Genomic DNA, 101,772 nt, shown 5'->3' on the forward strand with positions numbered 1-101,772 from the left:
AGAGTACCAGAAACTGCATGAACAGGAGAGGGCCCATGATGCATAACAGGGCAATTATTGTCCCTTCTCCTAAAGGGCAGAGGTACATGGACATGCACTTTAGTCCGTTGACATTCTGTTTATTTATAAGTACTTCTACGTACTCAAGAGCCTGTGTCAAATCTCAGAGGGGTAGCCAGGTTAGTCTGTACCCTCAGAAACAGTGATAAGTCCTGTGGCACCCTGTAGACTAACAGATTTTTTTGGAGCATAAGCTTTTGTGGGCATGCATCTGACAAAGTTGGTCTTTGCCCACGAAAGCTTATGCTCCAAAAAATCTGTTAGTTTATAAGGTGCCACAGGACTTCTCATTGTCAGATCTGCTTCTCTCCCATAGCCCTCCACGTTCCTGAAATCCCTGGGAGCTGAGGGTTTGCACAGTCAGTCTCCAAGGCTGTCTGTGAGCTGGTGACTTGAGCTCCTAATTGCATCAGCACAGTTGCTGTTCTCCTTAATATTTTGGAAAGTGCTTTGTGGTGTTTGAAGAGATTACCGCCCCAGTGCAGCACGCCTCAAGTGGGCCCGTTCCATTTATTCCAGCAGCTGTTGGAAGTGCTTAAGGTAAAACATATACGGAAGGGACAAGCCAAAGGACTCGCAGGAGGTACCAAGCATGTAAAAGCCACCCAATCAATTTCTCTGCCAAGCTGATGAATTACTCTATTTTTGTGGTTCAGGAGAACCAAAATCAAGAGAGAGCATCAAACACCCCTTTACGGCATAGAATATAAAACTTAGTATCTGTTGAATGCACATCATATATCACTGCCTTTCAGGGGGTGAAATCATAACTGCTTATCTGTGTCACAGCCTGTAAATGGAGAAGAGAGGTTCTCTTTAGGCTCCGGTAGCTAGAAGCCTATGTTTGTTTCTGCCTCGCCCCGAACGAGCCAAGTTTCTATCCCCACTGCCTCCTGGAAGTTCGGAGCAGCTATAATATGCAGGGACAGGCATCCATAAAACCCAAGATGGCGATATTATTTTCTATGGTATTTTCTTCCCTGCCATGGTCAAGTTTCAGTGACTGAACTACTAGAGTGAGAGAAGGATGAAAAATTGCCAAAGTTAAGGCAACCTGGCTATTCAATGTAGATAAACTTTAACAGGAAACAGTGATGTAAGTAGCTGCCTCTGCTCCATCACTCTTTTATGCATGAGATAATGCTATTAGCAAATCTGACTTCCTTCCTGCATGCAGCGTGGCAGATTTTAGAATGTGCAAAGATAACTGTTTCCTAATTATCAAGGCCATTGGCAGGCAACTAACATTTGTGCTGCAAAGAGCCTCCCGCCAAGAATCCACATAAGAGACAGCAGCAGCTCACCTAGTTCTGCCTCTGCATGTGTAAATAGTCCCAGGGGGTGGCTGTGTTAGTCTGTAGCTTCCTAAATAACAAGCAGTCCTGTGGTAACTTAGAGCAGGGATGGGGAATCTGACTCACAAAGCCACTCTTGCTCCTTTCTATTGAAGATTTATTTGCCTTCTGCTGTATGGCAAACTAGACGATTTATCCAGTGTTACTTTGGTCCCTAACTCAATTACTTTTTGTTTTGCTCTCTCCAATATATAGTAGATATGTTGCAAGCTTTTGCCAGCAGATGGCTTCCCACTTCACAAAATAAGATCCCTGTTTTTCAGTCCTTAACTCAATTTTTATTAAAACAAACAGCAGTTGTGTACCACTTTAAAGACTAACAAAATAATTTATTAGGTGATGAGCTTTCATGGGACAGACCCACTTCTTTAGATCCTATGAAAGCTCATCACCTAATAAATTATTCTGGTAGTCTTTCAAGTGCTACGTGACTGGTGTTTTGTTTTGGTAGAATACAGACTTAACACGGCTACCTGTCTGTCACTATTCAATTAATTTTTTGTTTTTCTTCATTGGAATCACTGTTCTGAAGTGCGGCTGGGGATGAGGGATTCAGTTCACTAGCTGCATGCAGGGAGAGAGGACTACCCCAGCCCTCTCTCACAGCAGCAGCTTGGGGCCAGGTGAGAAGCACCTCTCCATGGCTGCTGCAGTTCCAGTGGACGCAGCCAACGGAGGGGTGCATGTCCCCCTGGCCGGGGCAGGTTCAGATTCGTCTGCCCCCTGCACTCCCAAGTCAGAATGAAGAATACAGCTAATGCTGCAATTTCCCCTTGCTCCCTGACGAGCGGAACAGCCAGTAATGTTCCTGTGTTAATGTGTGTGAGGTGAGGAGGCTAATTGGTACCTGGGGTAGGTGGGAGGCTGAGGCTCTCCTCCAATTTCCCCCACGGCACATCAGGGAACTAGTGCAAGCATTCCAGCCACGTAGGCAGGCTGCGGGGGCTGAAGCACCAGCATGGGCTCCCTGTTGCGGGGGGAGGCTGAGCTGCAAGCCTCACAGGCTGAATCCAGGCAAATAGACCATGGACCATAAGTTCCCCTGGCTTTAAATTACAGTAAGAGGGAGCTGCAAACCGAATTTGGTGGTTTCACCTCTTACTTTTTAGGAGGAATTCTTGAACAGACAGACACACATGCAGACAGGCAACCCCTCTCAGATATACAGCAGGCACACTTTTCATTAGGGACAGCTATAGTACGTCTTCTGGGCTTGCAATATATTTTCCCAGACAAAAATTGTGCTTATATGGAGTTCAGATTGAAAATGCATATTGGTAGCTTTTAATGGTACTCATTGCAGGAATCTTTTAATTATCCCTCGAACAAATCATACAAACTCAGAAAATTCAGGCTGTATAGTCACTGTAGGGAACTAAAAGTATTAGTGTGCTTTAATAATTTGGACATGATATTAAAATGATTTTTAAAGACATCAGTGGGCTTTGCTTTTTCTCTTTTCTTTGATGGTGTCTTTCTCTACTCACATGGTGGCTGTACCTGTGCGTGCACACGACTAACTTGTGTACTTGCCTCTTTTGAACATCTACTAAACCCTTCCAGCTGCTCAATAAAACGTATCCAAAGAAAGAAATCTCTCATTTCTATGATGAATGTTGATGCTATCAGCGCTGTTCTAATCCTCACAATATGGAAATCAGCTCACTTCAGTAAACACACCTCATTTGACTGATAGATCATACAATCTACCTTTCGTAGGACTGATTTAAAACAGGCATATTTCCAAGAGTTCTCCTCATGTCAAAAAGACAAGACTGACCTGATGTGGGGGATTTTTTTTTTTTAAAGCAAACCTCACCTTTATTAATTCAATGAGAAGAGGGGCTGGCGGGAGACCTCTGTAAGTTCTGGGATGCTTGCTATAGCCATCAGTGGCAAAGGCAGCCATCACAGCAGTGCTTTGCCTTGTATTTGTACTCACTAGTGCAAACAGAAGAACAAGCCCGTGAGTATTTTTCAACCCAAGGAACACTCAGATCCCTGTTGAAAATGCCACTTGTCAAAATGTGCAAGAGCAAGACTGTGTAGGTTGAGAATTCTGAGGGAGGTGAGAAACAGGAATCTAGGGATGTGTGTGTATGCTGAATTGTGCGGATTTAATTTGAGATGTCGTTATATCATTGCACATGGCTGCTGCTGTGGAGCCATGTTTAATTCCACTTAAAACAGACCTGTTGCAGCTCTCTTTAATTAGCAGATCAAAGCTCAACCCAAAGAAGTCTGTTTTGAAAGTAACAAGTATCTGAAGAGGGGTTTTCACCAGTTTAACTAAATCAGTGCAAGACTCTGTGCAGACCAACTCTTTTAATTATTGTAATGATATTGTCATAGTGATCCCAAAAGCATATTATGGCTACGTAGGGATCACCTCATTTGCTGCTTCTGTGGTAGAAAAGGGTAGCTCTTAAAAGCCTTAAGGCAGGTCTACACTAGACCTAAAATTCAGCCCAAGATATGCAATTCCAGCAATGACAATTGTGTAGCTGGAATCAACTTATCTAGGATTAACTTACCTCCCATACTCCTTGGGATAATGAGGAGTGCAGGGGTTGAATGTGTTGATGGTTCAATTTTGCACATCCCCACTGGGCACAATCTCCCAGTAAGTGTAGATGTACCCTTACTGTCTGCAATCACCTTCAGAAAATGGGGTTGATTTCTATATTTCCCCCCCCCAAAAAAAAAATAGATTCTTTCTGAAATAGTGAAGTGTTGGCAGAAATAAAAGTCAGCACTGCTTTGAGATAGGGCCTGGCTGATGGCAGGAAGGATAGGATTAGTAACTGACAAATTTTAAATGTCAGAATATTGCTCGCTAAGGTAGAAATTTAATCTTTCATTTTAATCTTTCATTTTGTAAATCTCCAACAGGTCAATGGGAAGGACATCTCTAGGGCCACAATGCAGGAGGCACTAGAAATACTCTACAACACAGATGAACACATCACATTGGAGGTCCAGAGGGAGAAACCCTCCCACAAATCTCCCCATACATCTGATGCTGCAACCCAAACTGACTCCAGCTGGTGGAATAAGCAGTGCCCAAATAGGGAGGAGGTCACCCCAGCAGGTTTTAATCTCTTCCTTGGCAGGTACGTGCAGTTTTGCTTGGGCTGTTTTTCATGAAACAAAGATGGGATTGTTACACATCTCTCACCTCTGGACCTACCCTGAACAGCTTTGGAATAGACACAAATCTTGCTGCTCAACTTCCTGTGCCTCAGCAGGTTTGTGAATGTTTTGGAAAAAGCTGCTCACACTGTCCTTGGCCTTCCCACAGGACTAGCTTTGACACAACATTAAGTGGATCCACAACAGCCTTTCCTCTAATCTTTTCCATCCTTGTGCCAATTTTTTCCATCAACGTGCAGAAAAATTTTATGTGCACCAAGGCATGTGCAAATGTGCACCAGTAGAAACAAAAATGTATCTATGCTAATCAGCTGAGCAGCATCTGAATCTCCCCAAGCAGCTGCACAAGTACACAGCTTACAAGGAACGCTGGTGTACAATTTCATTGTCCTGTGTTTACGGATACAGCAGTGAATACTATGGAGAGGGATGGCCCCACGTGTTATTTCCCAGTTTACCCAGAGCTGAAAGATCAGTATTTCCCCATCTGAATCCTTTGCTGCTTAGTACATGCTGTGTTGATTTACTTAGTGAAGTAGCGTTGCTGGAGAGATTTATGGGTTGCTTGGGTATGAACAGTGCAAGCTTTCCATGCAGACTGTTCACTCATTTTTGGTTCCTATGAACCTGAGCAGATTTCTCACGGGTCACACCCTGTAACTTTAGCATAGCCTGATCCAGCTCCTGCCCTGCCTTTTCAGTTTTGGCCAATCATGGCATCAGAACAAGCCACCTATGCCACGCCAGTGTTCAACATTCAAAAGAAAAGAGATTTGTGATTCATGGACCACACCCATGCTGCTAGGGGATCACTGTCTATCTTTGGTTTATTGCTCCCTGCAGGTCCTACTACAGTTACTTGCTGCCCCAAGATCCAAATGGGGACAATAAACCTAGATACCTGCCAAGTGCACCTCATGATGCGGAAAATGAAGATGAGTTGGACTACGAGGTAGCATTTCTCCCTCTTCATATTCACCTTTCTTCTTAAAAGAGGTCTGAGGGCATGAAAGGGTTCTGGAGCGAAACTAGGACTCCCAGGCACTATGCTAATATAAAATACTAAATGACAATGAAATAAAGTCAGACTCCTTACATGGGCGGGGAGAGACAGGAGCTGTAGCAGTCAGGCTCTGAAAAATTTTATCCAGCCACCTCAGCCTTATCCCGAGTCCGGACATAACATTCGATACACAACACATTTTTCCCTCTTTCAGGAACTGGCCCCCACTCATCAAAAGGAGCTGAGCTTCAGCAGCTGTTACACCAGCCCTAATGAAAACTACAGCATCTGCTTGAGCTTGGTAAGCTCATACCACCAAACAACGTTACACAGCAAGCGGGACTAAAGAGGGTGAGGGTCATGGGTAACTCATGACCTTTCGGGGGAGTGCGCTAAGCCCTGGCAGGAATGAATTTGACTGCATAACTGTCCTGTGGCTCATGGTTTGGTCAGCCTTTGCTCAACAGAGATCAGTGCCTGAAATAGAAGGGTGTTGTAGGGTTAGAACTCAAAGACACTGGCCGAGCTACATAGAGGACAAGGATTGGACTGGTTTTGCATTGTAATGTAGGTCCTCTGGGGGAAAAATACATGCAAAGCAAGTCTCAATAAAAATACCTCTGAGCATAGAGTGTAATAATATTCTGCTCATTGAGAAGCAAGGAAGATAACATGGAAGTGAGTGGAGGCAGCAAATTAAAACATAAATTGGCTACAAAACTCCTTCAATCCTATCTTTCCCTATTCCCCCCGTTATTATAGCCTGCCTTTGATATAATGTATTAGATGGAAAATGTTCCGTTTTCCATGAAGTCTGATGCACTGCAATTCATCTGCAGTAGCTTAGTGCTGGGTGTCCATTACTTGATAGCTGGCTTAGGGACTCATGCTAAGGTGTACAGGCAAACTGCAACAGGAAAAAAATGTGTTTGTTTTCAGACAGAAAACGAAGGTGAGGAGGAGGAAAAGGGAGGAAAGCAGACCTGTCTGCTCCCCAGTGACTGGGACAGTGGGGTTGGCTGTACTGATGGAAGCACCTGCCAGGATGAGAATTCAGGACCCGATATGGAAGCTGAGCACCTCTATGTGCCAAAGAGGGAGAGGACAGATCACTGTGCTGGAGGGACACTTGCAAGGAGTGACCTAGCTAGAGAGGATTTCTTAACCTACGACGAGTTGAGTGATTCCAGTTTCTATGATGTAAGCCCAGAAAAGTACAGGAGATTTCAAGAAATCTTGGAAAGAAAATGCCAGCAACATCAGCTTTTCAAGGCTCTAAATAGAGACCAAGGAAACCTGCGTGCTTCGGGGGATAAGGAGGAGGAGCCTGAGCAATCAACACTGCAAGACCAATGGCTTGCTAAGTATCCTCCCCTGGTGGAAGTCAGTGCCATGAGCCAAGGGACAAACCATAAAGCTAGACTTGATCCGCAGAATGAAGTGAGAAAACAAGCATATGTGGACAAATCAACAGGAGGACAGAAGGACCCAGAACCAGTTTCCCTTACACCAACAAACATTGCGAGTGGGCCAAAAGCTCTGATGATTCCATATCATGCACGCCATTATGTGAGCTATATGAACCTAGTGCAGGAAGATGCCTCTGTAGAGTGCTTAAGTGACGGGCCTAGTTCATCAATGCTCTCACATCAATGTAGTGAAGGCATCCAAGGCAAGCTAGATGAAGGGAACAGGTGGAGCCTGACATGCAAAAGATGCAGACAACCACTGAGTAAACAGCACAAGAGTCAGCTGCTGAAGGACAGGGCCCTAAGGATCACGGAGGAACGCAGTGGAATGACGACTGATGATGATGCCTTGAGCGACCTGAAGACTGGGAAGTACTGGAACAGGTCTGAGCGGAGGCAACACCTGCTCCTGTCCAAGCAGCAGAAGCAAAGAAAGGAGTTCATGTTGCAAAGCCGGATGGAGTTGCTGAAGGAACACAACAGAACAGAGACCGAGGGTGGAAGAGATCTCAGTATTATTGAGCTGAGTCAGAAGAAATTAATGAAGAAAAGAAGTAGGAGAGTCCTGGACAACTGGATCACCATCCAGGAGCTTCTATGCCATGGGACTAAATCTCTAGATGGCAGAATAACATACAGCCCTTTGCTGTCAGTTACCACAGTGTAGAGTTCCAATGTCTCCTCCTGGACAGAGCTCAGCAAAGACTGAAGCAGTTGTGACCAGCTCCACATGCCCTGACGCCCTGCATGACGCCATCAAGGCGTGCTATATTCTCAGTAACACTAACACACATGCATACCCCTGGACCTTCCTGGCCGAGCACTCTTGGGACCTGATCAGTCCTGAACAAGGAAGTTTGACAGAGTAGGTGTGGTCAGTCCTCAAGTCTTGAAGGGCACCAGCCTATCTACTGGGCTACACTGACCTCAGTCCCGCAGGCTCTGCTGCACTGCTGCGACCAGCTTCACTGCCACCAGTCTCACTGGCTGTCAGACTGGCTCCCCTCCCAGCTGCTGGCAACTTGTATTGCCGGGGCTCTCTGGTGCAGCCAACATCCATGGTATGTTGCCAGACCACACAGTTCCACAACAGGGAGGCTCAGCGTTTATTACAAAACAGATTAGGTGTCTGTTCGCTCACTCCCTTCTACCAGCGCAGGATCTTTCCCCCTGCAGTATCTAGTGTTTTCCAGTAAAGTGACAGAGATTTGGCAATGTCCCCTAGGAAACCATCTCATAATATCAACAGCGGAGAGAAGTTCCTTGGTACTCAATCTCATCTCATACCTACCCAATGGTGACCTTGAATTCCTCTTCCTCTGTATTTACATTCATTTATGTGGCCCAGTGGTAGGAACTCTCAGATCTTACTTTCATCATAGCCCCCACAAGACTACGGATAAATCCTTGACCTTCAGTAGTCTCTCAGGTCAGTTTTCAGGGCCAGCACAAGAGATACTGCAAGTCCATTAAAGAAACCCCACCCTGCTAATTCCAGAGCTTGAGTTCCAGCCCTGCTTTTCAGAGACATCCTTTAAATGGAGGAAGCACTGTTGCAAATCCTTCTGTGGAGTAAGTAGGAGTTTGCTCTGGAAACTGAACAAAGTAGTAATGGTCAGTCACTTAATACAATCAAAGAATCGACTTTTCAAAGAGGTTACAGCGTGCCCTCTCAAATGACTAATAATTAAGGTACACAAGTCAAGGGGAACTGTGCCAATTTCCTCCATCTGAAAATCTCCCTCTGTGTATTTAGACATAACGTATTTTGAAGTAGATTTTACAGAGAACTTGATTACTTTTGTATTCATCCAGTTCTGCCATAAAATATTACTCTTTTGTATAGAAATAACAGTGGGGCTTTACAGAATACATTTCAAATGCAAATACAAAAGCTTGTCATCTTTTTCCCTGATTTAGATGTATTGTAGGATTTCCTAATCTGTTTCATGGAGAGAGAAAAAGACCTGGTAAAACCTAGTTACAGTAAACCAGAGACAGAGACTAGAGAGTTAGAAAATACCTCTGTGGCTCCCACTTCCAGTAGAGCACAGCTGTCTACTGATGATTGCTACATGATTTATACTCTCAACCAGAACCATACCAGGAGGGATGTGTGTGTGCGCGTGCGCATATGCGTGGGAACTGGGGCAAACCCGCACTGCCCAGGCCCTCGCTTGTTCCCACCCCTGCTCCACCCCCACTCCATCCCCTCTGTACCCCTTCACTGAAGCCCTCTCCCTCAAGAGATGCAACCCAGAGAATTTCCCGGAGAGGATGAGATGCCAGCCGCTGAAGTCAGGCTCACCCTGCACTCAGCATGGCAGCAGGAGCCATGGGAAGTGGAGTGACCTAGCTGCCTGCACCCCTCCTGTGCCCTCTACTAGACAGGTCACTCCGCTTCACTACACAGCAGGAAGTAAAGCAGCCTGGCTCAGGCCCCAGCCGACTGTGCTCCCCCGAGCCCTGAACAAACTGGACACACTGCAGAAATGGTCTGAAACACAATAAGGGCAAATGGAAAGTACTCCACTCCAGAGAGAACAGTCAGTTACACGTATACGAAAGAGAAAGTGCCTGCCTGGAAAGGAGTACTGCAGACAGGGATCTGGAGTGGTAGTGGATCACAGGCTAACTATGAGTCAACAGTATGACACCATTGCAAAGAAGCAAACACTGCTCTGCGATGTATGAACAGGAGTTTTGTAAGTGAGATATGAGATGGAATTCTTCCATTCCACGTGCTGATTCAACCTCAGCTAGAGTGTTCTATCCAGTCTTGGGTGCTGCTTTTCAGAAAGATGTGGGCAAATTGTAGGAAGTCCAGAGAAGAGCAATAACAATGACTGAAGATCTAGAAAACATGACCTATGAAGGAAGATTGAAAGAAAAAAAAAAAAAAAAAAAGGTTTTTTAGTCTGCGAGAAAAGACACCAGGGGGTGGGGCAGGGGAAAACACAAGTTTTCAACTACATAAAGGGTTGTTACAAGGATCAGAGAGAAAAAAATTGTTTTATTTGACCTCTGAGGGTAGGACAAGAAGCAATGGGCTTAAACTGCAGCCAGGGTGGTTTAGGTTCGACGCTAATCAAAGCTTCCTGTCAGGGTGGTTAAGCACTAGAATAAATTGCCTATGGAGGTTGTGTAGTCTCCACTACTGAGATTGTTTAAGATCAGGTTAGAAAACCACTTGTCACGAATGGTTAAGATAACATGTAATCCTGCCTTGAGCCTACGGGACTGGACTACATAACCCCGTAAGGTCCCTTCCACTTCTACAATTCTATAATTATCCCACTACATGCTTGCACAGCACCTAACACAATGGAGGTGCAATTGCAGGCAGGATGTATATGTATTTCTGCCATACAATTAAGGTAGGGAGGAGGAGCCAAGCAAACTAAATGAAGAAACAGTTATGAACTAGTCAGAAATCAGCAGGATAGCAACTGGTGAGCAATAGTCTACTACAACAGGAATTGCCTGTATCTTCCTGAAGTTCAAGCCTTAGGTGGTTTGGTTGGACACCCCAATTTTAATTAACCCTTTTGAAAATGGAGGTTCTAAGTAACTTGCCCACATCTGCATTAGGGCTATCATTAAGACTCAAGAGCTCCTGGCTCCTAAGTTCTGTGGAGACTTACCACACATATATGAAACTAATACCAAGCACATTATGAGAGATCAATTGTTGGCTTTAATAGTTAAGACTCAGTTTATCAGAAACACACATCTTCGTCAGTTTGAAATACTGATACTAAGATAGCTTAGCACTGCAGTAAGCCAGCCCTATAGGAAGAGACCACATTAAAATGAAGTTCACTCCTCTGTGGCACTGTTCTTCCTGCAAGCCTTTACCAAAAAGTAAAGAACTGCACCCACTAAAACACCTCCTGCTACTCCACTTCCAATTCCAATCAGGAATACCAATAAGGCCCTTCTTTGCCAAGACTGTTGGTGCCATTGTACTATGACACCTGTGCCATTCTGGTTTCCTTCTTTCTCATTTGCTGCTAGTTTCTGTTCCAGAGTCAAGGATTTTTCAAAGTTCAGATTCACCAAGTTATTAGGGATCACTCTAAGGCCAAAGTAGATCCTCTTGACAAGTCTGAATGTCTTCATCAACTGCACATCACACCTGTAAGTACCTGCATCCAATTCTTTGGCAGGGGAAAGTTTGATGACATAGCTTCGGGTCTTGAAAGGTTTGAAAAGCATATCATCTGTGGTGATTATGCTCCTTGCGAGCCTCCACGTATAGATAAAGGCCTGGCTGCCAACACCAATCATCTCAGAGGTCAGGCAGCTGAGCTCAAATTGCTTGCCCATGGGGACAGTGAAATGAAGTAACCCACAGATCCAGTTGGTCAGGCAGTCTGACCTGCGGAAGGTACAATGACTCCTTTTCCCATTCGGAGCAACCTGACACAGCTCCTCCACCTTGAAGCCCAGGCCACAGGTAACACTGCAGGAGGTGGTGCTGACCAAGACCTTAGCCACTGCTGACTTGAGCTGCTCTGGTATGGTAATTGTTTCAAGGGAAGCTGCCCACAAAGGCAGATAGAAACCAAAGGCTAATGTCCCACAAATAAAATTTTTTTCCAAGGTCTTCATCTCCACCTACTCCATGTTACAAGCCACTGGAAGTTAGTAGTGCAACATGTGCAGTCCATTCTTCGGTAAGTGTTCATCCTACGTCTTACTGAAATCCCAGCAGCAACATCTTCGTGACCCAATTCCCCACAAGCATGAGATCCTCCAAGAACAAGGACTCCAACTGAAATGCTGCTGAAGACAATACAATCTATTAATAGGGTAGTCCTTGTTCATCACAAGGGTTCCTATTTCTATAAACAGAAGTTTAAGAGCTCATTTTAAACTACTCAACTCCAACAACAGAAATCCCCCTTTGATACAATATTTAAGCTCTCAGGGAGCATAAAAGGAGAACTGAAAAAATGGCTTTCAACAACTTCTGCAGCAAGGAGAAGTTATTCCAGTTGAATTTCTCCAACTCCAAAGTATAAGACACTCTCCATAATACATTCTTGAAACCCCAGTACAATGCCATCAAAACACTAGGAAATTAGTACTTATTGTGTACGTAAGCTGTACTGTCTTACATAAGTGTTCCCAGAAATTTGAAGCATTCCCCAAATCTCCAGGATCATGAAGATAAGCTTTTGAATTCACTGCCATCAGAACATCAAGTGTTTATAAAGGTAAACTGGTAAATCTATTAATCCTGTATAACCACTTACATGCTGGGCTATTTTCCTCTCTAAAAGGAGAGGAGACATTTTGTATATGCAGGGGAGGTGACGTAACTCTGGACTTCCTTCCACAGCTCAATTAAGTCTCTACAGTTTCCCTAACACAAGCTACTGTGAACCAATTATGATGTCATAAGCCAGCCTTCCACCAGCACAGGATGACGACAAAAAGAATGTTGGATGGAAACAGGTAACCATGTTAAGTGGATTATTTAATGAAGAAAGCCCCAAAACAGCCAAAGCCCATTACAACTGTAGTGTTAGTAAAGCCAGTTTGTCCCATTTGAGCCGACAATATCAACATTAGTGCATAAGCCTGGAAATCAGAAATCCAAGGTTAAATTTATCACTAGCAGAGGTGCATGTTCACTGACTTCAGATGCCTCTCATATTAGATGAGAATTTTGAGACACAAGTTCTATTCTGGACTCAGTTACTGACTCACTGAGTGACCACTGGAGAGGCACAGTGTTTCAATTCTTACCTTAGCAAAACGGGCACCGTCCCTTTGGTAGGTGACAGGAACAAAGAGAATCTGTGAGCCACTGCTCTGGAACCAGAATTGTAAAAGTCTCCAAAGAGAGATGCAATCATGTGCCAAGTATTGTGTGTCATGAGAAGTAAGCATGGCATTTATTTCTGATGGAGCAGCAATACAGTATTGTGACAACAGTCCAGCATGCAAAAGTAGTCTCTGATCAGTGAACTTAACACTGGCTATTGCAAAAAATCAAGACTGCCTACAATCAGATTGCAGGAACATGGGACATTTTCCTTTAAAACAAACAGCGCCAACAACAAAAAAGCCCTGCCTCTCTTACTGACACCACTTTGAATTATGAAAGTGGAAAGAATTTTTAAAATCCAGTTTATCATTCTCTATTTATGCCTTCTCCATTGCTACATTCTCTCAAAATTTATACAAAGCTCAGCATAAGATCAGAGCAACTTCAATTACATCAATTTCACTCTCTCTTGTGGTCAGTTTCACTTCCTGGACAGAAAACCTGAAACTTTTGTGTTGCACACAAACGCAAAGGGGTCTATAGGTAAGAACATCTGTTTGCACTTGTTGGTTTATTTAACAGAACATGAAAACATTTTTATTACATTAGGAATTTGTTTTTGTTAAATAAGGTTTGTCATCAAACTCTTACAGCAAAATAAATAAATAATCCTTCAATTGAAAACTTTCCGAGGCAGAGGTTTTCTATGTTTCAATAGCACCTAGCATAATTAGATCATCATAAGGATTTTAGGCATAAGCAGAATTAAAGGAACATAGAGACTTATCCAGAAGTTTAAGAAATAGAACATACCTCTTTATTTACAAACACAGAAGCTAACATCACTGCTCTGTATCAGTGATGACTACCAACTGGCCATTATCTGATTAGTTTTGTACAGAACTAGAGATACCAAAATAATGAATTAAGAAGACAAAAGAAAAAACCCAAGGACATACACTGTACAATTTGAGAAGCATTCGATACAATGGAAGGCTGGAGTCCAGAACAATTCAAATGTTTTAAGACAATCTTCAGAGCCATTACCTGGGCAGCAGTAGAGCTTGTGACAGATTCAGATACATCATTAGAGCTGCATGAAAGGTGAAATGAGCTGTCCAGAGAACTCAAAAAACAAGGAAATCTTATCAGAGTATATGTGAGGGGGGAAATAAAAAATAGCTTCATTAAATGAAGTAAGCCACTGGACAAGAAGTTAGGAACAAAACCACAAGCTTTTGTATGAACTTCCAATTTACAGTGTTTCTTCATCTTACACTGTTTATTATCTAAGCTGCTGGCTTCTTTGCTTAATTTAGTCTCTACATCAGTACCTGCCTGACTCACCCTCCTGGGCTTCTGGCACAAATGGATACTTTTATATGAAAGATGTTTTGAACTTAAAAAAAAAAAAAAAAAAAAAAGCTGAATATACTAAGGCAAGGACATAAATGAAAGCAGACAAAGAGCAAGTGTAACACAGCCTGAGCAATGAGGAGGGCTGAGACTGAAAGCATTTTTTAATTTATTGCATAAAAAGCCCACTAACACGCTAGCATCACCCAGAAAGCAGGCAGGGATAGAGAAAGAGAATCTCTGTGATGTCCTATCTGGCAAATCTCAAGCAGAATAGACTTCCTTTTGCAGAGGAGTTGAATAAGCATCACCTTAAATTCCAATGCATTGTCAGGATTACGCGGCTACATCTATTGTCAGGGTTATGTTACTGGGGGAAATGGTATTGCTGAACTTCAGTTTTTCCATGACTTTTTGGTGCATCTCTCATCTGCAGTTTGAAACCTAGGCCTGAAATGCAAAGAGTGAGCAGCCGTACAACTTATTCTAGGTTGATTCTAGGTGATATTGTCATGAAAGAGGACATTACACAATATCATCCTACATTTTAAAAGTATTAAACAAGTAAACACTTGCGGAAAATATGACAAACACTGTACAAAGTAAATTAACAACTGATCTTCCAGACCCTGTACATTTTTGCATGACTGCATGGGGAAGCTAGCCCAACGGTCTATTTTGGCTGTTCAAACAGAGACACTGATTTTATTTATGTGGGGTCCGTTCTTACAGAGTCAGGAGCACCTCATGAAAGATACTAGGAGCCTTCACCTCAACTGAGTTCACTTGCTCAGCACACTGAAGAACCAGCAGTATAATTTGCAACATATCCTCTACCTCATTTCCTGTCTCTACTAGTTTGCAAGAAATTCTTTTCTGACCTCAACGATGCCTAAGGTACATACTCCATAACTTAGTAATTTTGTGCAAAGGGGCTGGACAGACTGTGCTGGCCCGGGGCGGGGGGCAAGGGAAGGGGAGAGGAAGAGCTCTGGATGCCACGAAGGGGTAGGGCCTCACATGGAGAGGGCGGGGCTAGAGGCTAGCCTCCCCCAGCTAGCCCTTCAAGGGCCTGGGCATCAGACACTGCCATTTCTGCTGTAGTAATGGCTTAGAGTCCTGGGCCCTTTCAAATTGCGAGACCCCTGGGGCAGCTGCTCTCTTTGGCCTCACCCTGATCCTATGCACACATTAATCAATCAATGTCACTTCATCATCAGCATGGACAGTTAAGGAACAAATTTGACCGATCTGAGGGAAGCTCCCATTCAGTTCTCTTTGCACAGAAGCACAGTGGCAGGATGATACAAGCTGCTGGGGGACAAAGGAATTTAAAATATACATGGCAAGAAATAAAAGGCTGAGAAAAGCATACACACCTCCATCTTTCTCCTTCCCTTATTCCACCAGGGGAAAAAAATCTGACCACTTTTAAAGCAATATATAAGGATCCTTTGCTCTTAACCTTGTGTTACAGTTTCATGATTGGCTTTTCTTGGGTCTTGTTCAAGGTTTTAGATATTTAACTTGAAAACAAAAAAACTTGAGCATTTAAAATACAGTCTGAGATGAAGAAAAAACCCCCAATATTTAACTGCAAGAACAGTTAGCAAATAGGGGTATGATAAAGTCACTTGATATGATAATATAAAATGAACTAACGCTCTAAATGAAGAGACCAAGTAGCAAAATGCAACCTTTTATACCATAGCCTAACGGCAACAAAGTCACACTCTTGGCTCTTTTATCTAGACATGCTTCTGTCTTCTCCTTCCCCAGCTCTGCCACCAAACAGTGTCACGAAGTTGTCATCTTTTACCTCCACTAACCACTATACAAAGTGCTCATTCTTTGCAGTCTTCAGAGACTACCTCAGCTCCTACACCAGAATCCTTGCCTGCTAGCATAGCATCAGAACACAACAAGCAGTGGGAGTACAAAAGGGCTGTGTGTATGAAGATATTAACAGGTGTTTGTTTTTTTAAGCTCACTATAAAGTACTGGTGAGATGGCACAGAAGATAAAACAAAACACAACAATTCACTGAAATTAGTTAATGAAATTGAAGTTTTCAGGAATACATGGTCAGAAGATACATGGGCCTGGGAATAAAAATCTTGGCATGCTTCAGAACTAAATAAACCTTTGAAAGAAACAAACAAAATGATTTCCTAGCTTACGGAAAGCTGATGCTTCACTTTAGCAAACACTTTAAGGAGATTGTCCATTAAGCTTGTTTGAAAAATCTCCTGTTCTGAGAGTCAATATCTTACACTGCTCGAGGGAGAGAAGTTGAGGAAAAAGAATGAAGGCCATTTTTTCTTCCATTATGCACTTCTTATAAAAGTCACTCCCTGCATCCATGAGCAATCAGGTTGCTGTATTAAGTCAAAGTCAGTCCATTATCTGACCAAGCACCTTGTCCATATTCCACAGTATGGTGCCAACACAGAAAAGAACAGAGGAAGAGAAGCAGAATGTCTTCATAACAGTTCTGAGATTGCACCACCTGCTGAAGAGATCAAAGACAGGTGAAAGATATTTAATAATCAGGTAATCCAAACAAGTGTTTGCAGAAACTGGAGGCCACCACATATGCTAACATTGCCAAAAGAACAGGCTAAGACAGATACGGTCAATACAGCATGACAGACACTGGTTTGGTGATTATTCCACTACGTAAGGGATCTGTGCATAGAAGTCTAATACATACCGAAATATCACACGAACTCCGTTCTAATTGTGCAGAAGCCTGAGCAAACTTACCTAGCTTGATTTTCAGACTTTAACCCCCAAACTTAGACCACAACACAACCAACCACAACATAAGTTGCATTTGGTTTTAGATTTAAACAGTTCTTCAGACGGGTTCAGTCTTAAATTATAATATTGTCCAGGCAACTGAGTTTGTTCATACTGTAACTCATTTCACAGGATCGCTTGAAGAGACATGCATTTATTGTCAGACTCAGTGGCACAACAGCAGAGATTCATCTGCACTGGGCTCAGCATCCCAGGTACCTGGCTTACAGAGACTGAATGCATCATGACAGTGCAGTAAACAGCTTTCAGACGAAGTATGCTCATTGCATTGCTGTTTTAGGAACCGGGTGACTAATTAACAGAGCAGCACTGCAAGGAACTAGTGACTTTAAGCAGGAAGCATGGTAAAAATCAGTGTTAGCAAAGCATCTGCTTCTGCCTGGTGGGTCAGACCATAAGCAGGCAAGACTCCTAAAGCCAGGAGAAAACCATCTGTGTCTGAAAGTGAATATCCACAAGTGGCACATCTGATGCGTTCAAGAAAAAACTGACTGCCTGACAGAGCAAGCATGAATACAGGGTGGATAAGGGAAAGTGGAGAAGGTAGACCTGAATATTTCTGTCTATGAGCTAACTGGGCTTCAGGAGCTGAAAGAGTGTGCATTCCTCTGGGTCGGTCATATCTGCCTACTCCATCAACTTGAGTCACCAGTATATTCTCTGAATATTGACCTCAGTCATGCACTGAGATTCACTGACATGGATATATATTTGGAGACACACATCTCCTAGAACTGGAAGGGACCTTGGGAGGTCATCTAGCCCTCTTGGCAGGACCAAGCATCATCCCTGACATCTATTCGCCCCAGTCCCTATATGGCCTCCTCAAGGATTGAACTCACAACACTGGGTTTAGCAGGCCAGTGCTTAAACCAGGGATCTATGAAGTGTCCCATTCAGCCGAATATGACTCTGCAGGAGCTTGCACTAATGCAGTGTTTCTCAACCTTTTGGCTAACAGGAAGCTGTTTAGGAAGCTGCCTTCCTAAACCGTCAGGGAGATCTCAGAGACAGGCACCAGTCCATGGACTGATTGCTGAGAAACCTGGTACTAATGGATCTCAATAGAAGATAAAATTTGTAAAAAAGTAATACTAATTATTTGTTTAATGCCCATGCAAGCTCAAGAACATCAGAATTAGCACTAATGAAAAAAAACACTTACTGATAGGACAATGAAATAAATAAATAAAAGGCTCCATTGCTCATTAGCAGCCATTAAGATTGTTAAAACTAGTGGGTGATGGACTAATGATTTTTGTTGTTAAACCCACCTTTCCTTAGGAAAGAGGAGCCCCATTTTCCAGGCTCTCTGAAAAAGCAGGTGGCCTCCATTGGCCTCACAGCAACCATTTCACATAAGCCATACAGCTGAGCACATCCCAGCATCAGCAACGATGGGTGAAATTCTATAGCCAGGCTTCTACAGGTTGTCAGACTATACCATAATGGTTCCATCTAGCTCTGACATTTATCAGTTTATAATGATGTGCAGAGCCTAGGGAAAAGGAGCCTATTTTAATTTCTGCTGCATTCAAGTCACATACAGGGATATTTCTTTTTGAAAGGAATTATAGATGAGATGGAAATAGCAGTGAAGGCAAGCTGCAAAGGAAATGTAGGCTTATTGGCCTACAAAAAAAGGTCTCAGACAAGTCAAACATACATATTCATAAAGCCACACCTGTAGGACTGCACAAGTAGTATCTGAAACACACAAGACCTGATGATGGTAATGTCATTTGCTTAGAACAGATAGCCTGCATTGCCACGTAAATTCAATGGTTAATCCCCTTGTATATTTATTAAAAGCACTGAACAACTTCAATGTTTTCCTTTCTTTTTTGCAGTGGTGAATGGCAAAGCGTATGATGCTTTTCCATTTATTGCTATGTGAATATATGTATGTTTATTAACACTGAGACAAAAGAAAAAGGCATAGCATTCTGCATACACTCATTCTTATTTGTTTTAAAACTGGTTCCATCCCTCTAGCACAAGATGCTGCAGTGTGGATGGAGGATGTGCAGTGAAAGTCTGCCAAGGTAGTTCAGAATCCTCAGAAACCAGATATTCTTTAGCACTATCTTTTTGTTCTAAAAGAAAGCGTAACGTGCTTAACTATTTGAGCACTGTAGGATAACTGCAGACACCTCAAAGTGCCAAAACAAGGATGACATTTGAAGCCATTCAACATCATCAAGCATAATTTTCACATTGTGTCACATTTGTTTTAGGCCAACAGCTTCAGCTCAATTTCAAGCATTTTGGAAGGTGCAGTACAATAAGAGATTAAGTGCCAACAAGAAAAAACAATCAGGCTGAGCATCCAACAAATTCTGCCTTGGAAGGTAGACAAATTTCTGTTATCATATCCCATCATATGCAAAGAACAAGCACTTGTTGATACCAGTACAAGCAACATAACAGGAGCAGAGCAGGAAGGACAATGAGCAAGGTGGGTAACATAGGATCAGCAGTGTGGGAAGGAAGGAGAAAAAAATCAAATCTGGCCAGCCTAAAATCCATAGCAGCAACTGCTGTACTCAAGGACTTGCAAAATTTTGTGTAGGAATCACATCATGTTTTTGGCTCTCCATGCATCACTCTTAACTTAAACATACCTAGAAAATGGAGCTTAAACACAGTGAACTCCAGTTTTCTGTGCCTGGCTGAGCATTTCCAAATATACAGGCAGAAGAGCAGCATCCTAATCTGCTACTCAGTATATGTGAAATGCTGACAGTGGCTTTCAGTCCATTTCAGCTAAAAAAAGGTATTGTTAAATTGCTAAATTCCCATATTTAGGTAAGCCAAACACAATCTAATGTTCATGCACAAGAACCAGAAAGCGACTAGAAACATAGGAGTCAGCAAATCCTACTCTCACTTACAGTAATGAATTTCCCACTGAATTCAATGAAATTCCAACACTGATGCAAGAGGAAAATTAAATTTCCTCTTGACAGTGTTCTTTTTAAAAGCTCCTTTAAGTAATAAAGGATTAGAAAGAGCTCATTTTCCCCAGGCAGATCAGAGTGTTGTGCATCTCCTAAAAGGAAGATCAAAAAAAATTTTTTTAAACAGGAAATAAAGCGTTTGTTTAATGCAGTGTTTCCCAAAGTGTGGTCTGTGGCCCAGTACCGGTCCTTGGAAAAAAAAATACCAGACCCTAGAAAATACACAAATTATTGCACATGATCGTATTAATTTGGTATGTTTTGTATTTTCCCCGCGTAATCATCATAACAGTAAGTTAGGCACTTAAGTATTTTATATCAAGATTATTATTATTATGTACCATTATTATTATGAATAAATAATAAAACACTGAAAATTCATTCATTTTTCATTTTTTTAAATATGCATTTATATTCTTGGACCGTAAAAAAAGGTACTAAAAAAACCGGGTCCCAACAACATAAAGCGTGGGAAACCGTGGCTTAATAGAAAGTTGCTGGTATATAGTTTGTCGGAAACCATTTAAACACAAAGGAAAAATATAAGCTTCAGTAGCTGCGCATTTAGAAAAAGCTATGAGGAGGAGAAAAGAAAAAGATTTCATAAGCAAAATTGCTGAAAGTTATTTTTATTCTTGGCCAAAAACAATAGCTACTACTTTTGTGGAAGTCCACAAAATATTTAGTCCCTTGCAGAGAAGCGGGGGGAGAAAGAGAGAGAGATGTATGTCTTGAATAGCAAGGCTTGTACAGCGAACAGTGTTATATGAAAGCTACCAACTTAATCAAGAAATAATGCCTAAAAATGTACAACAGACCAAAATAAGGAACAGAAAAACAAGCTTCTAAAATCCAGCAACAGTCTTTGCACTATTAAGCATCTGCAACCAGGGCAAAGCAGCCACTGCTAGCAGCAGTGCTCTTACCGAGTAGTGTTTCCCCTTCTCTGTTTTGTTTACGCAAAATTTAAGGTTCTTTGACATATCAACCACTACTGATGATGGTATGGAACAATACCTTACAACCCAAAATCCTCCAGATCATTTACGTTCTTCCCTAATACTGATGTCAAGAAACTGCTTCCTTGACTGGCCAAATCAAACCTATTATGAATTTGAGAGCCATCCCATGCTACAATAAAGAATCAAGACACCACTAGTATTTTTGCTGTTGACATAAAAGATTGAATTAATATTATTAGAAAATGTCATGTGTTTTTTAGTTGCAATATACGTTAAAGAGACTGTGTTTTCATTTTGTAGATTGTTTTGGTTTTGTGATCATTTTTAGAAAGGAAAATTTTGCCTGTCCTTGACAGCAGCTAAACAATTAGTGAGCAAATGCCATTTGGGTAGATAAAGTGGTAAGACTCTATCAAGTCAGGGTCTGTACAAAGCAAGGCCACCAAGCAAGCCAACGACGCTCACGCTGGGTCCTTACCTGTCAAAGGCTGTCCCAGCTCCGCCTGCACTTTACCCTTCGCTGCTCCTTCCAGAGGTAAAGCACCTCTGTCCCCTTTGTAGAGTTTCGGTTTAAATGGAGAATCTTTCTCTTTACCTTTTGATCCTTTAGGCCTGCCTGCTTGCTTCTTCTTGGATTTACCATCTCCCTTCACACCCAGCAGCGGATGGACTTCTGCCAATAGACACGTGAACTTGAAATAGTCACACATGCATTATAGCTGTTGAACTGGCAGACCGAAGTCACTGCATGCACCATCCCCTTACATTTCTGATATCACCAGATGGGTTTTATTAGAGCAAAAAACCCTGTCATCTATCTCTAGAAATCACTAAGCTGATCCAATACCCAAATCACTTTGGCTGCATGAAATTAGTGGGTGAGGGTAAGTACTACAGTTATGGCAACGATTAGTGCAGCCACCATTGGCCTAAGTGTCACAGTCTCCAACCGCTAAATCAGTGGAGCTGGAGAGAACGCCTTCCCTGAGGATGCAGGTCAGCTTTTTATCAAGGAGACAAATACAATTTTAGCAGGAGCTGGCTGCCTTCCGAGGCAAAATACAGCAACATAAAGAAATGTATTTTGTTATTCCTGATCACACTTATAAACTCAGTATACATGGGCTTTTACTTTACGCCACCTTTAACTACTGCCATATAACACTGCATTTCTGCTGTAGGCAAAACATCTAATGCAGGGATGGGGAACCCCTGGCCCACAGCCCAGATATGAACCACAGCTTCCCTGAATCTTGCCCCAAGGGAAAGGGAAGGGAGGGGGCAGCACTGCTTGGAGGCTTTAATCCCACCACTTTGATTGGCCAGAATTTCAGCCAATCAGAGAAGCAAAGGGCAGTGCCTGGAGGAGGGGTGGGGGCAGAGAAATGGGCATTGCAAGGGTGCTGCAGAGATAAGCTGCAGCGCCCAGATTGTGTGCTCCTCCACTGCTCCTGTGCCCCACTCCTACAGCCTTCCTCTCACCCCAGCTAATGCTATATTTCTGCTAGTCCCCCCATTCAGAAAAGTGATTTATTCAATGGCGAAGCTCTTCCAATTTATCCTACTGTGGCTAAATGAGTAGATTAGTGAATGAACAACGAGCAGTCCTGTGGCACCTTGGACACCAACTGATTTTTTTGGAGCGTAAGCTTTCGTGGCAAAGACCTGCTTCATCAGATGCAGATTAATAAATGAAGTACAAAGAGCAGGAAAAATCACTGTTTTTAGAATGACTTCGCTTATTTCTAAAGGAATGCAAGTTACAACAGAACTTGTCTCAGAGGAGTAACTGTGTTAGTCTGTATCTGTAACAACAAGGAGTCCTATGGCACATTAAAACACTAACAAATTTATTTGGGGATAAGCTTTAGTGGGCAAAAACCTACTTCAGTTGCATCTGACAAAGTGCGTGTTTTGCCCACAAAAGCTGATGCCCAAATATATCTGTTGCTCTTTAAAAGCTACACAGGATGCCGTGATTTAACAGAACCTGGTATAGGGGATGGCCAAAGACGACTACTATCAAAGGTTTTTGACTAACAGGATTAGAGAGTGACTTTGCCATGCCTGACCTTGAAACTGCTGGGAATGCTGCAAAGCTGAAACACTCCTACTGAGAGCAGAATGGACACTGCAATGATGGCAGCTTTCACTCACCATCATTAGGCACTCCTTGCAGTTCAATGTTGGTCATTTTGGGTTTCTTCTTTGGTGGCTGAGGTCCATCGGATGAGGACTGCCTCTTCTTCTCAGAACCTATTCCTTCATCAGTTAGGGAGGTCTGGACAGCATCAGGTGGGGGTCCATAAGGGTTTTCTTCTGGGTCTTCCACTTCAGGAGCAATAGGTAAATACAATAATGCCTTGGAATCCTCCAATTCTTCATCACTGTAAAGGAGAATGTATTTTAATTTTAAACCATGTACATTTTATATACTTTTCTGAAGTCCCTAATGTAAGATTGTGTCTGCAGGGAGCAGCCACACTATGACACTACACAGTTACCAGCCTATTCCAGAGAATAAGAACATATATTACCAATGACAAAGAGAGAAGGAAAGACAAGGCATTGCACAGACAAGGCAACTAACCTGTAGGAGACGAGTGTGCCTCATGATACACAAAGTTGTGCTAACAGATTTCCATAGGTCTCCCAGGAATGCAAATTTGTTGATCATGATGTGAAATTTGAAGATTAACCAAATTAAGAAGGCAGAAACCAACGTATCTTTACAAGTTTGCCATGGATATGGGGGTAAGCAACAGGGGAGAGCAATGGGACACGACTATAACCTCACTGTTTCTCAAAGCCAACTGAAGATTGAGCATTAGTGTGAAATGTTAGGGTTTTACACTTGGTTAGTAAGGCACATAAGACTGCAGAATACGATTGTCTTGTACACTTGGAGACAGAATCCAGTCTCAGTAAGTTATTCTCTAGACATGCAACTCCTCTCAGCACTTTTGGGAGCACATGCAAAATTCCAATACATGGAAATCAGAACACTGCCATGTGTCACATATAGAATGAGTGCAATTTCTATACTACACAGAATCTTGGACACGTATTTAAGATTTTCAGTTTTTTAAGTTACCTGCTACAGAAGGCAGCAATAGGATCAACACTGGTGACGTCCACCTCTTCATCTTCTGCAGCATCAGCACCTAAAAAACAAAGAAATGTGGCAATGTAGTCTGGTAGGGAAAACAAACACCTGTCTTTCAGGAGCTTTAGCTGATGCCTGAATGTCTAGCATATGAGATCTGGAATCATTAAAAGTTAGGAAAAAATGCCTAGGATATTTCTCTTGAATACAGCAGAATCAGATTTTTCAACTCTTCCTTAAGTGTCCAGGTGATACAGCACCAGTAATGTTTTAAAAGACAAGCTATACTTTGTTAATCCAACTGAGGTCATGTAACAAGACATATTCAGGTGCTTCTTTAACCTCAGAGGAGAGGACAGAACAATTGGGCTTAATTTTCAGCAAGGGAAGTTTAGGAAAATATTTCCTATCGTGATAGCTAAGCATCGGCATAAATTGACTAGTAAGGTTGTGGCATCTCAGTCACTGGAGATTTTTAAGAGTGGATTAGACAAAACACCTGTCGGGGATGGTGTAGAGCAGCATTTCCCAAACTGTGTTCCACAGAACACTGGTGTTGTGCAGGATGTGAATAGGTGTTCTGTGAAAAAAAACTGATGCTAGCAATATTTTTCCTTCTAAAATATTAAATATAAAATTATGTGTATCAAAAATACAAAGGTATTTCAATAGTATCTAGATTGTAGATGTATTAATACTTATAACCCATTTATAATAGTATCGTTGTTATGTGACTCCTGCCAAAACAGAACTGATTCGGATTGTACAAAAGAAAGACACTAACCATCCTTCTTTCAGCTGTTACAATGACATGTCGTTTTGGGTTTGTACTTATTTTTAAACTTAATTACAAGGTTGCTAAGCATACTCTTGGCAGGAGGACTTTAGTTGTTCATGCAGATGATTTTTTTTTTTTGTTCTTCGTAAAAGACGACATCTATAAAAACCTAATTCTTTTAAATCAACTTTTGAGCAGCATGTGCAGCAAATTTTCCAGTATGAAACCTTCCACTCACCCTTCCCTTTTCCCCGGACCAGCACGTATGTGTTCCACCAATATATTCCAAGCCCAAAAACGCCCCATGACCAAATTAGTTTGGGAAACACTGATCTAGCTAATACTCGTTCAATCCCTTGAACTCAAGGCTGGACTTAGAAGAGCTCTCGAGGTCCCTTCCCGTCCTACAATACTATGAATCTATGAGTTATGGTTGAAAGGCGCAGGTATCAAGTAACCTTAGATACTGCATGTGCTATAAAACATGTATGAAAAGTGTTCAGCCATGGCAGATTTATGTATGTAATTTGGAACCTCCTACCTTCTGTTGATTTACAAATAGTCTTTCAGTTGGGTGTTTTGGGTTTTTTGGCACCACCCAGTGGTGAAGTTACATTGCTACCATTTGAATTTCAGTAAGAGTAAATATTAAGCCTATGTCTATAGTGCTGCGGAAGATCGACCTGCTCAGGGTTGATCTTCCAGGGTTTTGTTTCGTGCATGCATGAAACAGCATTTTCTAGGGTCAAAGTAGGCCCCGGAACTCCTTGTGAGTGGTGAGGATTAAGTAACGTTGACAGGAGAAATGCTACCTTCGATCTTTTTCTGTGTAAACAGTCATACCAGTTGACTGCTGCTAAGTTGATTTTAGCTAAGCAATTGGTGCAGCTGAAATTGCGTATCAGCAGTTGACTGCTATGTTTAGTGTAGACATAGCCTAATAACAACAATTGCATCCAAGAGGCATACTGCAGGTTTACTTATTGTTATATCTTATTTGGGCATAGGTATTTGACTTTATAAAGGCCTATACACCCTAGATGCTGAACTCATTTCTTACATGAAGTGTTGAATGTCAAATATCAAACCTGGAAACAAAACCACTAATGAAGAATGTTGCTTTGTCTATAGCCAATAATCCCAGCTTGTTTTATGATTCAGCATCTAGCTACTACCTACCACTGCTTTAAATAAAATAAAAATTTAAGTTATATGATTATGTATCAAAAATTGGAATTATTTAATAAACAATGGCATACAGAGCCAGACCTCCATTATATGCACACTTGCATTACATGTTACCTGTCTGCTCTGGCTCACTCTTATCTTCATCCTCAATGTCAAACTCTGATTCCCTCTCTTCATACTCTACATTTTCATCCAACTCTTTAAAATCAGGCGCAAAGGCACTCCAGTTTTCCTAAACCGCAAATTCAAAGAGAACTTTACCTCGTGCAAACAAGCAGTAGCTTCAGTGAGACATGTGCAATTATGTTCTAGCTCTGCACCAAAATCCTCCAAACCATGTACACTGTCACAAGACCAGCCCTACTCTGAGCTTCACAGTCACATGGCAGACTAACCACTGGAAAAAGGAATTTCTGTGGTCATCTGGTCATTTTTATTTCCTTCAGCCCTTGAAATCTGATAGCATCTTTGCACATTTAATAAAGACTCCCACAACCAGGCAGATGCACATTTTGGTTCACCATTATTGTTTGGAATTATGTTCTCAGATCAGTTATCTGCAAATAATAAATTGAGAAAGACACTGCTCCCATTATGTGAGAACGCAGGCTCTGAAATAAGGCTCAGATTCATCAAGGCATTTATGCTGAGGCTTACCTTTAAGTAAATGAGTAGTCGGTTAATTTTAAGTACAGCAACGTACGTTACATACACACCAAAGGATTTTGCTCAATCATGAGCAAATTCAGTAAGTTTTTGGAAAGACTATTTTGTGAAGCATTGCCTGCCAGAACACTCCAAAAACAACCTGCTCAGAGAAAATTAACTCCCTGTGAAAATGGATCCATAAAACACCTACCACTTGATTCTGAGCCCATATTGACACAACACCACTGGAAATGGAGGCGATAATTGGTCGGACAGGATGCCACTACAATCATTCAGATGGTAAAAGGGGATAAAAGAAAAAGTTTATTTTTAAATGGATTAAGAACGCTTATTTGTTAGAACAACAACAGAGACAGAAAAATTAGGTGAGACACACTCACTGCTACATCTAGCAACAGCTCCCCTCGGGTTCCATGGAGGATTTTCACTAAATTTCCAATGCTCTTTTCCCAAATGTACAGGGCATGTTGCCGCGCTGATCCTGCCACTATGTACTCACCATCCCCAGAGAAACAACACTTCTTCCATGGTGTCCTGCATGCAAGGGAATTAAAAACATAAGAACGGCCGTACTCGGTCAGAACAAAGATCTGTTTAGCCCAGCATCCCATTTTCCGACAGCAGCCAATGCCAGGTGCTTCAGGGGGAGTGAACAGAACAGCTCATGGTCAAACAACCCATTCGTAAAACAAAGCAATGTGTACTGTACTATGTGGAGAAGGATTTTTGCAAAGTTTTCATGGGAAAGAATTATTAGCTTACACCAAAGATCTATTCTTTGTCTGAACATACTGAGCAGAGAATGCTATACAAAAGGATGCAGCTTTCTCTCTCAAGCCACCATTTGCTCTGTTGCGTCTTACCTGTTTACTAAATCCTGCAGTTTCTGCATTGGCTCAGGCTCTCCATCTCGCCCACAGGTTAGTATTTCCCGACCATCATATACCCTGATTATTCGGTCAGCTGTGTTTATTAAAAAGCAGCTATGGGAGGGAGAACACAGTTAGAAGACAGATACTTACATTGAAATGAGAATTTTTTAAAAGTATTTAAAAAGTCCTGCACTCACAGGTAAAATACCATACTTTTTATTATACATTTAACGCCAATGGTCTGTATCTGAAAGACACTGAGCACTCACAACTCCCTCCTGAAGTCAATAAGAGTTGAAGACACATGAGACTTTGCACATTTGAGCCCCATAAAAACAAAACATTAACTGTAACATGTACCTATGATAAGCAGGAAAAAATATGCTAGGGATGTATCCAGCTCATCTCGTCTCTCTCCCCCATTTTTAATTCAAAAGTAAACTTATCCTTTATAAACTAGCCAAAACTGTGAAACCCAAACACTATTCTGTGAGATATCCAGCTCTTGATATTTTCTGTTTGTGCAACAGACAGTGTATAGTTGTTAAGACTGACCCTGAATTTTACAGTTGAAACATCCTCCACAACAACTAATTTTGGAGCAATAGTGACAAGTATTGATGTTCTTTTACTCAAAATATTTTATCCAAAAGAGCACAAATCTTAAAACAGAATGGAACACATCTAATGTTATTCACTGCTGTACTTCAAGGGTTGATTGTTGTAGAAGAGGTAAACAAAACTCTAGTGGTGAAGAGTAAGGAAAGGCTTTCAAAATATTTATGGTTAATATCTGTGTCTACATGGATTAACATATGTTCTTTTAGTGTATTTATAGTCCATTCACCGCTCTAAAAACTTTTATCTCCAATTCACCTCCACTCACCTTCCTTTTCGGGCAAATTCTATTGATTTAATAGCAGTGGTGTTGCTGGTTCCAGTTGTTACTCTGAAGGAAGCAACCAGATCCTGAGTATCTGTTTTTAATACCAAGATCTGAAGATTAAAAAAAAAACAAACAATAATCAGTATCTTCATTAACGCTCACAATGTGAGGCTGTGTAACCTCAGTATGGTGTCAGAGACTAAGTCAAGAATCTTAGTTTTTATTCTGTGATATTTCTTGTGCTTTTGAGCAAGAAGGAACTTTTCCACCCTGTAACACCTCTTAGAAAAATAGTCAGAATAGCTACCTCACAGACAGATGTGTAAATCAACATGTGTACCTTACTGAGTACCTCTGGTAAGAATTATACATCTATTACACTTTTTATCATGTAGTTGAAGTGCACTGAATGAAGACAGATCCCAAAATAACTTCTCAAAAACAATAACAGTCCAAGTACCAGAGGGGTAGCAGTGTTAAGTCTGTATCTGCAAAAACAAGGGAGAGTCCTGTGGCACACATATGACAATCTGTTAGTCTCTAAGGTGCCACAGGACTCCTCAATGTAGTAGCAATACACAAACACTTAGTGCTTAAATAGCATTTTTCCTCTACTAATTTCAAAGACTGAGTCAAAGCGCTTTACCAAAGAGGATGAGTGATGAGTCACAGAACTCTGAAGGAACAAGTCTCACAGACCAAAACAAAGGACTTCATCCCCAGAAGGGTCAGGCACCTGGACCAGGAATTGCAATATTGTAACTATTTCACTCACTGAGCAAAAGCACAGTGAGATCTTACCTTCCCCTTGGCATTGCCTGTATAGATATATTCCCCTCGCCTGTCAAAGGAGGCCACCACGTTCAGATCAGAGTCGTCATCCACAGGTAGAACAACATGTTTTGAATCTGACAGCGTTAGCATCACTGGTGCAGATTTCATGGGACACACTAAAACCCTATTTCTGCAGAGGAGAAAAGATAAGAGTTAGGAGTTTTGTCTCTTCTTCCTAAAGTCTCCAATTTCCACATTTACCAGTATGAAAAAGTTGAAGGAATTTGAGAAAATCAGGGCAGCATTGCAGCTGAATAGAATACAAGTTCTTTTGTTTCTTTCACTTCTTTCCTGTATTCATGAGCACCAGATATTAACTTACTTATTCTAGCACACAACAGTGAAACAATATGATCTGATGTTTATTTTTTTCCTTTTTTGTGTACATCTCTTTATGGACATTTCTTCCAAGTTTACAAACTATTGTTTGCACAACTGATACATAAATAAATGTTTAGAAACATTTCCTTGCATTTATCCTCTTCCATTTTCCAAAGCTATCTTTAAACAGACTAGAGTCATAACAAAAGCATTTTTGTCTTGTTCACATTACTAAGCTATTGAAGGGAGAGCATCTGGTGGACTAGACAAAACATTCAGGTTTTTAAAAAATCCTTTTACAAGACATAAAGGTTTTCATGATTATACAAACTACAGGAAAGAGAGCATTCCCACAGCTCATCACAGCTTCCTAAGAAGGTGCCTTCTATATAGAACTTACTGGTCTCTGGGGTGGTACTGAACTTTCAAGATGGGTGAAGGGAACCGAAATCTCTGGTCACAGTCTCCAGACAGAACATCCCACTGTGATACGATGTTATCAGTTGAAGCACTCACCAATTTGTGACCATCTCGACTCCAGCTGCAAGGAAAAAAAATATATTAACTTTTAAGGAAAAAATACACAAAAAACTTATGCTCACAAAAAATAGTCTTTTAGCTGCTATTATAAAACTGTCTACTGGGCAGCTGCATGTAGCTTTTATCTTTGTGTTTCCACTGACTGACTAGCTATATAATTTCATTAAAACTGACTTAGAGGATTGGCTCCTATGAAGTGCTGCCTTAGATCATAATTTATTCATTTTTGTTGGTGGACTTCAATGGGTCTTGAAAATGGCTAGCACTTTGCACTATATGGCCAACAGCAAGCACAGACTCGACCAAATTACATTCACAACAAAGTAGAACAACAGGCTGAGATATTATGCTAATACAGAGATTACAGTCATGCACAGAGTGAAACCTTGGACTGAATCCTGTCCACCTTATGCTGCCTCCAGGAAAACAGCAAGAATAGTTATCAATTTATTAAAAAAAGTTACTAGTAAAAGTATCCTTTAAAATTCCTTGGTTTTAAGTGCCAGTTACACCTCTTGACAGAAAGACAGCTCTTTTAGATTACAGAGAAGTATTCTTGATGCTGTAGTCTTAACACATCAAATTTGAAAGACCTGCCATTCACAGTTGTAGGAAAAAAAAAGGGTCACAGAGAGGTAGTTATTGAAAAAAGAGAGCTAAAATAAGGCAAAGGAACCCAGCGTGCAAAGCGTGGTGTCCAACATCAAATGGTTAAAGAAGCTCTGAACATGAAAAAGGATCTTAGGAAATTTAGAAGAGAGGTATGGAAGGAGGCATTAATTATTATAATCCCTTAGGAGCCTCCCATAAACACTGGTTTAGCCCAAAATTTCATAACATTTAAATTCACATACAATTTCTAGGACACAATTTCTTACCATAAAGAACAGACAGGGTGGATATGGGCACTTATGATTTTGGCTATGCCTCTTGTCAAGAAGTCCCATATGACAATGCGGCCATCGTTACAGCCCACTGCAAGCAGTGTGCCCCACCTATTGAAGGTGCATGTTAAAGCCATACTGATACAGTCCAGTGTCCCATCAGCTTCCTGGAAATAAACAATGAGAGAAGAGACAGTTAAGAGTCAACTTCTGTTTTCAAGCTTTGTGCGCACTTTACCTGCCTACAAACCTCATGGGCAAAATATACGAGCTACCACCTGAGATTTCAGTGGAAAACCAAGAACCAGATGTTTCGATCATCATAGTCAGATCTTCAAGGCACGCTCAGCCAGGTTGAGGACCAATCATCCAGAGTGAAATTACTTTTTTGAGCATTTTCTAAAGTTCAGGAAGTACAGAAGTATGTTCACAATTTATTTTGAAGGAGGAAAGGACGCACATTTAAAAGTCCCTTTCTCCAAGCCAAACAGTAAACAAACAAACAGCCAGCATAAATGTAAGACAGTCCTAGATGACTTTTTATTTTTGAGTTTTACACTAACAGCATACTTTTCACATGTTCTGGGAGCGCCATATTTTAACCTGACAGATGCCAGATTTGAAGATGTTATTTTTGTCTAGAACTAACATACACATAAATGAACAGGTTTTTTTTTTGTTCTTAAAGAATACTGAACTACTCAGTGTAGAGATCTATGCCCAAACAAGCCATCTCTCTCCTATTCCACTTGAATGTTTACAAACAAGACCTGCTCCAATAGCAGAACTAACTTTGAGATGGATACATTTGCAAGGCATGAAGATTTTCTTTTCTTAAAATCTCAGTTAAGCAGTCCTATAGCAGTTTCCTTGTTTGTTTGGCCTTTGTTTTTTTTTTTCCAAAGCAACAATTACATGATGCAGGAAAGACTGAAAGTAAATACAAATAAAATCAAGTCAGTAAACCAACAAAGAGTAAGAAAGATAAGAGTGATCTCTGAGAAAGGAGATATTTACCTCAGGGTAGTTCTGTCCAAAGGACTCTGCAAAAGAGCAAACATCATGCTTGAATTAAATTTTATAAAAATCACAGTTAATACTAAGCAGTCCCATATCGTTTCCATTTAGATGGAAGCCAGTTATCACTATTCTAGTTGCTTAGATTTACAATTACACTGATGATTTGAACTGACATGACCTGATCCTACAAGTACACTAACCTCCAAGTACAGTCAAGGAGAATTAACAGCACTCTTCATATAAGAAGATCATGCCTTAAACTAACCGATAAATCATGCATATATCATTGTGGACCTTTGAGTATAATTAATTGAGTATTATATTCAATTAATACCTCATTCCTTAGCTCCCTTCTAAAACTTCTTAAGATTCTCTTTCAAGTTCAGATCCTCTCCAACCTTAAGATGTTAAATATTGATTATTCAATTGCTAACTGCACTCACTGGTAGAAAAAGCCTGGCCCTACAATATTCTGAGTAGTTCTGAACTGCAAAATTAGGGTTCTGCTTTATTAATATTAGCCCAGCGTCCTGACCAAGTCTTCCAGCTTTTGGTAACTATTTCACAGACACTGCTGCCCCTGCTAAGTCACAGAATCAAAGACAAAATGGGTCACGAGAAGAACCAAAAGCACTCTTGCCCCAAACAGCTGTCAAAACTCTCAGACCTGAAGCTTCCTGCCCCATGACTTTGCTTCCAAAATTTGGCTTTCCTACTTCTAGACTTCAAATACGGAAATGCTTCTCAGTATAATAAAGTTGAACTATGTGGAGGCAGGGAAATGAACTCGAGAAACTATGTCTGTCTGAAGAATGAAAGCCCCAGGCCTTGGGGAGCAGGACAGCCCCAAAGTTCCACCTGCTCAGCATTCATAGTGGCCGGGCAGGTGGGGAAATGGGAAGGGGCTGCAGCTTGGGCACACAAGAGCAATGCGGACCGGGTGAGGCTCTTGCAGGTTCCCAGGGAAAGGGAAAATGATGAGAAAGCCGCTGACAGTTGCATCGCAGCACGGGCCGTGCCAACCAACCGCTCAGCGAACGTCACCCAAGGGGACCAGAGCTGGGCCCTCCCCACCCGTCCGGGCCCAGCTCTGCACTGCGCGGGGACTGAACTCTCCGGCACAAGCGGATTCCACTCCGCCCTCGGGGGGAGCCCCGCCGGCCCAGCCCTTCCCGCTCCCCACTCGCCACCCCGGTCACCCTCCCCTATCGGACCCCACGACGAAGTGGTCCCGCCTCCCTCAGCCCCCCCCCGTGGGAGAGGGGCGCAGATGAGCCCCACAGCGGAGGAAGTGGTACAAAGCGCTCGCGCCCACTCACCGAGCAGCTCCAGGTTCATCTTAGCTGTTGTCTCGCTCCGTCCCCCCAGCTGCCTGTCAAAGACCCCGTGGGCTTCTTTCCGGAAGAGGGCTGCCCCAACTCTGCCTGATCAACTGCCCCCACGCACCTCCTCGCGGCTCCCCCCCGCCCCCAGCGCTCTGCTTCTCACACAACAGCATTGGAGAGCACCAGGGGGAAGGGGAAGGAAGCGCAGCGCCGGGCGAGCCGCCTCGCCGCGAACGCGGAAATCAGGCAGCGGCGCGGGCAGCCTTAAGTGGTACAGACGGAAAAGGGTCCGGCCCGCGGCGAACAGTCGAGTGAGAAAGGTTCCGTGTGCCGCAGGGAGAGGGCGATGGGGAACGGAAAACAGAATGATCGCTTAGAGGAGCGCGGCTATCCCCCGGGGGGCGGGGGGGCGCTGCTACATCTACATTCGAGAAAAATGCCGCAGAGCCTCTACACACAATGCGTTCTGTCGATACTAAATCGGAAAAACACTCCACTTTTCCCACCCCCTTCTTCCTCCCTTCCCCGAAGGAAAAGCACTTTTTCCCCAGACTCAGGAAAAACAGATGTAGAGCACCCATGCCCTCCCCCCCCCAAAAGAGCAGTCCTCATGGCACTGGATTTTTCCATCCCAGGCCTGCTCTTGGGGAAGATCAGCTCTTTCCCTAGACCACTGATTGCTATTTTTGATCGTTTGTAGCTGTGCTTACATAAGCCCCTGCCTTTCAGAAGGGGCATGTTAATGAGTGAGTTTGAAAGATGTTAATGAGACACTATGAATATGCAGTGCCTCATTAGCATAATAGTAGCCACACCAATTCAAAAGCGCAGCTTTTCAATCACACGCCACCTATGGTGTTAGGAAGAAGGGGCTTTCGAAAACCGGGGCGGGGGGGTCTTTCAAAAGGTCCCTGTTTCCACAGGCAGCAAACTATTTGCAAGGCACACTTTAGCATAATGGCAGCCACAGCAATTAGAATGAGATACTTCATATTCATGGCAGTGCCTCATTAGCATCTTTCAAACTCACTCATTAACAAGCCCCTTACCAAAGGAAGGGGCTCTTGTAGACACAGCATTCTTGCGGGTGGGAACACTCATGAGAAGTTTTTTCAGAAGCGATCTTCTGGAAGAACTTATGGAAGATCACTGTAGCATAGATGCAAGGCCATGTCTATGCAGCATCTGGCAGGGGCATGGTAGTGAGCAAAGGGGAATATTCAAATGAGGTGTGGATTTAAATATCTGATCCACATTTGCATAGTCCTATGAGATTTGTGAAAGAGCCCGACCTGGTAGCTACAGAGCCATATAAGATGGGGCCCTTCCAGAAGGAACCAGTAGTAGTAGTAGTAGTAATAGTAGTAAGCATCCTTCAGTCTGCATAGACTATGGATCACGCCCTTTAAAGTTTCAATTGAGGAATTCATTTACAGCGTCTGTTGTGACTATAAAGACCCACACGAGAGTGACAGTCCTTGCTGCATCTCTTGCAGATGTAGTGGGTGTCTGGCAAGTCCACCACTTCTGAAAGCCCCCTTATTCCTCAAAACTGCTCTGTAGCTTCTGGTAGGGGCTCTTTCAGAAGCAAAGTTTCAGTGACTATGCAAATAAGGCACAAGACAGTAAAATCTATGCCTCATTTGACCCTTTGCTCATCACCATGCCCCTTCCAGAAGGGAGGGGGCTGTGCAGACACACAGTCTAGATGTCCCAGAGAATAGAAGCACAAGCTGTCAGCCAGTATCATGCTACTATACAGCAGTCATTGCATGTCTCTCCCCTGCTCAGACTTTTACACACACCTCTTAGAGCTGGAAGTGACCCTGGGAGGTCATCTAGTCCAGTGCCCTGCCCCCTTAGCAAGGCCAAGCACCATCCCTGACATCTATTTGCCCCAGTCCCTAAATGGCCTCCTCAAGGATTGAACTCACGACCCTGGGTTTAGGAGGAGGCCAATGTTCTAACTACTGAGCTATCCCTTTGGCTACTGGCCCCAAAAGCTGGCAACTCTTTTTCAGCCAGTCCAAGGGCAAAAAAAAAACCAAGCAACCAGCTACATAGGGAGGAAGGAAGGGTGGGATGCATCAGAGAAGGGGAAAAAAAAACAAAACACCAAACTATCAGTATTCTCCAGCACTGAACAAGTGTTTATCCCATGAAAGCTCATCTAATAAATAAATACTGTTAGTCTTTAAAGGTGCTACAGGACTGCTTTTTTTGTTTTGTGAAAAAAAGCACTTACGGACATACCTATCCCATAGAACTGGAAGGGACCTTAAGAGGTCATAGAATCCAGTCGGCTGCCCTTACAGAAGAACCTATCACCTTCCCTGACTGATTTTTTTTTTTTTTTTTTTTTTTTTTTTTAAAAAAAAAAAGCCAACTATTTGCTCCAGATCCCTAAAGGACTGCTCAAGCACTGAACTCTCAGCCATGGGTTTAGCAAGCTAATGCTCAAAGCACTGAGCTCTCCCTCCCTTCCATACATATTAACACTGCTACCTCTGATTCCATTCATATGGTAAAATGGCTCACAGATCACTCTTCCCATCAGTTGCTTTGGGAGGTTGCAGTGGAGAATTGGGCTCTCAGGGGCCACGTCTACACTACAAAAATAGCTTCAAAGTAACAGACTTGGAAGTTGAGCACCTACACCCACCCTACCTCAAAGTTGAACTTCAAAGTAAGGGAAAACGCACGTAAACACTGTGCAGGCTACTTCAAAGTTAGTTCCTCCTGTAAATGCATCCCAGAAGTCCGATCCTCTGCTCAAAGCAGCACAGGAGAGACCAGTTGTTAAAAATATTTGGAGTGCCTTTTCTGAAGGACAAGTTAAAAATTTTGACAATACAGTGAAACCAAGGGGCAAGATGCAATCAAAGGATGAGTGCTATGCCACCCACAAAACACATCTATTTTAAAAAAGGAATTAAAAGGAGACCACGGTGCTAGTGTCATTCACAGGCTGGAAGAGTGTTTTACTAACTTACCTGTAGGACAAAAGCCTCATTTATTGCCTGTTACTAAGCCATTCCGTTTTGCTTAGACACCGAATTCATGCAAGGCAGATATTAGATGAGGAAACAGTGCTTCTCTGCAATTCCATGTTATGAGCTGTATATCACAGGTTTAGCACAGGAATTTTTAGCTAAATAACCAGAAGTCAACCCTCAGAGCTACTGAATGGGGACAAGCTTCTTCTGTTTACTTTGTTCAGTAAGAGCTATAGCACAATAGTAATATTTAATTTAGAAAGCTTACAGAGGAGGAAAGATAGACCATATTTTGCAAAAGGGGAGTCTTGCCAAAACAGGGCTGTGCAGAAAGCATCAGTTCAGAGGCTAAACTCCACTTATCCATTCCAAAGTCATCTCCATGGAGTAAGAGTCATTTCATACGAGGTTTATACAAGGTCCAACTCAACTGACATCACTGTAATTACTCACATGCAGTGGTATATGAGGCAGACCAGTGTCAGTCCCAAGTCTAGCTTTATATCACTTTACAAATGTTCAGCAAATGCCCCTGGATACATATGGATTATGGACTTAATCTGAAGACAGTCAGAGGAGAAGAGAAAAAAGCTAGACATAATGCAAAAACATAAAACATTAATGTAACCTTTATTATTCAGCACAGTGTGTTCTGTGCATTCTAACAGTTAGATGTGTATCTATAAAACAGACAGTTGATAATGGCACCAAATGAAGCCTTCTTAACCAACAGTCGCGTCTCTTAAAAATACATATAATGAACCTGGTAGAGAAAGGAAATTAGTATTACAGAAAATAATACACGGGGAAATTTTCATTTGTTCTTGACCTCAATTTCCAGGTTATTGCACTTTTTCTCCTACACACTTGGTTAAGTTTGTTAATTTTTCCTTTAACAATGTAACATACATCAGTCCTTTAAAATAAAAAAGCAATACAAAAATCTAAAGGCATTACAATGGAGCTGTACAGTTCTCAATTCTTCCTCCTAACCCCAAAATTTAACAGTTTTCATCACTCAACTTCCATCAGCTGAAGTTCAATAGGCTCCCAAAATGAAGGTTACGAAGTAAAAATAAAAATCTTTTAACATTAGTGCTACTTCAGCCCCTGAGGGAGTTTTTAAATGTAGATGTGCTCCTGTTATCTCCTGGAGAGGAAAACCTTTTAATACTAAAGTATTTTAAAAAAGTCAAGTCACTTTTAAATCTTCAAGTAGGACCCACAGGTCCAGAGAACGCAATATGAACATAAAGGAAATAAGAGCAGCAGGAAATAGCTATTCCTTCAGCAAGGGATGCAAAGACCGTGCCACCATGTGTAAACCAATATCATTGTAAATATCCTCTACCCCACCAAAAAGAAAGTGTGCAGGGAAAGAGGCTACCATCACTGTTCAAAAGAAGTGTGAAAAGCTAAACTGGAGCAGCTTGCTTTTCAGTTAGAAAGGAAAAAGCTGTAGAGTTTGCTTAATGTAGTTTGTAACCTTCTCCAGTAGGTTTAGATAAAAGTTTGGATTCCCCCACCCAACAATAAGCAATTGCCCAGCCAAAGACATGTCCTACAGGCCCAGATACATTTGACAGCTACATAGCGAGCAACAGTGGCACAACATCAGAACACGGGGACTGGAGTCCTCAAGGATCACTTATGATCCGCTGCCTTAAGGAAGCACTTCTTCCATCTTATTCCACAACAACATGTAGTGTATGAAACAACTGAACCATTTTTATCCTGGACAGGGCAATAGCTGAGACGTTCCTGTGTTGGTCAGTCAGTCATGGAAGGGGGACTCTTATCTTTGCACAGTAAGGCCTAGCAGCTTCCAAGTTTAAGTCTCCACCTTGCAACCATATTTTTCCAGTAAACTAGTTTTATCCTATTTTTACATGTTTCCAACACACCAACTAAATAACACTGAAGCACCTGATATAGCCACCATGTTAGCGGCAGCATGTAAATCTCACAATGCAGCTTAGTAAAATCCTTTCAGTCTAACCCACACCTATGTAACTTTAGAGATGCTTGCAATGAAAGCCTGGTAGGTAAAGTGGATCTGGAGGGCAGAGACTCCCATTGGTTTGTATCACTTTGCACTGCATATTATGTCAGCCTGAGGCTTCTGAACATTTCACTTGTCTTTTAAAAAAGCCTTCTTTAAACATAAGCAAACTATGCCACTGCTGTACTAGCACTTACCACTGCTTTGTGCCACGTACAAACTGAAGCCACTGGAATTCCCATTAAATAACATGGAGCTATTTCTATATGCCTAAGAGCACGGATATATTTACACAGTCTAGTGATCTAGTATTTTACAGTACATCAATTCACCCACACAAGCCACAAAGGCTGCTTCACACAATAGAAATAAAGAGCCCACACAAAATTAGCTGTCAATTGCACAACATTAAGGAATATTTCATGTTTCTTATTGCCTTTCAGTCTGCTTAAAAAAAAACAAAAAAAAAAAAAAAACTAAACACTACAAACTGCCTTTGGTTACATCATTAGCTATTTGAGCCTTTTAATGGGATCATAATTTATGCATCTGTTTTTACTTTGAATTAATGAAGAGTTACTTTTGAAGCAAAAAGAAAACAAGTGAAGTCTGCTATGCAAAACATCAAGTGCTCAGAAGTAGAGGGAAAAAAATTTATAGGAAAGTGGTGGTGTATTAAGTGTGGGAAAACTTGTGCAGGTCAATGTGTTGTGAATACATAAAACAATCCCAAGGGAATGTTAAAAAAAAAAAAAAAAAAAACACACCGAACACCAGTGTTTAAAAAGGCACAGGATAAAAAGGAAAGTGCCACAAGGAAAAAGCTATACAAGACATTTCTGGAATTGCATATAGATAGATTTCAATTTTATTTATTTAGTTGTGCTACACAAACTATGTTTATAGCTGCAAAATACTGACCTAGGATTCTTCGAGTTTTCAATGCAGTTACTAGCCATCACAGGGCAAGGTAAACAGATATAAAACTGATTAATACTGTTAAAGTCATTGGTGCCATAGAAAAACACCAAGGCAGTGAAGTTCCTAGCAATAATCCTGCATTGAAAAGGAATTGGTTTTTCGGTGCATGTGTTTTATAGCTGCTGTCCATTTCCATTCAAGTTAGCAAAGAGGCTGCAATTTGTCTATGACACTTTGACTACAGTTTTAATGTCATTATCTGTAGTTAAGCAAAAAGCAGTCTCTCTAAAAAAAAAAAAAAAAAAGAAAAAGAAAAAGAAAATCAGTCTTATTGCATGAAGATGGATTAAACCAGACTGTTGCGTAACACTGCAGGGTTATTTATCCCTCTTAGTTTGAGCTGTTTAAGAGACAAAAGTGAGCAATTATAATTGTATTTCGTACCATCCATTAAATTCCAGCAGCAAAGTGTAAAAATTTTCACATGCCTTTACGGTTTTGCACAGCATGCTAGATTTCTTGTTAAAAGAAAGCTGCTGCCTACCCCATCTTCTGGGGTGGGAGGACACTGGTGTATCTAGGGACAACAAACAAGTTATCTGTTTCCTCACATATGCAAAAGGTGATCTCCATTTCAGTTCCCCATTCTCCCTTCCATGAGGGCTTCAGATTATCAACCTTACTCAAGTAAATGCAGAAGAAATCACTGTGGTAAGGGTGTGTTTTCAGAAGGAGCCCCTCATGGAAGGAGTATCAAGGTGGTCCTGCTCTACATCCCCTGCCCCACCTCACAACTGACTCCTAATTTTTAATGCAAACAAGCCCCAGAGACCAAGGAAGCCAAGAGATCAAATGCAGACACAGCAACCATTCCAACCTCCCCAGCCCTCACTGAAGAAAGGCAAGCCTGTTTGCCCTTGGGTACTCTTTCAGCTAGCAAATGACTTTAAAAAGCTGATGAAATCTTACTTAAAATGTCTACAGCAGAATTTAAAACCATCATTGCCTTTACAATTAGTTCAAAACAAGGACAGTATTTTAGTTAAAAACACAAACTGCTAATTTTTCAGTGGGTTTGGACATCAGTCGATAGTTGCGAATGCTGTTCTGTGTTTATATAATACTATGTGCAATTTCTGAACCATTTATTTGAAGAACCCATCTTACCAAAAAAGACTGTAAAAGAAAAGCCATGTTAGTCTAGACACCCAACAATCACTATTAAGCAGAGTTACCTGAAGAAATAGCTTGTTTACAAAGAGTGGTCTTTCAGGTTAAGAGTAAAAGTCGGGGGGGGGTGGGGGAAAAGTCAGATAGCTTATGATTTCAGGGTATTTCCATTGCAATGGAATGCAGAAATTCCCCTTTACCTAATGTGTGGATGCTTTGATCCTGTCAATGTAAACATACTGAGTGTTGTAAGAAGTTAATGCACAGCAACAGTCAATTCTCCCCACCCCTTGCAGCCGAAGAGCACCTCCCCCAGGTAGCTACTGTCATTTGTCCTCCCTAGACCATCCAAGCTCAGTTAAGGCCGGTGGATACACTAAAGGTCAACCAGAGACAGCAGCAAATGGAACATAGAGATTTTGTTTCAACTGTTTGCACTGAGTGAGAAATGCAGCGATAAATCCCTACCAACTCAAATGCTACAGGACGTGCAAGATGCCTTTCCTTCGCTCAGCTTGGATGGGGTTAGCAGAGATCCCCTTCAGTCCAAGAGGCCTGGATTCTCCATCTTATTTATTCACTCATCTTTGTTATGAGAATGGGGTCTGGGGAACTTGTGCACTGGAGAGGAATTCTTCTTCTTGCTGCACAAGATAGAATGTCCATAATGCTCTCAAAAGGTGAGACATCTTTTGTTTGCTCCAGTGCAATACTTTTCTGTTACCCAGAAAGAGCTACTTCTTCAGAGAAGACATCTGCAAGTACAGGGTCAGAGCTCCCCCATAATAAAAGAAGATTTTTCATGCTTCCTTCAGGTAGAATCATCTAACCCTTTGTTGGACTCTTCAGAGCTTGACTTGCAGAGTCTGTCCATGATTCCCTGCAACATGGGCTGGACAATGCCCAGAAGGGGACGCTGAGAAGGGTCTCCATCCCAGCAAGCTTCCATCAGCTGCCAGCACTCTTCATCAAATACAGGGAGGCGCTCTGGGCGTACCCCTGGAAAATGGAATGAAAGAATGGTGGTTGGTAACAGAGAAAATCTTGATTGAAGAGGCAAAAGAGAGGCTTTAATGGTAGTCACTGGGGCTCCAATTATAGTAGCCAACGAAGAATAAGTGTTAGCAATGCTCAAGACACTCCTAGTAAGGTAGGTATAGTTGTGACAATTGCACCTAGAAACTAATCCTAATTATGATCATACCTGTGAAGAGTGAGCCTAAAGATGTCACAATAACCTTTCCCATCAGCCTTTGTTGGTATAGCATAGTCCAAACAAAAAGCCCTACTGATATAAATCCTAGGACAGTGTGCCTGGTTAACAAAAAAAACACACACATAGAACAAAATCACAATCAAAAACTGGCATTTTAGAAACTAGGTCTAATTGGCCGACTACATAACAGGACGTAGCTAACCGCACACAAACAGCTTCCTTTTGGGCTCCTTAAAGGGAGACTTTGGGGAGAGAAACTAGCTATGGACACAAGGTTCACCATCATGGCTCCTGCCCCCTCCCCGATCTCTTGGGTTCTTGGTCATTATCATCATCCTCATCCTGAAAGATGCCAGTCTAAGAGAGGGACCTAGAAGGACTAATCACCTCTGCTGGCTCCAGCAACATCCCAAATAGCACCTGTGATGAAAAAGGACTGAAATACCACACCACCCCTCAACTCATCTCAACTAAGTTCTCCTCTCTGCCAAAGAGCAGTGACCTACCATCTAAGAAGTTGTCAAACAGGGACTGGCCTTCTAAAACTCCCTCCAGTGAAAGAGAAACTGACAGCCCTATTTAATACTTGGCATTGCAAAATGCTTCAGCTGTTTGTCCTTCTCTGTATCATTTATTTAAGGTTAGAAGGATTTTAAGGGTGTGTTTGCTATATATCACTGAGCAACCCGAGATCCCTGTAAACCAAACCTCACAACTTACTGAACAGGCAATGCCAGGGTCACAGTAATACTTCTGTATTAATTTAGATGGACTAAATGGGCCAAGAGTGCCCAAAGCAGTTTCCTAAGCCCTTCAGACAGGGTTTTAGGAACTACACAAATCCACACTGTTAAATCTCAAAGCTGCTAATGGCAGGAGGCTCCAAGCCAAGTGGGCAGGGACGAAAAACAAAAAAACCAAAAATCTAGCAGCTCGCCCACAGCTGCCGAAATCAGTTCTGGAGCACGAGAATCGATGTGCACCACACTTCCTTCTGAAGTAAAGCATGGCTCATTCATTTGGTGTAGTCTCCCTCATAAAGGGAAAAGAAAAAACCCAATGCACTGACTGTTTCCTATACTAAAAAGTATGTGCTGATGAAGTATCTCAATTGCACGATGAAACTGCTTTGTAATTTGGGAAGCAGAAGTTCGTTGCTCAGAAGGAAAAACCTTAACAGATAGCCTTCCATTATAAAAGATTTCTAAACTTCCACTGACTAACCATCCCCTGCAGTTGGTAGTTTTAGCATCTAGTCAAAACATTTGAGAGTGAAGAAGATTCTTCAGGCTTCTGGAAATAGCAAGGAATTAAATATTCCTTCAAGCATAACGCCATGGCTGACTGTTTCTGGGACATTACTTTACCTTCTAAACTTAACACAATCCTTTTGAGGCAAGAAATGCCATTGAAAATGTTGTGCTAGCAGCACTTCAGTGATCAGCAGGGACAGGTTGTATCTTATTGGAAGCTATTTTTCAATCTGGTCAGTAGCTAGAGATTTCCTTTAGACCTTAAGCGACACACCTTCCACATGACCCACGGAAGTTTGCTCAGATTTCAGCAAGTCTTTGGAGAAGAAAAAGTGTCAGATGCCATTCACCTATCCATAACACTCTTGGAGCAGGAAAGTCTGCAGGGCACTTTTCACTCAAAGCCACTAAATCTATAGGTAGACTGGGACTGGAAATATACTTCCTACTTAAGGAAATACGAAGCCACAAAAAAGGGAATTAGTTTTGCAAGAGAGATTTCACACAATATTAGATACCTAACAATAATGCAGCATAAATAATACATACCTCTTCTAACATTGTTCCAAAGGTGGTCTTTGCTTGCACATCTCTCAAAAGCCTCTGGTAACTTCACATGTCCTGAACAGATGTACCAGAAGAGGATACCAAATGCATAAACATCCACTGAGTTATCATATTTCCCTGTGGCCAACAACCAAACAGATTCAATCAACAGGACAAATGAACATCTCCAGGGTTTAACCACCAGTATAAAATAAAAGGTACAAAACCAATCTGAGTGCTCATCTCACAGCTTGATGAGTGTTACTGTATCACTAACAGCATGAGAAACAATTTAAGGCCTCCAGTCCTGACACACTGATCAGTCCTATTAAAACCCATAATACTATTTACAGTTCACAGAGGTACACAGATGCATAAAAAGTGTTACAAGATCAGGCCCAGTATGTTCACTATGAACACATTAAAACCAGGAGTATCTGCAGGTAACCCTTTGAAATATACACAAACACAGATTTGCTGTGATCAGTCCAATTCTAAAAGATGCTCCCGGTGACCTGTTTCTGGAGCACTTAACACAAATGGCCATCTGATCCTGACTGAAGCCCTAGGATCTATTTTAGAGGGGGGGAAAATCCATTATTACACAGCTCATAGAACTGGAAGGGACCTTGGCAGGTCATTGAGTCCAGTCCCCTACCCTCTTGGCAGGACCAAGCACCATCCCTTTTTTTTTTTAATTTAATTATTAAATCTGTTTACCCCAGATCCCTAAATGGCCCCCTCAAGGATTGAACTCACAACCCTGGGTTTAGCAGGCCAGTGCTCAAGCCACTGAGCTTACAACTATAATGCTGAGAGTCAAATTTTGAGTCAAGACCCTCACTTCATCTTTAGGATGGGAAATAAACTTAGAGGTCATCCCAATCTCTGAATTTCCCCAACCTTGTTATAAAACCCTTTTACAATCTGAAATATTGCTAATCTTATTAAATGGTTTGCCCCAGAGAGATTAAATACCTCCAATAGCCCTTCCAGTGTATTACTGCGTTACTGACTTCCCTTGGTCAATGAATCCCACAATAACCTCTCTTCTCATAAGAGAGGGGGAGGGCAAGTGGAGAGGCTGCATCACTTTGACTGAATACAGGAAGGCGAAATTTAACACACACCACAGCAAATTGAAGTCCAGCACAGTCTTGACTATTTCCCCCCACCCCTCACTCCCAGAGTTAAAAGGCACAGTACAATGATTTGGATCTTTGGTACTCAAGCAGCAGATGGTCAACAGGAGATTCCATTCATCACCTTACCTGTAAAGAGCTCAGGAGCCATATGGATGGGTGTCCCAACAATACTGCCAGACATCATGGCCTCAGGCTTGCAGAATCCCAGGTCTGTGATTTTGGCTCGATTCTTTTTGTCAAGCTGTAGAGACATCCATACATCAGGTGATGGTTAATCATGCTTTCACTCCTCTTGTTGGCTTTTTATTATTATTATTAAAAGCAACTTTACAAAATAAGTGCCTGTTTGAATTATTGGGAATGTCATCTATGAATCTTACTCTGAATTACTGACTGCTATCAGGCACTTGAATGGTAAAAATACTTCTTTGTGAACCATTAATTCCTAAATCTTGTCCCTGCTGTGACAATCTACCTTCCCACAAGTCACTTCATGATTATCCCATTTGCAAAATACTGCATCATGCTTTTAGAGCTCACAGGAACATTGTAACTCTAATATTAGTATTAAGTGTTTTAAGAGTTCATGCAAAGTTCTAACAGAATATTTTGTTCATTAGCCTTTTTACAGAAATGTCTGAGCAAACAAGACCATTACTTCATTTACAATTTATGATTCCCCTCTTTGGCAGCAGAGAGAAAAAGGTTAATAGAGAGATTAACCAAAAGAAAGCAAAATATAAAAAAGATTTCCCTTACCAATACATTTTTAAGTTTGATGTCCCGATGAACAAGCCCCTGACTGTGAAGAAACCGGATCCCTTCAACTACATCCAAGGCAATCTGCAATCGTGTCTCCAATATGAGCCCAGCCTGAGGAAGCAGCACACACAGAATGATCTACTAACCCTATAAAACATGAAGTTACTGAGTATTTATGGGGAAGGGCAAAGAAATCTTACAAACTAGCTTCTAAGCGAACCTTCTAACAATGCCAGGCTCTCCTGCCAGCACCCTGGGTAAATATCAGGCAATGAAATGGACTTGGCAGGGGCCCTTTTTGTTAACAACCCCCTGGTACTTTAGTGTCATTAGGTTCTGAACACTGTATCTGCTTACCCTAGTCTGTTAAATTCTTTTGATCAGTAACAAAACATGCTCTCATGATCCCACTATTTACTCCTGAAGTGGTTGCTAAGTTAGCATGACTGCTTAATAGGGGCAGCCAGGACTGCAGGCAGCAAGATGAAAGGGATGGATTGGTCAACAGCAAAAAAAAGAGGCCACATGACTTATGAAAAGAGGGCTAACAGAGACTTTCCCAATGTCAGCTGCTGAAGATCAAGCAATGCAGCATCTCTTATGCCACGTTTACTAACCCAGGCCAGATCAAACATCCTACAGCAGTCTCAGCCACATTAAAAGCATTATGTAATTATAATAATGCTATTGTATTCCATCCTGAAAATTTCTCCTTCAGGAAAATCTTGGTTTTAGACCACTACCCCAAGAAGTCATGTTTCTTTTCACTTCTACAGTACACAGTCTAGTTGTTTTTTTTTTTTATTTCTGTACTCTATGCTTTCATGTACCTAAACCAAACTAACTTGGGTCCATTTCACTGCTATAATGGCACAGGGCACAGCAACCTGCTTTGTTCTGTTCACAAGCATTGGTAGAAGCAATTGTTCAGTTGAGTTTCTCAAGCAAAGAAGTCTTCTTCATTTTCTGGTTTACAATGTCTAGTATCATTCTTCTGCTAGACAGCAAATGTAGTTCAGGCTGGCAGCAAAAGATTTTTCAAAAGCTCTCAACTCAGAGGGATTTTTAAGTCTGAGATGTTGCAGAACATAGCTGCAAATGGCAAGCTGGAAAGTCACCCAAACAAGTACTGATTCCATTTAGCATTTGAGCCTTCAGCTACTGACTTCTATTTTAGGTGACTTCCACCATCAGACACACTGGCGCACAGGTTGCCTGCTTAAGACAGTACAACAGCTGTGCTGACCTAACAGTGGCACTGGTCAGGTCTGAATTCTCAGCTACACTAAAGTCCCTTTGCACCACTCCAGCAGCATAAGAGGACCTTCATGCAAACCAGAATGGAAGCTACAATGTTTTAGGAGTTTCCATAATTAAAACTGGGCCTACATACACCTGAGTTCCATAGTATGTATTTTCATGGCTGTTATTTTGCTGAGGGTTGCAACTCAAGGATAGACTGTCTACTTTACCATTTAGCTTCAGGACTGAAATACAGGCCAGTTCTAAACCTTAATTTTACCACCAATCACAAAATTTGCAATAGTCACAGTTCAGTAAGTTGCCATTCTAAGCACTCGGAGTGCTGCTGAGATTGCAGACCGATGCATGACATGCCATCCACTGTTTGCTAACACACACATTCTCTGACTCAATTCAATTCTAAATACATTCAGGGGGAAAAAAGGACACCAGAAAGAGCTAAACAGACAGGCAGCTTTCTTCTATGTCAATTTGAGTTAAGACTAGAAGCACCACTTGTTCTCCTTCTCACCCTTAGTCCTGTATAGAGATCTCTGTGCAACCGTTCCATTATCAATAGGACAGCAATGCTGGAACCTCCACCATAGCCATAATCTATGACCGACCCATGGAGATCTACCAGTCGCTCATGCTTTGGTAAAGACCTGGAGAAACAAAAATCAACACAACAACAGGTAGTGATTGTGACTATATTCCCCATAGGCTACAGTTACGCCTAGCTCCCTTCCTTCCATCTTAAATCAAGCCTGGCCTTTAAGTCAACATCATCCAACACGCAGGCTCTTAAGGACAGTAGGGTAAAAAAAGGGATAACTGACAGTGCTGCACATCGCTACCACCACCAAGGTATAGCCAAGGACAGATCAGAAAGTCAGTGCATTGTAACGGGAGGTGTGCACTGCAGTTGTATACGTTCAAAGCTGGTTATGTTTCTTACATGGTCATCTGACTCATTTTATTCAGTAACTGTAGAAAAGTACGTTTGGGAAGAAAGAGTGCTCAATGCTAGCTGAAAGGATATAAAGCTAGGGCAGTGAGAACTGGGCAACTCTATGCAATATTAACTTGGACTTTTGTGGCATTAAGCAGCAAGGGGTGGAAGTATTGCAGATACAAGAGACTGAGCCCTGAGGAGAGAGGAGGAATAGCAGCAGGTGATCTTTGCACAGTCTAATCTAGTCTACAAGCAGAATTAATTACATCATGCTTGCCGAAATCTGTGCAGCAGTTAGCGGCATCCCTCAGCCCTGGCTAAGTCATTTAGGGCGGTAAGGAACTAAAGTCTCTCTGCCTGAAGCCAACATTCACAGCTACTGAAATTAAACCAGGCTCAGCTAGCAGTTGCAGATTAGAGGAAAGTTTACCAATACGCACCTCATATAGTGAAACTCAAGTGCAAGGTCATTCCAGTGCTTCTCATCTGGAGGGACAACCGATTTGAGTGCACATGGGAAATGGCCCCCCCAGCTGTCACACAAGTACACCACTCCATACTGCCCTCGGCCCAGTTCACGGCCTAGCTTTGGTTTTCCTACAAATGTATAATGTGTCAGTCAGATCAGAGGTAAAGCTTCCACGTTCTCCCCCTCTAGAATAAATCTCACTAAATCAATGCCATGAACTGAACTAGTATTTCATAGTCGCATTCGGGGGAGGTAGGTGGGTTCTTCTTGAAATTAGGAAGTTTAAATTATTAGTTCAGGTCTAGAGCTGCACTGGTAGAGACCACAACATTTATATGCAGAACAGGTCACAACTGGCTGCAGAAGCTGTCTCTGAACTCTTCTGCAAGGGTGATTCACCTCCCCATACCGAAGTACCAAAAGATGGAAAGGGGAGTTCTAGCTTCATTTTCAGACCATCCTTTGTCTCATCTGAGACCATGAACACAGGAGACAAAACAAACACCAGCAGTGATGGTTTGGGATAGACGCATCTATCCATAAGCCAACATCATCTCAGTACCCCAGCAATCAGAACATAAGTCACGTAACTGTCAGACAAACTTTTTGATCAAACAGATGGAAGGTTCCATATCCCCTTACCAATCTCATGAATCATCTCAGGTAGTGTCTCATAGGGTTTAAGAATAAATCTTCAAAACAAATCTGTGCATCTTAAAAATCAGACCTAAAAAGTTCTTGATAGGCCCACAAATTATTTAGATTTAGAACAATTAGTCTTGCAAAACTCCAATAAAATTTACAGCTCTCACCCTCCACAGAGCTCTCCGTTCTGAGCTTACAAAGCTTTTTATTTTTGTGCTATCCAACCATCCTAGTGCTCCTTATCAGCTTTCCCGCATTGCACTACACTAGAAGGACTAAGTTTTTCCCTTTCATGGTCCTGCAAGACGCCGAGCTGCCACACCCAATACGACAACTAGCTCATCACACGTCAAGTAAAAGCAAAGTCAGAATAGAATTATTGATCCACCCAACACAGTTTTGCTATAAATAATCTACTGCTAGATGAGGTGCCCCCCTTGTTCCTCCAACTCCTGCAAGAGCAGGATAGAACTAAATCCAAGATGCCCTCCCAAGAGGCTCCAGAAATAACAATCAGGCGTAGGTGCTCACCATGTAACAACACATCCTGCAGCGACCTACTCTCCAGGGAGAGACGTGCTAGCCGAGGGGCATGGTCTTTCCGTACCTTCAGCCAAAGGTCTTCAGTTTTCTCCAGCCTGCCTGAATGGCCGGCCTCTAGCTGCCAAGACAGAAGGCAAAAATGGTACCTGTAGCGTCCTCCTATGCACCTCACAGAGAGGCAAAAAGTAAAAAGGTAAGACACTAGAGTATTCAAGATGGGTCATGTCATTAAAGGCACACACTTCTTAGCAGGGAGGGCTCCAAGGTGGCCTGCCATGCTCATAAAACTTAAGCATGAAAAGCTGGAGTGTCTCCCATTAAGGAGGCAATACCACATTGAAGGTGACAGCAAAGGGCTGACCATTCTGTTGAACTCCAAACTGCCCGGCCTTTGGTCACCTTTGACAATTCCAGGAGCAGCACTGTACAGAAACCCCCAGATTTCTCCTCACAATGTTCTGCATTTGCACTGGCCAGCTCACAGCTCCAAACTTACCTGTCGCAGAGAGGAGGCAAAAGCCTCGTGAGAGCTGTTTAGCCTGGTACGGAACTGGCTGCAGATGCTCTTGGCCAGCTTGGAAGCACTGAGGCTCTCGATAGCATCCTGAGCTACTTTCCGCTTCCACTCCATGGTGATAGCAGGAGGGCTGACCCATGTAATCCGCTGAATTATCTAAAACAACAGAATTAAATGGATTCAACAGAAGGGACAAATCTTGCCCTGTGGCTTCAAACGCTACTTAGTTTGAAATCTTAAAGAGCTCATCCAAGGGCAAAACTGGGTTCAAAATGAAGAGCCAGTATGGTTCTTTAAAATGTGTGAGCCATGAAACTTTTATCCTTGGCATACAGGCACCTATGAGCACAAGTCCAATTCCTTTTCAGAAGCAGTGTTTCACTGGGGCCATATCCACACCCAAGCACTGCCTTGCTTCCTGACGCTCAGCAGACAGAGCTCAGCTGCATCTCTACCCGACTCCATTCAGTAAGTCAAGTCATCATTTACCAAGGAGCACAGCCAATTACACTGTAGAGGAAGGCTGCAGGACATCCAGATGACACTCTGCATGCTCCTGGATGACCAGCATCTGTCACTTTTAGCAAGATTTTGATTTAGCTCATCCACAGAAGTAATGAAAATAGTTAAGCCTCCTTCCATCACAGATGGAGATGGAACCTCTGGAGAGTGGAAGTCTCCACGGTACTCCTTCTCCCCCTCCATAAAAAAAAATGACAGTGAGACAGCAAAGACGACGAAGACTGCTTGTTTAGTGAGCGAGATCTAGCTCTGGAGACAGTTGTTCACTTATAGGGAGACCAGCACTGCCCTGGCTGGTATGGACAGAGTATGACAAATGAGTGGATAACAGCTGGACTGCCCTGCATCTCCAGTGACATTTTGGTTTGCCTCACAAAGATCCTCTCCTGAACTCAGCCAGATCCCCAACGCACCACACGCCTTCAGAGTGCCAATCATGTACAGAAACAGCAGATGCTGGATTGGCAGATCTTGAACCCCAGAGAACTGGAGTCTGCCTTGTACAGTCCAGCTATACAAGACAGATTCCTTGGGTAGAAGAAGTCTTCTCACTACTCGAAGATTAAGTAACTAAAGCCAATTGGCAAAGAAAACCTAGAAGCAGACTAAACTAAATACTCTTCCCCCTCCTGTAGGGAAAAATGTGCTTGCTGCACAGAGAGCTAGGAACGCCTGTACATACACTGCAACAGGGAACAAGAATGCTGCCCCTCCTCCTCTCCCAGCCCAATGGCTGCAACTATGAGGAACAAGACGACAGTCTGGGTACAAGCACACTCCTAAAAGAATCCAATCTCATGCACGAAGTCACACCTGCATGGACACTCATTCAACAGTTGTGTGCATGAACGATTGTAACTATCAACTGTTGAGTTAGTTCTTTACAGAGAGTTTATAATCTAGACATTCTATCATTGTATTAGTACAAAAGAATCAGGGCGTGATAGCAACCAGTCTGTTTTAGTGTCTAAGCAGAAAGGAACGTAGAACATTCATCATACCTGTTTGATCTGTTCCCACAGCATTCTGGTTACTGATGAGCCCGAGTGAAAAGTGACTTCAACGTGATAGGCTGCATTTAGTATCTGCAGCAAAGAAAGGAAAAAGTAGCAGTTATGACTTGATTGATTCTGAATCAATATGAAAATGCCACCTGGAACGAAAAGAGAACTGATCCTGCAAATCCAGTCTCTTGCCTCTGGCAGTGGCCAGCTGAGCATGACTTGATGGCTTGAACAATAAATATATTTTCAGAATAATGTGGCTAGTTCACTATAGCAGTGGCTACTGCTTCAGAACAGGCAAGACGCCACAGATCTACACCCAAGGTTGCATACAGACCCCAGCCTACCTGACTAGGCTACTCTTCATGCATTTAATCTTTACCATACCCTTACACAGACTGGGCAAACCAAGAGGGAGGTTAAGTGACTTGGCAAAGATGTTACACAGTAAAGCCAAGACACGCTGAGAATAGAACCTGTGGTTCCCCACAACCACGCCATCAGTTCTTCAAACCTTTCTGCTTCCTTCCACTGATTTTAATGGGACTTGTATGTTATAGCCTTGGGGGGAAAAAAAACCTCTTCCTTGTTTTTTCAGTGTCTCTCTCTTATTCTATCAGGATAAAAATCAAGTCTTGCTATGACAGCCCAACAAAATTCTTTATAGTAGTAGTAGTACGAGTACTAAGAAAATCTGCAGTGGTTGTTCGAGCTACCATACCTGTTTGAGATAATTGCTCGTGATATGTACTGAAACTTCCTGAGATTTCTCCAGACTCCTCAGGCATCTCTCCAGTGTCCCCACAAAGCTTTCACGCAAGTAGTCTACAGAGCTTATCAATTTGTTGGCAACCGCTTGGTTTAAGCGAGAAATAATCAGTTCCTGGATTTGCTTAATGCAACATTTAATGTCTTTGGAACTTACAGGCTCTCCATTCTCAGGAATTATAATATCTGCAGAAAGGAAGGAAAGATTTGTACAGACAGGACAGAGGTATCACAAGTGTACTATTAGCTGTCAAACATGACAAACTTCTGCAGTGTGCATGTCTTGCAAAGCAGGTACAGCACAGGCCTATTATAGCACTTTCCTTCATAGCTTCTAACCCTCCCCCCCCCCCGCCCCCCAAACACACCATCTACCACTTCTCACACTAATTATCTTGAGTTTTGCCCTTTATGTCCCATTCACGCTGTTGGTGAAATTGCTGCTAACAATGTTTCAGTTGCTTTCACAGACCAAAGTGGACCGCAGCCCGGCCACTACTTCCACGGGAGCATTTTAATAAGATGCAAAAAAAAGTGACAGACTGAGGATAGCTTTAGTTTTATTTTGGTGAGGAAGGGAGAAAAGTAGTAGTGTTGTTTTTTGTTTTTTTTTAAATAGTGCTAATTATACTAACAAAGAAACAAAAATATGCCACCCCTCACTGGTCAGGAAAGGGCTTTGAAGCAACCATAACTTGGTTGGGATAATCATGATTTCTGTAGTCTTAATATTAGATGAAGACTACTTCAAACCAGATTGTTTAATGGTCTACAAGGAGCAGAAGTTACACCCTATGTGCAAGTCAAAATGTTCAACAACAAAACTGCATTACAAGCAAGCAGAAGCTGTGCAAGTTTGTTCTAGAAGCATGCATTCCTTTGTACCACTAGGGCCATATTTAGATCCAGGTCCCAAGACAGAGGTGAAAGGCTAACACATTCACCATTTGGCCCCCAGCAGTTTTCCTTTTAAACAAAGTCAGTTGCATCTTTGTCTCTGGTTTGCCTGTCAGTAAAAGGAAACCACTGGGAAGGTTTTATACATTCCTGCTCTTGACTGGACTAAATGTTTTGCTTACCATTCTGCTAGCAAATAGTTTACAAGCTACAAAGAGAGATACGAGCAAAGCATTTCTACTGATAGAACTTTGCTTGCAGACAGAAGGTAATTGCTGAAACATATTCAAATGATGGTGGTGGGGATGATTGAAAAAGGGGGAATTTCAAGCAGTTAGCTTCCTTTTAACTAACTCAGTGATTTCCAGACTTTCCAAAGCCACCATTTCACTCCACCCAGATCTGTCAACAGAATTTCTTAGTTCTCAAAACACTAAATTAACTGAAAAAAGTTACACGTTCCTCTAAATGCAAAAAGTCAGACTCAACTCCAAGTGTACGTTCTGATTGTTTGCCTATTCTGCTGCAATTTCAAACCAACTTAAACCTATGAGAACAGCGCACACGACTGCAGTGCTCATGCCCTTTGTTTCGGATTAAAGGATAGCTTAGTATTAGTACTGTGTTACAGTACAGGGTTCCATTGTAACAGATACGGTAAAGACAAAACAAAAAGGTTCCCTCCTACCCCAAGAAGGTTATAATTAGTCCCCAATTAGACACTAAATCTTGCTTTCAGACCATTCTTTCGGCAAGTGCATCTCAAGAAACCTTCCATCTATCTCTTGAGATAGAAGGTGACATGACTGTTCTACTCTGATTTCAAACACACTTTACAGCCAGTGATCCCTGTAAGCTGTGCCCTTGTGTGGCCACTCAGAAGACATTCAAATACTGCCCAGCTGATTGGCAGAGTGCCCACAAGTAGGTTTTTTTTAATTCTTCTAGAGGCACACGTTCACATTTGCCTCAGTGTGCATAAAGAAAAACTTATTCCATACATGGATGGAAAAGATTACAGGAAACATAGGTCGCAGCTATGTCCCAGTAAGAACTGGGATCCAGTCTCAGCTCTGCTATTAACAGCAAGGTTTCATACAAACCTCTTGTTGTTGTACATCAGTTCCTTCACATTTCTCACATCACAGAAAGGTAATCTGTGCTTTATTCGATGCCTGGCATACAAATGCCAAGTATTTTTCAATAGCTATCAAGCTGGCTAACTTGCTACTGTGCATACACCAGAGCCAGTTTCCCCAGTTTTACAGCAATGCTCAGAAGTCAGGCTGGAGACCTGTATTTGACACAAAAATCCAGACAAAGATTCTAGATTCTTTAAAACTAATCAAGTGGCTTCCAAATGGCATCCCAGGCCACAACAGGAGAAAGGCAAAATGATTTCTCAAGTGTCGTTGGTCATGTTATAATATAGCCTGGTTTTACAGCCTCCTGAATGCCCAGTTCTACAAAACAGAAGGCACACTGCAATTGAAGGAGTGATTAGCACTCAAGTTGGCATACTCACACTAGCTTTAGCTGCCCTCACAACCATTAAAAAAAAAAAAGACACAGCAACACAGGCTTTGGCGTGGGCTTACCTGGAACTTTGGATATTACTGGTGTTGCTAACCTATGCACTCATGTCTTTGCTGCTATTGCTAGTCGCACTGCCTAGATTAAAGCTAGTTTAAGGTATACCTCCCCAGGCTCCAGTCATACCTTATTGCAGTTTGGTCACAGTACAAACCTAGCCCAAGGACTTGTGAAGCTCTATGTGCAACATGCTGCTCATTACCCAATCACATGCTCACCAAGTCTCTAGCTCCAGTTAAGTGTCGCTTCAAACTGTAGCTCACTGGGCCATCAGAAATGTGGATTGAACCTTGAGTGCTTCTGATGCTCAATAGTAACAGAGAGGTAGCTGTGTTAGTCTGAAATCTTAACAAAACAAAAAAGCCACAATGGAACACTTTAAACACTTTTGTTAGTCTTTAAAGTGCTCCAGGACTACTTTTTTGTTTTGTTCTGAGCTCAAGGAGAATAATGTCCAGGAGAGTCAGTTACTCCAGGACAGTAATACAAACACTGTGTAACTCAAGTGTTAAATTCACAGCGTAACTACTCTCAGTCAAGCCAGCTGAGCTGAACCAAACACCACAGTATAGACCAAACCATTGTGATAATAGCCACACTTGTGTAACTGAAACAAACTAAAACATATTTTAAGAAACAGAATAATCCTTCTTGCTCCCAATGGTGACTTTACACCAGAAACACAACTGGGATACGTGGTATTCCACATGCTCATTGTCCACCTTATAGCAGGTGCTTCTATTCTATACCTTCCATCGCTCCTAGAGGACTGCATGCATTTGTTTTCCAGTTTTAAAATTGAAGAAGTACAAGTCCCGAGATTTACAAGGTAAAGAAAAGCAAACCATTTCCTCCAATCTTATAGCCTATAGCTATTTTTCAGTTCCCTTTCAAGCAAAAAATCCCTTCATGTCACTTCAAAGCCCTTCACATCTCAAGATGCCTTCCCAAAGAATGGAATGTTATCATAAGTCATGGCCTGATAACCAAGAGAAAGTTTTACAGAACCTGCCACATCAACGCACCCGTCTGCTGCTAATCATGGGACTCATCTAGTGGCCCAGAGTAAGTTATAGTCTAACCCTTCACAACAGTTAATATATACTCTTTCCTGGAGCTCAAAAGCTACCCACAGAAGGTACACCTCCCTCAAAAAATGGACTGGAAAGCCACGCAGCTTCAAAACTAAAGGCCACCTATGTCATTCAGTTTGCAAGAACACCAGCAGTTTTGCTGGCTCTTCCCAAAGAAGAGCCCTAAGATCAGACAGGATCGAACTTGGTAGTTGGCGTGAAGGAAGAGGGCAAATAGGACAGGATGGATCAAATCCTGGTAGATTTCCTTTCCACATAACTTCTGGAGTGGGTACAGGTTTTGCAGGATATTGCATGATGTTTGAAGCCCTGAGCTCAGGACAACTTTCGGTTCACTAGTTCTCAACAACCAGCCCTTTCTTATGAGGCTTCTGTGGGCTATGCTAATCACCTATTTGGGGCGGGAGGAAGGAATTCCCCCATTCTGCCAGATTGGTTGAGATTCATTGGCACTTTTGCCTTCTTCACAGAGAAGGATTGAATTTTGGGCAATGGAAGGGCTGAGATTCTCTTGCTCCTGGATGGTCACAGTTGGAACCTATGTGAGAATTATTTAGTTCTTGCATATTTTGGAAGATGAGTAGCACAGGAACTCATTGGTGTAGGCTTGAGATCAGAAGCCATGTAGACATGATGCTTAATGTTAAATTTCCCTATCACGAGTCACATGCAAATCAAGGCCTGACACATTATTACAGGGCAACTGCTCTTTATGGCAGTGCTGTCTGGCTGCCAAGGTCACCTCAACTTCCACAAATGGGAATGATGATAATGGGTCACTGGAGCCACCTTGAGAAGTTTTACTGCGATGACTGGTTCCCCCTGCAGTGGAAGGGCTCCAAAAGCTGACAAAGGATCAAAGTGGTACAAATAACCGCACTGGACTCTCCCTTGATGGGAAAGCTCAATGTAATCCGATCAATAAAATTGCAGCCTGGTTAAAACCCATACCACATGCCATTGCATTCTTCTATGTGTTCAGCATAGCAAACATTGTTAGGCAATAACTCCGGCTTTCTGACACACCACCAGGGGTCTGCCTGGAGGTGAGCAGGAAACAAAAGATGGTAGGATAGCCAGGGATCTGTATGGCAATGTTTTATTTTTGGAAGTTCAATACTATAAAGCTGTTTAAGAGAACAAACTTCCCCTGTGAAAAAGAAAGAAAGGGAGGAGGGCAGGGTATAGTCTTCTTTCAAGAGATTTACTATCAGTCCTCAACTTAAATCCCCTCTAAGCTGTCCAGCTCCCTAGCTGTCCTTCAAGTGCCACATTCTCCCACCACTGTCACGCTGCTCCTACGCTCTTTATCTTAGACACCCTGACCAGGCTGCTCCTTCAAGCATCCTGCTTGCTGTGCAGAACAGGGGGATGGAGGGGAAAGACATACAACAGTTCTCAGAAGTGAGATGCTTACTGGCAGCTGCAGCTCTGTCTTAATAAGCAGACTTCAGACTGGCAAGTGCTGATCTACATAAAATGGGCAGGACTTCTCTCTCTCTCTCTCACATACACAGTTTGCATCTTTCACACTCACCTCCCAACACATAACTGTACAGGTTGAACCTCTCTAATCTGGAACACTTTCATCCAGAAACATCTGTAATCCTGCATGACTTTAGTTAGCCAAATGACCACTTTTTATGGGTGTGGTCAAGTTTCCTGTGGCCCCATAAAGTTTGTTTCCAGCCACCAGTCCTGGCTCTCAATGTTCTGTGCTGTTCTTTAGCTGTAATTTACCCCTAAATGTCTCCTAACAGCCCACTAAGCAGTGAAAGTGTTGGTAGTGCTGCTAGAGAATACTGATCTTCTGTGGTCCAGCAAATTCTCTCATACAGCACTGATCAGGTCCTAAGGGTGGTGGATTAGAGAGGTTCAATCTGCAGTTTTATCATTACTACTTCAATATCAATGTGCACGTTGCAGGAAGTAATTTTATTCTTTCAGAGAGCTGTTATGCAAAGACCAGCTGTTTGCCTGGTCTTTGCATTTCTCTCTCTCTCTCTCTCTCTCACACAGAGGCTAACTAGCAATGTTTCAGGAAAAAAAAACATCTGGAAAAGGGCAAATGCTCATAAATGTGCACGTCTTTAAGGTACTAAAGGACTGCTTGCAAATTGAAAAGTTTGTTTGGATTTTTTTATTCTGGTCCAGCTGAAAAAAAAAAAAGAGAAGATTTTTTTCTTTCCCCAAGGTTTTTGGCACGTTGAAAAATAAAAAAAATAGATATAAATTATATCGGAAAGACAGAACAGGTCGTGCGGGTGGCGGAGTGGTACTATATGTGAAGGATAATATAGAATCAAATGAAGTAAAAATCCTAAAGGAATCAAAATGTTCCATAGAATCATTATGGATAACAATTCATTCCTCTAATATAAATATGGCATTAGGAATATATTACCGACCACCTAACCAGGACAGTGATAGTGATGCTGAAATGATGAGGGAGATTAGAGAGGCTATCAAAATAAAACACACAGTAATAATAGGAGATTTCAATTATCCCCATATTGATTGGGTGCATGTCACCTCAGGACGGGATTCAGAGATTAAATTTCTTGATGCCTTAAATGACTGCTTCTTGGAGCAGCTAGTACAGGAACCCACAAGGGGAGAGTCGATTCTCGATCTAGTCTTGACTGGAACGCAGGATCTGGTCCAAGAGGTAACTGTTACTGGACCGCTTGGAAATAGTGACCACAATATAATAACTTTTAATATTCCTGTGTTGGGAAGAACACCGCAGCGGTCAAACACTCTGGCATTTAATTTCAAAAAGGGGAATTACACTAAAATGAGGAAGCTAGTTAAACAGAAACTAAAAGGTAGAGTAATTAAACTAAAATCCCTGGAAGCTGCATGGAAACTGTTTAAAGACACCATACTAGAGGCCCAACATAAATGTATACCCCAAATAAAAAAAACACAGTAAGAGACCTAACAAAGAACCACCATGGCTAAACAGCCATGTTAAAAAGGCAGTGAGAGAGAAAAGGGCAGCTTTTAAAAAGTGGAAGTCAAATCCTAGTGAGGAAAATAGAAAGGAACATAAACACTCCCAAATTAACTGTCATAATGTAGTAAGAAAAGCCAAAAAAGAGTTTGAGGAACAGCTAGCCAAAAATTCAAAAAACAATAGTAAAATGTTTTTTAAATACATTAGAAGCAGGAAGCCTGCTAAAAAAGCAGTGGGGCCCTTGGATGATAAAGATATAAAAGGAGCGATCAAGGAAGACAGTGCCATTGCAGAGCGATTAAATGATTTCTTTGCTTCAGTCTTCACGGCTGAAGATGTTACAGAGGTTCCTAAATCTGAGCCAGCCTTTTTAGGCGACAAATCTGAGGAACTCACTCAGATTGAAGTGACATTAGAGGAGGTTTTGGAATTAATTGATAAGCTGAATAGTAACAAGTCTCCAGGACCAGACGGCATTCACCCAAGGGTTCTGAAAGAACTCAAATGTGAAATTGCGGAGTTATTAACAGTGGTTTGTAACCTATCCTTTAAATCCACTTTGGTACCAAATGACTGGAAGACGGCCAATATAACACCAATATTTAAAAAAGGCTCTAGAGGAGATCCTGGCAATTATAGACCGATAAGTTTAACATCAGTACCAGGCAAATTAGTAGAAACACTAGTAAAGAGTAAAATTGCAAGGCACATAGAAGAGCACGAATTGTTGGGCAAAAGTCAGCATGGTTTCTGCAGAGGGAAGTCGTGTCTGTCTAATCTATTAGAATTCTTTGAGGGGGTTAATAAACATGCGGACAAGGGGCACCCAGTGGACATAATATACCTAGATTTCCAGAAAGCCTTTGACACGGTCCCACACCAAAGGCTTTTATGTAAATTAGGTGGTCATGGGATAGGAGGAAAGGTCCTTTCATGGATCGGGAATTGGTTAAAAGACAGAAAACAAAGGGTTGGAATAAATGGTAAATTTTCACAATGAAGGAGGGTAACTAGTGGTGTTCCCCAGGGCTCAGTCCTGGGACCGATCCTGTTCAACTTGTTCATCAATGATCTAGAAAATGAGGTAAGCAGTGAGGTGGCAAAGTTTGCAGATGACACCAAGTTGTTCAGGACAGTCAAAACCAAAAGGGATTGTGAAGAACTACAAAAAGATCTCAGCAAACTGAGTGATTGGGCAGCAAAATGGCAAATGAAATTTAATGTGGGTAAGTGTAAGGTAATGCATGTTGGAAAAAATAACCCAAATTACACGTACTACATGATGGGGTCAAATTTAGCTACGACAGATCAGGAAAGGGATCTTGGAGTTATAGTGGATAGTTCTCTGAAGACATCCACGCAGTGTGCAGCGGCAGTTAGTAAGGCAAATAGGATGTTAGGAATTATTAAAAAAGGGATCGATAATAAGACAAAAGATATCATACTTCCCCTATATAAGACTATGGTACGCCCACATCGAGTACTGCGTGCAGATGTGGTCTCCTCACCTCAAAAAAGATATATTGGCATTAGAAAAGGTTCAGAAAAGGGCGACTAAGATGATTAGGGGCTTGGAAAGGGTCCCATATGGGGAGAGGCTAGAGAGACTGGGACTTTTCAGTTTGGAAAAAAGGCGATTGAGGGGCGATATGATACAGGTATATAAAATCATGAATGGTGTGGAGAAGGTGAATATAGAAAAATTATTTACCTTTTCCCATAATACAAGAACTAGGGGACACCAAATGAAATTGATGGGTAGTAGGTTCAAAACTAATAAAAGGAAATTTTTCTTCACACAGCGCACAGTCAACCTGTGGAACTCCTTGCCCGAGGAGGCTGTGAAGGCCAGGACTCTATTAGGGTTTAAAAAAGAGCTTGATAAATTTTTGCAGGTCAGGTCCATAAATGGCTATTAGTCAGGGATAAAGTATGGTGCCCTAGCCTTCATAACAAGGGCAGGAGATGGATGGCAGGAGATAAATCACTTGTCTTCTGTTCTCCTTCTCTGGGGCACCTGGCATTGGCCACCGTCGGCAGATGGGATGCTGGGCTTGATGGACCTTTGGTCTGACCCAGTATGGCCGTTCTTATGTTATGTTCTTATGTTCTTATATTTTGGGGTCAAACAAATTGTTCATGTAGAGTACTTTTTATAGTGTTAAAAAGCACTTTCTAGAGACCGAGTCAAACAGCCCAGAGTAAAAAGTTTAATTTGTTTAGCTTTTTTGACTAACAAATTGACAAAAAACCAACATGAATTTGCAAAATGCTTTGGTGTCAACAAATCTCCACTTTAAAATGAAAAAAGTTTATTTTTACTATCCAGTTCTACTCACCACCACTTCCCCCCTGTAATGGTAACTATTGCCTCCCCATTGTAATATAGAGCATTAAAGGCAAAGAAGTCAAGGGTTTGTCTTCACCTGAAACACAACAGCAGGACAGCTCCAGGGCTGCTTTAGTGTAGCCCCTGCCTACACAGGTGGGAGGAGCTCTCCTGTCAGTACAGCCAAGCCACCTCCCAGAGAAGCAGTAGGTGGAAGAATTGTTCCATCAAGCTAGCATTGTCTACACCAGGGGTTAGAGCTGCTTAAATACATTGCTCAGAGGCATAGATTTTTCACACCTCTGAAGAAAGGTAGCCAGGTCAACCTTTTTAGTAGTAGTTTGTCCTGGTCTATGCAGTGTGTCATCATCAGACTGAAAAAGAAGCCAAGCGTTCTTGGTCTAGTCTCTTGCCCAGGCCTACTTCAGTGATCTGCCTGGGGGGTGGGGGAAGTATTCTAGGGTAGCAGACTCTCTGCAAGTTGATTGCTTTACAGACTAGATGATGCAGAAGCAACCAAGCAGGAAGGCAGACCTCTTCTGATCCTCATTTACATTGGCCCAGGAAGCCAAGTTTGTAGAGAAGCGTATAAATTCAGTCAGTCATTCTCACATATCTGCCCACCTTCCTCCCCTCCCCTCCCCAGAGGTTACCTTTGAATTCCATGTTAGCAGCATCTTCCAGCAGCTCCTCTTTCATGTTGTTTAGAGTCTCTATAATCATGTCCTTCATCTCCTCTTGCTTGCGATTGGCGATACCCATCAGAGACTCATAGAGCTCATTCTCTTTCCTGCGCGTGTACTCCAGCCGCTTCGGAGTGATCTGCAAGTCTCGCTGCATGTCAAAAGCCTGATTGATGAAGATGTCCAGACATCGGCAGTGCACCAGGTTCAGGATGGTGGCTGCATCCACCAGGTGCTTCTGTAGCACCTGCCTGGAGAAAGTGCTCAGGAGGCGGAATTTCTCGAACTGCTCCACCAGCATACTCTGGGCTTTGGCATCAGAACTAGGGGCCCCACAGCTGCAATGGTTAGTACTCAGGTAGTCTAGGTCCATCAGCTGGCAATAGAGTGATGACTTCTCACTCTCGGCCTTCTTGGGAGTGATCAGCTCAGACTCTGACTCTGGCACTTTGCAAAAGAAAACTGGCAAAGAGAATTTCTCCTTGATTTCCCGCAGTTCGTTTTCATCAGATGCTGAGAGTTTTGCCTCACTGATGGCAAAGGTGACGACAGGCAAAACATGGTTCACGTACTCTCCCAAGGTGACCTCTGCAGACTGGAACCCTCGACATGGGGCTACAACAATGTCCACCTCCTGAAAGAAGGATATTTTAAAAAATACTTCACATTACAGTTCTAGCAATTAAACCCAGCTATTGATCCTCCTCATCCTCCCTTTACCCCCTTAGAAACTCATCTTCTTGGTGGGACCCATTTCACATTTTAGAAGCATGTAATTCCCACAATTCCATGGGGTTAGATGGAGCCTCTCACAGAGTCTTCTCTTACCTTACAAGAGTCATTAGTCAAGGCTCATTTTTCATCCTTTTGGGTATCTACAGCAATACTAGAGACTGCAGCCCTGGAATCAGCAGACTCGCTTCAAATCCAGCCCAAGTGTCCCTTGGTGGTATAGCACACACTGTCTTCTTTGAGACCTCAAGCCTCCCTCCTTTTGCAAGAGCTAACTTCTATTTCACATTTGCAGCCATTCAGGTAAATTCTAGATTTTAAGCGGACATGTGATTAAGCTTTTATATTTTCTGGCTAAAAAGTTCAAGAATTTTAATTAGCTACCCAAGGCATGTGCATTCTTCCAGCTAGCTTGGTTTCTCAGGGTATGTTTATATTATTGTAATATCAACTGGTTAAGGCTCAATCTTCCAGAATTCAAGTTAGCGAGCCTAATGGGGGACATGCTAAGTGGAACCACTGGGGCCCTACAGTCGACTCTGGTACTTCTCATTGTGACGGAGTAAGGAAAGTCAATGGGTAAGTGTCTCCCGTTGATCCCCCACTGTGTGGGCTGGCCGGGGGAGGGGGGGGGTGTCTACAATATGTTGATTCCAGATATGCAGTTGTCATAGCTGGAATTGCGCGCCTTAAAAAGGACTTTTTGGCCTCGTGTAGGCCCGGCCCCTGTACTTTAAGATGACTGCTCTTAGATGCATGCATCCTAGAAGGTCTACATCCTGATGCTCCCACTGGCTGACTCAAACTTGGAAGTGACAGTACTTAACTTACAATTAAAGGCCAGCTCTGAGATAAACTCTTCCTTTCATTTGATGAAGAGTTAAAATGTTTCCCTTTGGGTGTGGCTGAAAGAATTACAATTCTGGATGCTATTGTAAGAGTTCGAAAACTCCCAAATAATACAGAAATGAAGGCACCAGTGAGATCTTTACTTTGCACCAGAAGGAGCCACTCTGAGCTTGAGAGAGAAAATGCAAAGAATTTTTAGGCAAATGAAAAAAAGAGACTCTAGTAATCACCCATTTTCCCCACCTAAAAAGTCTTGCCAACATTTTGCCTACCTTGACGGTCATGGGACTCCCAAAAACATAGCTAAACAAGTAGTACTAGTTAAAAGCAAAAAATTGGATGGGCAACTCTGCAAAATTCACAGTGACAGATGACTCACATGGACTATAAACAAAGGAGGAAGCCAGTGCTGTCTCTAGGAGACCAGAGGGAAAAAAAGCAGCACAAGCAACTGGTCCTTGCTTTCACAGAGACCTTATAAAGGTTTTCCGGCAACATTAGCAGCATTATTTGTTCTTCAATTTTCATGAAGCAATCTACCTGAAATTGTGGAGCTTCTCCAAATATTTCTTTGCGTTACTCAGTGGCGTGTTCTTAAAATTTGGATTATCAACTCCTCAAGGCAGCAATCTAATCTTCTTGTAGGTGTCCTGCAGCAAGTACACCTATGGAGGACTGTTGCTAGGTGGAATCACTATTGTCACATGGTGATTCATGGACATATCTTGGAACTCTAGATCAGTTCTCACTTCAGTAGAGCTCACAGGAAGTATGCTTTGCGATATTCGAGGAAAGCTTCCAACAAATACATTTCTGTCAAGTAATTACATTCATGCTTTTCCCAAATTAAAGCCCTGACCTAATCAAGGTTTGTTGAAGCACCAACTACAGAAGTATCTGGGTACAATTCTAACTCCTGGGAGAATATTGCCCAACTCACATTGACAGCACCTATTCAGCAAGAACTAATAAAAATAAGTCAATTAGAAAAATAGTGTTCCACTCTCCTCTCTTTGGCATCCAGATCCAGACACCTTGTTGTACAGAACAAAATTATTCTGCACAGGGAAGGAAAAGTTAGAGGGAATCTGACCAAAAGATAAAAATCCATTGACAGTTGCAATGTTCTCATACATCAGCCTCCTTGTCAGGGGCTTGTCTTACAACACTACCCCAAAGTTACTAGACCTGGGACACTTTCCTGAAAAAATGGAATGTGAAAAACTTCTGTAGTTAGAGGTGCTCAGAGGCGATCCTTTTTAACCAAGCATTTGCTGCTGACTCTCACTACGCATCATCTGCTTGAACTCTCAACTCAGTATGTTTGTCAGGACACTAAACCATTTCCAGTCATCTAATTTCAAGAACTGTGATCACATAGTACATTCAATCCAATAACTAGATCAAACACACCGGATGCTGCTAAGGGCAAATTATACAACCACCCTGTAAAATTTGTGAATTTGCCTCGCCCCAACCACCTCACCATCTTGGATACATTTACCCACACAACACCCCTGTGAGACAGGGAAGTGCTACTATTCCCATTGAACACAGAGAAACTTTAGGCATCAAAAAATTAAGTGATTTGCTCAAGGCAACACATGGAACGAATGGCAGATTAAGGAACTGAATCCAGAATTTTCAGTTGCAGGCCTGCATTCTAAAATAAATCCAACAAGCATGCTCTAGGTCACCACTCACTACTCTTTGCATGTAAAAGCTGTTTGTGCTCCTTTATTTCTTTGGATAAAGACCAGCTGGGTCATAAATAGGAATAGTGTTCCATTATGGAAATTTATGTTCTTCCATCAGTAAAAGGGCCAACTGCATAAGTCTACAGATAACACAAGGAGAGTGGGAAGTTTGAACCGTGTTAACACAGGAGGCTCTTCTCACCTTGGCAGCAAATAACCACAAAAGCTGCCTCATGGGGGGGTGGGTGGGAGGAGTAGGAGAGACAGTGCACTAAGCCTGCAAAACTGAAAGGAGCAACGTTCAGAGCATAACAGAAACACCAGACCCTAGGTCTAACTGGATATGGGTGGAAGGAAATGACATTCACAGTGACTGTTCTTCCGGGAACACCCTTTTTCTAACAGGGATCCCACATGAGAAGGCATAGTGCAAGACCTAAACAGAACAGCTCATTTAATTCTGGTGCCCAGCAACAGCACCTCAGTCAAGCCTAATTGCACCAATGCTATAGGGGGGTTAGGAGAAAACACTCAGCTAGAACCCCATAGACTATATTTACACTGCAAAAGGCAATGCAGCAGCAACCCTCAAGCCCAAATCAGATGACTTGGGCTCTGAGTACCGAGTTGGAGAACAGCAGTGTAGCTATTCAGGCTTCAGCTGGACCTTGGGCTTAAAGGACCCATCTGCCTTGGTTTAAGTGCCCAGTCTCCAAGCCAATCCAAAATATCTACACTGCTATTTTAGCCCTATAGAACAAGTGCAAGTCAGTTGACCCAGGTTCAGAGACTTGCTGCCAAGGGCTTTCCTCCGCAATGTAGACGAACCCTTGGGGCTGTACACAGTAAGTCAAAGCCAAACAAGAAACTAAGAAGCACTTCAGAGCCCTTGCAGAGAACACTGTTGACAGCTAACACCAAATGGATATGCAACCACATTCTGTGTCACCTGTAACGGGCAACTGGTGAGAATGCAGATGTAATAGTATTGCACTGGCAGCAACAGCAAAGCCAGTTCAATGGGTTACTGATTCACCTAGTTTTGTTACCCAAGGAACAAACTGTTTCCCCTCTCCAGCCTTTAAAACCAGTTGTCCAAAGTGCTGAACACATACTATAGATACGCTTGCAATTAAATTGACAAAACTTTTGTCCTTCAGAAATGCATACATCCTTCCCTGAAGGGGAAAGATTTGCAGTGACAAGTGAAAACCTGAACATTGACTTGTTGGCAGAAGCTCTCTGCTGCCAGCAAAGCAAAACCCACTCATGAAAGGGGTAGAAGTAGTTTGTTGACAAAAGTGCCGACAAACGTTCACACACATTGAATTTTCATGACAGGGCCATGCAGACAGTACTGTTGCTAAAACCTGTGTAGTTTAGCTATACGCTTAGTTTATCAGTAATTTCCTGTTAGGACCTACTGTCCCAGACAACACCTGCACACAAAGCTGAGGAACTCACCCTAGTAAAAGGAAAGCACGCACAAAGCAAGACTGATCTGTGATCCAGGGTATAAAGGAAGCTCTCAGTCTGCATTTATGCTGCTTTGCTCTGGAGTTTTCACTACAATGTACAATATATCACACATCTCAATTAGGGTCTCTAAGCACTATTGATTTAGCCAAATTAACAAGTGTTTACTTTCAAAATAAATCCGTCTGGTTAAATCAGTGTTTCTCAAGCAGAGGTATGTTTAGGGGTACACAGGTTTTCCGGGGTATATCAACTCATCTAGGCTGTGTCTACTCTAGCACCCCCTTTTCTACTTGGTTCTAGGAATAAGGGGATTTTGAAAAGGACCCTGAGTAGACAAACCACAGGCAATCAAAAGCAGCACTTTCGAAATGCCGTGGCTGCCATTATGCTAATAAGGTGCTGCATATTCATTGCAGCACCTCATTAGCATATACTTGACATGTCTCATTAGCCTCCCCCTTTCAAAAAGGGGGTGCTAATGTAGACCCAGCCCTAGAGATTTGCCTAGTTTTACAACAAGCTCCATAAAAACACACTAGAAAAGTCAGTACAATCTAAACATTCATTCAGACAAGGACTTGTTTTGACCACTTCATATTCCTCATGTTGAAATGCAAATACAATATTTCTATGTCAATTCATTTATTTGATAATAAGATGGTAAAAAGTCAGCAAGTTTTCAGCAGTCATCTTCTGTGATTTTTTGCATGTTTTTGTAGGTAAGTAGTTTTAAGTGAGGTATAACATGGTGATATGCAAAATAACTCCTGAATAGGGTACAGTAATCTGGAAAGGTTGAATGGCACTTGTTTCAAGACTTCATATTACCTTAAAGCCCTGTTTAACCAATAGTATGTGTACCCTCAGGGGTACACGAGAGAAGTCTGGGGGTACCTATTTCTATTTTTAAGAGAGGTTACTTTATTTAAAAAGTTGAGGAACACTGAGTTAGCGTGATCATTCCTCTACAATCGGCATGCATTCTTTTGTACAAGTGATCCCCCATGCCATGAGTAGAATAGATTTGCCAAAGTCAGCAATTTCTGGGGCCACTTATAAAATAAATATGCTTAAGAACAAATATACCTGTCAGCACAGGATTGTGCTCTCAAACCACCATACCCATGTAGGAAGATTTCTGGCTCTTCTTTCTGTGAAAGATGTTTATTTCAGCTAGGGCATACTACAGCAACCCAGAAAATCCTAACAGGTCCTGTCCTGAACACCAAAAGGTGGCCAAGCTATAGGTTAATATTTTAAGACTGCTTAACGCTCCAGATTTACTGTGTTCCTACAGAGCCTTCTATGGAGGCACTGTTGCTTAAAGTCTAGGAGCCCAATCCAAACCGCCCTCAGTTTTTAAACGTCTTGCCCAGATATTTTTGAACCCGCACAACATCCGTTAAAAGCAATGGATGAGTCACCGTTTCCAGGATCAAGACTGAATTCTATTAGTAGATGCTTCAAGAGATTGCATTAAAAGTTCTGACCATTATGAGCAACATCTAAGTCAGATGAAGAGCAAGTTCCATCGAATTCCAACGCAGACCTACTAAGCACGCTTTCAGAGTCCATAAGAGAAAGCTACTGTCAAGCTCCTTCAAATAGTGCACACCCTGTAGCAGGGCTCTTGAATAGAAATTTTCCAGTGACTCTAGCAAGGTGAAGATATGGTCATTAACAAAATATCTAGATATACATGCTGCTATTGTGGAAAGAAAACGAAGGATGAGCATATCAGAAACAGCATAGTAACACACATGTAGCATAGGCAGCAGCTACAGCAAGTACACATTTTCAGCTTGGATTTTTCAAGTGTTGGTCTCCTTCAGATCAGTGGGTATCAAAAAGATGGTGATACTCAGTGCCTTTGGCAGAGGGGAAAAAAAACCCCACCAACACAAACCAGCATGGATACTTCTGCTTTGAAATGATGATCTCCCCTCAGTGTGCAATTTTTACTAGCACCTCATTATCTTTGCTTCTCTAGTCAAAGCAAGCAGGAATTTCTTGTCAAAAGCCAGGTTAGAATTGCAGATTAAGATGTATATCTATACTAAGCATTTGCTTAAATCCTCTTACTGCTCTAATAATGTGCCAGCTCTACTCTGTCACCAGCAGGCATTTTACCACTGTGTCACATTTTACCTCTGCTCAGTGCAGGTCTAGTGGCATGTTAAACAGCTCTTGGGCTCAACATGCCCACCAAAGCTGGAGCAATGATAGAAGAATTTCAGAGAGCTCCCAGACAGGATTAGGGGCAAGGGTTACTATTCACATTGCGATTGAGGGGCACCACACGGCAGACAGCTGCAAGCTGCCAGTGGGCTGGCAAGCACCCAGAGCAGTGAGTGACAGTGGAAAGCACGGACACAGGTAGAATCTGGAATGGGGCAGCCTCCCCATCCCCATCCCCAAACTCAGAGCCAACATGAGAACACTCAAATTTTGTCCTGTAGAGGAACATTTTGGAGAGGTATGAGCAGCGATACAGAGTATATGGTATTATTGCTGTCCCCCACTCTAGAGAGTTGGGAAAAGGACCTGGACACATGGAGCACATGGTGTTGATGCTCCCACCTCCCCCCTGACGTAAGTACAGAAAGGGTTAGGGGAAAAGAGCATGCAGTAGGTGAGAGCAGCAATTCAATAGTGTTATTGTGTAATTTGCCAATTTCAGACATACCTCTCAGATGGTAGTCACTGATAAAACTCCGACTACAGCCATCTCAGATTTTCTGTATTAGCACAAAATGACTATCTGTCTAGGTTCTTCCCTTCCCTAATTTTATTCTTGGGAGCCCGCAGAAACCTATTAGTGGGAGCCAAAGATTTGGTCCAGGCACCTATAACCTGCCAGCCCTTACACATATAACTCCATTGAGCTCATAAAAGTTGCAACACCCATTCTCTGCTCCTGCTGCAGCTAAGCAATTCTGAGTTTTGGAGCAGTGCTACATTTGCATGAATTTGTCTGCAAACATGTTTATGTTTTCCTGCTGACATGAGGAAAAGACAGTTTATATTCTATTATACAGTCTTTGCATACTGAAGTAAAATCATATATGGCAGGTGCCTGTTGGACAGACACTTGCACACAATCACCCAAAAGGTGGAAAAAGAAAGCATGTTTTCTTGCTGTTTCTGGAGACTACATATCTGCAGTGTTTCATGTTGGTAAAGCTAGAATGCATGGGTTTACACACTAGGAACTTCACTATAAACTAATTCCCAATACAGGTAATTTCTTCAGAATAAGCACTGGAATCAAGTTTTGCAAAACTGATTAGCCCAATCCAATTAGTCTTAAAGTCTGCTTACTACCAGAAAATATAAATCCAAAATGGATATCCCAATGTCTTGGTTTTGCACTTGATATATTTTAGCAAACTTTAAGGTGAGCCAAGTTACACAATTGCAAAAACAAAACCCTGGTGAAGCAAGCATTATGTATTCTATTTGGTTATTGTGAATGTCTCTTTTTAAGCCTTATTCTCTTGAGACTAAAAATCCACAGCTATGAACAGTGGAAACTCCTGTAGTAGGTGAAGCTGTGTCTACCCTATTTTGCACAGCCCAGTAAAAGAGTACTTCTCTTTTAGATCACTCATGCCCTACTATGAAAATAACCCTACACATCAAAAAATAAAACAAGCCTATTGTATCTGTTTTAAATTATTAAGCCTGCAATAACTGATCAGCAAGAAGGAAAGGTGATCTATAAATCATCCTTCCTTGTGGCATTGTGTTAAACCAGCCAGATAAAGCAGACGTGAGACAAGATCTACAAAATGGCATCTTTTACAGCGTATAAGATCTGTATGTTTTGAACGCCCTGCACCCCCACCATGAAGTGACAATATGACAAATTTCTTATCACTTAGCCCTTCTCAAGCATGCAGCCATAGCTAATGGCAGGGGAGGGGGGCAAGGCACACCCCCCCCAAACACCATGGTCATGAGACACAAGGGGCTGGCAAACAGTTCCTGCAGCGGAGGTCTGGTGCTCCCAGTTGGGGTCTGTTTCCCTCCTCCCGGCAGTGGAGCAGAGCGAGATGCAGCAGCAGTGCTCCACATCACTTGGGAGAAGATGCCCCCATACTCATTGGCAGGAAGTGGAGTGACATGGCCAGGGGAGAAAAGTGAGGTGGAGACACTTTGCTCTGCAGGTCTCTCACTGCTGACACCAGTCCCCCAGGCCTGCTAGTCCCCTGCATCATATTGCTGGGAGGAGAAGGAGGGGCAGGGAGAGGCAAAGCCTGTGGCAGAGTGGAGCTGTCCCAGTCCTTCCTCAGGCATGCTACCTTCAGAGCTCAGTGGCTGTAAGACACCCAGTCAGTCAGTGCTTAATTTCTGCTGGGGCTCACTGCAAATCAAACATGGGTTGGAGGCAGTGGGGCCTAAGTCCCCATTTTCCCTAAACCTGGCCCTGCCCAGGCCCAACTGATCTGACACTAACAGAGAGCTATCCCTAACCAACTGATCCTTATCTATGTTAGGAAAGTCTCCCACTGTTGCAGTGTATTAAACACTTACTCTTACGATGTTTGAGCTTTCCTGCTTCTAGCTGTGTGAAATTTCATCTTCAAAAAAAAGTGTCTCCAGCCCCAACTGAGACTAGTAATAACCACCCCCATCCTTCTGCTAAAGGAGGTCTCCTTATTTCACCATCCCTTTTCAAGTTCATGTGAGTAGCTGTTTTCCTCTAACTTCTCCTATATATAACCAGAGCCAAACAAAGAGATCTTTGTCACTTGCATGAGAAATTTGTAAGAGAGCTGCAGAGTTTTCAGATGACCTATATAAAAAGAGCAACCAAAGTTAAACAGTTGAAATTAAGACTAGACACTTTTAAGCTTATCTCCACTGGCTATCCCATGATCGCACACCCAAAAAAAAATCCTGAATAAAGATGTTTTCCCAACACAAACAAACACTCTCTGCTGATGGAGAAAGTCACACTAGTAAAGCACTCTCTGAACCCATGGGCTCATTTGTTTTTTAGTGGTCAGCTGTTTTGTGCTTGGGTTCTTAACTCAACTTTCATTTTTTTGGCAAATAATAGGAAAATATGCATGCTCCATTTAAAAATCATTCCTCTGAGCTGGGGCTGGAGATGAGAGAGTCAGTACACAGGCTGCCCCATGGAGAGAGGAGTGCCCGCTGACAGACAACACCACTTAGTCTTTCTTCTTTGAAAGCATGTTAAAATATTTGTGGAGCCTCTACATAAGTGGTAGGCAACCTCTGGACCACATTCAGGCCATCAAGGTTGTGTGTGTGACCCACAAGATGCTTTGTTTACTATTGCTCAAGCTCCAGGTTACCAGATTCCACTGTTTTCTGTATACAGCTTCCCCTAAGTATTACTAAAGTGACATGCATGTAAACCAAGAGCATGTGAAACAAGGGGCGTGCCGACTGCACACAAACCTCACAGAGCTGTGTGAGGTCTCTCTGCATCCAATCAAAGTGCTGCTAAGGTTCAATTGGCACACCCCATACATTCTGGATGAGGGACTGAGTTGCACCCTCAGCAAGTTTGCGGATGACACAAGACTAGGGGGAGAGGTAAATATGTTGGAGGGTAGAGAGAGAATCCAGAGGGACCTGGATAACTTGGAGGACTGGGCCAAAAGAAATCTGATGCGGTTCAATAAGGAGAAGTGTAGAGTCCTGCACCTGGGGCGGAAGAATCCCAACACTGTTACAGGCTGGGGACCGACTGGCTCAGCAGCAGTACTATGGAAACGGACCTAGGGGTTATGGTGGATGAAAGGCTGGATATGGAGTAAAGAGTGTGCCGTTGTAGCCAAGGAAGCTAACGGCATACTGGGGTGCATTAGGAGGAGCATTTCGAGCAGATATAGAAGTAGTTATTCCTCTTTATTCGGCACTGGTGAGGCCACATCTGGAATAGTGTGTCCAGTTTTGGCCCCCAAGTATAAAAAGGATGTGGATTTGCTGGAGCAGGTTCAGCGAACGGCAACAAAAATCATTAAGGGTCTGGAGCACAAGATCTATGAGGATAGGCTGAGGGACTTGGGCTTGTTTAGTTTACAGAAGAGAAGACTTAGAGGTGATTTAATAGCAGCCTTCAACTTCCTGAAGGGGAGCTCTAAAAAGGAGGGTGAGAAACTGTTCTCAGTGGTGTCAGATGGCAGAACAAGGAGTAATGGTCAGAAGTTGAAGAGGGAAAGGTGTCGGTTAGATATTAGGAAAACTTCTTCACCAGGCGGGTGGTGAAGCATTGGAATGCATTGCCTAGAGAGGTGGTGGATTCTCCATCCCTTGAGGTTTTCAAGTCCCGGCTGGACAAGGTCCTGGCTGGGATGACTTAGTAAGGGTTGATCCTGCTTGAAGCAGGGGGCTGGACTAGATGACCTCCTGAGGTCCCTTCCAGCCCTATGATTCTGTGATTCTGCAATTCTAGATACCCAAGCACAATTAGCAAATCTACGACAAATCTTGTGACCCTGCTCCAACTGAACAAGAAACACATCTGTGGTTATCTCAAAAAGCCTTAAACTTGTCCGACACGGTTATAAAGCCTAAACCTGTGAAGCACCAAAGGCTCTCAACTCACATTATGGTCTGGGAATGAAAGGTGCTCAAGCCCTTGCAGAATACTAGGGTATTTTTCCCCACTTGCAAGTAGATTGGTACGGCTGTAAACTGATACAGTGAGTGCTGATTTAGCAAGGTCTGTTGAAGACATACTGAACTGACAGAAGAGCAGTCTCCCATTTATTTGCACCGTCGTAAGTGGATCTAACAATGTTTACTTCAGTTACTTTATTCTCGTAATTGCAGTTGTGTAAATGAGATTTAACACAGCAGTGGAGACCAGCTGTAGCATCCCTCTGTCCCATCACAGAACAAGAGTGGTGCCTCCAAGTATGCCCTGCTGCACGAGAGACCTGCTCCCAGTCAGTCATTCTGGACAGGAGACCTATGCTGAAGGTATTCAGCACAGCAGTCCTTAAGGTGAATCTGTTTAAAATTTGTCTTTTGAGATGAGTAGTAATAAAGAATCATCTACTTGTAGCTAGGACAAGAATCATCCGTACACTATGTACACATCCACTACATTATCACCATACTTCCAGGCTTCTCTGAGGAGGAAAGAGTGCCTTTTCTAGCTTCCTTCACATTGTTTTACAAGTTAACATGTCCATGTGCAATAAGGTTTGTCTTCAGATAAGCCTAAAAACAGCAGGTATAAATGCCAGCACACATGTGCCTCTAATCCATACCTTTAGTAGCAAGTAAGGCAGCGTCACCTCCAGCTCTGCTATCTGGTGTGCTGGATCCTCACTGTCCCCATGGACTTCCAAGTCCTCTTCTGGTATTGTGTCCCATTGCCCTTGATGGGCTGCCAACATATGCACAAGTTCATACTGCCCAGGAAGTGCCAAACTAATCCGTGTTTGTGTCCCATGTGTGAAGCGGATCCGCCGCCTCTTACAGTTGTCTTCACTGCTTATTTTGGTGGTTGGTAGCAGCTTTTCACCCAAAAGCATGTTTAGTAATTGGCACTTGGCATTGCAGTTCTGACCGAGGATTAGAAGGCATGGGTGCCAGTTCACTGTCAGCTGGAGGTACTCCTCCTCGTGGCGGGGGAAGGAAATGGAAATCAATTGCCCTAGAATTCGAACAGATTGCATTAGAAATACTAGTTAGCATATACAACAGGCTGGGATGAGCAAGATTTTTACATCTGGTCCCACTTTTCATCCCTGCAATTAGCAGCACCTCTTACTCACTCCCACATCCCACCTGTCTAATGTAATCCAAACATTCCTGAACAGCTGGAGCTGTGGAAAGTGGCATGGGCTGAGACACCACTTCCTGTAGGTCCCGCTGATCAGGAATGGTGATCCTCAGACAAAGGATTTCTAAATAGTGGTAGACACAAGCTCAACCCTCTGTGCCTGCCATACTGCACAGATTTACAAGACTGTACGGTTTTCACTTAATTACCATACTCAAGTTCTACCACATGCACCTGATGCATCAGGCAAAAACACGTATTGGCTGTTGTCCCATATCCCAAGGATATTATTATGAAGCACTAGCTTTCCTCTTTATTTTATTACCCTCCAAAGTGGTGCTAATTTTGACAGCTGCTAAAACTGTTTTAAAAAACTGCTGGAAAACAAAGTTTAAAAACCAAACACAAAAAAATCATCACAAAGGAAAAAATCCTACATTGCTTAGCCCGCATTAACAGGCTTTGCTCTCCCGCTTTTCAAAATGGGACAGATTAGGGCAACGTCAAGGAAGGGCTTTATTTTGTTTTCCTCCAACAAGACAGCGCCAAAATACAAAAGCTTCCAATAGCTGCACTGATCTTATTTCCTCTTAATTTGTCTTTTGCTACTTATGAAAATCAACACTTGGGTTAATGTTTTCTAACAGTTTATTCTGACCCAAGAGGTTTTTATTCCCTTCCAATAACTTACAGGCTAACGCCTGCTTCAATGCAGAAGCTGGCATTCCCAGCTAGCCACAGAGAGTGGTTGTGCTGCACTCCCCTTATGAAATTTCATTCCCCCCCACTTTGCGCACCCGTGTAACAGGCAACCCTCTGAATTTGTGCCCTACAGCTCCAAATCGATACGTCAGTGCAGTGTTCTCTTAGAAAGGTGAACAAATTCAGAAAAGAGCAAAGCAGCATTTATTAAACTTTAAGTGTAAGAGAGGTAGCTGAGTTAGTCTGTATCTTCAAAAACAAGAAGTCCTGTGGCACCTGACAGACTAACAGATATTTTGATGCATAAGCTTTCGTGGGCAAAGACCCGCTTCGTCAGACATGCATATGACAAAGCGGGTCTTTGCCCATGACAATTTATACTCCAAAATCTCTGTTAGTCTATAAGGGGCCCCTTAAACCTTAAGTGTCTGCTTAGGTTTCTAAGTATTTACCTATTTGCACCTTCAAACTAATTTCAGCCATACAGGATTCGTATTGAATTAATACCAACAAACAGAAGTTTTGGGAAGCGTAGGGTCTAGTTAGGGAAGATCTCATCTCTGTTTACCAAATCAAACTGAATAGACAGCCAACTCCAACTCAAGAGTTAACATTTTTGGCAAGCTTGGGCAGTGAATGGGGAGGTGGCTGAATGAACAGCCACAACTATTTGAAACCTCAAATGATCTTTGTAACTGTAATTCTGTACTTCTACAGTGTCTCAGGAGAGACATCAAACAAACCTTAACATTTTCAGGCTAGGCACTCCAATTTTGCAAGCTGGGTAATGGTCCTAAGACCAAAGTCACTTGGTGTGAATCACACCCCAGAAGCTATGGCACCTGGTCCTCTATTTTAACTGCTAGACCACCACCTCTGGACTTCTAAAAATTCTCTTTCTAGTGACAATTTACATACAACATATACCCTCACCTTGGCCCAGCACATGACATTCAGAGATCAGACTGTCCTACAGAATCCCTCAAGATTGGTTTCAAACCTCCAAAGAGTTCAGAGCAAAGCAACTGACAGATAGTTGCAGCAAGTACTTGAACACCACACCCCAGGACATCCTTCACACGAAAATAACTTACGTGGTCTTTCCTCAGCAAGTTAAAAGCCGCTCCTTGCTCTTCCTGTTATGATCAGAGAGGAGGAAACCAGGAAGTTTGAAATGATAAAGGAGCACATACTTACTTCTAGTAGTGAACCCTACTGTAGTATACTAAAATGGTGCTTTATCTTGGGGCTTCAAAACAAGACCATTAAGCATTTGCAAATGCTTCCAAAGATGCGATGCCCCATTTCAACAGAATGCACCTAGTGATGCAACAGGAAAACAAAGTCCAACAAGCCACGAATTGGTTGAAGTCCCTCCAGCCCCACATGCACCAGAATAACCTGACAGTGTTTAACACATCCAAGAAGGTTACAAAGACAGGCTTGCTCACCTTCAGGGCTAAGCTCATTGACAGTTTCTAAAGATTCAGGCTGTAACTTCAGAGTTACAGCAATACTATTGTAAAACCTACGCCATGGCTAGATTTGACACTTTACAAAAACTTTAATATCCTTGAACGCTTTTACATCATCTGGAGAAGCAAGGATGCAGCAGAAGTAAGACCATGTTTATTAGCTGCCAAAGTTAAATACTGCATTACCATTGAAGAGTGTGAGTTGCAGGAAAGATTGTGCGAAACAAATAAGCTCCACCTTTACTTCACAGACTGACTTTTCCTGCCCCTATATGAAGCGGGGGGGGGGGGGGGGGGCGTAATATGGAAAGATCAGGCTGAACAAAAACCACAACACCTCACAAAATAGTTGAGCTGGGGTGTGGGAGAAAGGACCATATTGTAGTGTTGAGTACAGTAGCCAGATACTGATCCTTGTTTCTTCACTCAACCTCCAGTGGGGAGCGGAGGAGGCCCATGTAAGAAGAGTGAAGTGAGAACAGTGCCACATCACACAAAATTAATCACTTACCAAATAATGTTAATTTTAACACTATATAGGCTTTACCTTGAACCTGAATCTAGACTGCTCTACCATCTAAATTACTACCAGTTAGCAATTAACTATCTGCATCTCCTTCACAGCAATTGTGTTTTTTGCTGCCATATCCTCCCTCACCTTCCAATTTCAGAAGTCTAATATTTGATCCATTAACCTTTATTTTGTCTGCTCCCTCCCTAATACAGTAGGGCCAAAACCAGACTCAGCATAGCTGGAGTTATCCCTCAGCATCGGACTTTTTTGCCCTTTTTAATTCTTGGTTAGTAATAGATTGTATATGACGGAAGTGTGTGCTCTATGAACTGCAGTTTAAGGACCACTGGGTTGCATTAAATCCATCTGCAGAGAAATTCTGGATGGCATAAGAAACTGAGAAGACTTAAGGGGCCAGACCGTCAGCTGTGGGGAAGGCAGAATAGTTCCATTGTGTTCGAAAGTGTTACAGTGATTTACCCTAGCCTAGAATCTGGCCTCATATTTCAGATGAGATTAGAAGAGATTGAGACACAAATCTGATTGTAGGTAGCAGGGTCTGCAATGTGAAAATTCTTGCAACAGTACACACAAAACTGGGAAAAAGTGAGTGCTAGACAGGTGATCAGAAGCAAGAGCCAAGATCCAGGAGACCAGGCAGGGGGGAGGGGGGGAATCCACGCAACAAGTTATCAAAACAGGCAAATTTAACTTGATTCTGCAGTTAAAAGGGATAGAAAAATGCTTCACAGGGATATTCTATTTCATAGTGTAAAAAAAAGTCAGGGCAAAAGTGAAAAGGCATTGGATGTTTCTCAATGAGATTAACATGGCCCCTTTACTAAGGTCACTTGTGCATCGCATACAGCCTAGACACCATGGTCAGCAACCAAAACAGCAAGGAGAGACATGTTTTCATTCAGTAAAAACCCCTCAATAATTCAAGAGCTGCAATGCATGTGAATAAGAGATAGTCCTTAATAAATAACGTCAAATCATACTTTTTTGTAGCCCTATTTTTAGGGCAGGGCACACACAATGATTTGCACTGTGCTACACATGTAGTGCAGGATGTTCAACATTTAGCAAAAATAATCAGGAGGGTTTTTCCTTTGCAATTCTAGCATCAGGAGGAGCCATAAAGTCGTCTTTAAAGACCTGCAACTTGCAGACCCCTGGCCTAGACTGTAATTATAGGGTTTAAGTCTCAGATCCTGGCACAAAGCCAAGACAATTATGACTGCAGAATAGTTTCTTCTACTCCACCCCCGTCCCATAAATACATCAAAACAGGACAAAAAACTACTGACATTTGTAAATTGGATCTCAATCCTTCATAATATAAAATGGAAATTAATGGCAAGCACAAGACTTGCTGACAGAGAAGGAGGAACTATATCCTAATTAGTAGTGTTGAATCAAATTCAGGCATCAAACACGATAAATAGATTTAGGAGACAAAAGTGAATTTGGGGAAGGAGTGGCAAATAAGAAACCCTACAAAGCTCAAGCAGTGCCTTATGACTAAAGAACCACAAAGGTTTTCTGATTGTTAATGTATCCATACATTCATTTTGTGCCCTTAAAAGGAAACTAGAAAGCTCATTCTTTTTTTTAAAGTGAGCAACAGATGGATATCATCCAATTGCAAAGTAACTTGACCCCCCGTTTCTAGAAACCTGAGCATATTTATTATGAACGCTCAGGTTGTTTGAGCGCCAGCCATCCTGATTTGAGCGCTTCCACAATTAAATTCCCAAATGGCCTTGCAATTTTTATCTTTCCACTGAAAATGCACATTTCTTGGCTCACAATAGCAGCTTACTAATGAAGCGCAATGGTAGCATAAAAAGTCAAATGTATATTACAAAAACAGTTTCAAGCATTAAGGTCTAATCAAGAACCTTAACCTGGCTACCATCATCCTTTGTCTACATATAGAATGGCTGGCCCCGTGATTGTATTACTGAACCACGTAGAACCAGGGTTCCTTGTAAGCGGAGTGCTTGGGCAGCCATGCAGGAGAGACTCAGATGCCACCCAGATGCCAGACTCTGATGCCACCCAGACTTCCCACAGAATGTTTTTCTACTAGGGGTACACAGCTGCACATGCCTTGATGCATATAATTCTGTCCACGGGTGTCAAAAAGTTGGAAGGAATCGTGTGTAGGAACGCTCCAAAAAGATAATGGACAGCACATTAAATGATCTGTTCAGAAATTCATCCCACCAACTGGCTTTCACTGATACGATACCAGCATCTAACGGATCCATAAGAGCTTCACTTTCCGGGCTCCAAATTTAAAACAGCTGAAGGGGGGCAGTGTCTTTCCAGGTGACTAGACTTCTGGGACAATCTAAGCCACCGGACAGGCTGCAGCCACGTCCAAGACATAAAAATCTACATACTGCTCAATAACAAAAAAGCCATTACACTTTGGTTTGTAAGTGACCTCAAATATCTCGGACAACTGCATGTGTTAATGTAAAAGTTATTGATCATAGGAATATTAAATCCTGTTTAATTGGTTAGCCAGTTAAACAGGTGTGGATGGGGGGGCTGGTGAAACCATCTGCCACAGATAGGGGCTGCTCTGGCCGGGCTGGAGTGCCACCGCTCGCAGAGTGCCACGGACAAGGGCTGCTCAAGCCAGGTTGAGCAGCCCTGCCCGTGGCACTGCTGCAGGTTGGACACTCCAGAGTGGCCAGAGCAGACCCTGTCCACAGTGTTCTGGCCCAAATGGAGCCATCTCAGTACAGACTAGCCCCGGTGCACTGCAGATGAGGGCTCTCCAGCTGGGTCAGAGCAGTTTTTGTCCACAGACATCCCCCCAGCAGCCCCTCCCCTATTCCCAGCCACTCCTCTCCCACAGGGCTCCCATGGACTGACCTACTCTGGCCCAGCTAGAGCACCCCTGCCCACAGAGGCCCTGGGGAGGCTGGAGCAACTCCCTTCTCACAGCAGGCAGGACTGCTTCAGCCTCTACCAGTTCACTGTAACTGGTAAAACTCATCCATCAAGGATGAGGTTAACCAATTACACTTTAACATCCCTAATAGACCAACTTTCTCATATGCTACTACATAAACAAAAGGGCTGAAAACTCTTACTTCAAGCTTCTCTCACATCCATGAGGACTAACAGCATGCTTTGTTTCTACATGGAAGCAGAGATTCTATTGCAACCACAAAACTTCAGCAGCCACCAGCCGAGTCATAGGCCTAGGTGCATATTCCTCAGTTTTTTTATTTTTTAAGTGTAAAGCCAGTGTGAGCACAGAACAGAGCCCACACCAAAAAGACTCCCAGAGGAGGACAACAGTCCTGAAACACATTCCTACAAAACCACCAGGTATTTCTCCCTTTCTATACCTTCATTTATTTCCTGTGCAATTTTACAGCAGGCTGTGCTCTGTTGTCTGAAACACACCCTGTAGGAAGACACTATATTGAATAAAATCTCTACCAACTGGGAAATTGGAGAAAAGTCCCTACATAGTTTGGTCAAGTTTCTCCCAGGCTTCTGTTGCCAAAGCTGGTTTAAAACAAAAACAAACCAGTCTGCACTAGTCACACAGGCTGAGGACTATAAACCATCCACATTTTGCAAGCATTAGGGAACACTGGCATTTGCATTTCCCACTAGAAAGAGGTGTGTAACTTCGCCACTACATGTCTAGATTAAGAGACAGGGAAAGAGAGAACTCCAGCTACCACTGTATATCTCTACACTTAACCAAATTTAACCCTCCAACATCAAGAAAGCCTTCTAAATGAGACAGAAGTAGCAGAATGCATAAAACAACTTTTTCAAGTAACTCTTCACATAGTGTTTTTGATTTGCACCTCGGACTTAACTCCTATACTTCATTTTTGAAAGGGTCTACAACAAAAAAAAAAAAGCAAGCACAGAATACCATACAACCCATTAACCCACAGAACCCGTCTCCTGTCAAGTATCACTGTCATACAAGCGGCTAGTCTAGAATATTTTGGGCTAATCCTCAACAGCAGAAATAAAACTCGAGAGGGCAGATTCCTAGCCTGCTGCTCAAGGGTACCACTTGCAAACTTGTACTCTTAATCCCATGAAGTATTTGTAATTACAAATAGTTATTGCAAGACTGAATGCAGGTGAGGTTATTTGCTGTGCTAGAACTAGCTCAATAGCCCAGTGACACTCTAATGCAAAGATAGCACACTCATTTCCCTCTGATCATTTAGTACAGGAGAGATAAGCACAGACCACCTTACTATCCACAAATAAAATGGACATAATTCATGTTCAGGACAAAAACCTTATATCTACATTAAGAGCTTGAAGGACGTGCTAAAAAAAAAAAAAAAAAAAAAAAGGCATTGTTTAAGTCATACCTTGCTAGTAATTTACTGCTATACCATAGACCACCACATGTAAACGCAAATGCCATATATTTTTTCCTTTTTGGTCAGCTCACATAGTTTACATTCTTCCAGATAACAGAGCAGCTAAAATTCAAGGTTAAATGTTCAATTCAAGTCTCGAGTTTGGACACCTGTGCTTTGGTATGATTTTATTTCTGTAACCTAGTCCCAACATCACAACAGAAAAAAAGCTTCCATAAGTCATTTTTTAGTTAACCAATTCCCCAAATACAGATTCATGTCATAAGCAGATAGCATGAGTTCAAATATGAAATTCTGACAATCAAAATAAACTCATTTATGTGATGACAGCCAAATGTGGGATGTTGACAAGCTACAAGAGAAGTGTGTCTGTCCCATGAAAGCTCATCACCTAATAAATTGTTAGTCTTTAAAGTGCTATTGGACTGCTTTTTTGTTTACAAAAAGATGTTACTGAACAAGTGAAATGCCAATGCCATACATGAACTCATCTGGTTATCTTCACAGGCATGTGTTATTCTAGATAAGCGTCTAACTTAAAAAAAAAAAAAAAAAAAAAAAAATCTATCTTCTGTTGATTGTACGTGTTTACATCAGTATTGCAAAAGCCTTGTTAGAGTCTAAGTAGTTTTCCACATGAGCAGGCAGATGTTCTCCTACTCCTTATTGAATTGTAATTTATCCAGCTCAGAAAAATACACAGCCCTGAAATTAAAATTTTGCTCTGGCACCCAGCAAAGAATCTTATTTGCATACATCTAGTATACATTTAGAGAGTGACCTATAATGGTAGAGGGAAGCAGCCATAGAAGAAGTGACCCAATATTATGGGAAGAGGCAGGGGGCAGGGAGGGGAGGAAAGTGAGGAAGCTTGTTAAATTCCCATAGTGATGCAAAGACACCTCAGAAGCAGGAAATTTAAAAGTGCCTGGTATCCATGGTTAAAATCTTTGCAACAATCATCAGCCTGCCAAGGACGTTAAGAGAAACGCCGAGCTAGGATATCCAGTTCGTCCACACAAAAGATCACAGAGCAAGAGCTGTTTGTCTTAATTACATATTCATGTGCAAAAATAAAAAGCCTTCTCAAGGCTTCTCTTGCCTCAATACCCTACTTTACAACAGGAACACTGTATAATTGCTGCTCACAGAAACATTGTGGAGAACAAGCTAGAGCAGATTCCAAAATACAATTCTTTGAAGACAATAAGATGCCATATTTATGGATAACGAGTGATACTTAATCGCCTGTTTTATAGTTTAGGTCGTTCTGGATGTAATACTAACTGTCAAATTAGCTGTGTTTTTCCCTATAGCCCACAGTAGCAGATCATAAATCACACCTGTATCTTATCTTGCAAGTTCTTATAATCAGCTTGTCAGTACCTGACTGGTAAAAAAAAAGGAAAGGACAGAAGGTTGCAGAAATGTAGTCTATGGCATCACAGAACACCCTGTCAAAAAGGAACTGGTACTCTATGCCAAGCAGTTACTGTGCAGCTCCACACAGCTCCATGGACTTAATCTGGAGATTTTTCACTACTGAGGAATCTACAGAACCACACTTTGGGCAAGAGTGGGAGCATTTCCCAGGTATCCTGGCCTAGCTCTAGCTTCCATAGTAGTTTGCTTACCTACTACTTCCAATCCCCTTTTGAATCTCTATTGGATACCAAAATCTTCTGCTTCTGCTTCCTACCCTAAGACACTACAGAGCAATAGGGTTTAAACAGCTGTTGTATCCCCCCGGGGTCTGTGCTTCAGTGGCACATGAGACGATTCCTGTATGTTTTATCTATAAAAGTTGTGCAGTATTACGGACACCAAGTAATGGAGTGTAAAATTCAAGGATTAAGTTTCATTCCAGAGAGACACTTCGCACAAGACTCAGATTTCATAATCTTTTCCCTTACAAAAGATTAAGTACACTGGCATGTAGGTGCCAGTAAGCACACTCCAAAACTTCAAGAGCACACCAAGAAGTGATGTAGTGCTGGTGTTCAAGAGCTTTTATTGTTCATGCTTCAACCGAATCAGATAAGAAACACCAGAGCTGTTCAGCAGTGCACAGAGTGACCGTATGTTCTGCTTTGGCCAAGAGAGCCCCTTCTGTAAGGCCCAGTGCTGGCCATCATGACATTTTTGTCACAAGTGGGCAACTGTCCTGTTTGGCAAGAGCAAACAGAACAAAAGCCCACTTTTGTCAAAAAATGGGGTGCATAGGAATTTGAGGGGAACAAACAAAGAGGACAGCCAAGTGCAGGTAAGGAAGTAGAGCTATGGCAAGTGGCATAGCAAGTCTGATGCAGGGAACACAAACTTGGGTGAACAGCTCAGTACACACTTTGGGAGGGGGTGGGAAAGCAAGGAATAACTCAGACCAACCACAGACAGTTGTCCCATTTTCCCTATGGGAAATATGGTTACCCTAGCAATGCAATATCACCATGAAGACCACATGCAAAATATATGAGCATCAAGTTCATTTCCATCAATAGAACAGCCTTGCTTACTGACAGCATTTCCCCCTCCCCACACCACCTTTTCGAACTTTCTTGGATGACAACTGGTTATACGAACTAAGATTACAGGTTGAACCTCTCTAATACAGCACCTACAGGACCCGACTGGTGCCAAACAAGAGAATTTGCCAGACCACTGGAGGTCAATATTGTCTAGCACATTACCAACACTTCCACTGCTTACTGGGCTCTTACTAAACAGCACAGAACACTGAAAGCTATAACTAGTGGCTATAAACAAACTTTATGGGGCCACAGGAAACTTGGCCACACCCATGGTAAGTGGTCATCCAGCTCATTAAAATAATGCTGGATTTTGGATGTTGCCAGATGAGCGGGCGCTGGACTAGAGAGGTTCAACCTGTAGTTAAAATGTTGGTTTTGAACACAACAGAAGTTTTGATAAGGTAGCCTAAGGCAGTTTTCCCATACATCACCTTGAATCATAATGGTCTTAGACTACATATTTCACAGGCCATGCTTTTAGGAACATACTTTGGCTCCCTGACTGTATAGTAGATTTTCTATCTATTTATTTAAACACACACAAGTCCTTTTTATAAGCACCATTGGGACCATCACCACATAGCACAAAAGTCCCCTTAACACCAACAGTAGCTACACATATGCACTCTGAGCAAAATGGAGTCCTTTAAGTGTTAAGTAGCTTCAATATTGCACTACTGTTCCTGGACAACAAATTCAAATGTACTTGCCCCCAGCTCCTTTAAGCTTCTGTATGCTTACACAGGATTTAACTCAATGTTTTCCCAAACAAAAACTGCATATACAAGGTCTTCAGGAGAATCTTTAAACACCACCATAGACCACATTGCCAGTTAGTAGCACAAGTGAGTTGAGTGGTTTTGTAACAGGTTTGCCATAAAAACAGCCTGTTGCTTAAACCCACATCTATTACGTTCAGTGTCTCAAACCCTGAGAAAACAATAAATTCTCTGATACTGGCAAGTATTTCCCAAGACTACTAAACCAACTCTGTTAACTTTTAACTATGTGGGTTGTTATTGTGGCTTGCTAAATTTAATCATCATTCAGATTAGGAGCAGTACAATTTGTTAATTAGGTAGTAAGCATCTTAAAAAAAAATGCATCATGTTACCTGTCCAGAGTTCAGATTTTCAAGTGTACAACAGTAAATAAAGCTCAAGAAGTCTTACTTTTATTAAAAAAATCTTTCCACCATAAGTGATGCTTGCAGTATGCACACACCCCACCTATGACACTTCCCTTACTCTCCCCAAAGAGTCACGCTACCCCAGAAGTGTGACCCTGAAACTAGAAGAGTGCTCAAAACTTTGTGATTGCCATTATGGATTTAGCTATTGGTACTGATCTTACACAGCTGACTTACAGTGACAGCTATCAGTACAAAACAGACAGAAGAAGTGGATCATTTCCCAATACTGAAAAACTTGAAGCTGCTTCCTGAATGCCAAAAACAGACAAATTGTGTTACGTCCCTTCCAGAATTCATACTGCAAGAGACTAGCTGACAGTGACTAATTGCTATTGAAAATTTCAACCCAATATGGCTAGCAGCTTGCATGACAGGGGAGTTTGAAAGTGCTAAGAAGTGATTCACTTCTTAGCATAGTTACAGACTACTGCACTTTCGACTGGAATGCAAGCTTTCTACCAATGCCAAACATGAGCACATTGAACGTAAAGACTATGCACACAGTCCCCACTGCAGCTATGGCACCCCTTGATACAGAAGGGCCTTGTGAAGACATGTTCAATTCTGAAGGATTCTTCCAGACTGACTAGTGCAGAAAGCTATTACAAGCATATGTATGCACTCACTGTGCACGCATACACCCTGCCAAATCAAAGACATTAATAGGGTTAGAATACAGCAGCCAAACAAAAGATGTAGCACTGGCCATGTTCTGATCCACTGTGATTCATCCTTCTTCCTAAACAGAACATCAATCAGTGACCAGAAACCATTCAAGCAGTTAATTTCTTACAGCCATTTTAAGGGTTCAAGCCCATAAATTAAATCAACTATCATACGCTGGATGAGGATGTGCTATGCATGCTCAATACAAACTTGGAACTTACAAGAACCAAAAGGCCATTGATAACGTAAGTAATACCAGTCTTAATTACCCAGAGGCTTTACCTATGAGGGTGCTTTCTGTGCTGTGACTACACTGGATTGAAATGGTTTAACTCAGTCAAACCAACCTCTAAACGCTAAACTCACTCAAGACTGCCATTCTATAAATACAATTATGCCTGGATTAGATTAGATTTATCAGTAAACGTTAGCAGACATTGATTTCACCACACACATGCATAAAAATTCATCTATCAATAACTAAAATTTACAGCAGCAACGAAGGGTCCTGTGGCACCTTATAGACTAACAGAAAAGTTTAGAGCATGAGCTTTCGTGATGACCAGCATCTGAAGAAGTGAGTTAACTCACAAAAGCTCATGCTCTAAACTTTTCTGTTAGTCTATAAGGTGCCACAGGACCCTTCGTTGCTGCTACAGATCCAGACTAACACGGCTACCCCTCTGATACTTGATAAAATTTACAGATCAGCAAGTATGAAAAAAGTTGCTTGAGAACCTAAAATTAAGGATATGTACTTTATAAGTTTTGACAAATGACATTGACAATTTGTGTTTTAATAGTTACAAAGCTTTAGCCCTTTAAATCTATGTGTACGTCTGACATCCATACTGCCTTAGCTTCCCATAAATGTGAAAATGTGCAGTCAGTGTGCCACAGGAACAGAAAAATGTCCTCACGTGGACCACCTAAGCAACTCCAGAGAAACTAGATTACAAGAAAATAAGAGAATAAAATTATGGAGTTTAAACAACTGAAAAGTTGATAAAAATAAAAAGATTAAAAATCAATATATTATCAGGCAAAATTATAATAAATTCTACCAAACTGAAATATAAACCACATCAGACAAAATTAGTTGTGCTATATAAGAGACTGAAAGACTCTTGGGTCAAAGAATGGAAAGTGATGGTTTACATTACACTCAGAGGATACAGTGCATTTGGTCTGCCTATGAAGGATTCAGGCTGATAAGGGAACCTGAGACCCCAATTATTCTTATAAGTCACTTGTATATCAGATAGTTTTTAAACCTACTTACTAGGAAACCAAATTCTGAACGGTATGGAAAGTGAGATGAATTTCTAGTAAAAAGAAGCTATACTGATTTTACACAGAGGGGTGGGGGGCTGTTTGATTTACACTGTATCAGCTGATGTTACATGACAATCTTCAAATAAATACCCATGACGTACCTTCCAAGAATGTGGGTTCTATTTAGCTTTCTGAAGAAAGACGAGATGAGTGAAATGGGAGGATTGATCAAGTCAATAAAGTGGCAGGGGGGAAGAGGATTGATCAATGTAGGAACAAAAGCGTCCCATCAAAAAGGATTTTATAATTCAGAAACACAAGTGTTTGGCAAAACAAGTCTAGTTTGCTTAAGGCATTTCTTCACAGGATAACATGTATGAACCCATCCCCTTGAAAATAAAATAATCAGCATTTCTACACACACTATACTTGCACTGTCCTCAGACTGGCTTCTTTGACATTTTCTTAGAAATCAGGAAGGCATAAACAGAGGTGAATTTCACCTTCACTGCCACCATTATCCACTTCCCTGCACTCACTCTAACTCATCTCATTTCAGAATGCTAATGAAAACTGTCAGCATAGGGAATACATTTTGTAAAAATCAAGCAATTTTAAAATCGCCTACTGTATATTCTGTGCATCCAAGACAGAGGTTAAAAGTGTAATAGTATCAGTCCAACAGCCAACATAAGGAGGCCAAGACACATCAGCAATTAAGGTATAAAACAGAACTTACTGATGAGGTACTATGTAGATTTCAGTATCAGCCAGTGGCCCCGATCTTCAAAAAGCTCAGATAGCTACAGTAAACGTTGGAAGCCATAATCCTTCCAATTCCTGCAGCACCCAGCACACCTCTAAAGGTACCCAACCCTAGCATTAGAGAAACTAGCTGATGAACGTGAACACAGTCCACCAAAATAGACTTCACTTCCTCCAACAACAAAACCTCTTCTGCCAGTCCAGGATCTAAAAAGAGACAGTCCTGGAAGGGAGAGTGCCAATGCAATGGAGAGATTCTGCACTCACAGGACACCTAAGCATGCCATGAGCATCTATAAATCTACAGCTCTGGAGTAAAACTAGATTACAATATGCATTGGGAAAAGATCTTCCTTCTCGTTGGTCTTGCTCATTTGCCATGCCTGAAGCAGCAGTTTCCCGCAAACCCACCCACCCACCACCTGCCTAAAAAGTATTTTATTGATATTCAGTTTAAAACAGCACTCAGAAACCCTAACTAAAGCCAGTAGCTGATCTGCTAGGCAGAGGTCAGGATGATCCCTGTTCTGAAGGTTTCACCATCTATTTACCAAGGAAATGGCTGTACAGCAAAAAACAAATTCTAAGGTCACTCACGAATTTGGTTTTGAGGGAACTGGAGGAGAAAGCACAGAAGTCAGTAAGCCAACCTACATTTTAATGGAGGCAGTAAGGCATAGGAAACTGATAACTATACCGGCACTGGAAAAAAATGGGTTTAGAAGCTAGACACAGTATCTATTGGTGTAAGTTTCCTCCTATTCTAAGCTTCTTAGAAGGGGCAGGGCCCACCAGCTCCCAAAGTGTGCCCCTTCCACCCATCCCCAGGCTCCAGTACCCACTCCCCATCCATTGCTCACCCTTATGGCCACTTTATAAAAAAAAAAAGGTGAGGCTATGGTTCCTTCACTCCCACATTCCGGGACCCCCGTCTCCTATGCTATCTAAAGAGTAACACATTTTGAACTCAGGCACACTGAGGAGGTAGAATTCCAGCAAGGGGCATTTCTGCCCCGAAGTGGTACAAGTGTACCCCTGTGGTCTGCTACATAATTTATAATATGGTTACAGAGAATGAAGAGCTGTGACATGCCCTCATCCCCTCAAAATGATATTGCAGATGCCTTACTAAAAAAGCCTAGATATGTATTTTGCTAATCAACATGCTAATGCAGACTCTTAACAAAACAGCCAGGACTATACTGGTAACATGGCCACTATCTTCATGGTATATGTAACTGGGCCATGTCTACACCACACCTTGAACCTGGTCGCCACAACAGCATTCACAACAGAATCACCTCAAGGAATGGAAAGGAAAAAGAGCTATCAAGCTGCATGGAAGTTTCCAAGCCTGTTTTCCAGAACAGTGTCCTAGAATTTGCTTTCCTTTCCACACCAATCCCACCTCAAACTTTCCCCTTGCTCTCAGAAGAATTTGTTACAATGCTATGGCTAGAATAAGGGAAACCATTCCTCAAACAGCAAAAGGGGTTTTTAGTACTTATTTACACACACATCCCTTATTACCTTATTTAAACAAACAAGGTATGCAGCCAAGTACCTAACCCATACTCTTTACAAGGTATGCTGTGTCCTTCACTATTTATTTCATTCAGTTACTGCTGAGATACAAAATAAAATCAGGGTAGCTATTGTGGCAGTCCTACCACATATGACAACCATGCTATGTTCAAGAGCATACCATTACTTATTTGACAGCAATAGCAATTCGGATGAATCCACCATTCAATCAGATACTCTATACCACATAGCACCCACCAGTTTTATCTTTCTATCTTTGCAAATACCGTCAATGCTAGAATTCACAATTCCAGATTAAAGCAGAGTTTCACTTTGGAAACAACTTTTAACCCTTTTCAACCCCTCCATCCCCCTTTTTTAGCTCCATGCGTATTGCATAGTTTGTTAATCACTACACAGAGTCCAACGTGCAGTCCATGCTGGATTCTGCTTTGTAAGGTGCATGTTAAATTAGAAATACATTAATTGAGCTGTTTTTAATCAGATAGAGCAAACAGTTTGTCCATCACCACTGCCAAAAGGGGACCAATTTTCAATTACAGTTGTGACAATGCTAAACAACTCTTACACAGCTGTCTTGTGTGTTTTATTTTGCCATGTAAGACGAGAGCCTGCTATCTTCTATAAACCCCAGGTCAGAACCCTAGGGAGATTCCATTATGTAAAGATTCAATATGAAGAATGATGGCTAATGAAATCAGAAAGAGAAACAGCCAGAATTTTGTACAAGAAGCAGCTTTCACACCAAAGTAGGCTAGTAATTTGTTTGAATTTGCACTGCAGAACTATGAGGAAGCTTTCACAAGAAGCCTCTCTTTAGATACTTTGGTTTTGTGACAAGGAGAGAATATAAAAACTTCTTGATATGCTTGTATCCAAGACAATGTTTTGTTATTAAACCTGACACACACAAACAGTGATGCTACAAACAAAAGTGTTCTCCCTTTGACCAGAACTAGCATAATCTCCCAAGCTTCCATCCTCAGGAATTAATTTTGCTTGTATTGCTAGCAAATAAATTTGTTGTTTTAGTGTTCCAAGCACATAGGAGGAGACAGTCTTTTAATCGGTCATCAATAATTTTGTTTATTACAGACAGCTTTTAGGGTCATCCTCCTAATTGCCAGATGGTTTACAGTTTTAAAAAGACTTTCAAATACAACAGGAGAGGGCTCACCTCCTACAACTAGCTAACCATTATTTTAACTTCACTTTTCCATAAAAGGAGAATTACTGTAATTCAGTTTAAACACATACATTTGATTTTGTTACTGAACAAGGTGAAAGCAACCTAACTTGGAGATAACTTGCTTCCTAGGGGCCTATTTGTGGCTGGGTATTTTTAGAACGTTATTTTGCTGCATTATCTGCCATAATAGTGTTATTGAAAAGCTAGGAAAAGGTTTGTGATTTTATTTTTATTATTTTAAAATATACCTTTGGATATTATCACCTTATGAACTTAGAAGTGTAGCATTTCAGAAAGTCTCTCTCAACCCTGGGTAGCGGTAAAGACTTTAGTACTGCTTGCATCTTAAATGCTGTAGCATTCTGTACAGTGCATGGGAATCAGAAAGCAAACTCAGCAAGGCAATGTTTAAATCCCAACAAAAAGTCATGGGGTTAGGTTAATTTGTTCTCTTTAATATCAAAGCCCTTTATTACTCAAATTAAAAGATAAAAAATAAAAAACTGTCTTGGAAAAAAATAGTAAGATCTCTTCTCCTTGATTCCTAAGGCACTTTTGAATATCTTCCAGTTACAATTAAGTTCTACAAAACATGAAAGTGGGCACTAAAATAACTTTTCTTTTAAAAATATTGTAACTGGAAAAAGCAGCCCCAAAATGTCAATTTACACACATTTATATGAACTTTCACAGCTATCTTGGAAACATGTCAGTACAAAGGGAAAAAAAGCTTTATGGAAGCAAGTAGTTCCATTCAACACAGCTGACAGCTCAGATGGTGAGATAACATGCAGGATACAATGCATGCACACAATAGATGGTCACTCGTGTCTTGTCATAGTTTAAGGGTCTTGCATCTACAACTGCAGGATGTTACACAGCAAGTGAACAAACTGCTGTTCTGTACGAATCATTTATGCTACATACATGGCCATAGTACACTATCCACTTAGCAGTCTGCTCAGGCATTCTTTGCAGCCTTGAGGTCTAAAGGCCAAGTGAAATCACATTCAAAACTATGTCATCATGCAAAGGCTCACACAGGAATAACACTGGTTATTTAGGATTTTACACTGTTTTTCGAGCAGCTTAAATGGGTGAAGTCATGTACAGTTTATGCCCTAGAGAGGGAGAGGTTTCTTTTAAAGAGTTAAACTACACAACAGGAAAAATTTTACTTTATCAAAGTCAAAAATATCAATCAAGGCAGTTTTATATGTATTTAGACATTTCTCCTGGAATGTTTGCAAACCAAATGTTTTCTATATTGTGCCACTATACAAAACATATGGAATTCAGCTAAAAACAGAAGTGAAACTAATTAGTTTGTTTCCTATTTCCAGGGAAACCAAAACAAAAGCCACCAGACAGAATATAAACAAAAAGCCATCATCAGTAAGAACTAGGTAAGAAGATGCCCTTTCAGTTTGACCGGTTATATTTTTATTTTGAACGTGACAGATTTAGTCTCACAGTAACACTGATTTTTATATCAGCATGTTATGTTTTGTGCTTCAGGCCTATTGAGCAAAAAAAAGTTATTGAAGAAAAACTTCAGGTACAGTTCAGGAATAAAATCTGAGTGCACAGAAAGGTACATAAAGCCATTAATTGCAATAGACCCATATCATAAACATATTCCCTGGAATATGAATTTCTATTGATCATAAAGATCGTTGCATCATGGCCGTTTACATAAGTAAAACAACATCGCAGGGGAGGGGGGGAAAAATAAAAAGGAAAACACGGTTACTTCTAAGAGGCTTACCGGCGCAGGCTGCATTGTATGGAAACCATTTGATTTTGCAGTAACGTCGCAATTGTCACCACTCGGCACCCCTAATCTCTGCCCCAAAGCCTCACCTGTTTACTCTGCCTCCACGTGTCACCTTTCCAAAATAAACCCCCTTATCCCACGCAGCTTCTCACACCTGCCAGGTGCGCCCCCCTCTCCCCCGGCTTCAACATGCTCCTTTTGGTCCTTTCTGTGCACCTCTCCCTATGGCTCCTGCTCCCCACCAGGGCGGTCCCCCCCACCACTCCCGCACCAGCCCCCCCTTTCAGCCCCCTCCCTTGCCACCCCGCGGCCCCACCCCCATGCATGGGCTCCCCCGTTGGCCTTGCCGGGGGTCGCTTCGCCCACTTTCCCCCCGCAGGGGCGGGTCCCTTCTCGCCGCTTACCGGCGTGCAGCATGCTGCCGATAGAGGCGCTATCCCCGGAGACGGACCCCGTGGGGGCGGCCGGCGGCTCCCCAGGCCCCGGGGGGGCGGCCACGACGGGGAAGGGCTGCCCTTGGGAGTATTTGATGTCGCGGAAGAACTTCTTGGTCTCCCGTAGGTTCTGCTGTAGCCGCGCCAGGTGCCGGTTGTAGTGGCTGAAGCCGCGACACAGCTCGCGGATCACTCCGCCGCCGCTGCCGTGGCCCCTAGTCGCGGGGGCTCCTCCGCCGTCCATGTCCCACACGTCCGTTCCGTTCCCCCCTTCCCACCCCGGCGGGGACTCCGCCGCTGCCAGAGTGCAGCCTCGGCCTCCTCCTCCGGGAGGGAATAGCGCCCCGCGGCCGAGCCCCGGCCGCCTTCTTCACTGGCAACGCCGTACCGAACCGCACTGCGCTCGGAGCGGAACCTTTATCCGGGCGCCGCGGAGGGATGGGGGAGGTGGCGGGGGGGAGGACCCAGGAACCGCAATGCACCATGGGCATGGTAGTTCTCTCTCGAAGGTGTCTGCCCTTCGGCCGCGGGGCACTGTGGGAATTGCAGTCCCGGGGGGGGACGCTTTTGCGGCGGCGGCAGCTGCCGAGGTGCACTATGGGAGGTGTAGTCCTGTTCAGCAGGGTCTGCTGCAGAACTTCCTAGCCTCTAAGGGAGTGGTGTTCTTCGTGGTCCAGGCCGGCCCCTTTGTGTGGGAGAGACCCCTATGGAGGGCAAATCCTCCTATGTGCAGAAGGGGAAGATCCCCTGTTTTGATGGAGAAAGACCCTTTATTGGAGTCATATCCCCTTTCTATTGGGAGAGACCCCTGTGGCGGGGGGCAGGGGAGATCTTCTTTCTGCGGGGACTTTTATAACCTCTAATTATTGGGGCAGGGTGATAGAATAATGCTTCCCTGCAGGCAGCTTACCCTATAGCTGTTTAGTACAGGCACTCATGGAGTCACAAACATCCCACTTACAAACAGCTGTACATGCAAACAAAAGTTCACGGGTAGCCTCTCAGAGGAACAAGCAAGAGACACAGGTGATGGCGACCAGAGCAAGTGCTGGCCAGAGGACTCCGGAGGAGCAGGAGGCAGTCACGCAGTCAATGTCACTTTGAAGTGTGGCGGGGGGGTGGGGAGGAGAGCCAGGTGATGGGGCTGAGCACAGGAGCCAGCACAGAGCCCGTAAGGCAGAGGGGCAACAGCTGGGGGATACTCAGAAATCTCCTTCGGAATATCCACCTACCTCCTCATCCTTCTGTAATTAAACCTACCTTCCCTCAAGCACCACCATTCATGAATAAAAAACAATTATTTCTACTAATTTTCACAACAAATGTACGATATTTCAGCTATATTATGCATTAAATAGGCTGTTATTGGCTAGCTTAGGAACATAACTACCATTTATACCATAGTTTCTATGGGAAAATACATTCCAAGTTCCAAACAAACGACTGGCAAATGAAGTTTCGGAACACAAACTGTTCGTGAATTGGGGACTTCCTGCACAGGGCTTCATCCTCAGAAGTAGTTGGTATTGCACAATGTCAAAGATGGGATACTGGGTTAGACAGGCTACCAGGCAGAGCCAGTCTGGCAATTCCTATCATCTGCTGCAGCTCAATGGTGTGGGAAGAGGATGGGAAGTCTTGACAAGGACACCAGGGAAAAGATGAGGCGCTGCTTCATTACAAAAATGGTGCCAGGAGTTTTAGTACACAAGCAGAACTCAAAGGGCCTTGAATATAAGGATGAGAATAAATGCTTTTCTGTTCTGCTCTGTAGGGGTTTTTAGTGTGTGCTTATCACCATAGCATCTGAGCACTTCTTCAAGTAGGGCGTTAGGTGACATGACTAACATTCGTTGCACGTGGTTTATTGTTTCTCTCATCTTCTTCCCAGAGGGCAAATTATGTGCACAGGGTTGGGGTTGTGCAAGGGTTGGTTATTGTTAGGGCTTTTGTTATTGTTCCTTTATGTTGCCACCTAAAAAGTTGAATAACATTTTGCCCTCCTCTAGCCACTTTCATAAAACTACTTTAAAAATGCTATTTCATTAAATCCCAGCTAATTCTCAGTGAGCAGACCTTGTCGCTGCACAGAACTCCATGGACACTGGCAGTATAGGGCTCTACCCGTAATTTGTTTTTGCACAATCAGGGCCTAAATCCCACACCAGTTTCTGTAAAACAGGTAAATTATTTTATCCCTGTTCTGTTCTTGAGAAAGCTGAGGCACAAAGTAGTTGTATAACTTAGAGCACATGCTTAGGTTCCATTGTCTTCAACTAAGCATGTGCTTAGCAACTTTGCTGAACAGGGATAGTCTTAATAACATGCATAAATGTTTTGCTGATTTGGAACCAGAGAGATCTGTGGGATGCAATATGTGAATTGACCCACTGAATCAATTGTCAGAAGGTAATAATCAGAATGACATGATCTGAAAGCTGGATACTTCATGACCTGCTAGTAATATTTTGCCACACCCTCTCAAATGCCTGCCGTTCTGATAAAACTATTTTTTGGCACTGCTTTTGGACCAATTATAGGAAAGAAATATTAATTGGACATCAAGTATGGATGATAAAATGAATCACCTAAGAACTCACTCATCGTTTTTGTTTTTAATTCTCCTTCATTCAGATTGCCTCACTTCGACAGCCCCAGGTCTTGAAGTTCATCTCTGAGTTTATATTAGCACAGGCCTGAAAAGGGAAGGTTTCACAGTAGCTTCTGTTTTTCTGCCTGGCTTTTAGCCAGAACTGTCATTCATTTACTTGCTTTCAAAACACCAAATTCACCAGAATTTAAAGATCGGAAAAAAGAGAAAATAAAGAATAGCATAAAGAACGATGAAGATGGTTTAATCCTAAGGCCCTTTTTTAAATTATTTTTTAGAATTATAATTATGTATTACAAGAGCCATCTAGAGTTATTTATGTCACAGATCTAGAAAGATGTAAAGCAATTTCCACAGCTTCCCTATCTTGTACAGAATAATTGTTTCTTTTACAAATATTTCATTTTCATCTTGACATATTGGTAATACATATGTAATTCTTTTCCCAGTTGCGCTTTCTGCTGTTGCATTTAGGATTCTCCTTTTTAATATTTTACCCAATCACACTGAATGTTGTAGTTCAAGAATTCGTTGTAAAGCCAGCTTCCTTTGGGGCACTGGCTCTGTTAGCTTCTTCTTTTGCTGTATGCTTAGCACCATCTTAGCCATATATCAGTATATTAATGGACAAACTGTTTTTTATCTCTGATAAGTATTGGAAAAACTGAAAATGTTTACAGTTTCCAGATATTTCATGGATGTTAGCACAAATGACTACAGGAAACTGTCTTCATTTTTCATCATTCTCCAGTTTAAAAAGTTCATTCTGTCAAGCAGACGAACAGTACCATGCGACTTGGACAATCAATTACAAAGATCACCAAGAATGAATAGCTGCAGTGAAGCCTTGGCAGGCAATTCATAGGCTAAAAATTGCCCATCCAAACTCTTCGGAGATTACTTACCATTAACTAACTTGTTTACTACAGCTGAGATCAGTTCCTGGATGTTTCACAAGCGAATAAAGAAAAAAAGCAGTCATATAGCATTTTAAAGACTAACAAAATAATTTATTAGGTGATGAGCTTTCGTGGGACACACCCACTTCTTCAGATCTGTCCCATGAAAGCTCATCACCTAATAAATTATTTTGTTAGTCTTTAAAGTGCTGCATGACTGCTTTTTAATTTTTATAGAATACAAACTAACACGGCTAGCTGTCTGTCATTAAGTGAATAAAGAGTTAGATTTGCAGCTGTGTATTAATGAAAATGGAGAATTCAAACAGCTGTGTTGATGATGCTGTGTCTGAAAAGAGATGTCTCAAAACCCTTTTGGAGCGTGATGCATTTTTGGAAACTTTAACATGCTCAGAAACATGATTCAGAATCATGATTCATGATTCAGAGTAATTAAATTGTCTTATAAACCACAAGACTGAAAAAAATACCTTGGGGTTTTTATTATTTGTATTCCTATTTCTCAACTTTGGGATGTACTTGGGTCTCAGTCTCAACCTTTTCTTTGCAACCCAAGAGCCAGAAATGCACTTTTTTACAAAATTTGAGAGTCTCTCATACTTCTTGTGACACACCGTAAAATTCTGAGACTTGGCAGCACTGAAGACAGCAGTTGCAGATGGGAGTCAGGAATAAGAGTTAGCAGCACTTTGTGCTAATCTCCTTCTCCTTTCCAAATGATAGCCCAGTGCCTGGGCCTCAGAAGGGCTGGGGAATAGGGTCTCGAGTGGAAATCAATTCTACTTCCTCCCACAAAAAAAACAAAACAAAACAAAACAACCACTCCCCCCATCTTTCTGACCTCTGTTGTTTTCAGTGACAGGCAAATAAATTGCATGCTACTTTTTGGACTGGAATTCTGTTTTCATTGGACTCCTGAAAGATCCTTTCTTGTTGTTAAAAAAAATGTACCAAGGCTTTTCCATGCCCATGGCCATGTGCCCTGTGAAAAAGTATGTCATTGTCCTAAGGACAACATATAACAGCATCTTCAAAAACACCACTGTGTATTTGCCTTGGTGATGTTGTCCACCACGGCTGTTCTCAGTATTGAGGGCCAGATTCTGTACTCACTTACATGGGCTGCATCTACACTACAGCAATCCTTCAAAAGAAGTTCTTCTGGAACAGATCTTCCAAAAATCTTCCTTCAAAAGGTCACATCCACACACAAAAAAGCAGATTGAAAGATTCATCTGCTCTTCTGATAGAGGGCATCCACACAGCCCTTGCTCTTTCAAAAGAACGGGCCAGGGATCACAAAATCCAGTGCCATGAAGACTGCTCTTTTGAAAGAAGGGCCCACAGAGCATCTACACACACTTTTTTTTTAGAAATAATCTTTTGGCAAAAGATGCTCTTCCTCATCTGGGAAAGGAAGAGGGCTGCCAGAAAAAGGGCTGCGTTCTTTTGATTTCAGATCAAAAGAGAGCATTTTGTGTGTAGACACTCCATTGTTGTTTTTTTTTTTGACAAAGGCCTGGCTTTTCTAAAAAAAACTTGCTAGTGTAGAGGCAGCCAAGGTGTGTGTCTAGAATAACCCCACAGATTTCAGACATATTACTCCAAATTTACACTTATGTACTTGAAAACCAGATGGCCCATTTCCCACAAAGAAAGAAAGAAAGGCCCCTCTTTTATGCCTGCTCCTCATGTTCTTGATCTCTTTCTATACCTTTTGGCTCTTATGGCCTCTATTGAGCTGAAATTAGTGATTTATACACAAATTATCCATAGCCTGACATTCAATTTTTACATGTGAGAATGTGGTTTCCTTTTGGTATATCATTTGTTGCTCGATAAAATCATAGCTGAATAGCTGGCAAGGGCCATAAGCAGACTATTTGAAGGCTGTGTCTCAGTAAAGTACATGGCCTTCTTTGATGTGCCTGCTGAAAAGGCTTATGGTTGAAAGAAAAGATAAATTTGCTGGTCTGCATTGGTGCTGTAGTAAGAGCATACTTCAGACAGAAGACAGAATGGCTGAAAAAACTAACTTGGGTGAGGTGGGGTTTCCCTCAGGAAAGAATGGTTGGAAATACCTTGCATGTAGTTACTGGCTTTTCTTTTGAAATCAAATACATGCACTGCATTGTGGTTGAGAGAAATAAAGACAGCAGATTATCTATCTGCATATCATCATGATATATAGCTGTTAGCATTTCTGTCACACTCTCTATTCCAGGCACATTCTTGGCACCTGAGGTGGTGAAGCCTCAAGACCCCTCAGCAAACTCCTAGCATTTGTCAGAATGCAGCGATCCCTTTCTAAAACAGCATAAATTAACAACCTTATCTCCATGGCTGTGCAAAGCAAGAATCCCACTGCAGCTCCACAAACCAGTGACAAATACCATACGTCAGGCTCTTTATGATCCGACACGTATCAGTTTGTACATTTGATTTGATCTATGTTATCTCACATGCAACAGAGAGTGCTTGACATTTCTCAGCAGATGAGAGCAGAGAAGAGATATTGAGCTCCCATGGCAAAGGGCATGTCCTGATTTCTCCTGATTTTTGGCGTGTCACACAGAGATAATTAGCACACATCTCACAGATGCCGTTTCCAATCAAATGCAAAGTGTGTTTAACAAATAGCAATGCTTTCTTCACACAATCAGTTCTTTATTTTCCCCTATGTTTGTTTTTAAAAGACAGGCCCAGTTGCTAGGGATTTTATTAAAACAATCCAACATTGTTTGGAGGGTGGAGTAGAGTGAAATTCTCTCCCCGTACAGAGTGAGGGCATGAGGTCTGTCTGCCACTTAACCATACTTTAAGGGATTAGGTGGCACTTAAGCAGTACATATGCATAGCTTGAGCACTCAAAAAAAAAAAAATAAAAGAAAAATGAAACAAAACCAAACTATTTTATTCCCAGGTCAATAGAAGGACACCTTTGTTCATTCAGATTTTGTGCTTGACAAAGAACAACCCAGACAGGCTACGCCCTTATCCCTTATGCAGATGAACTAATGTGCTTATGGAGCTATATCAGGACAGAGTAAAAATAACTCTTCGCAGAAATAGTCTCAGCAATACGACCACCTTCTGGATCATATCTGCTCTGTGCTGAAACAACACGTATCAGTCAGAAACAGAAGACAAGAAATATGTTGCGGACAAGAGGAGAAGCTTTCATACCTCCCATGATCCATTTTCATCTGAGTCTTTCCTTCTTGATGAAACAGGACAGCTGTGAGCTACCTAAATCATTTTGTTTCATTAGAGCAAATAAAATTAGCTGTAAGGATTAAAATAAGATGTCATTATAAGGCTACATTCTGAAGCTTTTAATTATTTTTAGCCATTGTATTAGAGGTTTCAACTGAATAAAGGCTGAGCAAAATATGACTAAAGACTTCAAGACACCTTCATTTATACATTGATAAACATATAGCAAGGACATGAAGTGAGATGCATGCTGATTGCAGACAACATTGGCTGTGAGAACCATACGCTCCCTCTGCAGCCAATCAGAGCGTTGCTAGGGTTTAATTGGCACACCCTGCACATTCTAGGTGCACAAGCGTAGCTCGCAACATGGCCCTATCCTGGGAGACAGTCTTGGTTACAAGATTCTTGAGGCCCACTGAGCTGAAGGAGGGCTACTCAAGCAGCCCACTCACTAGCCTAGGTTACCCATCACTGATCCAAACACTATACGTGCTCCTGAGTCCATAAGAGTGATCATAAGAACATTAGAATTGTCTGAGTGGCTCAGACCAATGATCCATCTCTTACATTATCCTGTGTCTTCCAGTGGTCAGTGCCAGATGTTTCAGAGCAAAATGTAAGAATATGGGATGCATTTGTCCCATACAGGTCTCATGGTGTTCCTCAATAGGTAGAAATTGGCTTAAACCCAAAATCATTTACAAGACAGCATTAGATACTGATATACTTGCACTAGCTGGTAACTCAGCAGAATATATATATATATATATATATGTTTGGTGCTATTCTGTCCTCTCCTATCACCTCCCCTCTTCTGTTCACCTCTTCCTGCATCACTCACTTTTTCTCCCAATCCCTCAGACATCTTGCGTTATTTGAATTCACCTTCAGATTACTGGTGGTGATAAAATATAGTAAAACATTTTTAACAAAATAAGAAAATGTTAGGGTTTTTCCCCAATTTTCTTTCAAGTTTAAAGCTCATATCGACAAGAAATTTTTGCTTTATTCACAAAAGTTTTGTTTTACAAAATGGCCTCACTCTCCACAGTCTGTGAAGAAAAACCAATTTGTTTTTTTTAGGGTGAGATGAAAATGGCTTTAGCATCAAACACACTGCGAAAAAATGCAAGTTTGTGTATTTGGTACAAAAGAGACATTCTGTTTAATTTGAGATGGATGCTGAGTTTTGAATTTTCAGCATTTACATGTGCAGTAAGATGGCAGCAACAGTCACCAGAAATCCCAAGCAAGAAAAATTAAAAGGAATTTCAGGCACCTCTTGAAAACAACGATAGTGTGAATTGTCTTCTTGATTTTCTTCCGTTGATGAAAGAAGCGGATGAGCTGGGTGAGCTCAGACTGCAATTGTGAACCATCCATGGCTATGACTGCATGTTTTTTTTTTCAATAATACTTTTTTGACCACCCAAGGTCAACATAAGTCCAGTAATAAAAATATCACATTCACACAGCCACAGCATTGCAAAAGGCAACATGCATGTAACCCAATAATAGCTGTACTTTGTTCACATGCATTACTTTTCGACCTTGATAAGGGAGTAGAGGGTCTTCAAAAGTTGTTTGCAGAGCTGGAGTTATTATTTTAAGGGAAAAGTCCTCTTCTCTCGACTTTTTGTGCATGGCAGTGTGAACACTACATTTTTTTGGGAAAAAACAGCTCTTTGCCAACTCCGCCTCAAGTGTAGACAAGCCCAGCGAATGGGCAGACGCCTGTAACTAAAGGGCACTCAATTTTTCCCTCTCTTTGAAGGGCGATTAAGTTTATAAAGTTGCAACACTCAGGGGTGAAATAAATAACTAAGAGGAGAAGCTCAGGCCAGCAGTCAGAGAATCGCATGCTAGTGGGAGGAGTTTCCATGGCAATGAAGAGGTGACTGTTCCACTCCCAGTGCATCTGTCTAGCATTCCCCATCCGCAGAAGTAGGGCAAGGTGGGCTGCTTTCTTGGGGCGAGGGGCTTGCACTGGCATCTCCCCCCGCCCCTGAAGCCCCCTGCCAGCCGCTGCCCGCCCTGCAAAGCCGCAGCCCGCTGCAGCACCTTCCCCACTGACAGCTCCCGTGAACTGGGCTGCGGGGAGGGAGAGGTGGAGAGCTGCCGGCCAACCGAGCTTGAAACGGGCTCGGCGCTACGCCCCCTCCAGGCTCCCCACTCCAGCGGCCAGCTCGGATTCGGTGGAGGTGGCTGTCAATCAGGTTCCCCACGCCGGCTGGGTTAGGCTGAGCAGTCGGCTCCTCCCGAGCACTAGCCGCGGCGGCAGCACTGCGGTGGGGCAGCGGCTCCTGGGCGGGGGGGCAGCAGCGGATGTCCCGGCGGCGGGGGAGCGATGCACCCCACGGGCGAGGATCTGCAGCCATGCAAGGCTCCCGCGTTTTGCATCACTCCTCACCTCTCCTGAACAGTAAGTAAGAGGATGTGGGGGACGAGGAGAAGATTAATGGCATGA

The 101,772-nt window shown here is 42.3% G+C and overlaps 3 protein-coding genes across 7 annotated transcripts; all 3 read right to left on the reverse strand.

Annotated features, from left to right (window-relative positions):
* Positions 1-10,744: 10,744 nt before the first annotated feature.
* On the reverse strand, positions 10,745-11,675 carry TMEM81 (transmembrane protein 81). Its single transcript, XM_074977801.1, has one exon. It carries the CDS (start codon positions 11,652-11,654, stop codon positions 10,860-10,862), a length of 795 nt encoding a protein of 264 aa, XP_074833902.1. The 5' UTR covers positions 11,655-11,675; the 3' UTR covers positions 10,745-10,859.
* Positions 11,676-12,561: 886 nt separating this feature from the next.
* On the reverse strand, positions 12,562-33,393 carry RBBP5 (RB binding protein 5, histone lysine methyltransferase complex subunit). Of its 5 annotated transcripts, none has more exons than XM_074977565.1 (14): positions 33,338-33,393; positions 32,016-32,041; positions 30,993-31,165; positions 29,975-30,115; positions 29,221-29,383; positions 28,420-28,529; positions 27,525-27,644; positions 27,042-27,195; positions 26,852-26,923; positions 26,107-26,224; positions 24,015-24,084; positions 23,078-23,307; positions 21,516-21,593; positions 12,562-16,687 (listed from the first exon to the last, which is right to left on the reverse strand). In XM_074977565.1, exons 1-14 carry the CDS (start codon positions 33,354-33,356, stop codon positions 16,659-16,661), a joined length of 1,503 nt encoding a protein of 500 aa, XP_074833666.1. In that variant the 5' UTR covers positions 33,357-33,393; the 3' UTR covers positions 12,562-16,658. The 5 variants fall into 5 exon arrangements, with proteins under 5 accessions (XP_074833666.1, XP_074833663.1, XP_074833662.1 ...); XM_074977562.1 differs by having other exon boundaries at positions 12,562-16,684; positions 21,399-21,593; XM_074977561.1 differs by having other exon boundaries at positions 12,563-16,687; positions 21,399-21,593.
* A 3,563-nt stretch (positions 33,394-36,956) lies between these two features.
* On the reverse strand, positions 36,957-92,919 carry DSTYK (dual serine/threonine and tyrosine protein kinase). Its single transcript, XM_074977712.1, has 13 exons — positions 92,526-92,919; positions 73,588-73,976; positions 61,545-62,208; positions 51,973-52,205; positions 51,249-51,332; positions 49,705-49,881; positions 49,197-49,326; positions 47,992-48,148; positions 47,129-47,261; positions 45,352-45,465; positions 44,719-44,833; positions 43,451-43,585; positions 36,957-41,431 (listed from the first exon to the last, which is right to left on the reverse strand). Exons 1-13 carry the CDS (start codon positions 92,797-92,799, stop codon positions 41,244-41,246), a joined length of 2,793 nt encoding a protein of 930 aa, XP_074833813.1. The 5' UTR covers positions 92,800-92,919; the 3' UTR covers positions 36,957-41,243.
* Positions 92,920-101,772: the final 8,853 nt, after the last annotated feature.

The sequence above is a fragment of the Carettochelys insculpta genome, chromosome 26 (assembly GCF_033958435.1).
Source record: "Carettochelys insculpta isolate YL-2023 chromosome 26, ASM3395843v1, whole genome shotgun sequence".
NCBI classification, from domain to species: domain Eukaryota; kingdom Metazoa; phylum Chordata; order Testudines; family Carettochelyidae; genus Carettochelys; species Carettochelys insculpta.

Bases quoted from the DNA above. Each gene is read 5' to 3' on its own strand.
- TMEM81 (XM_074977801.1), bottom strand. From the start codon at position 11,654: ATGAAGACCTTGGAAAAAAATTTTATTTGTGGGACATTAGCCTTTGGT.
- RBBP5 (XM_074977561.1), bottom strand. The intron at 29,384-29,974 runs GTAAGTTCTATA...TCTCCTCTGCAG, and splicing joins CAGTACCACCCCAGAGACCA to AAATAGGGTTTTAGTGTGTC. The intron at 28,530-29,220 runs GTAAGATCTCAC...TTTAATCTTCAG, and splicing joins CAGGCAATGCCAAGGGGAAG to ATCTTGGTATTAAAAACAGA.
- DSTYK (XM_074977712.1), bottom strand. From the start codon at position 92,799: ATGGACGGCGGAGGAGCCCCCGCGACTAGGGGCCACGGCAGCGGCGGC. The intron at 52,206-61,544 runs GTAACCTCTGGG...TCCTTTCTGCAG, and splicing joins TGCTAACATGGAATTCAAAG to ATATTATAATTCCTGAGAAT. The intron at 44,834-45,351 runs GTAAGGGAAATC...ATGTCTCTACAG, and splicing joins TCAAACTTAAAAATGTATTG to CTTGACAAAAAGAATCGAGC.